General features: G+C 43.6%; 1 protein-coding gene and 2 long non-coding RNA genes across 4 annotated transcripts; 2 read left to right on the forward strand and 1 right to left on the reverse strand.

The window, feature by feature from the left end:
* Positions 1 to 4,007: 4,007 nt before the first annotated feature.
* PTH1R (parathyroid hormone 1 receptor) lies at positions 4,008 to 101,172 on the reverse strand. 2 transcript variants are annotated; one of them, XM_015852965.3, is made up of 13 exons: positions 100,926 to 101,172; positions 52,188 to 52,293; positions 37,925 to 38,035; positions 36,743 to 36,861; positions 27,517 to 27,611; positions 24,593 to 24,779; positions 22,072 to 22,225; positions 15,762 to 15,822; positions 13,826 to 13,892; positions 10,983 to 11,077; positions 8,927 to 9,068; positions 8,108 to 8,149; positions 4,008 to 7,381 (listed from the first exon to the last, which is right to left on the reverse strand). In XM_015852965.3, the coding sequence occupies exons 1-13, from the start codon at positions 100,998 to 101,000 to the stop codon at positions 7,019 to 7,021; spliced, it is 1,617 nt and encodes a 538-aa protein (XP_015708451.1). In that variant the 5' UTR covers positions 101,001 to 101,172; the 3' UTR covers positions 4,008 to 7,018. The 2 variants fall into 2 exon arrangements, with proteins under 2 accessions (XP_015708451.1, XP_085395236.1); XM_085539110.1 differs by lacking the exon at positions 27,517 to 27,611.
* Positions 100,918 to 101,371, forward strand: LOC107308817 (uncharacterized). Its single transcript, XR_001552932.2, has 2 exons — positions 100,918 to 101,057; positions 101,169 to 101,371. It is a non-coding gene; the product is annotated as an uncharacterized LOC107308817 (long non-coding RNA).
* Positions 101,372 to 101,881: 510 nt separating this feature from the next.
* Positions 101,882 to 105,284, forward strand: LOC107308816 (uncharacterized). Its single transcript, XR_001552931.2, has 4 exons — positions 101,882 to 102,022; positions 102,179 to 102,374; positions 102,689 to 102,918; positions 104,979 to 105,284. It is a non-coding gene; the product is annotated as an uncharacterized LOC107308816 (long non-coding RNA).
* Positions 105,285 to 144,179: the final 38,895 nt, after the last annotated feature.

Consider the following 144,179-nt stretch of genomic DNA (forward strand, 5'->3'; position numbering starts at 1 on the left):
TCCATGATAACCACCACAGCATTCAACAGAACATGATGAGATAAATACAGAATGACTTACTGTGACTTTTTTTCTGGTTTATAATCATTCTTAAATGTAAAGGAAGTTAGTCTAGTTCTCACCCTTGGTTCACTGGTCTTAAAAATGCACTACATTGTCAGACCAATGTTTCAGCTTTACCAGGGTGCCAATGCTCTGCACCCAATGTGATGGATACGATGTGATGAGGGTGCTGTGCAGCTCATCTGAGCAAATATATTCCCATCCTGATGTTTCAGATTGGTTTTGATTCTGAGAGTTGAAATTGGCTTCGAGCCATTAAAAAGCCTGAATCTTCATCCAGGAAAAATGGAAAACAGAAATGCTTAACTGAGTTCTTTAAATAAGTTTTAGGGGGTTCTTTTTCTAGGGCCAGGTTGGAAAGAAAGGAAAGTAAATGTAGAGAAGAACTCCAGCCAACCTGAATTTAGAATCACAGAATCATGGGATCAGTAAGGTTGGAAAAGACCTCTAAGATCGCCTAGTCCAACTGTGAGACCATCACTACCACGCCCAATAAACCATGCCCCTAAAATCTGAGGGTAGAATAGCAGAGGTGTCCACTCTCTTGATGTTCTACCTTTGGGCTTTTCTACCCACTAGGGAGAAAAAGTGTCAAAGATCCAAGAAAGGTACTGGTTCTATCTCCCTTGTTGCTCTGGATCAGTGGTACAGGTGAAGTGGGGGACTACTAGCACTGACAGAAGACCAAGTATCAGTCTGAGCTTCAACTGTTGGACTTTCAGTGGATCTCTGCTCTAAAATCTTCACAAGCACTGTACAAATCAAGGATTAGTCAGTGAAGATATTTACGAGCACTGAATAAAGAGTACTAGGATTTGGAGATCCTCCGCTTACTATCAGCCTTCATGTATAGACAGAAAATAAACTTGGGGTTAAACACTAAATGAAGTCCATTAACACTTCTGGTAAGACTTTCAGAGCAAGGTCATTAGTTTTCATTCAGTTAGTCCTGATGTCTCTGAGCTTTTACATGACCAGAAGCCGGACAGAGGTGGGTTCACAACTGTGAGTCCATGCACTACCATGCATCTTAAAGAGTACAAGGAAACACCAGGGAGACCAGATATCTGCCTCAGACTTTCCAGGCAATATGTCATTATTGGAAAAATCACCAGTATTTTAGTACCCTTTAGTTTATTGTGTGTCTTTGCAACAACCCACCTCTGCTTTCTTTTGCTCTTCCACCCTTAGATAAGACCTAAGCTTAAGTTTTGATTTTGTGAGAGGCCATAAAAATAGTTTGAGCTGAAAAGGGTAACCCCAATAACTTTTATACAAATGGAACTGCTGCCTCAAAACAATATATTCCTTTGGGCCAACAGTATTTGCTGCCCAATAGGCTCAATCTTTCTCCTCTGTAGGTAAAAATAGGAGAGCTGCCTTCCAATGGATATCCACAGAGATGGACATCCCCTTTATTTTACTCACACCATTTATATGAAACACGATGTTTTGAAGGCAAATTTAGACAGCCCTTGGCTGATCATGATGGAAATTTATTTATAGGGTCTTTTGCAAACTCATTTCCTTTACAGTTTTATATATATATATATATACATATATATATACATATACTTCTCATTTCAATGCACCCTAGAGGAATGGGATGTAAAATCTACTCTGTCTGGAGAGTCACACTGGATGCCTGAACACCTCTGTAGCTCGCCAGGAATATCATACATGTCCATATATTTATGCTGCAGAATGTGGCAACCCGTCAGCAATAGAAGTAAAAATAATAAGAAGAAAAACATCAAACAGAAAACCTGTTCCATTATATTAAAAATAAATAAATACATCAATTTCCCTAGACTTGCCTGAGAACGCAACACGATTTCTCCCCCAGCAGGTGCTCTTAGTGGGAAAGTGTTATGGTGAAGACCTTCCTTAATCTGCCAATGGCCTTAAAATAAATCTTCCTCACATGCTGAACAATTTACAACTTGCAGCCACCACAGCAATGCCCATTTGTGTCACAGGCTACATGGCTGAGGAGGCACACACCAAAGGCTGGAGAATGCTTTCCCAGATCCTTTTTCTTCCTTCCTCTTACAGCCAAAATGTCACAAAATTCAGATAAAGCCAGAAAGAGAGTATGTGAACCATGATACTGCTGTATAACTTTCTGTGAGTAGGCACAGATGGGCTTTGGCAAACTCATGGGCAACAATAGGCAGAAAAATGCACAGTCGTATAAGAAGAAACATTGCATATGAAAGGACTTCACAGGTTCATGCAACCTCTCCCTTGAAGGTCAACTCTTAAAGTGCTTTCTCTTATTTCATGCAGTCCTATCTCAAGTGAAAGAAACTCCGAAGAGAGTGGGAGATACAGATGAGTTGAGGACATCCTTGTTATCAGTAATCCTACTTGAAGCTTTCGATGAATTATAGGTGGAAGTTATGTAGAAGAATCAGCCACTGGAAAAAAAAGCAACCAAGAAAACAAAACCCACTGAGGTGCCTTAACTTTTTGAAAGACTAGACTGAGAATTCTAAAACCTTTTAAGACAGTCATTGAATCCATCCAAACAATAGAAAGAATAAAAACCGGAATCTTCATGCTTAGTCTATTTTCAGTCCTTAAAAATCAGAAAATTCTTACCAGCTCTGTGGATGTTCTGCAGCTTTCAGCCAATTGCCCATAAACAAATAAAGGAAGCCAGCCCCTGGCTGAGCAGCTCGATTTTTGGGAGAGCTTTGTCAACTGATTTGGCTCTAATATGTATCAGACAAGATGCAGCAGAGTTGAGGAATGGTGAGGAAGGGGACAAGACATGATCTCATCTGAATGAAGACAAAGCAGTTTATAGAAGGTGTAAAAACAATTGTCTGCACAAATGCAGGCGAAGCAAAAATGATGATGAACTGCCAAAAGTCATGAGTCCAAGAAACGTTAACATTTCTATGTCTATTCAGTAAAGAGGTAGATCAAGTGGAATGGACTCAGGATTATTAGTAGACTGAGTTGCTATGGCTGGGACAGATGAGGTGCAGGGCTGGGTATCATAAGATGAACCTGCTAGAGAGGGAGATTCCCTGCCCAAGCCCAGCATCTCAGTGGCAACCAGTCCTGCATATTGCCAGCTGGTTTACAGGAAAGGAAGAAAAAAGCTGACACCATGGAGGAAGAAAAGCAATCAGGTTCATCAAGCCACACCTTTGCCTTTAGAAGTGATCTTGAGGACATCTCTCTGTCCATGTGTAAATCAGACAGGATGGGAACTGTCACCCTGTAGAGGATCAGACCTTTGCATGGGGGGTAAATTGACATGGAACAATAGAATCAGTTGAGTTGGAAGGAACCCTTACTGGCCATCTAAGTCCAACTTCCCTGTAAAGAAGAGGGAGAGCTCTGATTCATCCTTATTAAGTGCCTGCATCTCCTGGTGAAGGAGAAAAGTGAAGGTGACCGTATTCCATATCTAAACCTTTTGGCTCTCTGCCCTTCCAGGACAATAGAAAACTGTAAATTGTGGTTTCTTCTCTGTTTCAAGGCCTATACGCTCAGCCAACAGTGCAGTCTGCAGTCAGCACAGGAAGGGCAGGAACAGACTTTGGCAAACATACATTCTACCATATCTTTAAAGGTAGAAGTATTCCCCTGTCATGGTATAGACATTTTCCCTGTATTTTTCATGAACATGAACACCAAGGAAAAAAGAATCTATTGTGTACAACTGGTATTTGAAAGAATCAAGCAAAGATTTCTTCCCATGCACGTTCCTCGTGCATGTAACCTTTATCTACATTTAACATCAGTTTTTAAGCATTTATTCTCAACAATCTAGTGATGGATGCATTTCTGTTTATGAGGGGTGCTGAATTTGATTATAACTACTTTTATGGGTTTTGCTAATTTCTTGAACTTTGCTAAGCAATTGACAAACATGTTATTAATCTTGAGTTCTCTGTAAGAAACACAAATAAACGGTGAGTCATTACTGGGTTTTGTGTTTTGTTGGTGGCTTTTATTTTGTATGCCTTTTTGTTTTGTCCCACCAGTGAAATGATAGCAAGTAATTCCTCTGAGTGAGAAAATAAGGAAGGTCGTTGCATCTACTTGGCACGATTTAAACACAACGTACTTCTGGAAGGGCAGAAAACCAGAGCCAGCACAGTCAATGTGTTTCTTTCTCACTGGCAGCTCAACCACACGGGATGCTGAATAACAGCTGTACACACTCTGGTAAGAACTTCTGCCCCTTTGATTCCTTCCTGAGGCTGTGCCAATGTCTGCGAGGAAAAGGCGAGCAGAGAGCAGAGCGGGGCTGACCCAGATTTCTGCAGAGCTCTCCATGCCAAACTTTCACTAGAGCTGACTTCTCTTTGCAAGATTACTTAACCTCTCTGTAATACTACTGGTATTATTACTCATAATAGCAACAAGAACAATAAAAAAGCATGAAGAAGGAAAAAGATCATGCTTTGCAAACCTGATGCTGTGATAGCTGCCGGTTGGTGGCAAATGGTTATGAGGAGTTTTGAGTTATCCTAATGATACAAAATGAGGAAAAAAAACCAAACAAACATCACAAATAAATACTGGCTTTTAAAGACTGGCTCATGTAGGTCTGCAGCTGTTTGAGAGGTGCTTCAGTGCCTTGCAGAGGGCTGCTTCTTAGCCATCATGCTCCCTACCAAGTCCAAATCTAAAACCCAGAGATGCCAAGGGGAGGAGGTTTGTTACTACACTGGGCTTCAAACTGAGAGATAGCCTAAAAAATGTGGGACACAGAAGACAGCGTCAACATCTTTAGGCTCATCCTGACCTCCTTCAGAATTTTGGGGAATTTAGCCCTTAATACGTACTCAGTGCTTGCAGTGTGAAGTGAATGGATGCATCTCAGGAGCACTGGTTGGTACGTCACAGCAGACATACCTAAAGGATCAGGACAGATGGTAAGACATCCCATAGGCCCCACCTGCATCCCAAAGGACTTCTGCAAACTGCCCCAATGACTGATCTCTGCTCCATTTCAGTATCAGCCAGGTGGTGTAAAAATACTTCAGCTTCCAGAAACTTGCCCAGAAGAAATAAGACAACCATGAGACTCTCAGACTGCAGCAAAGGAATAGTGACATTACGATGGGCTGAAGAGAGGATCCAGGCCAGCTCAGAGTCTTTTCTTTGAGGAACTGACAAGTTTGGTCACTTGTTCCTAATTTCTCATTACTGTGAAATTCTGAATCATGCTTCAGAACTGGAAGAGACCTTTTTCTAGGTGCTCAGCTGGTTGAAGTGTGAAGGACAAAACACTGTTGACAACAATGGCGGTGTCTCTTTGCCATTGCTGAATACGTGAGTTGTGTCAGAAAACAACCTTCTGTCTCTCCTTGCAAAAACCACCAGCAAGTGACAAAATATTCTGCTCTCCTTCTCCTGTAGGAATCAGGCATTTCATAGAATCATAGAATGATTGGCTGGAAAGAGACCTTAAAGCCAATCCAATTCCAATCATGGTCTGGTTGCTTCTCACCAACTCAGGCTGCCCAGGGCCCCATCCAGCCTAGCATTGAGCACCTTCAGGGCATGGGGCATCCACAGCTTCCCTGGGCAGCCTGTGCCAGTTCCTCTCCAGTCTTTGATTAAAGATTTTCTTCTGAACATCTAACCTAAATTTTCTTGTGCTCTTCCCTTCTCAGACAACCCCAATCGTATTTCTTCTTCTAAGCATCCCTAGTCAAACTCAGTGACTTTGGCTGAAATTATACGTAATCACACCAGCTAAGATGCTGGCCAGATGTCTGTATGTGTGTGTGTGACTCATTTGAATGTCCCAACAGCTAAGAATGGGAAAGAAAGAAGATGCTCAGAAGGTGACTGTCCATGAGCCATCTCTGCGCTTACATCCAGCAGATTTTGCCCTTGAACCTCATAAAGGCAAGTTTGCCTGGCTGTATCCAGCATCTTGTGTTTCTCCTCATGAATGTTTGGATTAGTGAGAAACAAGTAATTTGGAGGGGGAGGATGAGCAGAAATTTGTAACTTTATAGGAACGTGACTCATGTCTGTTTCCATGAGCTTCCACGAAGAGGGAGGCTGAGATAGTGACCTTCTGAGCTGGTCTTAGCTACACACACACAGGCACATAAGCTGGAGATCTGCAAACACCCTTCCCTATCTCAAACTTCCTGGGAGCAGGCAGAGTGGGCCCATCTCCACTGCTGTATCTGGAAGACTGAAAATGTCACACATTGTGATAACCACATTTCCCATCTTAAAATTGCACTGTTTTCTGGCTTGCTATGATACTCAGGTCAAGGAAAGAAGAATGCAGCTTTTTGCCTTTATCTAATGACCATGAGCTGTTAATCCTGCCCATCCCAGAGAAGCTTTTTGCCAAGGAATGAGTATACCCAAGGGAAGAACATGTCCCAAGTTGTACCAAGCTGTCCATGTTAAGAACCAGGTTGCAAGAACGGGCAGCTATGGTACCTGAGGGTCCCTGGTCATTCTCATGTGTGTTACCAGACAGATTCAAAAAGGAAAGGGCAAACCAAATCAAAGACACTGATGCCCAGTGTGGCTTGTACCCTTGCAAGAAGATGGCAATGTACACTCCCCGCAAGACTCTTGCTTTACTGGGTGAGATTCCCATCCTCCTTGGCTGCCCAAGCCTCCAAGAAGTAAAAGGACCACGTGCTGCTGTGCAACCCTCCCTGCAAACTCTCAGCATCTCTGTTGTTCAGCAGGTGGCAAGGCCCGTGGACAGCCCTGCCTCCATTAACACTGGGGAGACTTAGATCACTGGGTATATGTGTGTGATCAACTGCTGGCCACATTGATGGCTCACTTTTTCTTTTTTTTTTTTCTCATATAACTTAACCTCTCGTTCCACAGAACAGAGAAAAGGTATGGAAACCCTTGGCATCCATTGTGTGGCCTGATATTCTTGCCCACTAAATGCTCTCCAGGAACCTTTTTCACCCTTTTGCTGCTTCTCTTCTTCTCTTTACATCACTGTCTCTCTTTCTTCTTCAACAAGTACTGTGGGTCTGTCTCCATCATAAAGCCCAGAGCCATTCAGGTACTCCTCATCCTTGTTGTACTGCTCTGGTCCAGAAGAAGGCATAGAGTTTTCAGATATAGAGCCATTTTTTACATAACCTGGTAAATTCCGGTGTCCATTGAGGGTCCCTGGTATAAGTCTTGTATTGAGATGAAGGGCAAGTGCCCCTCTCGTGGCTACATTTGTGATGCTGGTGTGGGAAACCATTGGTCCATAACTGTAGGTTGTGCTCCCACTTCGTGCTTTCCTTTTAAAATCAAGTGCTAGTGTCCACCTGCTCCATGACTTCTTTATTTCTGCTTGGACCTGAGAGACGAGGGGGAAAAAAAACATGAGTAGAAGGAGAAGGGGAGAGAGAATCATCAGGAGGAGCTAATATCTGCATGGATGGGAATTCTATGGAGGATGAAATTGGAACAGACATCTTGGGTTCATGCTGCAGGACATAAGGAACTTATCTGTAGTTGCATTTCACCTTTAAATCCATAAACTCTGCCCATAGCAGCTTCATGTTTGTTCAAGAACATAATTCAGTGTGCATTCACTGATCAGCTAAGTTTTTACTGTGCAGCTACAGAAGGGATTAAAAGAAGCAAAGGCAGCTCAAAAACAATCTGAAAATAAAAGCACATCACTTGAAACAGAATAAAAAGATCAACAAAGCTCGGCCTAACAAAAGAGCTCGATGATTAGACAGCTATTCTATCAATCCGCTTTTACTCCTGACACAGCTTTGATATTAAGTGCCACTAAACAGCACTTGTGCTGGGAAAAGGAAAAAAAAAAACACTTTTTTTCTCCCATTAGCTACTTCCAGTAGTTCATCAATTGATGCAGATTGATCTGTATTTCTTTTAAGACCAAAATGAATGTATGAACTTTCTGTGTAGATGGACAGATCTTTCACTGAGTGCAGACTAGGGCTGCTTCTCTAGAAAAAGAGGGATACACTGACGTGCATCCACTTTACCACCCGCCATTGCAACTAGCTTAACACAGGTAGGAGATAATTAAGAAGCTTATGACTCTTACCTCTCCATTGCAAAAACAGTATATGATGGCAACAAAAAATCCCTAGAATGAAGAAGAAACAGCACATTAATGTTAATTGAAAGAACTGAGATGTGAGAAAACCATCTACATTTTTCTGTTGGCCAATAGTTTACCTAGATCTTGATGGGGTCAGTGACTATTTTATCCCACCCTCACCCAGCAGGATTTGTGGAAGTGCACAGATGCAAGCTTTGTCCCCATCTTCTTTACAGTTTATCTAAACTTTCTTCTGCCCAGACCCACTGTTCACCTTTCATTATTCACACCAGTTGACTGTGATTATAGGTAGTAGAACATAAACCAAATGTTAATCACTCAGGGAAGGCATACAGTGACCATGCAACACAACTCTGCTTGCAGAGAGTTGCATATTCCTGCTGTTGCACCTTATATAGGGACAGTCCTGTAAATGAAACTGTATATTGCTCAAACCTAGAACTGAGGAATGAATTCACAGGACTGAAAGACAGCTTGAGAGAAGTAAATCTGAATAAATTTGAAACAACATGTCTCTGGATCTCTACCAGCTTATGTCTGGTCTGCAGCTACATGGATATTGTGGGGCAAGATATCTTTCAACAGCAGCACACTAACCCTTTTTACGCTCTGTTTTGCAAATATAAAACATACCCGCTGCTAAAATATTGTCAAATGATCTTGTGAATGAAATTTGGCATACTGTAAACACAACACTGTTTCCAAAGAGAACATTCTGCACTCTCGTTTCCCTCTTCTCTGTGTTGAATATCTCATGGTCTATGTCCATGGTTTAACAGCTACAACACAGTTAACAGTTACCTGGAAAGAGTTGAACAGCATTTCATAGTGCATTTGAACTTGCCAAAGAATCCCTGACACATCTGTGTATGGCATAGCCATGAAAACAATATAGTGAACGCCAAACAGAGGCATAAGGACGAGGGTAGATTTCAGCAGCTTCCTGTAGCAACAAGGAAAGAGAAAGACAAAGTCAGATGGAATGAAACTCCCAGCCATGCCAGTCCATCCTATACCTTGGGTGTCTGTCATGCATAATATCATTCTGTCTAAACATGCACCCTTAGCTAGTCCTGTATATCTTACATTTACAAAAGCACTGTGTCCGTCTGCAGTTTCAAGCTATTTCTTCCCTTATGACTTGTGACACAACCCCATCCATCCTTCAGCACATCTCCCTCTCTACATGTCTCTGTGTGATGCCAATGTAGGTACTGGAGATGAAAGCACCAAGACTTCTTTGTCTCAGACTATTCACTATTTTGGGACAGAAACATGGAAAGAAGGTGGAGAGGTGACATGGACCTAGACCACTGACTCCAGCTGGACCTGTTTGGTCAGGATTGGACCAGATGATCTCCAGGGAGCCTCAGTCTTTCTGTAATGCTGCAATTTTATCTATCATCTGCTCATTGAAGCAAGACATAAAGGCCCACTCTGGGTCAGTGCCTTCTGTGAAATGGTAGGGTAGGGAGGGAAGTGCACCTAGGAGCAGAATCATGCTAGATACCAAGAGGATGGTGCAGTATGGGGTAAGGAGCAGATCATCACATCAGGCATTTCAGACTGCAGCATCGCAGAGAGGTGGTGGATGCCCTAATTCTGGGGACATTCAAGGTCAGGCTGGATGGGGCTCTGAGCACCTGACTGATCTGTGGGTGTCCCTGTTCATTGCAGGGGAGTTGGACCACATGGTCTTTAAGGTTCTCTTCCAACTCAGTGATTCTATGAGTCCATGATCCCCTGGAAGGCTCCCGTTTGAAGGAGTAGTTCCATCTCAGCTCAAGACTTATAGGAGGGGATAGAAGTGAGCTACAATGAAGCCCTGAGTACTTGGCTGAGTTTGCTCCTGAGGGAATCAGCCTTGCCTGGAAGTGATGCTAATTGAAGGATTAAGCCTGCTGCCAAGAGTTACAGCAAGTCACCGAGTGCAGGCAACTATTGAGGGGGGCAGACATTGCTACCAGAAAGCCCTGGTACCATCTCTGTCCAGCAACTGGAAACCACTGAGGGAATGTAAAACATTAAGGAGCAGGCCTCATCCAAACCATAATTAATAGCAAGCTTCAGCCAGGGATAAATAAATAAATAGATAAATCAGAGCTGTGACAGGGCGGCAAAGGAAAATGGAGAGATATTTTCCAGCCAAATCTCATTCCTGCTTCAAATGAAACATCTTGTGTTTGGAGAGTGAGATGGTAGCAATGAGCTCATGGTTTGCAGTCCAAATTAATCTGTTCTTTCCCCTCGGTGTGCATCCTGACTATGTGTCAGCTCAAGAGATGATGAGAAGCCTTGGGAGCTCTCAAGCAGCTGAGGTGGCTCAGCAATCTGCTTTTTCTATCCCATTTTGACTATGCTACAAATACCCTAAATTATCAAGAGAATAGAGCTGGCAAGGCAAAAGAAAACAAAACAAATGAGGAAATGCCAGATTTCCAGCAAAGTTTCAGGAAGCACCCAGTGAAGGGCAGGTTTAACAAACAGACCATGTTTTACAAAGCACAGGAGGGAAATAAGCAAAAATAAATAAAACAGTACAAGCTTTAGGGGCATCAACAGCATAAACAATGCTTTTATTTTTGCACTCTTGGTTCCAGGCCAGTACAGTCACTTCCAAACTATCTGGAGGAACTGAACTCCTCTATATACTACAAGGCAGGTCTCATGGGTTGGACTGGAGAAGTTTAGGAGAGATTTAAATGGCTGCTGATCATTCTGCATTACACAGAAGATGACATTCCCCTTGCCTTGTTTTGGGTGTCTACAGTGTCTACAGACAAACCAACCACCCTGGGTTCCCTCTGTAGTTAAGCGGGGACTTTGACCCAAAACATGAGGAGGGTTTATGACTCACCTGTACTGTTGTCGTGAGTCACACCTCCCTGCATTTGTTTCCCGTAGCTTGGTTGCTAGGACTCTGATAATATTGATAAAAAGAATAAAATTTACCTGGAAGAGGAAGAAAAAGAAACAAAAACAAGATATAAAAAAGATTCAGTCAGTGCTCATGTTGGCCATTCAGTGTCTCCCCAAGATGAGTCAAAAGGCTGGGGCATACAATGACCTTGTGATTGTGCCATGTATGAGCTGGAAGATCTTCTATGCAAGAGATGACCTCCATAGGAAAAACCCTGTCTTCACATGAAGGTGGCTTACAACTCTGTATGGGACATTTTTATGGCCTTATACTCTTCTCAGTCTGAGTTTGGTGTCCAGGGAGCAAAGTGAAATTTGGTTCTATTTGTCCCTTACAGTCAACCCAAGATGAAGGTTGTCTTGGGCTGAAAGGAGCATTAGAATGTTGTTTTTCCATGTTTCCATTGAGGAAACTGCATCATGTAGAAGACATAGAGTAGGCATATCTAGATATGACAGATCAAGAACACAGAAGGGTAATATAACTCTCTGGAGGAGTGTTTAGTGTGGACCAGATAAGGACAGTAGGGACAGCAAAAACAGCAGAAAAAATATGTTTCCTAGTACATCTCTGCTCAGATGCTGAACCAGAGCATGAACCCAGTCCATGCTCACAGTGATCAATGCCGCAAAAGGTAACATCTCTCAGTTACACTGACACTTATGAGAGGTGAGAAACAAGGAGATTTTGGAGGGATTCCTGGCTTTTTGTCTGTCCTTGGGGTTTGGTTTCACTGGGGCCAGGATTATGCCTGCTGTTACCCCACACACATTTGCTCTTGGTGATGTGGTCAGGCCATGTGCAGATCCATTGTGTAAGCACCTATATGGCAGCATATTGCTGGGCTAATGTAGATGCCTATGGGATTCTCTGGAGGTTCACAGTGATCGCTTGACTTCTCAGATAACAGTACAGCAGCATTTCAAGGAAACAAATTACCATACCACACACAGGCTCATAGGGATTATTGTGGACCTCTAGTTTGATCTCCTGCAAAATACAGCCCATAAGACCTCCTTGTATTCATTTTGGTTTGAGCTACAGCAGATCTGGGCTTCAGTGTTTCCATGACGGAGATCCTACCACAACCATGGGAAGTAGTTCCAATGGTTAATTATCCTCGCTGTTAAAACAAGTAGTTCCCTGAACAGCTGAATGAACACAGCCTGGTTTGCTATGGCTTTGTCTTCTGTGGTTGGATTCTTTCTCCTTTAACGAGGTGCAAGTTCACTTCAAACAGCTCTCCTCTGTGTTAAAAAGGAGTAAGGTCACATTACGCCCTTTTCCTTGAAGGGGCATTAGTAGAATTTTTCTCCTGTATCTATTTGACTATTTTCACGAGGTCTGTGGGAATTTAACATCGATGCAACCCCATTTGGTTAGAATTTACGGACTGGCAGAAGGGTTCTGAGAGGGATGGACAAACCATAGGCAGCCTACAGATAAATCAGAGAACATGGCCTACAGGCATATATAATTAATTTTCATTGGAAACCAATGTTTAAAGAAAAAAAAAATTAAAAAAAAAGAAGCTTTGTTTCTTTTATGAGTTTTTTTCCAGTTTCAAACACGCAGCAGTGAGGTCTTGTTCAGCCTTTGTCCACTACATTGGGGATACTCAATCTTATCATAGTCAGAAGGAAAACTCCTGTGACTTTTCCTCAAACGTGTTCTAAGTTTTAAATTAAATACAGAAAAATTAATGGCATCAAAGGTAGAAACAGAGTGAAGGGTTTTCATACCCCTCAGCCTTTAATTCTCTGCAACTACATCCAGAAAATGCATAGCTTAGTCCAGTAACATATGACTAGCCAGTGTGGGAATTGAAAAAGCAGCCAAGTGAACAATATAAACCCACAGAAATTAAACAGAAACAACCCGCAGAATATTTTTACATGATAAATAGCTGCATTTGCATATAGCCAGGGTACAAGCACAGCAGAGCCTCATGGAGGAACGTTATTTTTACAAGGACGAGCCTCAATCGAGCTCTTTCTTCTCTTCTAATTGGGCTTTAAATTAAATGCAATGAGGTTGCTGGCATTCATCTAGTTGAACTATATGAACTTCTCCATCCTCCTGTTTCGTTTCCAATGACCACGATGTGGTCTTGGTGACTTGTTTCTTCCAAGGTGCAGAACTGATTGATAGAGCCGGGTTGGAGAATTTCTACCAAAAGGAAATTCTGAAGAAGAAAAAAAATCCCCCTCAAATCCAAAGCAGCTCAACTCATCACACATATGATCGCATTCTGAAACTGCCCTGCTGCTTATGTGCAGGAAGGCTGGCTTTCTTCTCACCCACCCTGATCATATCTCAAAGGACTCCTGCTTTGTGAGTCAGAGCAAAGTACACAGAGTTTGATGCAAAACCCACTGAAAACTATAGAGAGATTCTTAACGACTCTGTTCAGCTACTCATGGTTGTTTGTAATGGGAAGTTAGGGCACGTGAGTGTGGAAAAGCTCTTTTTCTTGCACTTACATAAATATTAGATAATAGAGTAATAGAAGACTATAGAGAATGACAGGGAGAAGAAAGAGGGTAGTGCCTGAAAACTGAAAGCAGGTTCTCAAGCTAGTTAGGACTCTACTAAAACACATCATGACCCACTAGCTTCCCCTCATTCAGCTTGTCACAGTGCTTCCCATTGCAGGTGCCTGGTAAGACTACATGAAGAGTGTAATTAGAGCAGGATAGCTTGGCCCACTCTTTGCACTGTGCAGGCATCATCCAAATACAGTCACTGCCTCCCAGTTGTTGTGATCAGCCAGTACTCACCACGATAGCTGCCAGGATGGGCACCTGAATAATCCATTTTAAATTGCCAGCACTCAAGTCCCAACACCTGAAAAGAAATTGACATCCCATCAGGATACCATTGGTTACAAAGACCAGCAGACTTGGTGTCTCCTTGGGCAGATCCTCCCTGGCAGGCTGGGGTTTCTCTAAAGTCTGTTGGTTTGTAAAGGCCTGGCTCTAACCCTTCTAACTAGCCCCTTTTCTGCTGTCATACCATTCAATACTGAAACCTCTGTTAAGTGCATTTAAAGCTGTACTCTCTAGATGATGGAACAGCCCTTTCTATTGTCATCAAGACTGATTGCCTTGGGACATGAACCCACCCTTTCCCACTTCTTCACCTTTTTAAGAGAAAAACATGCACTAAAAATAATTTTGGTTTTATGATAACAAGAGAGACTATGATGGGCTGTACACTGGTTTAAATGGCTTAATACCACCTCTTGGAATAAGCCTCCACAGATCCTGACAGATCCTCAGCGATATGTCCTGCCAAATACATGGTGGTACGGATAATTCTGTTTTTTTTTTTCACATTCAGATTCTGTGTGCCTCCTTCAACCTTGTTCTCATGGCGAGACCCATTCTGCACAAAAGCTTTTATCTTCTCTTCAACTCTAGCCCTTATCCAAGTGAAGACTGAAAGGGAACGCTGTTGGTAGCATGGACGTTCACCTATAGTCTTCCATCTGCTGACAAGGGGCTGGACACTATTTCCTCCCATGAGTTTCCAGCAGCCATGGAATAAGGTCACTTGGTGTTAATTACTCTGTTTGAATTCTCTCCAACCACAGAGAGAAGAGTGCCACAGGCCTTTCTTTATCTGAGCCAGACAGCACCCAGATGGCAGCTGCAGTTTTCATTTCATGGGCCAGACTCTTCCCAGGCAACTATTCAAGGAAAGTGAGAGACAGGGGCAGAGAAACCACCAGCACTGACTGAGAGGTTGTACGAGGACGAGACTGTGCCAGTGCAGATGTGTCATACTTCAGTAGCTGCGCTACCAAGTCTTTCCATGCTTACAGCTTAAGCTTTTACCCTTTGAAAAGCAGTTTCTTCCTAGGCAGAGCCATTTGAAAAGTTGTCTGCGGCCCCCTCAAATTTCAATAGCAAAATTTTGGGTGTAGATGAAACCTGTTGTGTGCTCGGCCCTGGGCTTTGTGGTACCAGGGACGCTATGGGTGCTTTCTTCAGCTTAATGGAAGAATATGGTGCCTTTGGGTGTTTGTGCAGGACATAAGAAGCGGTTGATTTGGAATCTGTTTTTCTGACAGTAGCCAGAAGTTAATATTTAAGGATAATTGGGCTAGAGGGCTATCATACTATTCCAGAATAATTCTTCCAGCAATCTGCAGTTCAGGATGACAGTACATTACTGAGTGTTTAATATGTCTGGAGGAATTTATCCTCCATGAGTTTTTATGAAGGCTTCTAAATCCTAGGTCCATGCTGGAATCCACCTTGCCTGCAGCAAAGAGTTGCAGCTTCACCTCCTCTGACTGTGCTGAACCTCCTACCTCCCAGCTTCGTGCCATGATTTCCAGTTTTCTACTGGAAGGAGAAGTGAATGACTCAACTCTACCGTGCTCTGCTGGTCATTCATTCATGATTCAAGCCATTCCTGTCTCTGCCTAGCTGTGAAAGAGTTTCCTTCAGCCCCATGGATAACAGCTGCAGGTGTTCACATTCATTCAATTCTGTAAAATTCTGAGAAGCCAGGAAATTTGCACCCATGTCAACTATATCAGTTTGCAAACTCACCTTAACAGTTTGCTAATGACATAGTGGGAATTGATTCTGGCTTTGCCTGGTTCTTTTTTTTTTCCTTTTGATTCACCCTCGAAGTCACCTATGCCAAAAACCCCACAAAGGCATCACATAGGAAAGGGAGAAAAGAAAATCCAAGCAGACTTACTCTGTGTCAGCTAGAGTGGCTCTCACGCTGGCCCACGCTGTAACAAATACAGCAGGGAGTCCTGTAAAGAAACACAGATCAGTGGGGTCAGTATGGAGCTGAGGTCTCCCTTAGCATAAGTTCAAGTAGAGAGGGATAGGACTTGTCAGGATGAATCACCAAGTTCTTGTGTCACGTTCTGGCTCTGCCTTTTAGAGACACAGGCTGTAGGACTTGAGCGTGTGTGACTGCTCTGGCCAACTGATTCAACTAAAAGCAGAAATGGGTTTCATACAATGCATTGTTCCAAATACATCTGCTCCTTTGCTCTGACTTCAAGGGAAGGTGGGTCTGGAATCAAGCTTGAAATGTATCACACATAAAATGGCCTTGTGTACACCGAAGTGTTGCACTGCATCCTGAATGCCTCAGTGGCAGCAATAAAACAAGGTTTGGCCATGCCTTTGGCATCTTCCCCTGTTCATACCTCCCAGCCATCCCAAAATACCCTCTGTAAGGCTCTATCCATCCCTTCTGGGGACGGAGAGCAGAGCTGAACAGGTGTGAGCTGCGTGGTACCACTTCCTCAAGGCTAAAAGACACATCTTGTCCCATTTGATTGAAAGGAATGGATGTGGCATTCAGAACAAACTCATCTATGAGCCTAAACTGAACCACACTTTTCAGTCATCACCAAGACAATACCTGACTGATACACTGACCAGAGCAGTAAGAGGTGGCTGTCAGCTGAAGGAGGAAATTTTGGAGGTGATTTGTTTTTATCTATTTTGTTTTGTATGAAATGTCAAGGCCCCTTTCATTGCTCCTGACTCTCTACAAATTTTCTTTGCTCCATTTTGATTTTTACTGGCCTGGATGGTTTAAAGGCTTTGCTAAGTATGAGAAACTTGCTGTATGAAGCAGGCAAATGCTGGAATTTGGAGTAATACTTGCAAAATACTCTAGCCTAAGGTTAACTCCCAAAGGAACCATCCTCATTTCAGCACAGTAACACTAGGCATCATCTTTTCCCTGCAAAAAGTAAAAGAATCACCAATATCCAAATGCAATCTTCTATTTATTTTTTTAGGGTCCAGTTCTGCTTTATTTGTACAACTGAGTCCCCTACTGGCTTCCCTTAAAAGGCAGGATCAAATCCACAGTAGCTTCCACAAATTCCAGAAGAATAACCCCTTTCAGGTGGGAAAAAAAAAATAAATATATATATATATTACAAAATAAATAAAGGCGACATTTATCACCGGTGACTGTAAATATGCTGTTCACAGTCTAAGCTCATTGGGGCTCGGCGTGCACAGGCACACGCTTAACTTTCAGCATGCACTTAAGTCTCATTAGAGTGCTTAAAGGCTTTCCTGACCACGGACGCTTTCCTGATCTGGGGTGTGGGGCAGGGACGCCTGTCTCATACACATGTGGACAACGGGGCTGTTATCTTGGTTGGAACCTTTAAATGCTGTGGTAATATAAGAAAGCATAAATAATTAAACACAGAGCCTCACTCAGGACCAGAGCAGCAGCACAGCCTACAAAGATACATTTATAAGGAATGTACCCTGCTTTACAATCCCTTGCGATGGAAAGAAAATACTTAACCTATTGCACTGGGAACCCATGAGCATGCTGAAGAATAGGGCTTGGGGGAGGTGATGATTTATTGTAACAAGCACCATCTATTTCCTCCTCAATGTTAAGGAACCATCTATGAAAAATACATGCATGCACCAAACTCCTGGCTACCAAAGGCTTGGATGTGTGTGACTTTGCTGATAGCATTAGTGATGTCCTCATTTCCATCAGCTGCCTGTGCTCAGAGGTTTGCTGCCCGCCTGTGAGACTGCAGTGTTCACCCGTTATGGTGATGCTCTAAATTTGAAAGATGGATTGTTTCAGAGATTGGACGCATTGGACACATACTTGTTCCTCCCTAGTCTGTCCTGTACTTCAGAAAGGACACTGTTCCCATTCTTACTAATCCTGTGTTGTGTTCCAGGTTCCTAGCAACAATAAAACATACAGGAGAGGTTAACTACATCTAAAAATCCCCTCATGTGTATTTATATTGTGGGCTGCCACCTCAGTCTGCTCAGGCGAGCTTAGGGAAAGGATCCTAGACATTTTCTGCAAGACACACAAATTGAACTCCTGGCACCAGTTTTATTGCTACGTTTACCTTTGTGCATCTAAAACACGATCCTTTATTGTGATCATAAATATTCTTACACTTACAGAAAGCAGAATGAGTCCTCTCTCTACCCTGTTCTTAGGTGGAGTTTTTAGTGATGGAGTCACCATCCCTGGACGGGTTCCCAACCATGGAGATGTGGCACCTGATGACATGGTCAGTGGGCATGGTGGGGTGGGTTGGGTTGCACCTGGTGATCTTAATAGTCTTTTCCAGCCTCAGTTATTCTATATTTCTGTGATTCTATATTCTTTCCACATCAACACAGCATGTAGATTTTGGACCATCAGATGATTTCTATAGTTCAACCACTTTTTCCCACTCTGGTAATCCAGTCCATAAGCTGGTAGAGTCAGAAGGCTCAGATTTCCCTCCAGCAACTCTCTGACTTTCAGAGATGGATCACTAACTCGTAGGTATCTCCATTAAGAGCAATACCCTGGGATGAACCATCCCTGCTGCTGAGCACTCATGACACCCACAGATAGGAGAACCGTTAACCAGAGCATCAGGACTGAGCACACCTCCAAGTCAGACATCTAAATGTACCCTCAAGCAGGCAAGTGCCCAGGAAGATACAGCTCCGCAAGGAAGAAAGCCATTTGTGATTAAATGCATCTGGCCAACTCTCCAAGGGAAGGACAGCATGTCTCCAAGAAGCCCATGATCTCCTTATTGGCTGTGTGTATTGTCAGATGCAGGAGCAGATGGCTGCATGTGTGTCCTCCCCATGCCTACAGAAACAGTGTGTGACTGGGCGGCGATGCTGTGAGTGACTTCTACAGAATCCACATTGTATGCGCTGTGCATTTCCAGTTAACACACACAGTGTGTACAATGCAGGTGCTATATAGTCAGGTATGGAACAGGCTGCCCAGGGAAGTGATGGAGTTGCCATCCCTGGAGATATTTAAGGGATGTGCGGATGTGGTGCTTAGGGGTATGGACTGGTAGTGTTGGATGGATGGTTGGTCTTGGGGTTCTTAAGGGTATTTTCCAACCTACATGATTCTGTGGCTCTATAATCTCCCACCAGACAGAAAAATTGCAAACCTCAAGCTAGACTAAACCTGGTGGCCACTCCTGCCACTTTTCTTGCATGCTCACCATGCATGTGTCTTCTGGCAAATAGATAAATGGTGCATGTATCAAAGGTGCAAGTAAGAGAGGTGGCTTGCTTTGGTGGGCACAAGTACTTTCAGGCAAGGATGATTTTTGCAGAGATAAACGTGTAGGGCTTCCCATCATGATTCATGTTGGATACTAGGAAACATTTCTTCTCAGAAATACACTGGCACAGGCTGCCCAGGAAGGTGGGTTGTCACTGTCCCTGGAGGTGTTCAAGGAATGTGGAGATGTGGCACTGTAGGACGTGGTCAGTGTGAATGGTGGAGATGGGTTGGACTTGGTGATCTTGATTAAGATTTCCAATCTTAATGATTCTGTGATTCACCAACCCATGGATCTGTTGGTCTTGCTCAGGTCTTCCTGCAATGCTCACTTACTTACACTGTAGCTGAAAGCCAGTGCAGTCCAGCCGGAGGAATTAACGTGGTGTGAAGGAAAAATGCCAGTGGAATCAGCTTGGGTTTTCTGGCTATTGGTCATGCTTCTTAGACTTCCTTCATAAAACAGCTGCATGGAACTTGCAGACTGCTGGGGAATTTATTGTTGCCCATAATACCATTATTTATTTATTTTTGTTGTGTGCTGGCAAGAAACACATTCCTTTCTGCCACCGGTGCCTCCTTTGCAACTGCACGAAGAGTGCTGCTGACTTCCGTGGAGCTGTGCTCCTTTGTGCCAGTGAGGACATAGACTGAAAAGACCCGACTGGAAACCTTTGGATCTGGCATCAAAGACCAAACTGTATGTTCTGGTTTCCTCTGTAGACTGGAAATAAGCTGTTGTAGGGCGATCCTTTCTTCCCTTCACCTTGGAAATTTCCAAGCGGGATAAAATCCTCCCTTGTTTATTGTTGTGCAAGCAAAATAAAATAAAATAAAAATCCAAGTTTTGGGGGGGAAATGTATTTTCTATACCCCCATGGAACCTCATAATTATTTATCACCAAATCCCTGTCCTTCACTGCTGTGGTATGGGCAGGATCCTGTGCCCGCTGCAGGGAACTGGAGTTTTTCCACTGACTCCAGTGGCTCTTGGATTGGTTTGTCCTTTTCAGTGCCCAAAAGCTATCAAAGCAATACGTCTGTGCGGGTGTGTGTGTGTACATTATCATGCTAATCAAAACAAAGCAAAAACAAATGCAACGGGAGGGATCCTATGTTCTCATTCCAGAGGAATTTAAATGAAGCAACCTCAAACTTTTGGAAGCACACAGATGATGGGTGTTGTGACAGGTGTGACTTCAGCTTTGTGGTCGCATTGATAAAATGATTATTCTCTGGCAGTGGTTGGAAGAATTAATGAGAGAAACCCATGGCTGTTAGACTGCTTTCCTTTGGCTGTGTTATGAGTGGCATCAAATAGGTTTTTTCTTGTTAAACGTATGGCATTATTTTCCAGCTGATTCCCCAGCATCCAGAATTTGCTCTGGGGAATTGCTTCTCCAAGTTTTCTCCATGCTGTGCAGTGACATTTTCTGAATAAGCAAATTTTATGTAGCTTGAATGTTTGGAAGAGAGTGTGGGGTTTTATTTGTTTTGTCTTAAAAAAGAATATTCTCTGTCTCCAAGAAGATAAGGTAAGAAATGCTCCATCCCCCTAATCTCTCTATTTATTTATGTCCACACAAACTTACAAATTGGATAGGACTCAGTTTTATCTGAGAGATGGATGCCCACTCTAGTCTGACATTGTGCCTCCCATCCTTATGAAGCAGCACTGGTTGCTCCTGGCCTATGAATACAAGATTAGCAAGGAGCTTTTGAAGAAGGAGAAAGGCTGGAGAGAGTCCTGCAGGCTAATGGTTCACTTGCATGTTCATAGAATTGTTTGAGTTGGAAAGGACCATTAAAGGTCATCTAGTTCAACTTACAAAGCAAAAAAGTGCCATTCTCTCTAACCTCAGATTTGCACCATAATCTGGTTTGCTTGGAGCTCTGCTGTTATATATGGTGCCAAAGCAAAACAGCAGCCTACCATTCATTTCCTGGAACCCTTTCAAATAGTTCTCCATGTTACACATCTACCATTCCTTCCTATGTTCGCAGACTGTGGATACCTATGCCCTGGTTTGCCCAGATTTTTAGGTATGCCATGGTTCATTCAGAACCCAAAATCCTGGGTTTTCTTCTGGAAGAAGTCGTGCCCTGGAATGGGGATGGTGTAGCACATACACTTCTCTTGTCCTTAAATGTAGTCAGGATGTGGTCAGGTGCATTTTGGAGCCTGGAGCTGGGAAGTGGCCCAGGACCATATAGTTTAGAGGTAACCATGGGTATCTCAGAGCTGTTTTTTCCTGCTGTAAGCTCCATTGTAGACTCACACCCCATCATTTGTAGCTGTGTCCTTCAGGATCATCTAATATATTTCCTGTTCTCCCTTCCAGTCTGCATGCTTCAGACAATGGTGGGCAGTGTTCTTATTGTCCTCACCGTACCCACACCTGGTAACTCCTTGCAAGCCAAAGCTTATGCCAGAAGTGAACAAAAAGCACATTATCATCTGAAAAGCTTGTGCCCCACAATGCCTTCCACTAATGAGCACCCCCTCTGCACCCACATCCCTTACTCCATGAAAAGATTGCTTGGGTTCAAAGGAGAAAGAAAAAAAAAAGGTTTCCCCACCAACTGCAGGCTTCCACTGGTGATCCAGCTTGTGCAAAAACTCAGAAGCTTTTTACAGCCACTGAGATCAGAGGTGGGAAACTGCAGCTGAGCTCTGATGTTGGGAGCAGATTCTCACAGCTTCATGCAACTTTCCAACCCTTCCAGCTCAATGCTGGTTTCTCAGCAAGAAGTATCTCAAAGCTGGAGATAACTTAGAGAGTGCACTAAAAGCAACTCACATGCATGTATTTACTGCCCTGGAAACATGGCAAGATGTCATGGAAGTAATCCTGGTGATCCTGGAAGTATCACTGTGTGAGTACCACAATTCAAAAGTGATAAAGGATTAATGACAAAGCTCATTGTCATTGCAAGAGCCACCCTATCTACTTACCCCAGCCAAATAACGTGAATCCCCAAAGATATTTCTTCTCTGAGAAAAAAGCCATGAAGATGAGGCTGTGGAGATAGAGCCCTTCCACCAGAATCCAGTAGTAATTGGTTGCCAGGAAGTAGAGGAAGAAGGTAACCGCTACTTTGCAACCCACCTGCAATGACCACAGAAAGAAGGGGTTAGAAACACAGTGTGAAATGCTTGTTCTACATAAATCCATATTTGCCAAGATGGGATGAGAAGAAAGGAGAAAGGAAGAAATACATCAGAACATTCTCTAGCAGAGGTTTTACAAGGAGGAGTATTAGTGTAGGAAGAGGTGAACAGCTTGACATCATGTCCTCGATATCAAGTCCTCAAGAACCATCTAGATGACATTCTCAGGTATATGGTCTGATTTTTGGGTCATACAATGTGGATCCAGAAGCTGGATTTGGTGATCCTCATGGGTCCCCTCCAACTTGGGATATTTGATGACTCTATGATTCTAGGTGAGCAAAGAGGTGTAGAAGGGCTGGGATACGTGGGTGCATAGTGAACTGATACTTTCCCCCAAACACAGAGATGAGAGGTTCACCCACTTCCTAGAGTTTCTGTGCTTTATTCTTTTCCTATTACTCATGGCCATGTTAACAAAAGATCTGTGGCCAAGTCATCTTGGGCTGGGTGACCTGGTGCAAGTCACCTCACCTGGGCCCACTGTCACCTGGAAGTGTGACTTCTTCCAAAGCCCATGGAGGGATTTCACCCCAAATCAAGGTATTTTCTGCACAGATCTGAAGTACTAGGTGGGAAACCTAGCAGGTCCCTGATTTTTGTTGGGAATATTAGCTGGCTTCTCACTTCACACTGAACTACAATATCATGCTTAAGAGAGAGGAAAACTGCAAAGTGAAGATACTGCATGTGGTTAATTGATACAAAGGGATACACAGTGCCTTCTTTTGCAAATGTGGGAAAATGTGAGATGGAATTGAATGAAGATCAATTAAAAATAATAATACTTAATCCCATCCAGTCTTAACAATAACTTCTATATTCATTAAAAATCACCATTTATCCCCACACAGGGTGTGTCAGTAATTGCAAAGCTTCCACTTCTTTTGGAAACAAAATAAATATTGATTGTTGCTTTCATCACTTGTTTGCCTGTCAGTTCATCAGAATGGGAAATGCTATTTATTTTCTAATATCCCTAATAACTATTCCACCCAAGGAGAAACAGAGAACAATGCAGTGAAATATTCTGTGTTCTTCTCACAAGAATGCACTGAAGTGCACTGAGCACTCTGATCAGAGAGTCTCCGAATTAATGAAATGGATTTCTGAAGCAAGAAGAAAACATGCTGCAAATTTCCATTTCAGGGCTCTTAGGCACAAGCTAGAAAACATTTCAGGTGCTGATTTTGTAGTAAGTCATGATCTCTCTTATTGATAACCTGAAGCAATGTGGATGGACGCCCCAAATCAGAGCTACACAACTGGCTATGTGAGAGTCAAGGTCTCAGAAGCTTATCTCAGTTGGCTATTTCCAAAATGAGGTGTGCATCCTAACACAGAGGAGTCAACAGGCACGGCTCCCTGGAGGGGTCTGTGGCATGACAGCTGTCTTTGGGGAAGCACTTAGCGCTGTCTGCTGTTGGACAACTGCTGTGATTACTGCCACTGAACAAACACCAGACAATAGGGTTGTTTGTAGCCAGGTCCCTGGTAGCAGCATGGGCTGTGAAGCACACTTATGGAGCCAAATGAATACACAGGCACAAAGCTTGTGCTGTGAACGGCAATGTCCCATTGGTGGAGATGCTCTACTGGTGTGTTTGAGCTAGCTCTAATATCTTGTTAATTCTTTCTGTGCATTGAAGTTAACATTTGATCTTAATAAAAATCTCTGCTGTCTCTGTAGCATCCAGCAGTTTGTGGATAGCAAGGATCAGTCATGGGAGGTCTATGGTGAGACCAGAGATGAGAAGAATAGACAGCTTCAGCAAATGGCAACAACTTTGAAATCTGAGGATAGGCTTCAACCCACAACAACTACATGGACAATGCAGATGTCTCCATTTGAGCCATCTGTGCCATGAAGAGACACAAGTACTTCTGCAGTCAAGCTCACCTGACCTCACTTAAGTTTTTACTATGGGATGTGATGAATCATACTCTTTACTGTTTAATCTGATTTCCTTTGAACATAGAGTGAAATGGAGGTGACAAGAGTGAATGAAGATGTATCATTTGCAGAGCCTCATCCAGCCTAATCTTGAGTGTCTTCAGGGATGGGGCATCCACCAACTCTCAGAGCAACCTGTGCAATGCCCTGGGTGATAGTTTGATGGTACAGATGTCACAGTGCATTACAGCACAGCATTGCCTCTATGGCTCATACAGGGAGGAGATCCAAGTGGAAAATCAGCTGAATATCCACTGCAGTAAAAATGGGTAATGGTCCAATGCCTTGCTGAAAGGGATGAGGTGTTGGGCAGAAAGAACATAGGTATGAGGCTGCTCTGGTGATACTTACAAACTGTGACTTATCTGCTGGAGGTGCTTCAGTTATGGATTTCAGGTCTTCCTCAGAAATCCGCTCCATCTCCTCCAAAGCTGACCCAGAGTACAAGACCGCGTCCTTCACGAAGATGCTCACAGCTCTCAACATGAAGGAGACAAACAGGTGCATGTGGATGTAGTTTCTAGTGCAGTGCAAACGCCTAGAATGGAGGAAAGAGAAGAGTTGGAGTAGGTTAGCCTTGGACAGACTGGGGGTCACCTCTGCTTCTTGAGAGCTCCATTGGCTTTGCATAAGGACAACATGGTATCAATACTCATTTCATAGAATCATAGGAACAGAGAACCATAGAATGGTTGGGCTGGAAGGGATGTTAAAGCCTATCCAATTCCACATCCCTACTGTGGGCCAGTTGCCCCCCCACACTTGATCAGGCTGCCTGGGGCCCATCCAAACTGGCCATGAGAACCTCTAGGGATAGGGCAAAGCTCTTGTTTCTCACTAGGAACTTTTGGCAAGGAGCAAAAACACACTTTGCTTCTATTGGGCTCAGGTGGTGAGGATGCATGCATTGGGTTGTGTGCCGTGAGTCAACAGCTAGAGGATGCAGTGAGCCAACATCAGTTGTGCAGTGTACAAGGCATGAGCATGTTTATATGCAATACATGCACAGTGTTCAGTGCATGTGCCACAAGTGTGCATCAGACATGTAGTTGCTTTCCCAGATGTACAGGCATCAAGCAGGATACATGCACAGCTCTCACTGATACTAAAGCGTGTATCTCTGTCCCTCTCACAGGTGACTCCTCCAAGAACTCCAGTCCTCTAATAGAGTTAAGTCAGTGTTTAAAGACTTCACACTTATCTACCTGCATTTTTGTGCAGCAGAAATGGGTTGCAAATACTACAGAGCTTGTGGACCTGTAGAATAAACTGCTTATTTTTGTGCCCATACCAAATTCCATCCTGGGGTTATCATCTATGTTGTGCTGGGCTGTTTCCTCTGATTGCTGTTGTAGACACTACCCACTGATGGACATAATGAACAGTTTGGGGGCTCCACCTCAGCAATGGCTGCATTGCAGCTGCAGGTAAATGACCCCACAAATGCTGATTGTAAAGCGCTTTAAGATCCTTTGGGGGGAAAAGCTGGATGATAAGAAGTGAATTGGACGCAGACCCCTAAGGTGTTTTAGAAACAGTGATCTTGCCTCTGGGGAGAAGAGTGAGCACGAATCAGTGAATGGATTTATACCCCCTTAAATCCCCAGCTCTAACATCAGAAATACAGATATGATTGCACAAATAAAAGACATGTTCTTTCCTCTTTCGGGAGAGCTTGTCACAGAAATAACAGTTGCTTCCTGTACTATTATTGTTCAAATTAAGCTAAGTGGAATTGTTGAGGTATAAATGAAGATGAGCTCTGCTCTCTGCATTTGAAATGTAGTCAGTGAATCTCTGGATTATATGTTAACTGGAGCAAAGTCTGGCTTGGCCACTGCTGCTCCTTTGATCCTTGGGGTAAAGAATGTCTCCACCTGTCTAGTTTGGGCTAAGAGGTGACAAAGTGATGCCTCTTGAAGCAAGGAGCACTAATGCATATGTGGACATTAAATATTTTATTAGCCTTGCCAGTGTAGTGCAGAAAATGGGAAAAAGGGTTGAGAGGGCAGGAGGTTGGTGGCCTTTATGGGGTATGGTTGTGTTTTTGGATCATGACTCCAGAAGGGGTCTGCAGCCCACTCTACCTTGTGTGTTTCATAGGCTCAGGCATTGGGATGCTCTGCTGTCCAAGCAAACCCCCCAGCCTCCCTTTGCTCTCTACAGAGATGTCTGAGCACTTATAGAGCCAAAGGGCACACATTTTACACCAGCTGGTACATCTCTGGGGTTTAGCCTATGCTTTCATGGTGTTAGCTGCCAGGTTCATCTGCAGACACCAAATGGCTGTTCATTGCATGGAGCACTTCCCTTTGCAGCTGCTGTCTGGGTCCTGCTGTTTGCTACGAGATGTGACTGCCAGCAGTCAAAGGGAGGAAAATGTGGGGCTTGTGGCACTGGGCTGTGGGGGTCAGAGCCCTGCTCTACCTGCTTGCCATAAACGGATGCCCAAAGGATAAATTTTTGCTGTGAGCCATAGAATAACAGACTCATAGAACAGTTTGGATTGGAAGGAACCTCAAAGATTATCCAGTTCCAAGCCCCTGCTGTAGGCAGGGTTGCCAACCACTAAATCAGGTACCAGATCAGGTTGCCCAGGGCCCCATCCAGCCTGGTCTTGAGTACCACCAGGGATGGGTGGTTACTCTCCATTACTGAGACTATTCATTCCACCTATGGTCATGACGGTAACAAAAAACATGCAAAATCCAGCTTAATGGGCTGGATGGTGCAGGTTCAAACCAATATTTAGGGACCTAGATCCCTTGGAAAGTGGAGAGGGCAGGAAGAAGAGCAAGTGGTCATTTCTAGCTCCCCAGGTGCTGGAGCAGAATGGAGAGAATGATTTATTCTGTCCAAGACTTTTATATGGCCAACTAGTCCCTCCTTCAATAAAGTTTGGGTTTAGAGTGGCATTTCCCTTATGAAACCTTAACCACCTAAAAATTACCCACCTAACTCTAAGGACAATTAGGAACAGAAAACTCTACATGGTATTCCAAATGAGACAAGTCTCTTCCTGGAGGTGCTTCATTTCCCATTGGTTATAAATCTGGTCTAGAAAACTCCATTGCAGACAATGGGAAGAAGTTCAAACATCCCTCCCCTCATCCCCCAGAAGTTTGACCTAAGTGGGACTAACACAGCCCAAAGCACAGATGTAACCCTTATGGCTTGTTGAAGAAGCACATGCCATCCCAATTTTATCCTTTAGGAAAGCCCAAGGCTTTTCTAGTCCAGCGATAACTCTCTTAGGTAAAAACAGAGCCGCCTACCTGAAGTATCCCAGGATAAGGACAGCAACTGTGAGGGATCCCAGAGAGATGGAGTATCCAACAGTATAAATCAAATAGAGGCGATCAAAGACCTCCTGCAGTACAAATGATGGAAAAAATAGCGTCACATTAGAACGCGTCCTCCTGCATCGTAACACATCCACTGTAGCAGTACAGAGATTCAGGCTGTTGTACCTGGTGGGGTGTAGATCTTTGGGCTTGGGAAACCTTGGGCAATCACACCTGATGTCATCTTTTGGACATTAGAGCAGCCTGGAAAGTGGAATTTCTCTTTCCTAATAGCTGGGGGGAGCTGTGATTTTTGCAATGGAATAGTGATGAAGATGGGAGTTTTGCAGCATTTTCATTCCAAAGGAACCCAAAGCGCCTTACAAACTCTCAGCCAAATCCAGAGATCACTTGGCAATTTTTGCTCAAATAGAATGCCCACTGACCTGGGATTTTTGCTGGAAGAGCAAAATTTAGCTGTAGGGCTGTGCCATACTATTGCTGATTGACTGATGGCCAGGCTGGTGGAATGCCAGCTTACCATGGAAAACATGGGGAGGGCATATTTTGGCTCAGGGTTGTGAGAAGAAATCAATTCCATTTGTGCTTTTTGTTGTTTTTGATCTAAAGCACCCTATAACTATGCTTAACCAATGCAGACACAACTTTAGCTGGCCAAAATCCCATTGGAAATGGTCCTGTTCACAGGAGAACTCATAGCCATTAATCCTGCAATGTTAGCTGCCTTGTCCCTCTATGTTTTAGAGCTGGGCCCAGAAACCTTCAGCTTTCCAGTAGATTTTGAGATGTTTTCCTTTATTCTGTAGCTGGGGCACATGTCTTAAGCCACATGTGAGGCTTACCGAACGTATCTGCCTGAAAAGGGTTAAAATGCTTGCCCCATCCTGGCTCATACTGCCTTTCATAATCTGAAATCAGAAATAAACTCAGAAGAAACCAACTAATTCAGCATCTTTCTCCTCGCTCCCTCCTCCTCCACCCCCCTCTTTTCCCTCACCCCACCCGCTGGGCTGCAATAATATTCGTAACACGGGGTTCTGAATGACAGCTCTGATTTTGATTTGAGGCTAGCAATGCTGTCCTGGAATGCAAAACCTCAGCCCTATTACATCAGAATCCCAAGATATGTGAATGTTTCTTTGCGGTTTTCATTGGTAGAGTGGTGTGCTTGCCAATATTAATCTAGTGCGGATTTGTGTGCATGTATATATGTATATGTGGGGACAGTAGACACTAAAAAGTGAATATGAAGAAGCTGGAGAGTTTTAGGGGAAAAAAAAGTGTTATAATAACTTATTCCCTGTAAGGCCTGGTGCACTTTTCCAGCTGCCAAACTGGGGTCTTCTTTGAACTGGAAAACATTTGCCTCCATGGCGAAAGTTTAAAAAAAAAAACAAACCACCTAACTCCAAGTTTTGGATTCTTGGTCATTTGGCAGTTCTGAGGTGTTACTATGCCCAGCTGAACAAAAGCATCCCTGAGCCCCATTCAGAAATTCAACCGGAAAGATCCATGTTCATATCAGACAACGAGACCATTGTAGCAGCAATGGCCTTGGGAAGGGCCTGCTGATTGGCTGGCAGAACACTTTCAGAGGCTGTGGTTAATTCCTCTGATTAACCACAGGGCCTCTTTTTGAAAGGATGTCGAGTCAGAACTGCCAAGACATACACATGCGTGCATTCATGCACGCTACTCTGCCTGCTTGCAGACGTAGGTGCCGCATGTCTCAGCCAGCATCACAACAGGGATCCTCCAGGGAAGGCTAATTTTTGGATGGGGTGTTTAGGTCCTTGAGGAAAGCCTTGGAAGATTTACCAAAATGCTGAGATTGACCTTTGAAAGGGCAGCTCCTTACTAGTTTCCAAGATTACTTTCCTTGGGAATATGGAGACCTGGATTCACCCAGGGGATAAAAAAAAAAGGGCAGTTCCAGGACTCACTCATCTCCTAGCTCAAGGGAGGTCCCAGCTGTGGAAACCAAAATGCTGAATCAGGAAAGGTCCTCCAGGTAACAAAACACTGAGTCATCTGCCAGCTGAAACAACCACCTCCATGGTCTGAGAAACCTCTTTTTCAAGCTAATGGACAATCAAATAATTCACAGAAGACCACAAAAGTCATGCATAGCCGAGCCAAGGACATTGCTTCTATAGGCTCCAGACAGTGTGCTCCCCAACAGACCATCCTGCTACAGGAGTTCCACATGGTGTCTCTGGTAAACCTGCCCTGAACGCACACTGACTGCCACTGGTCCTCTACCAACCTGTTGGAAATGGCAACCCAGTCTTCATAAGCGTGGCCTTGCCACTCCATGATATGCTGTTTTAAATGGTGCGGCACTTTAACTGATGCCATTTAATTCAATTCTTGCTGTAATTCTTCACTGTTTCAACTGTTGATGCATGCACATTGAAAAAGGAGAAGCTGAAAAGAAACTGAAGGAAACAGAAGGACACAAAACCCCCTTCAAGATCTATGATGCTGGTGGCATGGATTATTAATAAGATGTTGTAAAATTCACAATATAATAGCAAAATTAGGGAACATCAGTCTCACAACTGGTGTCCTTGAATGTTGCTGCCTGCCTACTCCAGCTCATACCCTGCTGGGATGAGATAGTGTTGAGGAAGGTGTTGGATGGATCTAATCTTCATCCTTTCTTCTTCCCAGATGAATACTTTGAAGGCATGCTCATTGCTGAGCCACTCACACTTGCTCCTGGAATGATTTGGACAGGATAAGGTGCTCTGCTGTAGTTGAGTTGCCTTTGGAGTTAGGGAAATGGCTTCCCATCAAATCAAGCACCATAGTTCCTCTCTAGGTCATGGTCTGTGGTTCTCTCGGGCACCAGAACACCCTATGGGCCCTTCCTTTCTCCCATGCTCTCTCCATGCATTACAAAACTCCACCAGACCACAGCCATCTGTCTTGTATCTCCAGGTGAACTGATCTCTCTGGAGTGAACCAGCCCACCTGCTCCTTCCCTTCCCACCTCACTCCAGCTGAAACTCAGAGACCGATGAACCACAAAAGGTGTAAGTACTATTTCAGATGTATTGAGTGCTAAACCTGTAACAAGATCTTCCTTTCTCACTCCCTGTTGGTACGGTGGGAGACTTCCTCTCTGCTCCCTTTTGCATCTCAGCTTTCCACCAACCTGACCTCAGGGTAGGAACTTTTCTACAGTGTAATGACTTTGGGAGAACAGGAAAGAAAACAGAAGGAGGTGGCTTCTATGTGAACTCTGAAAGTGCATGGAAAAAAAAAAGAAAGAAAAACAACAAAAACCAACAACTAAACAAAATAAATTAAACCAAGCCACCACTGGCATCCATAGGCTGCATATGCCCCCTCCCAAAAGGTCTCTGCATTCCCCTCTCCCTGTGGTTTGGATATCTTCCAGGTGTGTGACCCTCAGAGCAGTTGGCTGTTAGATTTTCTTACAGTGCTCAGGGCTTGACCTGACTCCTAATTTGTCTGCTTCCACCAATGGAGAGGTAATTTGCATTGATCTGAATCTAGAGGAAATCTCTTTTCCTCCACAGAGCTCGGAACTACATCAGAGAACCAGACATGGGGCTTCAGGGCCCCATCCAGTGCAAAACCATGGCTGTGCTTTCGCACACAACCTCTTTGGACAACCTGTTCCAGTGCTCTGTCACCCTTACTGTAAATAAGTTCTTCCATGTGTTTTTATGGGATACAAAGGGACTACATCTGACCAGTGTGGCCTTAGGTGCATTCTCATGTGAAGTACACTTGTATGCTGCAGTTATAAACCACCAGATGCCCTCAGCAGTCTCTAGGTGTGAAATATTTTCAGCAGCACCACATTAAAAAGTGCTTTAGCATTTGCAGGAATCCACCAGGCATACTTTATACGCATGAAATAAGGACTGCACATCAAGGTTATATGCAAGAGTGAAGAACAGGCTTGGATAATACGTTTTTATTCCTACTCATCTATCTATCTTTTGTGATGTGAATGCACAACACTTTTCAATGGTGCTTCATCTCTGTAATTCAGTACACAACATACAAATGCGTTTTATGCCATCAGTTTGAGGGTACATGAAGTTATTGGTTTCTAAAGGGACTCCAGAGAGCTCTAAGAGCAAAGGTCAAGCACAGAAGAACTTTGGGTTTGAATAATGGAGTTCAGATAAAGCAGCTGTGGGCCACGCTGTGCCTTTCCTATTATGTTTGGTATGAGATGGATTCCTGAGACCTCACTGATTTCTCTGGGAGCAGTAAAACCACCATAATATAAACAAGCAGTAGCAGATGAAGATGGGATTGGTGGGCTGAGGTTAGATCTTAGGATCGTCCATTTTGCTGGGTTGGTGGTTTCCAAGCTTAGTTAACCTCCCAGACTGCTGGCACATTTCTCTTCCTTACTATTTCAGTAGATGTCACATTTACCCTTAAGCTCATCCTTGAAAACAGGATGAGTCTGTCTGATTTCTTCTTTTAAAAGGATGTGTTTGGTGTTAGTGTTATTTTTGGAGACATGGAAATGAATGGAATTTCTGCTTACTGAGCAAAATATGTCATTACATCTGATAATGTCTTAAAGGGTGAACATAAAAATGGCCACAGGTGACCCATGGCCATTGGCTGGCTGCGTGAATGGGAAGGGGTCTATGGTCAAAGTATTACTGTGCTTTTCAGAGAGGTATTGCCTCAAAAACTGCATGTTAGTGCCAGAACCCATCAGATCTTCCCAACTGTGCCACTTTTGATCCAAAGACTGGCTTCAAGAAGAAAAGGCCATTCTGAATTAGATTCTTAGAGGAATCTAAGAAAGCTCCAAGAAGAACGAACAGTTTGGGCCAAAGGTCCTTTTAGCTTTAATCTCTGTCTCCTGAGGACAAACAAAACAGAAGAGATTACAGAATCATGGGATCACAGAATAGCAGGGATTGGAATGGACCTCTAGAGATCACTGAGCACAACCCCCTTGCAAAAGCAGGTTACCTACAGTAGGTTGTACAGGTAGGCATCCGGATGGGCTTTGATAGAGATAAACTTACCCACACATAACATATATATGTACAATTATTCTCCAGGAACCAATATCCAGGGAAAAGTCTCAGAACAAAACAAATATGTCTTTATAATTACATATATATACGTGTGTGTGTGTGTGTGTGTGCGTCTGTGTTTATATATAGTACCCAATGATCCAACGAGTGACTGGTAGTAGTGAATACCCTCTCCTGATGTTCAGCAGTCTGTGGCTCAGTGACATGAAACACAGCAGGCAGACAAACAGATGGTGTTTAACCACACCGCCTTCCTCAAAGGGTGAACACTGACCAATCTGTCCCCCTTCCTTCCCTTGTATTCCTGTCTCTTTCTAAACACTGTAAAGAAAATAAACGGCTCAGAGATGCCCTGTCAGGGTGCTGGGCTTTGGAGATACAGCTCTCAGCTTGTCTCTTCAGAGACAAGGAGGCTTTCTGAAGAGCCACTGTGCAACTGGGATGGAGGATATCCATGCACAGCTCTTAGGAAGAGAGTTCTTTCCTGGGAAATAACAAAATGTCTCATGGTCTCTGCTGCGCCAGTGAAGGGTTATCTTAAAAGAAGAAAAAGGAAGTTTGGAAAACAGCCCAAAGAAAACCATCTTATCTTCCCATGGCATGTTACTAAGACAGTTTCCCATGGAACTCCTTTCTACGCCCCACAAAGATTTGCCTTCTACAGACTGTGTCTGTGAGATGGTTCTTCATGGCAAGATGTATGCTACCTGCAAGGTATTTGGGGAAATATACTCCAAGAGTGAGCTGCAGCCTACCTGCTGCCCTGGCTGATGAGTGGAAATCAATCTTCTGGGCTGTCCCCCCAGCATCCTTCAGCGGTGCTAATTTTCCCTTAGAAAACAGCCTGAGAGCAATTGCTCACTGGGCAGTTATGAGCTGTTAATTCTCCCAGGTCTGATGGCTTCAGCATAATTTGCTAATTTCAGAAAGTGGTTTCCTTGCTGCCCTGTGTGAAATAATCCATTACATGATTCAGGAAAAAGGAGCACAAGACACAAACCTTCTTAGGGGCTGTCTGTATGCTACTTCGGTCAATATTGTAATTGTCCCAGAGTAGTTAAAATGAAGAAGCTACACACCTAAACAAACATGCGTGGGCATATATATGTGTACATGAACATGGGCATTTATTTAGGTGTGTGTATCTGTGTACACGGCTATCTATAGGTATGGGCCTATTTCTGGAGATAGCCATGCATACATATATATATATATAGATAGATAGATAGATAGATTGTCCCAGACAGGCATTTCTTTCCTAATGCTTTTTGATGCACAGCTTCTTAACATTTTCTCCGGTGACATCTGCTCAGATGCTGTCCTGCTCTGAGCAGCCCATGATCCCCTTTTGGAACACTGGTTAAATGCAGCTGTTAGTGGTGACACAAAGATGCCATGCCCCAGGGGGGGAAATAATAATAGCAAACAATCTCTCTCTGAAGATGATGAGTCTATCTTGCCAAATCCCCCGATTCTCACATCTCTTGGCATATTTACTCCAAGCAACAACCAAAGGAAGGTTTATTAACACCAGTGTTTTGGAATCATGATTAGGTGCAAAGACAACAGCTTTCTTTGCTTCTGATAGTCACCATAAGACAAGGGAAAAAAAAAGGTTATTCCTTTATTTCTTTTATTTCCACCATGCTTTTTGTACTGGGAAGTCCAATAGACACACTTGTCACTAAGGCGCAGCTATCTCTGGGATAAAACTTGACAACTACATGGCAGCATGGAGCATTATGAAAATGCAAATACAAGGATAATAATAATAATGATGATGAATAAAATATGTTTGTTGAAAAGCATGTGGTAATCAAGATGCAATTCCAAAGCTAGGGGAAACCTCATTTATTTCTAGTGTTCTTTGGCCTGGACAGGCATTGCTTAGGCAATACCAAATTATCCATTTAATCTGAACAATAAAGATGGAGTAATTTGTCTCACCATTAAAAACCATTAAAGTCAATTCTGTGTATCTAGAACAGAAAAATAATGGAAAAAGATGACTGAGACTTGTGTACAGAATAATGAGGATAATAAGCTCCTCGGGAGGGTTTAATTAAAACAGCTCATAAGAATAGAGGTAATGAGGAGCAGTGATTTTCCAAGCAGGGGCAAAGCAAAGAACACAAATGCAGTCTTCTGCACCTTGTCACCTCATCTAATGTCTGTTAGGACACACTGCGCCAATGTCCAATTTGTGAAATGACCAGCTCTGCACTGAGGGGGACACTAGGACACATACAAGAAACCCCAATAGACACAAGGGCAACAGACTTTGCTTTCAGCATTTTCTTCTGCCAGCCTGGAAGTGGGAGACCTCTGCTTCTTCCTTGTGATGATAACAAATGTACAACTCTCCCTTCTCTGTTCCTCTCCCCTACCAATTAACTAAGGCCAAGTCCTAGCCTCCAATATGGGAGATTAAAAACAAGGGGAAATATAAGAGGCTTGCTCAGATGGAGGTGCCTGCAGCAGATGATTCTCACCACAGGAAGTGACTGAGACAGGTGGGAAAGGGGAGATGAAAGGTTAAGAAGCTGAAACAACTTATCAAAGCTCTCAGTGTGGGTGAGATGCTCAGTGACTCCATCACCTACTCCAGAAACCACGCAAAGACCTCTGGGGCTAAAATAGCTATTTTTACCATATAGAGAAGATATGTTCTCAGCACCGAGACACCATGCAGTAGTAGAACAGTACTTGGTGTACACTAAGATGCCTGCAGCTTTACTACATGACTGAACATGTGCAGACACAAAAACAATGCCTTTCATAACTAAATAACTTTATTCTCTATCCTTGGGGATATCCAAAGGCTGTCTGGACATGGTCTGGGTCAACCACCTCTGTCTGAGCAGGACGCTTGGACCAGGTGACCTCCAGAATTCCCTTCCAACCTCAACCATTCTGTGACTCAAACATTATTTCACCACTGGAGAAGCAATACAAAAACCTATCTGTGGTCGGATTTAAAATTAAGAATATTCTCCCAAAGGGACTGTGTGTCATATTCTAGACAGCTCTTCACTGGAAGTTTGATATTTGTCTCCAGCTGTCTGACAATAACCCTTGCTGCAGATGATCAGTTCCTACTACCATATCCCATATCCAAGGAGAATATCTTCTAAACACCATTGAGAAACAACAGATTTCTGCTAAACATTTTGCAAGTAGAAGAAATAAGGGATCAACCACATGAAGGTGCAAATGTCTCTTCCTGAAAACGAAGGTCACGCCCTCTCTGGTGGCCCCATTGACAGCAAAAGGAAAAAAAAGAAAAGAAAAAAGAAAAGCTTCTGTGATGCACTTGGAGAAGTCCAGAAGCCTTGAAGAAGCACTACCTAAATAGGACAGACCCAGCAAGAGATAAAAGACATTTCTGCCTCACTGTAGCCAGCTTCTGCTTTGCCGGATGTCTAAATGCAAGGTAAGTCGAAGTAACACAAATAGATCTGATATGCACAAATATTCATCTAGGAGCATATAAGCCTTATCTATGTGCATAGAATCTCTTTTCTGACCTCTGGACTCTCCTTCAGAATTGTGACTAAACCAGAACTAGTTAAAGATCTGCTCTTACATGTTAATTTGCTTTAGCAACAGTCTTTTTCCCTACCCGTCTCCAATAAACAGACCACATAGACCAGATTCTGTAGCTTATGCTTTTTAACAAAGAGGTCCCATGTTAAACAGCTACAGAAACAGGGTCACCAATGATTTAACACAGGTTTTGCTCTCTGCGTGCGCATCCCCAGCATAGACAAGCAAAAATGCAAAGGAATAATTAATAATAATCTGGTAAAAAATAATTATTGTTTGGATGGGGAAGAGGGAGTCTCAGTGGTATAAGACACGACTTCCAGTCCCTTCTTAGTGCCTGTGAACCTGTTGCATGTTTCCCCACAATCTCTTAGCAAAGGGAGTCATGTCAACTGAGTGAACCCTTCCTGGCTCCGAGAACAATTTCCAATTCAAATACTTCCTATCCAAACAAACATGCACCTTTGGCAAGCTTGGGTGTGGTTTCCAACAGGAGACAGTAAGCTAAAGCTCTTCAAGGGTTTTAAATGAGACAGCACTCTTCAGGCTAGCCCTGGATGAAGCCAACACTTCAAGCCCCATTTACAAATGTAATTGCCTACCCTCTCCCTTGTCTCGTTGGTGAGGAACTTGGCACATTCACTGTAGTTTGCCCAGGTGCGGTTGTTGCCTGGAACCAGCTCCCAGCTTCCATTCAGGTCACACCGGCGATAAGCATGGCCTGTAGGAGAGAAACAAGAGGTGGTGTAAATGGAGCTAGATCTGGTAGAACAGGAGAAAACAACATCTGTGACAGCTCACAGATGAAAACCTTCTCATTCAGATGTTGGTACGGGGATAAAATTGCTTGGGTTGTGTGCCAAAATTCTCATTATAGTTAATGAGGATGAGACCAGTCAAGAGATCTGTCTGCCCGGTGACTACAGAGGGAGACTCTGTAGATACATCTATGATGCTCGCTGCCCTAGGCGGCTTGACCGTTGTATATCTAAGAGGTGGGGAATCCATGCTCTGTTGGTTTATGCAAGAAAAAGGGACAGGTCACTTGTTCCTACTGGACCCTAACCTGAAATGTATGTCTTTGGAAAAGCTCATCTCTCAAGAGTTTGGCTGGCTTGGCTCATGGTTTCTTATAGAAAAGGCAGGACATACTACATGCAATCAGAGTGCATCCCAGGTCTCTGCTGGGAGTTTATCTTAATTCTCTAAGTTTGCAGGCTTTGGGTGCAGAGTCTTGCCTGAGAAAAAGAGAATGCAGTCACTTTGGAAATACACTGAGGGGTGAGTGTGCTTCAGTTGCTTCTAAAAACATGCACAGACTTTGCGGCACCAGAAGTGAGCCAAGAAATGCGGTGCCCGAGGGAAAGTGTGATAGGGAGGAATTCACATGTTCTGGTTACCAGCACTGTTCTCAGATAGCCACCGTAGGGGTCTGGGCAGAGAGTAGGGGTTAGAAAGAACAAACTTGTGAAGAATATAAATCAGGAGGATATCTTGTAGATTTCTATCACTACCTGAAATCTTGTTTCAGCAAACAGATGTGGGTTTGTAACGCTGCAAGACTACCTAGTTGAAGTTATAACCCATTGTGCAGGTGGGAAATTTATGTTAAAACTGAGATTTTTCTCTCAACATATGTATATATTTCTTTACTTCTCTTTCCTCGGCTTTACCCTTGCTTGTGTAAGAGTCACCGTGTAAGAAATTCTAAAGGGAATTTCTAATTCCATGACCCCCAGGTCTCTCATTGCTGTGGTTTTGCTGACTGTGAGGACAGCACCTACCTTTGTGGTTGAAGTCATAGATGTACTCAGGACATGGCATTGCCACCACTTTGCCAGGCACACCTTCTGGCCAGCAGACAATACCATCCCACTCAGGAAGACAGAAGCCATCTGTGGAAGAGACACAAGCATGAACAGCAGTCACCATTTTGATAGGATTGCCCATGAAACAGTCAGCAACACCATTGTCCAGGACTGATCTTGGGCATCACTGCTGTTTTCCTTTTAGCATTTAGCTCCAGAAGGTTTTGGTTTGGAAGATGTGTTCAGCAATGGGACAACAGGGAGGCAGAGTCATGGAATGGCTTGTGTTGGAAGGGACCACAAAGATCATCCAGTTCCAGCCTCCCTCCTGCAGGCAGGGATGCCACCCACTAAATCAGGCACCAGCTCAGGCTGCCCAATGCCCCATCCAACCCAGCCTCGAAAACCTTGAGGGATGGGTCACCCACAACTTCTCTAGAAAATCCTGTACTAAGGAGTTAGGTTCTGCTGTAGCTACATCACTTTGAGGCTCATAACAATCAGTTCAGGCCTCCCTGAAAGGCACTTACACCCAGATTAGATTGTGATTTCATGCCTAGACACCATCAAGCCAAATTCAGCTATTATTTTTACTCATTATTTACATCAGCCAATGCTACAGTACACCACAATGCTTTGCTGCTTTCTGAGATGTGCTCACTTACCTAATTCTGAGTGCATTTTTAAGTAACCCTAAGTCCAGCAACGATCTATAGGGAGGTCCAGTGGTAATATTTTTAAGAGCAGATACAGAATATTTTATTTTGTTGTTACATAAGAAGTGAAGTGATGGAATCTCTGTTTCCTCTCTGATCTGGCACTTTTTGTCTATAACTTTGCTTGTTTGAGCTTCCCTCTCCCCCTCCTTCCCAGTGTTGTCGTCATGGGGAAAGATGCAGGCCATGCACTGATTGATTTGGAGCCCTGCCCATGCTAATTGCCTGGCAGTGCACACACGCTGATTGACCAGCTGCTGCCTGCAGCCAAGCACAGCTTACAATGATTGAGTTTCCCCAGCTTTTCTCCTTGCTTACTCACTATTTTGGATTTCTGCATTTTGCTCAGTCACCAGTTTTCTCTAATTGAGCAGGGAGTGCGCAGGAGAAGAATACTGTGGGAGTTGTTTGTCTGTCTGTTCTACAACCTCCCAAGTTTTTTGGAATGGAATGGCGGGATGGTTCTTGATGGATTTTTCTTTAAATCATTCTTGTTCCTCCCTTTTGTATGCTGAAGAAAGCTAAAATACCCCCGACAGAGAAACCCTGCCTCCTCCTGGGAAGGTCACCTCTGCACAGGACTATCTCTTCCCTGTGTGTGGTTTGCTTGCAGAAATCTATGATCAGTGCTTAGTGCAAGGAAAAGGAGACAAAAATCAAGAAAAATGTTCCCCTTGTCCTATCACGATGGGCTCTGGCACAGGCTACCCAGGGAGGTGGTGGAGTCGCTATTCCTGGAGGTGGTCAAGAAACGTTTAGATGTTGTACTGAGGGATGTGGTTTAGCAGGGAGATATTGGTGATAGGTGGATGTCTGGATGATCTTAGAGGTCTTTTCCAACCTTGATGATTCTATGATAATGCAACCAAATCCAACCTAGTGCTTGCATACCCCTTTGCATTGGGCTGCATTAACTGTACCCATTGATTAAGATCCAGCTACAGCAGCACATTTGAGATGGAAAGCTGACAGTGGTGAATCTGACCCATCTCCACTTTCAGAGCAGTCCCTGGACTCCATGCTAATAACAGCCCTCAACAAAAGGAGCTTATCAGCAGCATACAAAGTGTCTGACAGAGAGAAATTACATGAAAATCAAAATAAAATAGAAGAGCCTGCTCTTATCTGCAAAAGAGCTCCAATAGCAAAGAAACGATAAGCACAGCCAAGATCTCAGCATGTTTCTTCAATATCAAAGCCAATGCCTTTGCAATCTTTCAGCCCAACTGTAATTTATCCTTTATGATGCATGTGCTTTCACAAGATTAAATAAGAATCCAGGATTGCTTTAAAAACCTTTGGCTGGTGCGATGCCCTCCAGGGTCGGAGCTGACAGTGATCAATTCAGTTTGCTGGTATTTTGGGACATGAAAAACAACAGAAAAGCTCATCATTTAACAGCCTGATTCCTCATCTTTAATTTAGTGTTGATGAAAAGGAACAGCCTAATCACTGCCTACCATCTGAAGCATTAACTGAGAGTGGGGGCAGAACAGCTGACATTCCTTGGCACTAGTGTGATGAAAATGAGGAAGAAGTTCAGTGCATGTTCTCTCTTCTGAGGATGTTCTTTGCACTGGAGGAGGAACAGTACGAGGTTTTCCTACCCATGAAAGCTATGTAAGCCCTGTCATTTGGCTAATTATCTTGCAGGATGGCTTATACCATGAAAAAGTTTGTTTATTTTTTTCGGTTCTGTATAAACATCAAAAGAAAAAGAAGGGGAAAAAAAGCACCACAAAATTTGGATTAGGACAAAGGTTATTTCTTCTGAGTTCTTACTGCAGAGAAGAAAATAAATAAGGATTTCATTTAGCCCTCAAAGTGCTGTTACCTAAAATAAAATAAATTCTTTTTTACAAAATAAACTTGGGTCAGCTTAAAAATGAAAACTATGGATAAACAATATTGAGGAGAGAAAAAGAATTATCTGAATGCCATGCTCTGAAATACTGAAAGGCCCTCCACTTCCCTAACATGTTCAGAATGACTTGCGAAGTTCAGCCTTCATTTGTAAGTAGAGTAATTAAAAATTGCGCTGCAAGATTTTGCTCAGAAAGAATTCATCTGGAGAAGCAATTTTATGGTAAGAGTAGTCAGGCACTGGCAGAGGTTGCCCAGAGATGGTGGACGCCCTGTTCATGGAGATACCCAGGGTCAGGTGGGATGGGGCTGTGGTTGTCCCTATTCATTGCAGGGCGGTTGGACCAGATTTGTAGAGACCACCTGTGCATCAATTCCTTCTTCCATTGCCCTGCTGTCTCTACTCTGGTCTGCACAGCTACGCGGCACCTTTACCATTAACATGATGGGATGATGGTTGGACTGGATGATCTCAGTGGTCTTTTCCAACCTTAATGATTTTATGATTCTGTGATTCTAATTTCACCATCATCTCGAGGCCACTGGTGTGATAACTGGGACCGACTGGACCAACGTCTACGTCATCTCTCTCCAACTTTCTTCTGCTTTGTTCAGTCTGGAGATCATTTAGGAGTGGAGTAGATGATGGGGAGGAAAGATTCCACACTGGCATTGTGCTGGAATCCAGACGAGACTTGTTGTTTTTCTGTTTTCTCAAATATTTCCTCAAAATATTTTCTCTTAGTTTATAAAAATATTAACACTGCTAAGAACTAAGCTTCTTCCTGCTGTTTTCCAGGTCATTTCTCAAAACAGATCCACAATGAATTACAGGAAGAAATCTGAAAAATGCCCAGGAGTTTCAGGAAAACAGTGTAAAAATCCACAAGCTGACAATTTTTTCTCCATGGTCATACTTTAGAAAAATCAATTTTACAACTTCTTCATTTAAGCTGCCTTAAAAAATAATAAAAAAATATCCAACACCTGCAAGCAATGGCAATGTGCTTTTGGCATGATGCAAATGAGTCTCTCCTGAGACAATATTGTTTAGAAGGATGGATAATCAGAAGGGATCCTGTTCTTTGTTGTTGATTGAGAAGCTCTTGACAGGGGCAGGTTTGGGACAGGAGGTCGCATGTTCCAAATAAACTGGGAATATTAATCATTTATTTCCTTGGAAGAAATGGTAGAATTCACTGAAGATGTAAGCCAAAAGGAATGCATAAATTTGAAGAAAACAAGCAAGTCTAGTACATATCCCACATCTGAAGTGTGTTGGACACATATCAGTCACTTGGGCAGAGCTGAATGGAGGATACGGCTTGTGTCTCGGGCATGTACATCAATGGGAGGAGCTCCTCTGCATCCAGAGTTGTAGCTGTAACACTTCTGGATGGAGGTAGGGAAGGTGGGAATGGCACTGCCTCTGTCATCTCTGGCAAAACTGGGCTGGGACTTGTGTTTGAAGAGAGTTTGTGGGCTCTCCTTCAGCCAAGATACTTAAACTCTTAAAATGGGTTCAGCAAAACCATTTGGCTAAAGAGCTTGCTGGATCCAACAGGAAGGTACTGTCTACAGTTGTTTCAGAAAGAAGACATGCTCATGTGGCAAGCTGCTTCAGTTAGTAGTCCTGGGTTCCTTATTGCTGCCTGTCCCCAGAACCAGGCATAACTCAACTGAGGCCTCATTCTTTCAAATCCCTCTTAACTTGGGTTCTTCCTGGAAAATCTCTCATCTATACCAACACTGAGCATCTCACTTGTGTTGCCAAGACTTCTCGTCATATTATTCACAGTAGGCTCTTTTCTGAGTAGTAAAAGTGAGACCTAATAACACATGCTTTTTAAGTGTATGTATACATTTATTCATTTCAAATGATGAGATTTCAGAATCATGCAGATGAGATTATTTCCCCAAGCATTCTCAGACTTGTTGCCAGCAGGTTGAAGGAGGTGATCCTGCCCCTCTGTTTGACCATGGCGAGATCTCACCTGGAGTATTGCATCTAGATGTTGAGTCCTTAGTATAGAAGGTAGTGAAGCATTGGCACAGGTTGTCCAGAGAGCTGAGGGATGCCTGATCCCTGGAGACACTAAGTCAGGCTGGACCAAACTCTGGCCATCTGATGGAGCTGGAGGTATCTGTTCATTGCAGGGGAGTTGGACAGGCTGGCCTTAAAAGATCCCTTCCAACTCAAGTGATTCTATGATAAAATCTTATTTCTCCCCCCAGCCAAACCCATGGAGTCCGTGGCCTAGAACATCAGTCCTTGGTGCCCTGAAAGCAAATGATCCAAATCTTAAGTATGAGGCTGCGAGACTGAAGTCTCAGTTGAAGTCAACCCCAAGGGCTCAGGGAGCAAAATACCCACTGAAATACTGAGGGATGTGTGTTGGGAGAGATGATGCTGAACACAACTTTCATAGTCTTGTAGAATACCATGAGTTGGAAGGAACCTGCATGGATTGATGAGCCCAACTCCTTTCACTCAGTGCTTTCCCAGGGGGAAGGACTCAGGTCACAGCTCTGCAGAGGCCATACCAGCACCACAAAATATTCATTTTGGCAAGTCAAAGCATTTAGAAACCCATCAGCTCACTTTCTAGAAGCTACCAGCATCTTAGTGAAAGGCACACTGTCAGTTGCAATACACTGAGCAGATATAAGTCAAAAATCCAATTTATTTCTCTGCATCTTCATGCCATTTTATCACAGTTCATCTTTGCTCATCTTCTAAGGCTGCACTGTAAAATCCTCCGGGCAGGCCATATGTTTAGTTCCTGGAGGTTACTATTAAAGTACCCATTCATCTTGGACTGTCATGAATACTCTCTTACAGTAGCACCGTACTACAGAGTAGTTATAGTTGCATAGATTACCATAGTTTTGGAACAGATGTACCTTACAGCTCTCCTTAGTCCTCGAGGGCTGAAATCTTGTTGCACAGAAATTGTCTTCATTATTGCAAGCCAATAAAGTATTCAGGGTGGCACATATAAATGTTCTTTGATGTCACTGCCGTGGGACTTGTGTTCCCTCTGTGCTGCCCACTGATCAAGCAGAGGAAAGAAGGGGGAAGAGGAATTTTGGGACCATGCTTTCTCACTGCTCATCCCCTAGAGTGCAGTGGGGGCTATACTCTTATTCACTCCTGCCTGATATGTTTCCCTTTCTTCCCCTCTCTGTTCTTTCCCCCTGAGTCTCAATTCTGATTTCTATGCGAATGGTACAAGCATGTAGAGAACACATTAAAACCATCTGTGAAGCTGCTTGGCAGCTGGGTAAATGCAAACATGGTCTTGAGGTGTTTATCTAGGGGTATGGAATATAAATCAGCCCAACTTATTCTGGCATCATGCAAGGCCTCAGGGAGACCACATTTGGAATACGGTGTGCAATTGTGGTCGCTCTATTACGGGAAGGACATTTGGTGGATTGGAAAAAGGCAGGGAGGAGCAACCAAAAAAATGACCTAGGATTTTAGGACAGGAGAGAAAGGGAGGGCTGGATGGCCAGTGTCTCTGTGTGGGGGTGTTTGGTGCTGCAGGTTTATTTCGTGGCTGGCTGTCACAGCATGTGTGTATCATATAGAACTGTAGGTGGGCATGGGGTGTTTGGTTGCATTCTCTGCAGCACAACACAGCAGGAGCATATATCTGTTTTGATGGAAGGATGCTCTGCATGCCTCCAAGCATTTCATGTGCTATCTGTCCCCTCACAACCCAAGATGAATGAAGGTGATAGATGAACTATCACCTTCAACATCCCATGTGGTTAACACCCAACATGACACTACTGGCTGGGCTCATCCAAAGCATCCTTCTGTCCTCATTCTGTGGAATACAGCTCTTCCAAAACCCTCCTAATCTCCCTCCAGGAGCTGATAGCACTGATTAGAAATCATTAAATAGAAATGTAGAAATAGATGTGGCAACAAGTATTTCAGTGCAGCTGTATGTACTGCCATTCACCCTTACTCCATATACACATGAACTATTTACACCTATTGTTACCTCTAAGACCTGTTCTTTCTTTGCACTGAAAGACCTGTAACTGCCTAGAACACATTTCTCAGTAGGTCTGGAAATCTTTAGCCCATAAACCCTTGTAGGTTTTGCACAAACAGGGCGAGGCTAGAAGGAGTAGGAAAAGATAATGATGTTTATAGGGACCTGGGGCATGCAGGGAACTGAACACATTTGTGTCCTTTTACTTCAAGGCCACCTGAGGATATTCCCTACCTCTGAGGACAGCCTGGCAGGATGGATGACCAAAGGATGATGGTGTTGGGCCTCTGGAAAGAAAACCTGGAGCAGAAACTGCTTCTAAAGCCCAGAGATTGCCTAGGATTGGGTACAGGTCCTTTAGGGACAATGGAGCAATAAACACAGGTGGGCAACCCACATAGCTTGGGTAAAAACACATGGTTACTCAACTAAAAATAACCCCTCTCCTTAGCAAATAGGTTTGTTATTAAAAATAATAATAATAATAATACAAGGAAAAAAACACAACCATTTTGAGGCAAGCTGCAACACACCTAAGACTCTGAGAAAAGACTGCCGATGGCCTTCACTAATAACAGGTTTGTGTAAGAATCTCTCCTCCCCCACAAAATGTCCCATCTCCTTTTCCAAACCAGGCAAAGACAGGCTTTTAATTCACGGGTGAAAAAAAAAAAAGTCAGGTCTGATGGCTTACGGCTGGGAATTTCACTTCATCCCCTTCCAGGTTTAACTTTGGGGTGGCATCAGGCTGCCCACCATGGCTGAAATCTAATATTTATGTACGTAGATGAGAAATTTTAGGGTTTCCTGTTCTTTCTGCAAGTCTTTCATCTAGAGACTATATTTAAAGGGGAGGAAAAAAAAGAGAAGAAATGAGAGAAAAGAAGAAAAGAAGCCAAATGCTTGTGGGGACAGAAGTTTTTTCCTTTTTTTGTGTATGTGTTTTTGTTGTTTGGGTATTTTTGTTGTTTTTTTTATTTAAATTTATTTAAATTTTTGAGCATCTTTCCCTCAGTACATGAGCTAAAAGCGGCAGATGAGGAACATATCCTGAAAGAGAGATGTGAGAAAGCACCACATGGGGCTGTACCCACGTTAACCCCACTTCATGTGGGTTAGAGCCCATGGTAAGTCCTGGGGCTCAGAGATGTGGTGGTTAACCTGGAGAAAATGGCACTGTCTATGAGGTCTGTGCCAGGAGGACACAGGGGTCTCAATCCTCTCCTAGCTCCTCATAATAAGACTTGTGAAGCCCCTACCACTGTCAAAATGGGATTTAGGCATGTGCCTTGTTACACTGCATCCAGCTTATTTCAACTGAGCAAGACATTGCTGAGCCATGGCAGTAGATAATATATTTGAATACTCCACTTGGAAGCTATTTGCCTGGTCAGTTTATTAGGGCGTGAGTCAAGGAACAGAGAAGAGTTAAAATTAAGACAGATTTTGGAAGTCTCCTTTCAATAAAGATCTCCTTCCCATGTTTGTAAGAAAGTGAACACCACTACCTTCCATTCTCCTGTCATTCTCTTCCTTTTTTTCCCCCTCCCGCAATGAGTTGTTCAACTTTTAAGCACACTAGCCAGGTTTTACAGACTTTTTCAGTAGCTGCAGCTACATGGAATCAGCCGTGACACAAAGATTGGCCAGATCTGTAAATGTAGGCTGACAGGGACAACAACTTCAATATGAACCTGGAAACTGCTGCTATTTGGCACTGCAGCACAAGGCACAGGCACCTGCTAACTACCTTGCTAACTACCTGCTTCCAGAAGATAACACAGCTTGATTTGAGATCCTTATCTCTCCTGGGCTTGCTGCTTACCAAAGAAGAGCTAATGAAATCTGTGAACAGGCAGGATCACATTTTCCAGTCAAAGAGCCTGTGCTGGTGTATATCTCCAGCCCAAATTCAAGCCCAGATTGGAAGAGTGCTGCACAGAAACCCACTCCTCAGTCTCGTCCAGTAATGCTGGACTCATAGATCCCTCCTGCAAATGGTCTTCACTCACACTGAAGTGTGAAGAAGACATTTCTAACCTCTGATTAACAGGCAAACGTTAAGAGTGCAAAGCTGCAAGGAGAAAAAAGGGACTAGCAAATATCAGCATGAGAGTTTGATTTTGGGCTGATCTGGACTATCCTCTCACCTCTTCAGACCCACAGATCTCACTGTAATTCTGATATATCACATTATTCTGAACAAACATTAGCATGGGGGAAAAAAAAGTGCTGAACCATGGCAGAAAGCAATGGATCTGAGACAGATCAATGCCCTCACTGAACTGAGTGGGAATCTGCCAGTTCATACCAAGCAAAGAGCTGGCTTGAGAGATACACTCAGCAGTGTGATGGGGAAAAAAAAGGAGGAGAATCCAGGTACCCATGGAACAGCAGGAAATTTCAAATGTGTTTTCTTCATTTCAAAACAAAACCAAAGGCTTTAAAGTGACCGTGATGATGAGAGTTTTGAGTTTCAGTCAAGTGGGATATGTCCAAAGACTTTCATTACTTTCAGTCCACCTGGATTTGAATCCTTGGAGCCTCACCTTGAATTCCAGGACAAAAGGAAATGTGGTTTGTGGTTTGTGCCCTGGCTGAAGAGTAAGGAGATGAGAATCCAAACCTTGGCTCTGCCACAGACTCTCCTTTGAGTTCGGAGGTGAGGCGTTGAATATCCCTGTGCGTCAGCTCCCCAGAATGAGGACAGCAGCCCTACCAAGCTTTTATGCCAGTTTACGTGATATTTTGTTCTATCTAAAAATGTAGAAATTAAAAAAAATACATACATATATATATATATATATATATATATATAATCAAGGTGTCCCAGATTCACTCACTGCTTCCAAAAATACACACCGTTGCCTATTACAGAATGGAGCAAATGATGTCACTGTGCTGCCATTGCACCCAAGCAGAGGCAGAATTCAAGTAGCCATCTGCCAGGTGGTATCTGGCAAGGGATAGCCAAGCTTTTGAAGAGGGATAGCCAAGCATCCATGGAACAGAATGATAGCTCTCAGCGGATGCATACACCCCTGGATGGTCAATTGAGCTACGTAGATGGAATTAGAGGAGGCAACAAGGGATAAATCACCTTGGGTTTCCAAAATGTTTGATGTTTAGCAGGCAATGCTCAGTGCTTACCCCAATACCCTTCATTCCTTCTCCTCTCTCTATGATGATCTTCTTTTTTATGTGGCTGTATGAGGAAGCTGATTCAGCTGGAAAAACAAACTTCCTCCAGAAAGACTCTTTCTCAAGCTCACCATTTGCCCCATTTGGTCCTGCCCAAACTTGCATGCTAAGGAGAATCTAAAACAGCAAATTAAGCCTTGATTTCTGTGCTAAGAAAATTGGTCTCTGCACATGGGTGCTGTCGCCTTCATCCATTTCTGCTTGTTGGCTAAACTGCATGATCCAGGATATAGATGCATGTTGAACTCAATCCTTCTGTTAGGTACAGAGGTGCCCTGTGGGACCAGATAAGATGCAACCCACAGTCAGGAGTCCTTGGGACTCCATCTTCTCCTTGTCTGAGAGGTGAGATATTACTGCTACCTCTTGAAATCTCCCAGGTAAGGTCTTCTGGCTGCCTCTGAGCTGGCAGAAAAAAACAACACTCCGTTCAGTCTAGTTCAAACACAGGTATGCTTCTGAAGTGTTGACAAGATCAGATTTGTAGGAGGAAGCCCTCAAGGAGTGTCTTGGGGAAGCAGGGGCTGTCTGCAGAAGTGTGCATCCCATAGTTTAGAGGGCTGCAAGAGGGAGGCATCCCTGCATGAAGATGGCAATGGAAGCTTACTTATCTCAAGATCCTCTTCTGATGCTGTTCTGAAAGCTGTAACACTGGATGCAGAGGGGGTCAGACAGAACTCCACAGAGGAAATATGAGAGCCAGCCATCAGGCTGCACAGCAGACTTACTTGGCACAGAGCTTGAGTGAGTATCTAGTGCAAAGTAGCTCTAAAACAGCCATAGGGTCGAAGGCCTCATTTCCTGTAACCTTTGTGGTTAAGAGCTTCCCTGGAGAGATGGGACTCTCAAGTCCTGAACTGCTGCTCATTGACCTCGGCCAGGGGTTTTATGCTGGAACTCTCTCCTTTCCCAAACATCCTACACCACCAGGCTCTCTGCTGGGCTATCCCACAGCTGAACGCTGCTGCAGTGCTCCCAGAGTGATACTGGCTGTGCAAGAAGATTAGAGCTGGGCAGCTTAGACCTGGCTCTTGCTCTAGTGTTATTTTGATACTTTCAGATAGAGTGAAGTAGAACTAATGGAAGAGATTTCAGTTTCCTTTTTCACCCCTTACATACCAGGCAGTAATAAACAACTAAGTAAGAAAGACTGAAGAAGTCTTATCCTCTGACAACTGCGTGATGTGCTTTCCTTATGACAGTCAAAACAGATAAACTACCCACCATCTACTGTACTGGAATCATCAATCCTCAATACCTGAGTCCTGAAGGCTACATGGAGGATGTAATCTCTACAGGTGCCTCAATATCCCTATCTTGCAACTCTAGATCACCTCAGTTGAACTAATAGATATGCTTGTTGGAAAAGACTTCTTAACATCTCTTGTCCAGACTCCAGTCTTTTTAAGACTGAACCAACCCAAAGTTAGGTCAACCATGGCTTTGCCTATCCAACTTTTGAACGCCTCTACAGATAAGAGATTCCACCACCACCCAAGCAAACTATTTCTGTTCTGGGTACCCTCTCGGTGATCACACCGTCATCAGTAAGCACATAACAGTGTATCCTATATGTTAGGTGGTTCATCTAAATAGTAGTTGTGTGTTTAATCTGTGATCAGTTTCTGGAGACATTTGGAATGCAGATGTTATCAAAAGGTGCCCTCCTCCATCCACCAACTCTAGAAGGAGCTAGAAGGAGAAGGGTGTTCAAGCTCATCATCAATACTTCAACCACTTTGGCTCAAATTCATAATGTCCTCTGATGGAAACAGTTTTTGACCTACAGACGTAGAAATAGTGGCATATTGATGACATGGGCTGCTGTTATTATTAAAGTAGAGGACTACGTGGACATGAGCAGATCTCTCTGACTGAAGAATCATGCTTTATTTTCTGGAAAGGCCAGGTCTTTCTGAATCAAAATACCAACACATTTTGGGGGATAACTGTCCCACGTCACTACAAGTCCAGAGTCGTGACAGAAGGGGCCTGGTTGGGTGGTAACACAAGAATAATCCTCGTGCCACCCAAAGAGAAGCTCCTCAGGAACGCTTTGAGCAGTATCACAGGAGACTGCCTAAAGGCCTGGAGTGGTCACTCAGGATTTATAGTGCTCCAAGTCACAACCATTGTGCCCCAATGCATTCTGTATGTAGGGGGTTGGTGTATATTAATTCTGAGAATTGTGTTGCCCTTCCCAGATTTTTTTTCCATTTTCCATCTGTGGTGAGGGAAGAAGCAATGGGATTAAGTCCTCCATATGGCTGAGAAGAGCACAGCCTCATATGTCCCTGGGTGATTAGCACAAATAGAAACCAGACCCCAGTTTCCATATCAAAGGATGATGGGACTGGACCTAACCACTTTTCACATTGAGTTATGAAGCTTTTGTGCAAAGACTAAGCATATAAGCTTTAGTCAAGCAATGTGATTATGAAGATTACTCTCTTTTGTTCTATCACCCCTTAGCCCCCAAGTGGGTCTAAAACCACCCACCCCTTCATACTGATGGAGCATGTAGGAGTGGAGTTTGAGTTAGTCTGTTCACGAATACCTTACAATACTATTATTTTGTGTGTACAGGGCTGTCTGTAGCCTAAAGTATCTGGATAGCAGCCCTTCCACTGAGTGGTTAGCTCTATTCCAAATTGCATAACCCTCTATCTCTGACCATCGCAGAGATGTTGTGGCAACTCACTACCTCGTGGAGTGCAACTCTGAATTGCTGAGTGCTGAGGAGTCACACAGGTGCTGCCAATTGAGGGATTTTTCTCTAAACGGCATTTAACATCTCTTAGGAAAGGTCACAGAAGGATTAATTGTGCCTTTGGATTGGGGAATCCCTTGGAAATGAGCTTGATCCTATTATCTATTGCTGATGATTGCACTGAGTCTTTACAGCCTTGACTGTACTGCTGTAGTGTTTCAATCAAGATCATTATTCCTCCTTTTGACTATGCTATTTGGGATTGAGCAGAGATTTTCTACAGAAGATGAAGCAGCAGATAGATGAATTTATTACTTGGGCAGCTGCAGATACCCAAGGCCAGGAATCTGTATGGATCCATGGGATGTCTGAATAACACAGGATTAGATTCCTCTCTGCCACAACCAAAGGGAGAAAGAGCCTCACAGTTGGAGTCAGACCTTAAAACACAAGCGATCTCTATCGTTTCATTCCTTTGTTCTAACAGAGAGACTGTGGTGAAGAGCCTAATGTCTGCTTCTTGGTTAGACACCATCACTGCCTTCCCAGCCCTACTGACACTGCTGCTGCCAGTTAAGAGAGGTCAATGCAAAATATTGATTGTTTCATATGGAAGGGTTAGACAGTAAGGTGTGAGATCAAGACCAGCTGGTTGATAGCACCAGATTCCAAGGTAGGCAGGTGGTCTAAACTATAACAAAAGAAAATGCCTCTGCACATATGGTCTTTAATGAGGCATTAATTGGGCACTGGGTGAACAGGACAAAGAAGCACAGAGGATGTGGCTTGAGGTTTTGGCTGATATGAAGCTGGAGGTCTGGAATAAAATGAAAGCTGGGGCTTTTACAGCCCCTTCCTGTGATTTCCAACAGGCCAGGGACACTAGGCAGGCAGGCATATCTACTCCAAAGTCACAGCTGACAATGGGGATCTTTTCTTGACCTGGTGATGCAGTCTCCAAGTACTCCTGCCAGTAGGAAGAGTGATCTCTAAGATGCAAGGGTGAAGGTGAAAGGCAATCTAACTTGTCCCCTTTCTCACATACAGTAGCAGAAAGGACAAAATGCCCACCCAGAACTCACTGAGTGGGTGCAAGTTGCCTCAGTATATACAGCCCTGATGCCAATAATTAACACATGTGAGACTGATGAAAGAAGTCAATGATGGATGATTATTTTGCTGCCCACATGAGAGTTCCCTTCCTTCTCCCTCCGGTCCTACATCTGGTAGCAATTTCATAGCTCCTAATAGGAAGAAGTAGATGAGAGGGGCTTAGTCAAACTCAGGCCCATTTGAGGAGAGCAGAGACAGTATGCTAGAAGGAAACAGAAGGAATGTGGGACAACTGTTTTGCTTCCCATAACACTTCTGTCCTGCTGCAAAAGTTGATAAGGTGTACAGATGGTTTATGTGATCTCAGGGATATGATTTAGTGGAAGGTTTTTAGAGTTAGGGTATTAGTTAGGCTGTGGTTGGACTTGATGATCTTCAAGATCTTTTCCAACCTGGTTAATTCTATGATTCTATGATCTCCCATGTGTTCCTTGGGCTTTGGGTATGGCGATAAGGGCTGTATATCCATGAGTTTACAATACATCATGCTATATAATCGAACTGAAAAAACAATCTTCTGGGCTGCTTCACTCACATGCTCCAAGCTAAACACTGCAGGTTTGGGGGGAAAGGTTGGTATTGTCCCAGGTATGGTAAAGGTTGGTATTGGCTGTGGGAACACTCACCATGCACCTTGGGCACCTTGGCTTTCAGGTGTCGCTCGCACTTGGCCTTGGCTTTCAGCAGTAGGAAGATCTGCTCCTCTTTGGTGATGACATCATCAGCATCCACCTGCAACGATGGGAAGAAATGAGGTTAAACCTCAGCATGGAAGAGCAGCGGGATTCAAACTACTGAGATAACACAGGTGTGATCTGAATGCAAAATGTCCATTGCATAAGCAGTTTCCTCTACCAGCCTTGCTCTTTCCATCTCATTTCAGCAACTGGTGTCCCAAGTAACACCTTCTGCAAGATGCCACATGGAAACACCTGTGCATATGGCAGAGTAAGTATGCATTCAAACTGCTTATATCTAAAACATGTATGTACACAGGGAGAGATTTCCTGAGTGGCATACCTCAGCTTGGAGAGACGAGGCTACTACCTAAGGGGAAAAAACACAATATTGGCACAGCGTTTTTTAAACACTGGTCCTTTTGGGACCAGAATGAAAGATCCACATACAGTGCCCCTGAGTGGAAGCTGGTGGCTGAGATTTTGGACTGAAAGAAGAAAGCAATGTAGTAAGTTGGATAAAATCACTGCTTCCCTCACTGCCTCCATTTCCCTAATATTAGTCTATCTTGGTTAGACTATAAAAGCAATAGGAGCATCAGTTACATTTCTCTGGATTTACATAAAACTTAGCAGTCACTTGTAATAGTGTAATGTAATCAAGAAGGGACGCTGTACTGTGTTACAGAAATAAACAGTCTGTTTAGTTTTTTAAATACATAAACTTATATTGACTGCTGGTGAGACTGGCACCGCTGTACTCCTGTAATGCTAAAACTTATGGCAGCACTCCAGATCCAGATGGATTGAGCAGGTCTGAGCATCAATGCAAAGCACAAGCAGGCAAAGGAAAACACAAGAAAGAAGTGAATTGCCTATGGAGGTGACTGCTAGTCTCAGTCCCTCTGAAGCAGGGCAGACATGACATTTCATTGTATTACCCCCAAGATACCATCTTCAGAATTAAGGTGCCTTCACTTATTGTAATGTTGTTCTTTCTGGAAAGCAAGATAATCTGTTTTCAAGACTTATTACAAATAACGTATTAATGGTTTGTGAAGTCCAGCTTAGGTAAACGCAGATTCTAGTTCACATGTGTCTCTGTAGAGTGGAACAGTGGATGTTTGAGCAGCTGATGTAGTAATAGACAAGCAGATGGGTATCTAGATTTGATAATGGGATTCTGAGTAAAACAGAAGTAAGTTTTTCTTGTCCTTGGAAAAAAAAAAAAAAAAAAATCCACACTAAAATCCCTCTTCAAAACCACATTAATGTTAAGGCAAATGAAAGGCAACCCTTTCCAGATGTTTGGCCAGTCCACATTTAAGACAATATCCAGCATTTCAACTCTTTCATTGGAAACATAAAACCTCTGGTTTAAACCCTGCTATCATTTATAGCTGCACAAATCCTGAATGATTCCACCAAAGCCAATGGAGTTAGTCTGTATTTATAGTGGCTGAATGGAGCAGAGTACAACCTCAGGCATTTCAAATAATTCATCCCTTCTGTGCCTTCACCCTGAGACTCCTTCAGCCATGCTTTGTGAGGGGGCAGCTCCTGCCAGCAGGATGCATGGTCTCCAGGCCAGGCACAGAAAATGAATTTCATTTCCCAGAAGCAGAGCTGAAGCACTGAACACTGTGCCCAGGGAAGAGTAGAAAAGCTAGAACAGGGCTTGCAATGGAATCTGGGTTTTCAGTTTTCATGAGCCCTGGTTATCAGACTTATAATTCCAATACCTGATTCACTAGCTGAAAGACATTCTCCCCACTTACTTCCCAAACTGATGAGCACAGAGAAAAATGTTTAAGCCTTTGCTGTTCCTAGGTGTCCCTGCTTGAGCAGGGTGTTGGACCTCCAGAGATCCCTTCCAACCTCAACCCTTCTGTGATTCTCCTTGGCTGAGGAAGATGAATCATTCATGTAAACCTGTATATGAATACTTTCATTAAATCCTCTGGCTTTAAGGAGATGAGTGGTGGCATCACCATCCCTGGAGGTGCTCAAGAACCAAGCAGATGTGACACTGAGGGCTGTGGTCAGTGGGTACGGTAGGAATGAGTCAATGGTTGAACGTGGTGATTTTAGTGGTCTTTCCCAACCTTAACGATTCCATGATAATGCCCTCAATAATATTCTTTAGCTTTTGATTAGCCCCAAAAAGGTCAGGCAGTTGGACCAGATGGCCTTCAAATCCCTTGCAACTAAACTATACAACTTCAAAAAAAAATCTAAAATGCTGTTCTTTTGCTGCTGAATAACTCACATTAAACACCTACCAAGCAAAACTGGTCCAACTGTTGGATACGTTGGCTAAATGATGTCCCATGAACAGAAAAAATATACAGCCATGCTGTATATCTGTTACTATAATGGAATTTGGGAACAAGTTTTAAGACTGTAAAAATTATCTTTTTCCCCCCCAGTAGATCTGTGACTATTTTCAGTCAGCATATATACATGATGTGCTAGTTTTCAAATGGGATGTATAGGGTTGCTATCTGACATTCAACTCAGAAGTCTGATCAAGTCTCTCTACTGCACTTTCATAAGCCCTTTCTTAACAGAGAGGAACATCTCTCACTTCACAGTCATGCCTTATTCACACCATCTAATTGCAAAATAGATACACTCAAGAAATTAGACATATTTCGATCAAGCTTAGCAAAGCTTCCTCTTTGACAAACAATCTTGATATCTGATCCGAATGCACTGTGGAGAGGCCTTGCTGCCAGGCAGCAAAATAAGCAGCCCTACTTTCTGATGCAGGAAGGTTTTGAGTCACAGGCCACCAGGAACCAGAAGCTGATAGCTGTAAGAGCTGTTTCTAGCTCTGAAGATCTCAGGCTGGCAGCTCCTGGGGATGCTCTGCCAGAACAGGTCAACTCAGTAAGGCTATTTTTACATTCCTATAGATCCTATGGTACCTTTTCAAGGCAACAAAACATCATACCCTGCTGTGCATCTGAGAAAATACATGTACGTTTACGACATGCTCCAGCATGGTATGCTCAGCACAATCTATTATGTGCACCTACTCTTCAGGACTAAGGAAAAGTAGATTAAGGGAAGATACCAGAAGTGTTTCTTTTAAGCTGCAGCCCACATAGATTTATAAATTCTGCACTTCTATCATTTTCACTAAGAACCTCTACCACCTGCCCAGAGCTTACCTATTTACAGCTCAATACTTCTTAATCTCTAATTCACTGGACACACATTAGTCAGCAGAAAGGAATAATTATTATACCTCACAAAGATAATTAGTCAACAGAGGACATCTCGAACAGGATTTATCCATCTGAGTTGTGTGGGTGTTTGTTTACCCAGGGTTCCTTAATAGTCACTGGAAGTTCAACTACAGACATCAGCTGAGATTCGTGTCGAGCTACCAGCTAAACCAAGTCAGATCAGCTGTGCTTATTTTCAGTCACAAAGAGGAATGAAGAAAGAGGCCTTTCTTTTTTACAGCCTGAAGCAAAGACAGAATATCTTATCCTAGAGTTTTCTCAGATGGGTTGGTGGTTTCTTCTTCTTTCCTGGTGGACAAACATAAGTTCATAGGTTATGCTGTTGCCCTGTATTTAATCTATCTCTATATAATTCTCTTTGTACAAGGGTTCCTTAGTTTCCTTCTAAGGGCTGTGGTTGCAAAGATAACTTTTTGGGAGCTCTCAAAGTCTATATATTTATTTATTTTTAGTATGGGAGTTCAGATGATAAGAGTTAACCTTGGTTTTATTTCAGGGTGGAGCGTGTCTCTGTAATAGTAGAAAGAGAATACCTTAAAAACAAATGACCAGCAAAACAAAGGTTCTTGGTAGAACTTTATTTACAAGAAGCTTCTATGTGAGGTGAGTTTCCCAATTGCTTCTATTGTTATTGGCTTAATAACAAGTACGGATCCAGTTCAAGAGCTCCCAGCTCTTGAATGATGAGGCTTTGACAGCTCTGCACCCCTGCAATGTCAGATTTATCTTTGAGCTCCTGTTTTCAATTCAGGCCATGCAACACAAGCAGACACAAGAATTTTTATAAAATACCTGAAAATTTAAGGAGCTTGAGGGGAATTTTACCCATATTTCCAAAGAACAGAACTAAGATGGCGCCTCTTCAGGAAATTGGTCTTTGATCATCACTGTTGTGTAACAGTGAAACTGAAGCCATTAAAAGAGCCCAGATTGGGTCAATAGTTGGATCAGTGCTAAAGAGAAGCGTAGAAAGAAAGGCTCTTGTGTGCCTGTCTGACCCGTTCAGCTATGCCATCTCCTTCTTTCATGACAAGGTGCTCATCTCAGACACACCTCTTTTCTCTCATGGGCCATTACATCCTGCTCTCAAGCACTTTCCAAGCCTTAGTTCATCACAGAAAAGACTGATGATTGCCCTGAAGAGTGAGATCTGCACTAACAGATCACTTGGGCAGAGCTGACAAGATCTGCAAAAGGTAAGAGCTCAGTTTTCACTGGCCTGAGCTGTGAGGGCAAGAAAAGCATTTGAGGGTAATCACAGATACGTATATCTGTCTGTCTAGTAGGATGAGGTCAGCATGTCCCTGCAGACAGTAATCTCTGTAGAAGATCTGACAGCAAATCCTTTTCCATGAGCCCTTCCTAACATGCTTCAGAATGAATTCCTGCATTGAGCTTATTTGGCATCAAATTTATACAGGCTCAAAGGTATAACAGGTCTGGAAACACACAAATAGGTGTAGAGGGACAGCTTTGCCGTACTGTCCTGCTATTAATTAATGCATCTGAGGATGATGGGGTCTCCTCCCTGGACTCTCCAACTTTGCCAGGTCTCTCAGCATCCCAGCACTGTTATTTTTGCCAGGGGAAAAAAAAACTGTTTCCAATTGGGAAAAGATTGAGGAAAGTTTTCTCTTCCCTTTGTTCTGAGAATGCAGAAATGCAGAGCAGGAGACAGGTCAAGCTGGGAAAGGTGAAATGACAATGCTGTCCAGGGCCTGTTAAGAATCTTCTATTATTATTTATTATCATTGTTTTTTCCTCTCCCCCCTTGTCCCCAGAGGAGGCCATAGGGTAATTATGCTAATGTTTTCTTGTATTTCCATTTCATTGGCCGAACTCCCAGCCACTAAAGTAAACCCCAAATCTCAACAGGGAGGTCATATTCATCCTTGTTTATGGGACTCATTTTCAGAAATAACACTATCGTTTTTGTGAGACTTCCCTGGCAGCAGCTCAAAAAATAGCTAAAGGCAAACAGATTCCTTGGTCAGGGTTGAGAGAATCGCAGCTGCTGGACAGGCCCAGTGCAAGGGACTGCTGGTGATCACCACCTTGGAGGGCAGTAGGCCAAGTAATTGGCTGCATGGAGAAGGGAGAGGGGCATGAGAAAGAAGGGGTCTGTTGTGACAGGACAAGGGGAAATGGTTTCAAACTGAAAGAGGAGAGATTTAGATTGGATATAAGGAAGAACTTTCTTATGATATAAGGGTGGTGAGGCACTGCAACAGGTTGCCCAGAGAGATGCCCCACATCTGGGTGCACTCAAGGTCAGTCTGGATGGGGCTCTGAGCACCTGATGGAGTTGTAGGTGTCCCTCTTCACTGCAGGGGAGTTGGACCAGATGGCTTTTCAGGGTCCTTTCCAACTCAAACGATTCTATGGAAAGTTACATGTGAAAATGTAACACCCTCTCCTAAATTTTGCAAGAATCAAGATATCTGTTTGGATTAGGATGTTAATCCAACCTTGTCAAGCCTAGGACCAGATCAGTGGCTGCTACAGATGAGCATAACTCCACTGAGATGAGAGCACCAGGCTGGTGCTAGGAGTGCTGTGGCCAAGCAATGCAGACACATGGCAAATCTAAGCCATGTCCCATAGTAGCAACTCAGCTGCCTTTGGCAGCAGCTAATGAAGCTTTCTGCATAGACTGAGACAAATTGGAGCTTGTGGTAACACTGGATTGCTTAGAAGAAGGAAAACTTGGCAGCAAGTAGGTGATCAGGAGCACAAAATGTTGCACAGAATTGATCAGTAGTTGGGTAGTAATGTGGGTTGGGGGAATAATGGAAGTTCTGGCACCTGTTACCTTGTTTTTCTTTTTTCTTTCTTTTAATGAGTGAGTTTAAGTGAGAAGGGTGGGATTCTCTTTTATTTTGTCATTGTGTTTAGGTATGTTGTTTGTTTTCTCTTTTTATCCTATGTGTGCAGTATGTGTGCAAGCCTGCACCTCCTGACCACTGGGCTCTGCTGATTTACTGATGAACCCTGTCAAGTATAGAAGATCCAGGAATTTGTACACATTCTCTTGGACAAAATGTACTTTGTGCAGTCTCTGTTAGTGGATCTGCCAGTCCTACAGCAAAGTGGGATCTGCCAAGCTGCAATGAACTGGTGATTAACTTGGGCCCTGTATCTGAATGTGATTCATACAAGAAGAGAGGATCTGGTAATTCAAATTTCAGTGGCAGCTTACAGCATCTCCTTCATAGAGGGACAGAGTAAAGTAAATACAGATAAATGGTGCTTACTCTATTCCAGTTTGGGCAACACTGGACTTTTGTGTTTGTTTTTTCTTCCCATTGCACAGTCTAATTTCCTTTCCTCACTTACTGCTACCTCTCTTTATCTTCTCTGGCTGCCTGGGGTTATCATTACTCCGTATAAAAACTATGCAGGAACAACAACAAAAATGCATTGGGAGCAAGCTGTTGCAAACAGGTTCTGCCTTGGGGAAGATTGGGAAGCGGGACTTGTTCTGCCTTGAGGGACTTAGTTTACCTGAATACAAATTAATTCCATCTTCAAAAGAAAAATGTGGTTTGCAACTGATTTCCTGTCAGGTTAATGCTGGAAAGATTGAAAAATACATAAAGCTGGAGTGCCAGTTGGTCCAGACAGAGATGCACTAACAACAACAGTGGCAAAATCCATTGCCAGCTGTTAATGGCAGAAGCTGTGGGAATGGAGGCTGTGATTAGCTCAGGACACCAGGATGCTGAGGAAGATGGTGGGAAGAAGGTCAGTTCATAGCAGAAAGTCCTGTTCCTGGATATGGGAACTGATAGCCCAGAGATGTGATGGATGCCCCATCCCTGGAGACACTCAAGGTCAGGCTGGATGGGACTCTGAGCACCTGATGGAGCTGTGGGTGTCCCTGTTCACTGCAGAGGAGTTGGACCAGATGGTCTTTAAAGGTCCCTTCCAACTCATGTGATTCTATGACTCATGTTCAACAATAAAAAGAAGACCAGGTGGGTGTTGAGCTGAGCACTCTGCATGGTTATTTTGCCATGTACATATGTGTCCCTCACTCCATTCCACTTACAGAGCCAAAAAAACAATTGTAGTAGATGGCTTAGTGCTTTTAAAGGCTGAGATAATGAAGATTAGTCTGAGATAGTCAAATCAGTATGTCCTGAAGACAGAAGGGTGAAAGGGGGGGATACCCAAGAAGGGCTCCGCTAAGAAGGAGACTGGGGAGATGTAGTTGATGTGAGGGGGAAGAAGAGCTGATGCATTCTGCTGAAGTGGGATACTGCCCAGGGGAAGGTTAGCTCATGAGATGCTCTGCCTGTTATTCCCAGCCTCCCAGAGGGTAAATGAAGTCGGTGGTTTTGCCTTAATCCCTTGACCACATCACCCAAACCACTGCCTGCTCCAGAACAGCAGTAGGTCTCTGATCCTGCTAATTGAGCTTAGGGACCTTGTGATGCATCTAAGGAAAGCTGAATAGCCTCCTGCTGTGCTTAGAGACGTCTCAGCCCTTCCCAAGGCTGCCCTCACCAGGCCGTCTGCGATCTGCTCTTCATCCTACTCAGAGCCTGATCTTCCATGGTTAAGAGGTCCCCACAAACCACTGAGAACTTTACATTCCTATTTATCTATGTCTTGATACCCTGCCAGTAGAAGATCGTGCTCCTTCCCTCAATCATAAGTCCATCCTCTTTGATTTTGTATAGAACTGTAGAAGGGCTTAGGTCAGATGGGACCTTAAAGATCATCTAGTTCCAACCTCTTACATATTTTCTAATGCAGTCCAGGTTTCAGCATGGATTTCCCATGATCGCTATAATAAGAAAGATGGCAGTGAATGGGAAAGATGAAGAATGGGCATGGGAAGCTGTTGTACAGAAGTGGGAATGCCTCATCCTAAGAACGAATGGCGTTTAAAGATCTGCAGTGTCTAACATGGGCATGGCAAAGTGAATGCACAGCAAATTCTTGATTTTTCATCCAGGAAAGGATATTGATCATGTGAGAATCCATTGTCTGTGTCATACCATGTCCACATCACACATTACTAGCACTGATGAATGTGCTATGTGGATGCATACAATTTGTCATCACTAGGAGGGATGGAAAACACATCTGGTCCTGCAGCACATATGTCTGCTGTTCCTTGGAGAACAGTTCAGGCTAAGTTGGTCTCACTGATACTCTTCCTCACTTACTCTCACTTTACCTTGGGGAAGCTTCACCCTTCCAGCAGTACAGACAAGGAGAAGAAAATCTGCTTGGATAAAGCACGACTTGCAGACTCGTTATAACTCACGCTAAAGGGAATTAACTGATTTAAATGCAGATGGAACACAGATGTCTGCTGTATTTGACGATAATGGCAAAAGATTTTTGGAGGTAGAGGTGATACCATGACAGCAATAGAACAGATCTATCTCTCTCTCCCTATCTGTATCTCTCTCCCTAGCTGTCCTGTCATGTAAATGCCTGCCTTACTACAAGATCTCATGATTTGCAGACAGCACATGCAGCTCACCAAGGGGAACTGACATTTATGGTATGCTTCCAGGATGTGGAGTTTTAGTAGAACATCTCCCTCTGTGAAGTTATTGCTTTTCTGCTTTGCATCTCTAGAGCAAATGAGATGGAACCCAAGAGGCTGAGCTATTGAAAAGTTCCTTCCAAGCAAGGGCAAAGCTCATGACAACTGCTTAGCTGTGCTGCCAAGCAAAAGTGGTCTTCCTGGTAATTAGAAGATGGTGCTGGTGTAGAGAGGTCACCAGTGATCAGTACTGGTTTGAGTTATATTCTTGTGTCATATACAACACACATTACACTCCACACTTGTGAAACACAATTACTGTAGTCATAAATTACTAATCCCAACCTAAAGCTAACGTCTACCATATTTCTATTAATTATGCCCTAAGGCCATCAGGTCTTAACTCTGGCTATAGAGAATCCAAAGAATGTATCTGCTGGATGCCCAAGATTGAGAGCTCAACCCACCAACTGTCCTCTCAAAAAGGCAGGGACCATAAGGCTTAAACTCAACCTAGAAATGCTGGTGTATGCAATCCAATCTACCAGAAGGATGTGGGGGTGAACTTGGGAGGAGGATGCAAAAAGCTTTTCTTAGCTCTCCAAACTGCACAGAAACTGGATTACCTGCCTTTCACAGCTAAGGGCTGTTACTTGTCTGTAACCAGGTCAATATGTTAATAATGAGAATGAAAGACCCTCAGTAGAGCATCCAGTTGAAATCCATTTATAGGAGTGGTCTAGGAGTAAATGCGTGCTTTATTAAGAAGTAGTAACAGTAGGTATATTACTGTCACAGCAGGCTTTAATGGTAGTTGTTGATCAAAATTAGACAAAATGCAGCTTCATATATAAAGAAATTTTAAATATTTTATATGATGATTCAGCCACATGCACACAAATATTTTTGGTTTTCTTTCAAATCAAACCAAGCCCTGCTTTTCCTACACTGCTTGTGAAATAATAATGAAGAAGTCATCTCTAACACTGTTTAATATGAAAGGTTCCCTTTTTCAGCAGGGAAGGAGCAGCTGGAGATGCATTTCTTTTTGGTGGCATCACTTCTGGCACGTACAACCAGAGTCACCCTTGGACCATTGGGCGATATAAGACAGAGCAGAAGGCAAAAGAGGCAGAGTGAAGGGGAGAGCAATGCCAAGCTGTAAGATGAGTGCATCCTGCTTTGGGGTGCACTGGCTTCATAGGCTAGATCTCCATGCAGTGGGACTACACTGAAGACATCCCTACCGTATCATAACTCCTCCAATATCCCACCTCACTTTACAGTCATGACACATTCCTCATTTGTTAAGGAGAACAACAGCCTCAACATGGTGTTCAGCATCATCTGCCTGTACCAGTCTGGTGCTGAACTCAGAGCATGGTCAGGCACCTTTACATATATGGGGTATCTAAGTGCCTACATTCATCTCTATCACCTGAAGTAAATGCCTTTGAACAGTGAGCATGGGATTCTGCCCTTTTGCCTCAGTTTCTCTCAGGCACAGCAAACACCACCTTTCCTCATCTTATCTGTTATGCCCACCTCTTTGTGTTCATTGATGTCTCAATGGAAGAGGGAGAGGCAGATTTCAGAGCAGACCCCTGCAATGAGCAGCAGTAGGTTGGAGAAGCATCCAGCTTCCTTCTGTAGGTGTCTACTTGTGGTGCTTGATATCTATGTATGCATATTGCTGTTCTGTGCATTCACACTGGTAAATCATCAGCTTTTTTTCTTGAAGACTTGACTGAATTTCCAATACAGCTGTTCCACGTCACAGTGTGACTGATTTTTTTTCCCCTTCCTTCCTTTTCTTTCTTTTTATTTTACTTTTAATTTGACTTGTTCATTTATTTTTCTCTTTCAAAAGTTTCATTTCTTTTTTCATCTTTCAGCATGCTGCTGAACCCTGATAAATGATAAAGTGCAAGACCACACAATGGCGCTGTGCAGCCCATTAATTTTGTGAGGGAGGCAAAGACTTGGCACATCGCCTCTATGGCAGCTTGGAGATCTGGGACACCAAATCTCCCAGGTCAGGCCAACCTGCTCCTTTCCAGAACCCTGCATGTATTCAGCTCTCAGTGCCAGACATCCAGATGTATCCAGACTCTAATCCCAGCAATTTCCCAGCCAGATTTAGCAAAGACACAGCCTTGAGCCATAGTTCTGCCCTCTGCTCTTCTCTCCCATCTGGGGAAGAAATCACTGGAAGCTAAACTCATTCTTCCCATCCTTGATGTCAAATAAGAAGTTTGGTAGATGCTTCTGGGATGTTTTTGCTACAGATGGTCATCCTACATCCCTCAGCCTGCTGCCCCAGTGCTGGGCTTTGGGATTCACTCCTGACAGGTCACGTCCACTGGGGTGATGCTACCACTCATGGACTGCAGGGAAATGAATATTTGTGCCCTCTGCATGCTGTGCCAACGCTGTGGGCCAGGCAGGTATGGGCTGAATGCTGCCTCTTCCCCTCTGCACTGCATGTGCCAGCAGCCACAGCCGAAAGCAGAGAAACCTCAGCTTGCAGCACAGCAACAGTGTCTGTTTGCTCCGAGGTGCACCTCACATACCCCATTACGTGGGACATGCTGAGCAGCACGGCCAGTAGCTGAAGTCAGTTATGAGTATCAGATGCCAATGTACAGTTAGGGCATAGTAAAGATAGAAGCTAGCATGGCTTTAGGCAGGAAAGTAGTCCCTTGATGGGTGTAGCCATTGTGTGGGGGTCAGAGCACTGTGAAAATGCTGCATGTACAAATGCACCTCAGTGGGCTTCACATTATCTGAGTTTAGAGATTAGTGCAGAGAAATACGCACAGGAATCACCTCCTGAAGCAGACATCTCCCAAAGAAGGCCCGTTTGTCTGTGCTGGCTGTTGGCTGTTCAGCTCTGGGCATCTTTGTGACCACAGGAAGGATATTGGTTACAGACAGTGCCCAGGGTTGAAGGTGTTTTTCCAGCCAAGTGGTGGAGACTCAGTGCTTTGCAAAGGTGTTATGGGTGAATCATATCATCCTGCACTGTTCTCTGCTCACTGTTCACTCTGTTCTTAAGCTGTGATGCATGCAACGATGTACATTCATACCATTAAACTCCTGTACCCTCCAAAAGAAGGTGCCTGCATCCAAACTGTTGCTTGGAAGTGATCTCAGATGCATGATAACTCTGAGCTAGGGAGAAGGCTCTTTGGCCTGAGCAAAAAGCACATGAGGGACCACACAGTCCATTTAATGGTAGAGATAACCAAGAACCCAGAGCCAGGAACTTTTCTAGTTTATGTATAACTTTTACCAGTAGTCATAGAATTACTAAGGTTGGAAAAGACCACTAAGATCATCTTGTCCAACCAACCTATCCCTACCATATCCACTAAACTACGTCCCTCAGTGTTACATCCACCTTTTTCTTGAACATCCAGGGATGGTGACTCTGCCACTTTCCTGGAAATCATAGAATCATAGAACAGTTTGGGTTGGAAGGAATCTTTAAGATCATGCAGTTCCACCCTCCTGCTTTAAGCAGGGACACCTCCCACTAGACCAGGTTGCTCTGAGCCCCATCCAGACTGGCCTTGAACACCTCATAGAGTCAGAGAATCGCTGTTGTTGTAGGGCCGATATCAGAACTCATGGATCCAAAATCTGGAAGCTGTGAAACAAGCTGCACTAGGCTGCTTTGGTCTCTACTGAAAATATCTCTGTTGCATGCAGACCTGCTCCACTTCAAGTCCCTACACCAAGATGCATGCTCAGGGCAGCACCCAAATCTGAAGCTACTGATGTGAGACATGACAGAGAAATTAGTGTTGTAGATTCAAGTCCAGTAACTAAATGACTTTGGAGAGAGCAGCACAAGCTACATTCTCCAGGCAGGAAAAAGGGTATGTAAGTTACTATGACTTGCTTATGGCTTTTGGCATGTCCATCCTCCCAGACAGACTACACCCAGTCTTATTGCTTCAGAGCTACCAGGTTCCTACCTTGGTTGCACGTAGGCAAGTGCAAACAAACCTTTGGAGCAGGAAAGGGAGGTGGATAAAGGGGAGGTAGCAAGGCTTGGGGAGTCTCTGAATGACTTGCCCAGCCCCCAGACCAAAAACCAAAGTCCTGCCCTGGTCTGGTGGGCGTTGTGCAACAACATGGGCTGGTGGCATCTCCAATGTTGCTGCAGCACAGTGCACGTATTCTCTGCAGCTCTGTAGTGCGTGACACCACTAATAGCTCTGGAGGAGCTGACATGCCAGCATTCCTCAGCTGGTGCCAGGAAAGCCGGGCCGAGTACACAAGGAGTTGGCTCCCTTCTGCAATCACATTAAAGGTACTCTCAGGTCTTTCCACGTTTTGCTGCAGTGATGTATTATCTGTCTCATTGTTCACAGGAGGCTTTGAAGAGCTTGGGCCATGGGAGGAGGCTCTGCCAGGGTTACTTAGCAAGGCTGTGCTCTTGGGGGGGGGGTTGGTCAGCCACTGCACCATAGCAGAGCACCAGCCCCTTTCCCTTCCTCACTAGACTAATCCCATGATGGAATCATTAAGACTGGAAAAGACCTCTAAAATCCTCAAGTCCAACCCCCACCAACCCCCACCATGCCCACTGACTACACCCCTCAGTGCCCCATCTCCACAGTTCTGGAGCACCTTCAGGGATGGTGACCCCACCACCTTCCTGGGCAGCTGTGCCAATGCACCATCACTCTTTCAGAGAAGAAATGTTTCTCAGTATCCAACCTGGCCTTCCCTTGGTGCAAGTTAAGGCCATTATCTCTCATCCTATCAACTGATGCTCATCCCACATTAGACTGCCAGAAGTGCACTTTTTATTGCTTACAATGCTGGGTGAGCTTCCATTCTTTTTCCCATTTTCCCACAGCATGGATCGTACCACACATCTGATATTGCCTTCTCTTATGGCTTTCTGCAAATTATATAATTCTGTGCATTTCAAACACCTTATTTTAGCAACTCCTGGAGGCTTTATGGTAATTGTCATTTCTATATACCATTTTCTGCCTAAAATGGTCCACAAAGACCATCTGTTTTAATGGAAAGAGAGGCATCAGACTGCAATTACTACATTCACCAGAGTTTTACCCAGATGACTGACTACTTATCAAAATACATGTCAGTATCTCCTCTTAGCATCCTTGAGAGAAAGGTACTAAGGAAAAAAAGACACAACCAGCAAAAGAAATCTGCAAATCAATCTCAAAAAGCTCATTTGAGTTTGTTTATGCTAGTGTCAGGATAAGGGCTTTATACTAAAAGAGAGCAACCATAGGCTAGATGGAAGAAATCCTTGGTCCTCAACTGAGGCATTGCCATGCTCCCACGTCAAAACAATGAGATGGATGAATGAAGCAGAGGCCCTTGCAGCAGCTGAGATGATGCAGGCCTAGAGCCATCAGGCCTATTTTTATTGAACAACATCCTAAATCAGGGGTTAAGTAGTGCCTGGGCGTGTGCACCCTTCTTTATTGGACTAAAACTCAATGCTGTTTATTTGGCAGTAGCGATCTGTGACAGTCAGAGAGCTGTCTGGCTCACAGTCATTTGAGTCTTTCCTCTCCCTTTCCTAGGCCAAAAAAAAAAAAAAAAAAAAAAAAAAAGGCAAAGAAAGCTCTCTCTCTCTTCTTCTTCTTTATTTTTATTTTGGTTTAATTTAATTTAGTTTAGTTTGTCATATGCCTTACAGAAGTCTGCCCAGATGAGCTTGTCCAAAAGAGTAGGCTGGGTGTGATGAACCCTTTGCTAACTCAGGCACCACTACAACAAAGCCAAGAAGCACTGCCAAGAGTGCAGAAATCAGTCTACCTTCAATACTGATTTCCTTCCCTCTTTTCCAACTCCTTTTCTGTGCTTAATATCCCAGATATACCTGCAGTCCTTTCAAATGTCCAATCTCCTGGACCTGATGGCAGCTCTTGGTTTTCCTACTCCTCCACAACAGTGGATTCTTTAATCTGATAAATCTCTTCTCAGTGCATTTTTAAGACTCCCACTTGAATTTGATCAAGAATTCCCTTTGATCTTTTGCTATGAGACACAGTTGTCTCTGGGCATCTTTTCCTCATTGAAATGCTTTTTCTCAGCCCTAGCCACACATTGCATAATGCCTTTACTCCATGAGTCAGTGCTCAGTCGACCCATGTGTGACCCAAGTGGCTGATTTCAGGTGACAGGTTCATACTAAATGTAAACAGAGGGAAAACAGGGTTTAGAAGATTTCCATGAGAGGCACAAGAAATGGGACAAGGTAGATTATCAAAGGAAATAATACACCTTACTGCTTTATCCCCAGTGGGGTGATATCATTCACTAGATCTCCATTATTTGTAATGATACAGAAAGATTCCTGCCCTGTGGGTATCTACAGGAATCCCATGCTGAGTGTTTCTCATATTCTTTTCATCGTCCATCTTTTTCCTACACAGCAAAGTCAGTAACAATATTAGCATTGGCTCATTCTTTCACACTTAGCAGCAAGACTGAGCACTTGAAGGCAGTAACTTTAGAAATAGATTCCCAAGAGAAAACTCAACCCAAAGGATGCCAAATGGTGATGACATTCCTAGGAGCTGTAAGGCCAGAGAGTAGTGAACCACTGGTTTGGGTATAGGTAAAAGGTCTTTTAACAGACAGAACTTGTTGCAAAGGCTTCCGGGTCCTCTTTTCTCTTTTTGTATGAATATATAAGTGTATTGGACTAATGTGTTTGCACTGAATAGCTTGTATTTTTATCTGCACTCATCTTTTAACTCTGAGAAGTGGGAGGGAAAAGATTGTTTTTAAGCTTTTTTCAGAAAAAAAAAAATCTTTCTTTTCTATGAAAAAGTCATCTTGATGAACATTCTCATCTCAGTAAGAAGCTGTTTTCCATTGGGAATAAAAAGTGCTGAGGGGAACATTCTAATCTGCTGCTACAGCGCATCTTGCCATCTCAGCAGAGGGTCTGCAGTTGTAATTAGTGGTTAGGGCAGAAATGTGCTGCACAATGCTCTGATGTGAAATGCTCATAAATCATTATTCCAACCACCTGTTGGATCCCAGTTTCTTCTCTTAATTCTGTGTTGCACTGGGGCTTGGCAGTCTTGAGATGTACAGACCCTTTCTTCATTGGGACCAAAGATGGGCTTTTGATCAACAACACATCAGTGCTGAGTGGAAGAATAAATTAATTAATGAAGATGAAGATTGCTTTCCCCACTCCTTTTCCACCTGACAGATCTTCCAAAATGGAGAGAAAGTGGAGCTTCCATGGCACAATGTAAGGAAAAATGCTGGAGGAGGACCATCAGTGCTGTAACATCGCTGCTAGACTTGGCCATCCCCAAGCATCAAAGCCACTGGGACTGACAGTTGGCCAACTGGTCACATTTTGTAGCTCAGAGAAGAAAGGAGGCTGAAGTAAGTTTAGTAAGGTTCAATGCATGAATGTTTTAGATGGTGAAGGGCAAAAGGAGCTGAATCACAGAATCACTGAATCACTAGGATTGGAAAAGACCACCAAATCCAACCATTGACCCACCCCCACAGTGACCAGTGACCACATCCCTCAGTGCCACATCTCCGTGGCTCTGGAACACCTCCAGGGATGGTGACCCCATCACCTTCCTGGACAGCCTATGCCAATGCATGACTGCTCTTTTAAAGAAGAAATTTCTCCTAATATCCAACCTGAACAACACTGGAGGGAAAAAGCTGAATCATAAAGAAAGCAACATGAGAAGCATTGTGTAATCATCCCGGGATCATCTCAACCCTGTTCTCCACTATAGCCAGGCCCCCACTGCATATCTCTGAATACTTGAATGCTTGTTGAAACACAATAAAGAATTCCAGAATCCCTAGTGGCCTTAAAGAAAAGACTGGTAGATTTTTAACACAGTAATAGGTTGGTGGTCCAACAGCACAAGGTGATGGGTGGCTCAACCTGGCTCTTGAAGTTATGATTAAAGTTTAAATCCTGCACCATATGTCTAGGTGCGTACTAACGCTCAAACTGTCCTGCAAGCAGCACAGATAAGTATCTCAAGTGCTCCATCATTACAAGAGCTGTTTAAAAACATTTTGTACATGTCTTTCTGTGCTGGTGTTAAGCAGAAATGTGCACAGTAAAATCCTGGATTTCATCAGAAATCAGACAAGCAGGGCAGACAGAGTGTAGTTTCCAGCTCCAGTCAAAATAAAACATAGTGAGGAAAAAATCTCCACAAAAATTGAATAAATCTCTTCCAAAGAAGTCTAAAATGTTAATGGGAGGATATAATCTACTGAGCAGAGAATTACAGAAGTGCTTGAGCTTTAGCTCACTGTCAGTACAGCTCAGTTTCAGTTTAATTACTCTATGTGACTGGTAGCAATAATAATCATGGGGATCTGATGTACGCCTGGACCTCTAGATCTCCCCAAACCACCTCTTACCAAAATACACCATCCTGGATGTATGGCAGCTACTCCATCCCTTTGTTGGGTAAGTTCCAAAGCGAAGTATGGAGCCCCATGGCAGAGGGGATCTGTGTGTCTGCATGTGAGGAGACTGGAGGGAATCCCTTCTGGGTTCAATCTCTTCCAAGATCTCCCCAGTTCCTCTCTGAACTTGGAGCACTGTGATGTTTGCACATTCTACCCCACTGAAGCCTCTGCTCCCTGTGCAGTTGTGGTAAGAAAAAAGCCTATATCATCTTCTAGTGCACAAAGAAGGGAGAGTCTAATCCCCAAATCAGAGAAAACTGGGTACAGGAAAAACTTCAGGTTTGTCATAGAACCATAGAACCACCATGGATGAAAAACACCTGTAAGATCACCAAGTCCAGCTGTCAACCCACTCCTACCATGCCCAGTGACCACATCCCTCAGTGCCACATCTCCATGGCTCTGGAACACCTCCAGGGATGGTGACTGATGTGTTTAAACCCATTCACCCTTTTGCTATCACTGTCAGACCTCATGGAAAGTCACTCTCAGCCTACAAGGAGTCCTCCTCTCTCTAAATCTCCAGCATAAAGATATTTCTGCTCATTACACTTGTTTATTCTTGTATCAACATATAGTCAAAAAAATGTTCAGGTATTAATAACCCACATTTTTAGGGGCACTGTCTGCATCTCTTTTATTATTTTCCTCTGCTTGTTTTCACATCTGTCTTCATAACAGTTACTGTGCTTTTCTGGGAAAAAAATAATAAAAAAAATCAGACAAGAATAAATTTCCAGCAGTCTTTTAAAATGACATTTAGAAAAAGATTTGGCTGACTAAATGCAGATGTCTCTACTTCAGAACCAGGGGAGATGTGCCCAGAATAGCCACTCTGTGAGTGAATGCTTTCTGGGGAACACCTTGAGAAAGATCTACCCATCCCTTGGCTCAGCTGTGCCTCATGTCCTTCTCAGACCATTCCCTGGCATGGGTTGGTGGTAGGATAAGCAGTGTACCCAACAGGCTGTTGGAATGGGTGCCCCTATTCTGAAGATGAGAAGTGTTTAATACCAAGGAAACATCCCAGTTGGTGACAGAGCATTGGCAGCGTTTAGTTTCCCAGTGCCATCATTGCAATGTGTGGAGTACCAGGCATGATTTATCTCCTTCTGAAGTAGACACATAAACAGGGCACATGAATCATGCCTTAAAAGTGCCTGTTTTTTCCTCAGAGGCTGTAAAGGGAGCCTGGGGTATGAGCTCAGAGGGAGTGGTTCCCACCCTTGTCACCAAAGGAGAGGTGGCAAACTGCCCTCCTTCCCCTTGCACCTCCGCATCCTCTCTGTGGGTCTGTTTCAGAAGAGCTGTTTAAAACATTAATCCCTTCCTTCTTTTTTTTCTTTTTTTTTAAATTTTTATTAAGCACTTCTGTTGGAGTGTATAAACTCAACAGTCATGGCTTGCTCAGCGACAGATGTTCCAGATAAGCCATAGTCTCCTTAGCAAATATTTCAACAACATTTTCCTTCCAATTCTCTTTCTGCCAGAGCTCTGCAGCAGGGAATAGCAGATCACCTGGCTGGATCCTTGATTCCTTTCTGTTCCTGCTCAACCAGCACAAAATCCACTGTGCTAATCACCAGGTGATTGATGATCACCCTGCACCTGCCCTAGAAAAAATGACAGGCTGCTCTTCCCATTGCAGCCAAGACTCCATGCTGCAGTGTCATCTCCTTGTGATCTTTTCAGCACATACAAAGGCCTATTACCATTATTTAAGAGAAGAAAAATAAAACCCTATAAATATCTCACTGTATTACACCACACCAGTTCTCTACAACTGAGAGCTTTTCCAGAAGTTCACTTTGGATCCCGAAACAAATGAGCCATCAGTGTGTAACAACAAGTCTGTAAAACAGCTAATGAGTTTGTGTCCGTGTGAAAACAGATTCTTTGTGGGGTGAGGTTGGTGGAGTGATTACGACAAACAGCGCCTGCTGACATCCAGATTTGGAGGCTAAACTTGTGTGACAATGAGAAGAGTGGGGAAATAACATAGTTGGAATTGGGAGGATGTTGGAGAGCTGTGAGCAAGAGGCAGAGGTGAAAGCAGGACTCTGGGGCTGTGATTGCAGGCAACTGGAAAACAAAACCATGAAGGGAAAATCTGCAAGAAGGAAGGTTCAGTCTGCATTTGTACCCAGCAGCTGAACAGGCATTGCTGGTGATGAGGGAAGGAAAGGTTGGCGGTTGGAAGCAAAATAGGCAAGCTTTTCTGTCTCTATCTCTGCCATCAGAAAATACCCTTGACCATGATTAATAGACACCTCTTAAAAAATGCTGCCTCGAGCCTTGTGTTCAGAATTGCCCTGGAAAAGCCATTGCTCATTAATTTTTTTTTTTGAAACAGGATGCACGCAACTTGTCATCACCAGCCTAACAGCTTATTCTCTACAACCTTGGCTTTACTGCCTGAATGTCCTGCATTCAACTTTCAAAGCTTCCTTCCCAAGAAGTCACTAGGTGACCTACTCAGCCTCTGTCTGGAGATCTTTTTCTGTTAAGCACCCTACTCTGCAGGGGCTGCAAGAAATCTGCTGTGATTTCAGCCTTCACCTTCCTTCTGTATATTTTGGCAAACACTTTGGGCCTGCCCAGGATAGCACAGGCACTACACCTGTGGCTCCATGGTCCCGCTGATGGGTTGTGGTAGTTGCTCAGCTTAGGTTTATCACATCCATCTCTAGACATGCGTGGAACCAGGAGTTGGAATTGATGATCCTTACCAGCCCCTTCCAACTCAGGATATTCTATGATTCAGTGAGTGTACAGTCATGACAATCAGCTCATCACCCCAGTGTGATTTCAGCATCAGACAGAGTCCTTCTACTCAGCTCTCAGTCCACACAAGGAAGCTATAGAGGTGTCCCTCAATCCATTGGTCATACACAGGGCTCATGGCAAGCTGACCTTTAATTTAACCACCTTAGACACCTGAAATTGGACTGTCTGTAACACACTGGGGAATAGCTGATATTTATTTTCTGCATTTCCAAGGCAGACTGTGGAATTTCCCAAATCCCAGCAAGTCCTGGACTCAAGTAAAAGTACAACACCAACCATAAACACATTCTCTTTGTTGCTTATCATGCTAAAGGGTGCTGCATTTCTTTGAGTCCTTCACGCAATTTTTGCAATGCTGACTGCACCGTAGCACTCGAATTCTCCCATGGTCAGCAGCCCCAGTGAATAAACCAAGAGGCAGAAAATGGCCCCAGAATTGAAGCTGGTGTAAATCGAGCTACCCTGCTGACGTCAGCTGGGATAGGATCTCTTTCTGAAAGACTCGTTCAAAATACCAGTGCTCTTGCTGTCACAATACATGATTTGTCTCCACTAATATCTAGACAGTTATGGCTATTAGCACGTGCAAGTATCAAGTTATTCTTTCCCCTCTTAGAAATACTCGAAGGAGCTCTGGGCATTTCGGTGCACACCCAGACCTGTGACTTTCTGCTGATGTACATAAATGTGTTTGTGCCATAAATTCAGCAAAAGATTCAGATGATCCTCCATCTGAAAATGCAGATCGGATGCCTCTTGAAATACAGACATCTCAGCTCAGCTGTGGGAAATGAGCTCTGTGATGGAATGGTGGAGTGAAATCCTGTCTCATGTTCTACAGAAAAACCTTCTGGCTTTTATATCATACTAACAGATCATTAATAAATAGTGGACGTAATGAATGCTGGTTTTCAGCAGCCTGGCTTCTCGGAGACTCAAGGTACTCTGCTGGCCAATAGGATTGAATGAAGAGGAGAATATATGCAGGCACATGTACATATTGATGCATTGTCAAATCTTATTTCTTTGGAGGAATAAATTTAAAAAGCTTTTTTTTTTTTTCTTTTTTGACAACTGAGAATGTTTAGGCCTCTGTTTAGGAATCAGTAAATAGAAAATAAACCTGGGTGGGGAACAAGTAGGGAGCATGATGATCTTTGAGATTCCTTCCATCCCAAACCATTCTGATGAGTCCCCATGAGCAGGTAACAAGAAGGGAAACAGGTCTCAGAAGGAGAGAAGGGAAAATGTGACCTGTGCTGTCTGGAAAGCTGGTGACTCGAAAACAAAGACAAGCAATGGGAAACCTATCAACATACTTGACAGCCTTAGACAGAAGCCAAATGTCTTCTGTCATAAACCAGGACAAGCTTAGTAAAGCAGATGGTGGAGGAATGAAACCAAAACAGAAGGGCTTTCCCTCCTCATGCATGAGAGGATGCATTTCAGGTTTCCAGAGAAACAGGAGGCAGCTGGTGAGTGTTTGCCCAGGATCTCATTGTATTTGAACAGTACCTGAGTGGTGAGCATTCCACTTTATCACCAGAAGAAGGTTATGGCCATGAGATCATTGCTTCCAATAGACTCAGCATACCTGACTGGCATGCACCATGCTAACAAGCAGGTCTGTGTGTGGAGAGCATTGCTTTCAGGAGAGGCATTTTGTAAGGCTTTCTGAACAACCTGAAATAGCAGAAGGCTGGTGTTAAATGGATTTGGGGGGGAGTGGGGTGAAATCTAGGACCATGCTGTGCACTGGATAATACAGGAGGGGAGGAATGATGATCCAGAGCCTTAGAGAACCAGGGAAAGATTTGCTTGTGACGACACAGTTCTCAGCCTTTGGGTACATTTGGCTTGCATGTGACTCTAATGACAAGCCTTCAAGATGCAGGGTTTGTTTAATGCTAAAAATACCACAATTGCCACGATTCAGACTCCTCTCATCTAACTTTACCTACCACAGCACCCAAATAAGGAACAGCACTCTGTGGCAGCCTCATCTACCAACAGCAGCAAGGAATGGGTTCTGGAGGATAACTCAGCCCATCCAAAGCATGCATCCTGCAGGATGAGCCTGCATTGACTGCTGGGAAAGTCTCAGATGACTGGATTTGGACTTAGGCCTCTTGGAATCCCATCCACGTTGTGAGGGAGAATGTCCTTATATTCAGAAATAGCCTTCAGGCTGTTGGCTCAGATGGAAAAGTGTTTCTTTGCAAAGCACCACTGGCATTCTTTGTTATATCTCAGTGCCTTCTAGTTAAGAGGTTGGTCAGCTGGAGGACAAACCAAATGAGGATGTAATTATGCAGTTTCTTGTCAGAAAAGACAGCAATTTAGTGGCCAAAAGTAACATCTGGTCATAAACAGCCCTCAACAAAAGGCACTTGTGAGCATGTCTCCCACTAATGGATGTCTTTGCTAACCACCAACTTGCTCAGCCCTTTTGCAGTGAAGAAAGTGATCTGAGGACTGAAATGACTGTGTGTGGGTCTATATATATATGTGATAATATATGCTGGCAGAACCCAGAACCCATGCAATTTTCATTGCTGAAAATTAACTGATGATCTCTTGCTCTTATCCACCTTCCTCACTCCAGAATAGAGAGCAGTTACCTACAGATCATTACTAGTCCCTGACTAGTGTGGTGACAAAATGTCCCCAACTATTCCAAGCAATGGGGTAAATGAAATAGCACTATTCATATCATTGAATCATAGAGTCATGGAATGGCTTGTGTTGGAAGGGGCTTCAAAGATCATCTAGTTCCAACCCTCCTGCTGTGGACAGGGTTGCCTACCACTAGATCAGGCACCATATCAAGTTGCTCGGGGTCATATCCAGCCTGGTCTTAAATACCTTCAAGCCAGGTTGGAAAATCCCAATATTGAGGATTTTCTCTCCAAGGGTTTGTATGAACTTTCCTCCTCCTTTTTCAGCAGTTTACATTAGAAATGCAGACATAGGCACTCCCAGCCAGACCTTCTGAGATGCAGCACAAACCATCACTACTGGAGTGAAGGGAACCAACATGGAGATTGTGAGCTCATATATGGCCTGGATTAGGGACGAATACTCAAAGAGGCACCAAGTGGCATCCACCTATTTTGTCTTTTGCTCTTCCTCTGATAGAAATAACACGAAGCAACTGCACAGTCTCTTCTGGGCCCCAGACAGACTTGTCTGATCGCTGCACACTGATGTGCCAGGCCAAGATGCACACTGCATTTCCACATCATTTTCCAGTGGCGTCTAAAAGAGAGGATGGCAAGTGCCATAGCTACAAGCTATTGAAATAGATGCTACCCATTTCCTACCCTCCCACACGTTATCTCCTGGTGAGCACAAAAGGTTAGGGAACTTGGCACAGGTTTAAGCAGACCTGGCTGGAGTTTAGAGTTTGTAACAAAACCTGAAGATGAGCAAGCTGCCTGGGTGGGATTTTGTTCCAAAAGACTGCGTATGGATCCCTGGTGCCAGGACAGGACAGCAAGTGTCTTGCCTGATTCTGGGAAGATATCCTGCTGAGCTGGAGGCATTTCAGAGCAAAGCAGATTCCTCTGCTTTAAAGGACAAACATTTTAGTTGAGCAGTGCAGCTTTGGAGCCTCCCTTGCCTTTGGCATCTTTGAGTCTTAGCAGAGGGGTATGAAGTCTACCAGCACCCAGAGAACCAGAAGCCAAAATCAAGGCTAAGATAATCCTAATTTTCAGACTCAGGATTTTAAGCACAGACAGACTGTGGTCACAGGGACAGCCATTCTCACCGCATTACAGGGCAGGAATGGGGATAGTACCTGCAGGCAATGTGAGAAACTAGTCAGCCCCAATGAAGCTGGGGATAGGAAAAGGGTGACAAGGAAAAGTTCAGCAGGAAAGGAGAGGGGAGGATAAATGATAAGGAGCACTGGAGGAAAGCCATAAAGCTGTGGGAGAAAGGAAATAAAAGAAGGAAAATCAAGGGATAAACTGTGTAGTTCTGCAGCTCAGGAGAACAGCTGGAAACCAGCATCTCTGACACAGACCCACGGATGGTGTGACCATGGGCCTCTTCTACTCCCCGGGGTCTGCTTTCCCACCCTTTAGTCTCCATTAGCTGTTCAGTCTGCAAACTGCCTGCAATAAAAAGAGCTCGACTTCCTTTGGAAACACAAATCCAGAGGAGATGCAGGGCAGGGAAATAAGTAAATAAGCAGAGAGAGCATCCAAATAAAAAAGGGGTGCGGCAGAGAAAGTTTTGACTTAGGTTTTTGACACTGTGCCCTGAATACTCAGTATATCTCAGCATCCTGAGAGGGAAATGTGTTTGTCACAGCTGCATGAGAGCTGCTCCCTTCTGGTTTCATTTAGCCATGTGGGAGCACACACGCGTGTGCGAGAGGTGGAGCTGCGGACCAACCTTAACCCTGCACTTTTCTCAATTAGAAACAAATGGAAGCTCTCTGTTTTCCATTCACTGGTTTTATAACAGTTTGAAATTAGACTGATTGGGTGTTTCCTTGCCAGCTCTGTCTATCTTGGGCTAATTACATAGGCGATGCTAATTGCATCAGCCAACCTATAGAACCACAGCATTCCTCTTCTGTATTTTAAGGGGGAAATGTATGGGGGAACTCACACTATTGGTCACTCATCTCTGACTTCTACTTTCTGTCTCTCCCTCCCTGACTGATTGTGCTCTTGAAATGATAATGAATGGATTGCAAAGAAAAAAGGACCTGGCAGGGTAAAACACTGTTCCAGGCTCTGGAGAAGAGCCATAGGTCTGGAGCTTGGCTAACAATATGCAGAACAAAAAGTTGGAGAGAGAAAGAAACCTGAAATGCAGTTCACCAGAGGGAAAGTGAGAATCCAGAGCTGGTGACTCCACCACCTCCCTGGGCAGCCTATGCCAGTGTGTTACCATACTTCTTGAGAAGAAATGTTTCCTAATATCTGGCCTGAACCTCCCTTGGCACAACATCACCCCTCATCCTATCACCATTAACTGGCAGCAGAGGCAAACCCCTACCTTGCTACCACCTGCTTTCAGGGACTTGTAGAGAGTGGCTAGTTCTCTCCTAAGCCTCCTCTTCTCCAGACTAAACGCCAGCTCACTCAGCAACTCCCCATAAGGTAAGGCAGGATTATGAGCCCTTGTTTTCCATTGAAGGAATTAAGGTGTGGAGGGAGGCTGAGTGACACCACTAGGGCTATCCAGCAAGCCTGGTCAAGGCACTTTGTTAGGACACTCAGGCTGCTTTCCCCAGCAAATCCAGAACCTACATGGGATGCAGTGTGATGGATAGACAGAGTTCAGCTCTATCCTTAATCTTACCCTTGAGAATGCAGGGGGAAATAGGGGTCTTCACTGGGCTAGCATGTGTGGGGCTCTGTGGAAATGAATGACTTGACTGAGAACAAGCTCCTAATACAGGAATAGAGGATGGGAAACACTGTAAGCCTTCCTGCACTAACCAGGGCTGAGGACCTTACAGTGGCACATACAGACTGACAGGTGGGGCAGAGGGGGAAAGGAGCATTCCCAGCAACTCTGCTTTGTATTCCTTTTCCTGTGCACCTGACCTATACATATAAAATAGCATGAGGCTGGATAGACTCTTTCTTATCCGTTCTGACCTTTAAAAATTCCTGCATTGCAGCTAGAAAATAGAGAGCTATGGATAGAAAGCCTTCAGAAATGTCTTTTTCTATATCTAGGCTTGATGGCTGCATTTGCATTGGCAAAATAAACCAAACCAGGGTCCTTTCTCTGCACCCATCCATCCTGCCCTGCTGCAGGATCTTCCCTATCCCAGAGCTGTGATTGATTGTCCACACTGTCATATAATGGGGAGTCTTCTCAGCTAACTCGCTGCAACTAGTTGCAAACAAGGCTCATCTCTGGGTCATTCATGCTGAGTAATATGGAGGGGCTCACCAGGTCTTCCTTGGTTCATGGTCCCCTAGATCACCCTAACAGCTGCATGTGGGCCTGGAGGAGAATCAAGGGCTTTCTTGCTAGTCACTAAACAAGTTCTGGGTTATTTCTGAACGGGATCCATTTGAAGACTCTGTACTGCTCTTCTTCTCTCCCTTTGGAAAAGGGACCATGCCCTTAACACAAAGGGATGGAGGAATTTCTCTGCCTTGCTCTGGCAGCTTCCCGATGCAGACAACCAGCACAGTAGGATGCTTTGAGACGTTTGCTGCCATCTATGGTCAATAATAAATAATGCAAAAGCAGGTAGCGAGCTGGGCTCTGACCTCAATCTGAGCTTTCCTCTGTGCTGTGTCTCTGCGGGTAGACCTCTCCCATGGGGACCAAAGGAATAGGACCACAGGGGCCACAGGAATAGCTACAGGATTCATGGGAGACCAAAGTCATTTGACTCAGGGTCCACCACTAGCAGCTAAATGCAGAGATGAGAGAGAGAGGAACTCTCTGTGACAGTCTGGAAGCTGGGAATGATGCTGCACAGCTGCCCCACTGCCAGAGGAGCAACACATGGACACATCCACACAAGCACACAGACAAATCTACACACATCTGTCCCAGTGCAGAAGGCCTTTGGCTGATGTTTCTGGAGCCATTTCTCTATGTCTTTCCCTTTCCACCTGGGTGCCTCCAAGGCAGATACCTGGAGAAGAGCCAGTTCTGATTTTCAGACTCCCTTTGCCTCAGCATCCTCAAAACCTCAGTGAGCTATTTCTGATTGCTGGAGTTTGAGACACTGTGAGGCTGTGCCCTTTCACTGCTGCAAAAAAGTGGAGAAACATTAATCCACTCCACCTAACACAAAACTCAGAGAGGGGCAAAGTCTGGGATGTATTACCAAGCTAATACAAAGGGCCTTTTGGAGAGCGTGCACCATGCAGGGAGCCCTTTGCCCTCCAGGCTGGTGTAGGGGAGCCCAAGGGTGACACATGGCATCAGCACAGGAGTGTCACTCACCAGATGGAGGTCTCCACCAGACACTTTTACAATGGATTTCCTTTGATCTACTTTGCACATTTCCTTTGTGCTGAAACTGGATCAAACATCTGCATTGATAAGGGGAACCACATACCAACCAAACAACACAGCAGTGATTCTCCAGACTACCAACACAGAGGTAGCCACCATCTCCCAAGTCTCTTTTCACGGTGACCTTCTCCTTCTGCTTTGATTGCTGCTGTTATCACACAGTACAGGTACTTCACAATACGCTCAGGGGTGATTTCCCATGGTTGTGCCCTGTGCAGTTATCACTCTTCATGGTTCATGTGTCTGTGTATCTGTATGTGGGTGTGAGCAGTGTGTATGAGAGCATGATGCTGGTTTATTTGTAGGGTTGCCAGAAATGCGCCTGAGCTGATCTAGCAGCAAATATACAGGGTGTGCAGCATAAGTGGAATCACTGTGGGCTTTCTAGCTTCTTCTTGAGTTAATTTCACAGTGCACACCGGGGCTCAGCAGAGGTTCTGCTTTTGCAGTGGCTGACAATCACAGAATGGCCTGGGATGAAAAGGCCCACAGTGCTCATCCAGTTTCAACCCCCCTGATACGTGTAGGGTCACCAAACACCAGCCCAGGCTGCCCAGAGCCACATTCAGCCTGGCCTTGAATGCCTGCAGGGATGGGGCATCCACAGCCTCCTTGGGCAACCTGTTCCAGTGCGTCACACCCCTCTGTGTGGAAAACTTCCTCCTAATATCTAATTAAACCTCCCCTGTCTCAGCTGAAAACCATTCCCCCTTATCCTATCTCTGTGCAAGCAGCACATTTCCCTGTCTTCTGCCCCCATTCAGTCCATCAGAGTCCAGACAATGTGTCTGATTTTCCAAGGGCACAGTTTTCTCACTCTTAGCATCTCTAACAGCGCTGTACAATTGCCACTATCATTCAGCATATCATGTTAAGAGAAGGAGAAGTTTCTTCTCAGAAAGAGTGATAATGCACTGCCAAAGGCTGCCCAGGAAAGTCTCCGGAGGTGTTCAAGAGCCCTGGAGATGTGACACTGAGGGACATGGTCAGTGGGTAGGGTTGGCCTTGATGATCTTAGATGTCTTCTCCAACTTTAATGCCTCTATCTGTGCCTGAGTGTCTGAACATTAGTTTGTTTGCCTGTATCAATATATCTCACAGGGTGTTTGCATCCCTCCATGCCTGACCTGAGCTCCTTGGTGCAAGTGCCACTGCACACACAGCCGGCTGCGAGCATCTGGGAGCTGCACACTGAGTGCACGGTGCCTCCCTCCCTCTCTTTCTGCACGGCAGCAGAAAGCATTCCCAGTGTGGATGGCCACTGCTAATGGCCCAGGAATCCTCAATGCAGCTGTTTGTTCTGGCACTGGAGCAGCGAGGTCCTGAAGTCAGTTGAACCGCATCGACTTCCCTGCCAGGGTCAGATTTCAGAGGTATGCGACTGGGGATGCCCCCACTGAATATTTCCAGCACCTGGCCTCCGCCCCCTTCCCTGAGCTTGCCATCACTGAGAGAAACCCAAGCCTTTTCAACACTGGAGGGAAAGCGTGGCCGCCAGACAAGTGATTTACAGCCCTGCAAAATCCCATTGCCCAGCCAGCCCACGAGGCAACAGTATTGCTATTGTGACAGCCACTTTGGTGATAGCAGAGGACCCCTGGACCAGCCCCTCTTCCTCCTTTCCCTTTCCTTTTCTTCCTTCCCTTCCCCTCCCCATGCTCAGATCCCATTGCCCTGTGACCCTCTGATATCTGGGGACTCATGCAGCAAAGCATGCAAATGAACTGCATGGTCCAGGCAGCAGCTCTGGCTGTTGATCTTGGAGCCAAGTCCAAAGTGCTATTTCAGCCCCCAGATCAGAAAAGCTGACACCAGAATGTGATGGAAGTATCACCAAGACCTCCACAGCCCTGAGGACATATCCATTCAGCCCATCCCATGGGCAAGTCTGCATGCAGAACGTAGCTGGTGGGAAGAGAAGGGCACTGAGCCCTCATCAAAGAATGCCAATGGAAAGGAGTCCTACCCATTAACTACCTGCTGTGCCTACCACATTAACTCTGTGGGGCAGGAGTGGTGTCTGCTCACTTCTCAGTCCTCAGAAGGATGGAGAGCTGTCTTGGTGTTGCCCTACTCTCTGCTCTGTGTTCTAAGGCATCCATGTGTGCCCAGACTGCTGACTCAGATCAATCACACTTATAGAATCACTAAGGTTCAATATCATCAAGTCCAGCCCCAACTCATCCCCATCATCCTCACCGACCCATGTCCCTTAGTGCCACATCTCCACAGTTCTTGAACACCACTAGGGATGGTGGCAGACAAGAACATGGATGTGTTACCTGCACCTGGGTATGATTTTGAACACAGATGCCCTGTCTGCTTAGGGAAAACCTGCATGGGTCTGTGACAGAGATAGGTATAGAAATGAACTTTCTCCATCTTAAGCCATTTGAGGATCAGCATGTATGAGTTTGGGTGAAACTGGAGAAGTTGTTGCTGTAAAATGTGAGTGTGGGAGCTTTTCTGTTTTACAATAGACCATGGAGGATTTGTAGATATATTTCAGCCAGAAACTGCAGCAGACTCTGCAGCTATAGCACTCCCTCTGCTTTCTTCTCTTCCTCTGTCCTCCTTGCCCTCTGAGGGCCCATAGTGCAGATCAATCTGGCTTCATAAATATTTTACGAACTACTTACATAAGTACTGCAGAGACTTTTATTCAAGACCAGAATCCTGTCACCAGGCAATGATGTGCCATCAGAGCCATAAAGACAAAGCTCCTGGGACAACACCAGGAGAGCAAGAGATGGCCTCCCTGTGGTGATGACTCCATGTCTACTTGTTATGGCATGGATAGAAGTGAAATGGAGTGGAGAAGTAAGGCTGCTGTCAAGGGGGCCAGGACGTCCCCTCCTAATTTGGTTCCTTGATCTTTGAGGTCTTATTACTCCTCTCATGAGACTTATTTCATGGAAAGGTGTGAAGAGCCCACCTGGTGGGAGGCCGTCAGTCCACTTGATGCTATGTTTTGCACCACTCATCACTGTAGAGTATCTCTCCATCCTATCTCCAGCAGAGTCCATTCTCCCAATAGCATTCACCTCTGAAGAGGTGAATGATGTCCTAGATATGCCCTGTCCTGCCTGTTTCATGTCTCTTCATGCCTGAGAGGTAGAGAACTTGAATGGGCTGCACCTCCCAGCTTGGATTTCCATCACTGCTGGCTGAATCTCCTCTTCTAACTCCAGCCCACTAGAGTGGGCCCACTGATCTCCCACTAAGAACTCCTGTTTGTTTTCCATCAGCTCACAACCATAAATGAAGAAGAGTGCAGCATGGAAATACCATTATTGCAAGAACAACCTGATGACTTTTACAAGAAAATGATACGCTCTTTCCCTGGAAGTCAGGCAGAGATACATGGTATCAGGGCTCCCTTTTGTTTCCCTTCCTTATGGGCATTAGCTAACAAATCTGTCTCTTTCCAGTCTTCTGCCTCTTAGCTACTTTACACTATTAGATAAACCCATGGTAGAAGGAAAGGAAATTGAATTAAATATTGATCTGCTCTACCTCTGGGGAGCTCTATGAAAGGCAACGTTGCCAACGCTTCCTGGGTAGAGCAAGAGGAAGGAGAAATAATAACTCACATAGAAGGAGGAAGAGAGGAGTAGCAGCACTAATTAGACCCAAAAATACACAGGTTGCAATGCTTGTTGTACTTCTTTGTTATCTAAGGAGACAGATGGTGCAAATCAGGTCTAGATTCAGAGGATACAGGTTTCCACACAGAACACCCATCCTTGGTGCAAGTGCAGGCTGACCCTAGTCCTTGCCATGCTCCTGCACCTGGCTCTGCAGTGACTTTATATGCCTACCAGAAAGTCATGCCATGGACTATGTATAAACACTCAGTAAAACGCTACCAACAGAGTAAGCACAATGAAGACTGCAGAGAGCAATGTGGCTGGCCTGCATTCACTGTTTTGGAGGGCTGTAGTGATGCAAAGCAGCTGTCAACGCGGTCATTGCCATGAACAGCCTTCTCGTGTTAGCCAAGCCATGCACTTGGTCTGGGCATACTTAGGAGTTTGCAGCTCTGATTGCACCTTCAACGCACATGTATACGCTCAGGGCACTGAAAGATGTCTTCAAGATACGAGCACGCCGTGCATGTGCCTGGCAGCTATGAGCTGTGAATAAGAAACCCACTGAACCGAAGCCAAGTGTGGAGAATGTAATTACACAGTTAAACTCCGAGGCCACTGACAGTTACATAACAAAGGCCTCGCTGGAGGCAAATCGCTTTTGTTCTGCTCGAGAAAGGAAGGTTTTGTTGACAGCTCAGATACGGAACACTTGATAGAGTCACCAGGGTAAATAACAACAGCTTACTACTCCATTAGATAGCTCGTCCCAGGATGAAAGGCTTCCCTGTCCTAGAGGAAGGCTATACTGATTGAGCCATCAAAACTGCAAGTCAGCTCGTCTAATCCTCAATTAACCACCATCATCACGATATAAAAACAAACAAACAAACAAAACCCACCACAACACCGAACAAAACAAACAAACAAACAAGCATAAAAACACCCTTCCAGGAGCATATAAAAAATGCAGCGATTAGTTTAGGACATGTTGTTTGCTTCCTCCTTTCCAATTGCATAGAGAAGGCGTTGTCTCAAGGTTTCCGAATATCCCAATCAAGATTTACTCAATCTATCCACAGCTGGGATGTATATATATATATTCTTATAGAGAATGCAGATAGTTCTTGGGTATGGAGGAGAAGGTGGAGGTGGAGGGCTAAGTGATCTCTGGGAAAATCACATCACTTCCAATGTGTTAGAAAGAGAGATCTGAAGGACCGTATTCTTGATCTAACTGTGTCCATATTCTTAATCTAACACAGGACAAGCCCTTTTGTCATTGCTTTGGCAAAGTGCTTGAGTTGTTTGAGAAACTCGGTGACAGACCTCTCCTTTTACAGGGTAGTCTGCTCCCCTGCCCTACAATCCTGTTAGAACTCTTCTCCTGACATTTAGTGTGATTTCCTTTGCTCTAATCTAAGGTCACTACCTCCTATCCCTGAGGGACATGAGGAGCTTTTTCTTCCCTTCCTCTGTGAAGAAGTCTTTTATGTGTTGGAAAGCTGTAATCATGTGTCCCCTTGATCTTCTCTAGACCAGACGTCTCCTCAGTCTCACGGATCATGAGTTCTCGGTCGCTTGAAGGCCACCTCAGGACAGAGCTGAGTGTCTGCATGGGTGAACTCTGCACTTGTTATGAGTTTTATGGCAACCAAAGAATGCTGTCATTATTGTCTGCAGCCGAAGTTAAAGATTTCTCCCATAACCTGGGCAGAGGACATGGGAGTCTCCAGGGATCAAGGTCTCAATCCCACTTCTGAGTGGGCAGCACAAGAAATGGAGGACACATGACTTTCTAGTCTTTGATGTCAAAGACTTGCCTTACCATGTTCCGACTGAGACTGTGGGGTCTCTTTTCGGGTACTGGAAAGATTAGACCAGGATATAGATATGTTATATCTAAGCTGGAAAATGCAGACTGTGAGCAAGAAAACCCCCGACCCCAGGGCTGCTTTGGTAATTTTATGGCAGTTCATGGAAACGCAGCCAAGAGGCGGCAATGAGCCATTACCCAATGCTGGAGAAAACACTTTTTTCTGGGCCCTGTTATCTTGGATAAGGACAAGATTGCTCAGAAACAATGAAATAAAAGGGTGCATATGGCAGATGCATAAACAGTGAGTCACAAATCTTCAAAACCCAAACAAAGCACATCCTCATGGTCTGAGAAGGCCTCTGAAGATTGCTGCGTTTTCCAGGGAGGGAGAAGGATGGGTTTTAACAGCACTTAGCAATGCTTGGCTGCAAACATTGCTGTGACACTGTGGGACATCAGACATTAGGTGGTAGTAGATCCGGGACTCCTCTCATGCGATATGTATTAATTAATGGGATCTATTGATGAGGGATGCGGTGACCTGAAAGGCTGAAGTTGTGACTGAATTAGGGTTTGTCATGGAGGAGTAATCCAAAGAAGGTTACTCAAAGCAGAGACCCCAGTGTGTAATCACGAGTTTAATATAGCAGTGAAGTAGATTCGTCTTTGACTCTTTCTCCAGTGGGCAAAGCATTTTCGTTCTTTAAAGACTCCTGGAATTTGCTGGAGTCTTTGGATGCTCATAACTACAACACATCAAACTTTGTGCTTTGTAGTCTGGGAGGAAGAGGCAGGTCTCTGGCCTCTGCTTGAAGGAACTGCAAAATCATGTTTGTTTTGATGCCCTTGATCCACCCTTGTGATACTCAAACAAACAAACAACTGTATTTGATTCTGGCCAAAGCCCGTTGCTTTACATAAAGTGAGAAGAAATGTTGTGATACACAACTATTAAATAGACTTCCTTTGGAAGAAACTTCTCCTTGACCTTTATTTTGGCTAACACTTTGCCCAGAGGAGATAGACTGCCTTATGTCTTCAAACTTCACGGCATCTTTCATCTCCCAAAGAAGTTATCAATATTACATGTTAATCCATTTATATACCCCAAAAGGAATCCTTTTCCATCTCCGGTCGTAATGCTGTCTTACAGCAGTGAGTTCCACAGATGAAATGTGTTTTGGCATGGGAAAAAACATCACCTTGAGGGAGAGATATTTTACCCAAACACTACTGCAGGCTACACCTAAAAGTTCACAGTTTTCATAGTCTTTTTCAGACAAAATGAGAAGAGATGAGATAGTTTGGGAGAATAGTGTTAAAACCTCCCTGATAAGTTTCCATTGTTGTGATCTCTCAAACCCATTAACAGTGATTGTTTTCACCCATCCTGTTGTCGATTTGTAGCAGAGACAATAAGAAAGCAGAAAGCTTCTCTGGCCGGAGTCCAGTGTGGGTGAACAGACACTGGGGAACAACCTATCTTCGACCCACTGCTACACCATTGAACAGGAGCTGGTATAATCACCGAGTATGTAAGCTATAATCTTTGTACACATCCTCCCTGTCACCCTAGAGAGAGTCTTTGTGTTTGAAAATAAAGCCCTCTCTGAACTGACACAATAGATTCTGGAGGGGGAGGACGGAAAGATGTTATCTTTGGCTGTTTGCCCACAGCAAAATCAGCCACCCCTTTGAAGCCAATGGATCTGTATTAGTGACTCCTGTGGGAGATACAAGCTAGATATTTACATCAGAATTTGTAGTAGGAACACATTCTGAGCTACAGATAATAGGCTGTTACTGTTATGCTTGTCTTTCTGCAGGCAAAACACATCTCTTCTCTGAGGAACTTATGGACAAAGCCCAGAAATTCAGGTGTAAAGTTGTTTTGTTGACAACTACCTTAGACTCCAGTGAATACATATATATTTTTATAGACAAGCTCAAAGGAGCAAATCAAAGGACAGAAGAACTGGAAAAGAAAGGATCTTCTCAAAGTTGCCCAAGGATGTCTGAAAAAGATGGAAACAGCACTCAGGTGGTGCAGAGCTGTCTCCATCCTCAACCAAAGTTAACCTAGTGTGTTGGTGAAGGCTCTCCCTATAGACCACCAAGAGGAGCAGGAACAAACAATGGGTGTTACAAACCACTTTGCATGCAGGACAAGATATTTTTAATGCTGCTTGTAGGCTCTCTCCACCAACTATAGAAGAATAAACAACTTTGCAGAAGTCAGATAAAATGAAATTAATCCTATCTGCTAGTCCATGGTTCAGGAGAGGCCAGCAACTCTACACCTGAAGAGGTGGGAACCCATAGTGTAACTGTACCAGCCATGAAAGTGCAATGAAATGGAAGAGAAAGGGACTTGCCATGATTTCCTCAGAAGTCCTTGCTCAAGTGTTTTCCTTATGATCTTTGGATGAATACTTGTTTTCTTGCTTTTCTATTATCCCCAACAAAAAACACTCTTCCATTTTCATTTACTTATTTTCATTTATTTCTATTTTCTATTTTCATCTATTTAAAAGACACCATTTGATTCAGAGCTTTACATTCCAGACAGAAAGGAAAGACCTCAACCTTACTGCTGTCTTGGTGGGTTTTTATTAGTGACAAATAATTGCACTTCTATAGCAGCTTCAGATTTTGACTTGGAATGGGAACTGTCCAAAACCACTGCATTCACCTGAACTATTCCAGGGCAAGTCCCTCCAGCTTAACAAACATAGAAAAACATCTTTGCTTGTGAGAAGTTATGTACCATTTCCAGGTGTCTGCCTTGTTTCCAAGGCTCCAGGGAGGAAAATCCCAGATTTTACCTTGCCAGAGGCCATTTAGTAGCATGCACTGGGGTATCATATTCAACTTGATGCCCTACAGTATCTCTCTTGGCTTTCAGCTTCTGCTCTATTGCTTCTTGTTGGCCCTGTGCCGCATCTGCCTTCCCTTGTCAGATATTTCAGACACCTTTGAGGTCTCTATACATCTATAAGTAGATTAATCCTTCATTGTCTATAGAGATTGAGCTCCCCAGGGTCAACACTGTGTTGGATAGAGCTCTATTTGCTGTGTCCAGGGAGACACCTTGACATCTCAGAGTAGGCAAGAGGATTCTCCTGCTCAGAATGCCTAAGGAAGGGGGGATGAACCTGTACCAGACTGCAAGGCAGTCTCTGTTCCTACCCTTCAAGAACACTGGGTAGGCAGCCAAGCAAGAGGACAGCGAGTTCTCACCGCTTTATCTCATAAAATCTGGTTTTCTTTGAGCCTGAGCTACTGGAGTCATGTGTTGGGTGACACTCAGCTTGCATTTAAAACAAAAGCAAGCATTTACTCTGCATAGTAGCAGAGAGAAGCTGGAGATGATTATCTCCAGAGTGTCAGAATTAAAGGAAGAAAAAAGAAAGTGAAATACAGATCTTCCCTTTTCTGAAAATCTCATGATATTTCAGGCAGCTGCCATGACTGGGGGAATATATTAGTTCACATGGGTTCCTAAGGAAGGGTCTCTCTTCATAATAGCACTGGGTGTCACCTGAAATCCTCTCTAGTTCATTGTACTGCAGAGTCTGAAGGGCATTTTTCTACATAGTAGAAGGGCAAAAAAATATATACAAGGCCAGTTGTTGGCATCAACTGGAACCATAAACTGAGATCATGCAGAGCTCCTGGAAACCAGGAAGCTTTTGAGAACATCCTGCTGATATCTCTAACCACGATTCCACAAACACAATAATATTATTGTCTCAGAAAAAAAAAAAAAGGAGGATGGCTTAAAGACCACCATGGTTAAACGATACAACAGTAAAGCTTTGAAAACAGAAAAAGGTAATAAAGAGGGAAAAAAAGAGGAGAAAGATGCACTGCTGAGCCAACAGGCCTGGACTTTGCCCTGGTAAGGCAACCTGCCCTCAAGTTTGGACATGGCTGATGGCTGCCTGGACCACAGGCAGAAGGAGAGAGTGTCAGTCTACCCAGAAGTTAACTGGCAAAAGAATGAGGATTCTCTTGTTCTATCTCTACCCAATGCAGGGATTCAGCTTGCCTCACTGCAGATGTCCACTGTGTCATGAGCTCACTGTCCCAAGAGAAGGACAAAAATCAGCCATGCAGTGGTGTGACTTTGCTCCTCTTTAGATATGTGCTGAAGCATCTCTATTCTTGCTGAATCTTTGCCTCCTATGGAGGGAATCTGGACTGTCTCCCTTGGAGATGGAGGGGCTGCACTTAGTCTCATGCCCCTGTCATTGCTTGACTTCCATAGAAGATCCCCAGATCCACGGATGCCCTTACCCTTGGGGTATTCAAGGTAGGTTGGATGGGACTCTGATCAACCTGATGTGGTACCTGATGTAGTGGTTTGCAACCCTGCTGGTAGCAAGGGTTTGGAACTAGATGACCTTCAAGGTCTCTTCCAATCCTAGCCATTTTAGAATTCTGTGATATCCCATCCTGTGAACCCAACTATTGTGTCTTACCACACATGATGAGAAACCAGCATGGAGAACTGCAGACTGGTGGACCCAAACCTTAACTCCTGATAGCTCTCTTAAGACCTGAAATCTTAAATACCTGAAACCCAGAAGCAACAGGGTGCTTATTTCCCTGGAGGGCAGAGCAGCTTCAATCACAGGGACAATGAAAGAGCCTTGTCTCCTCCACTCCCACCTTCCAAGGAACAGGAATCTCATTGATTTCTCTCCTACATTCCTCTCTCAGCCAAAGGGTTCTGCATTCTCTTCCTCTTCTGCCACCTCACTTTTCTATTTTTTTTTTTCCTTTTCCTTTCACCTTCACCCTCCCACCCCTATCAGCCCTTGTCCATCACCGTTCCCTCTCAGCACCATTCCTCCCAGGAACATCGCAGCACTGCTCTTTCATGAGCAGTGTGTGGTATTATGACTTTGGCAACGCTGAGCCCTGCCAGCACGCCTCAAACCACAGGTATCTGACCCTGTCCCAATCCCCGTAATACTGATTAATGTCCCGATTCACCTCCCGATAGGGCCAGAACCGTCTGTGGCCAAGGCAGGTCAACACCCCACTCCCTGTGCTCTCCCCTCCTCCCTCCAGGCTCCTCTCCCTTTGCTTGGGGGGGATCTGTTCCAAAAAATCCCACAGGCAGGGAGTGCAGGAGCTGCCAGAGGCACTGGGAGCCTGGGTGCAGTTACAACAAGGCCAGCTCTGTGATTATGGCACATTAAGCCCTCAGTGCTGTGCAGGCTGCTCTGAGGCATGACGTCCTCACTCCAGCCGGTCAGCTCCAGCATCCCTCCCCCTCTCTCCTTCTGCTGTCCCTTCTGGGCTGGAACAGGGAAGGGGCTTGAATATGGGATGCTGACATGGTGATCACCTGGAGGTGAGGGCAGAGATGGTGTAGGAGATGTAAGGGGAAGCTTGGAGGGGAGTAAAGCTTTGGTGGGAGTTGAAACAGATTGGAGTGGGTGTTCAGAAGAAGTCCCATTGCAGGTGGCCCTGGAGCCAAATCAACCCTGGAGCACATTGCAGGGCTTCTCACAGGGATAAAAGAATCTTCATGCTTCAGGAGCACTAGGTGGTTGCTGCTGTTTGAAGTAGCAACAGAGCCCTGTTTCAGGATTGTTAACACTTCAGATGCAGCTGCAATAGAGATTGAGCTGAGCATCCATGGAGTGGGATCTGCTGCAGTCTGTTATCCCTGCCCATAGGGCCACACTAGTCTTGGGGGAGGAAATAAATCAGCTGTATCTCATTCTCTGTCCCCATTAACTGTGCCCACATCCATATGGCTGTCTTTAACCCAAATCAGTGTGGTCTCATCCGAAGCTTCCAGATAGGAATGGGTGATTTGTAGATATGGGATCTGTTCCAGTGACTACCAGCCTTTCATCAGTGTATTCCCTGACCCTGCAGTACGTAGGCTGGCTGAGGGTGCACATGCTGAGGCTTTGATGGAACAAACATCCTTCTCTTCCCAACTCCTTCTGTCTTGCATTGCCCTTGGAAACTTGGTCTTCTTGACCTCATGCCTTCGGAGGCACACAAACCACATATCTTTGCCTAGTTTTCTCTCTACAATGTGTTAACTCTGAATCCTAAGGAGGTATACCTCAATGAAGTGTTCTCTTTCATTTTATCTTACATGTCCATTTTGGCAGCTGGGTCCAGCAATAGAGCATGGGAAAACAGTGTTACCAAAAGGCAAAAGGGAAGGCAGTGAACAAGAAAATCCAGAAGAGAAGCAAAGACAACTGTCACAGCAGTGAGACAACATATAATTGTTTCTCTTGGGGAGTTACTAGTGGTGTCAGTGACTAAGGCCGGTACTCTTATCAGGGTATATGGGATCTAGGAATGAGGTTGAGAAACAAGGTGGGTATCCAGGTTAGCTAGGGCTCCACCCAGCTCTGTTCATGGATGGCAGTCTGTTGACCCTTTGGCTCGGCCATCATTATGCTTATCTGGGTAACTTAAAGACCTTATCACTCCATGGAGCACTGAGTCAGCTCAGCTGAGCAAATACCCGTATCGACCCCTATGGAGATCCTCTTAGTGTGCAGACTTGTTGGTACAGAACCAGGGCTGGATCTTTACCAGTGTGAAAAACAGGGGTTGATGTTGTTCCTTTTTCACCAGCTGAAGCACTCTCCCTTCCCCCTGCTCCTGCAGAAACCTGAGTCATCTTTTGCTGATGACAGAGTAAATTAGGAATACACATTGGCTGTGACTTTGAACAGCCTAATTTCCCATTTACAATCCTACAAAATATGTGCAAAAGGCATCTTAAGCTCAATTTGTTGATCAAACTGATGCTGTCCGTGACACCAAAGAATGCCAGGACAAAATCAGCATTAGGAGTGAGTTAGGAGAGAAGAAAAAACAACCGTCTATTGCTCAGTCTACTTGAAACACTGATGATTAATTTGCTCGAATGTCCTACATTCAAATGTTATGATTTGACTGCCTTTAAGAGTGGACCCAAATCAACTGCTGAATTCAGACCCATCCTGTGGTTTGAGTTAAATCCAGCCTACCAGCATGCTTATCATACTTCCCACTACCACCATAGCCAGAAACAAGAGTGACACTCCCCCCCTCCAAGATCCCCCCCAAATTGCTCATCTTTAAATGCTTTCAAGAAGGCATTCATTGCACAAGGCAGCCAGCCACAAAAGAAGCTACTGAAGCATGGCTGAACATGGTTTGGAGAAGCATGTGGAATCTGGGGGCTTGTCATCCGACCCAGATCTCTCAGCTTTCAGAATCCTGTCCCTTCCCATCCAGAGGCAACCCAGGGCCAGGAGGCCAGTACCAGAATGTGCTAGCTGGGCTACATCAAATCACCCCCTGGCTCTCTTATTTCCCTGCAGTGATGCTGATTGACATCAGATGAGACTCTTGGTCCTTTCGCACTCCACAGGAACACCAGTGATTTATGCCAGCAGAACGCTCTGGCCCCTTGAGCTTTGTGGTTTCTGTGATGAGGTTAAGGCAAATCAGAGAGAAAATCTGATCCCAGGAATGAGGCAAAAAACAGCAAACACACTTCATTGTGGTGGTGAAAGGCTGACAGAGAAACACCAGTTGTGGTGAGAAATGAAATGGAGATGAAGACGGTGCTCTGCCGTGGGGTTATATGCTGGGATGCTCTGAGACTATTTAACAATGCTACAGCATGAGTCAGAGTCATAGAGTTTTGCCCGCACGCCTACTTGTATGGACATGCATACATAATAGTTTTGCACTGAACCTCATGCCTTCACCAGCTGAGGAAATGAGACCTCCAAGCCCACCCAGTATCTTTCGGGTACAACTACAGATGACCTGAGGGGGGATGCTCTGTGGCTGAGTGGATCCCTTGAGGACACCATGAAGCTTTGAGATGCATGAATACATATTGCTGATATCTATAGCCAGGCATGGGAAATCAACTCTGTCCTGCTTTGTCCCCATCCAGTGGCTGGCCTGGGGAAACACTTTTGGGACATGGCAGTCCCAGTAACTCAGCTCAAGTGAAAACAAGTCATATCTGCATTGGATACAGTGCATCTGACCACCTCTGACCACTCACAGGCACATGTTTTAGTGAGCATGGTTATTTAGAATGGGAACACTTTTTCACCTCTGCGCTTATAGAGTCATATCTCTCTCTTTTATTCTTGGGAAGAACATATTATTGTTGGGAAGAATAATAAAAATAAACCATCTTTCCAAGTGCATCTTCTCTCACAGAATCATAGAACTATTAAGGTTGGAAAAGATCACTAAGATCATCCAGTCCAACTGTCAACCCATCCCCACCATGATCACAAAGCTGTGTCCCTACAGGTCCCCTGTGCCTTTACTGCATATACAGAGAAAGAAATGCCTGAAAGCATGCAGAAATTCAGTAGGAGAGCTAAATCTCAGTTCCTGATCTCATCTTCGTACTGAAGAGGTCATTTCTGAACAAACCATTCATTGAGAATAATAACCTCAAGAGCACTGGAAGAAAACACAGGCTTGAAGAAAACCCCGATGCCAATTGTGAAAGGTGAAAAGGTCTGATAAACAGATGGCTCTTGGTAAGCCCACAGCGCAAGGTTTCAAAGCTGTATGCATTGGGCATCTCTTAGCACTTCAGCTTATCAGCTCTCTCTCATTTTTATTTTAAAAAGAAATTTCCTGTATTTTCACTGAGCTGAATGAAACTGCTAACCATGAAATAGATATGCTGCATTATGTTGCTTTATTGATCATACTCTTTGAGTGCAGCAAGGGGAAACGGGTCATTTCCTTGCAACCACTCGCCATGGCCATATTCTCAAATCTATTTTAACTCCAACTGCTCAGCATCTGAAAGGAAAAATGGTCTGGAGTCGAAATGGCAAAAAAGAAAACCAAGGTAACATTGAGGTGAGGCAGGAGTTCAGGCAATAAAAGTTGGATAGATGGAAATAGCTTGCAAAATTCATGGAAATCAGACCAATGCTTTGATTGAGTTTGGTTTGTAGCGCTGCAAAACAGTAGGAGCTGCTGGTAATTCCCTCCTGGAGGAGATTAGGAATTTCCTAACATGCTTGAATCCATAGGGTCAGCAGTTAAATGAGTTACTAGTGGTCCTAAACAGTGTTGGAGTCCCTCAAGACTGCACTGAGTCTCAGTTAAACGATCACTTGTTCTCTGCTGCATGCCCAAGACATGGTAACTCCCTACCTTCCTCTTCAGAGCACCTTGTCCCTTAACCCCTGGCAAAAATAAGCTAAGTTTTGCATAATGCTGACTTTTCTGTTAAAACACACAAAAATGAAGAAAAAGAAATTAAGTCCCGAGACAAAGTTCAGTAGAGGGAAGAGAAGGTTCTCTAAGGACGCACAGTGATTTTCAAATCTGCCTTTACAGATGCAATTGTGACTGATTCTTGCTCTCAGTGTGACAAGACCAAGCACATAGATACACAGAAATGCTTGGAGAGAGAAGGAGACAGACATAAAGATAACATCGAGGAACCCTGATTAACAGTGGGGCAGCCATGTGAGAAGTGAGATAAACAGCCTGCCTTGGGTGCTGAGACAGCAACTGCTATCTCCAGTGCTTGCCCCATACACCAGTCCGTGGGGTTTCTTTTCCAAGAGGCCAGGTCTGCCCTGGCTGAACCTTTTATCTGAAAGACGGTGGATATTTGAGGTTTTTACAGTGAAATACATGAAGACTCCTAATGCCTTTGGACTTTGAAGGCTCACTTGTTCTATATTTTGGTAGGGTCAGAGAGGTGGGCTAGGACTGCATGGTTGTGTTGCCCCCAGGCCAATTCTGAGACTCGGGAGTCCTTTTTTTGCTGCTAAATTAAAGGGCTGGGTCTTGTCTTCTGGTCTTGAAGCCAAGCAAGATGGCACATCTCATGCCTACAACCCCAAACTCATTTTTCCCTAAAAGGAGAATGAGATCACATCCATTCCCCCGTGCTATCCTGAACCACCACTTGGGAACATTGCCTTGAGGACTGATCATCTGCTCAGGTGAAAACCCCGACAAGAATGGTGCTCATGGTTAAATAGTCTGGCTGGGGGAGGTGGGGTTCAGAGGTAGAGTGAAGCCTATGCTCCTCGCACCTCAATGTGTGTGTATTTACTGCCAAGAGCAGAAGGTACAGCAGACCTCACAGCAGGCTTGGGATGGGGTGTGGTTCTGTCAATAGAAGAACTAGGGGGATTTATGCTGGGTCATAATGATTTTATGTGTCTTGTCAGGGTGGAGCTGCTCATATCGCTGGCTCCTCTTCTTGTGCAGCCCGATGCCTTCCTCCTGTATCACAGGAGCCCATCCAAACCTTTGATATGCAAACATCTTTCACTGACCCAGCAACAAACCTTCTGCATTTATTTCCAATCCTGAGTTATTTTCATGCCAGCTCAGGGAGCTCAGTCATCTCATGGATGAAAAGGTGGTAGAGTTGTGTGTAAGTGGGACTACTCCTTCCTGAGCTGTTTCATTGGGTTTATTTTCATGTGTCACACCATCAGGCCAACACCTTCCTGCTGTCTGTACCCTGAGGTCCCTCCAATGTCCTCTGAAATACAGGGCTGCCCCAACAGGAGGGAAGGAGAAGATAAATGGCTTTCTCCCCTTGACATCCCTCCTACCCAGCTACAATGCTTGAAATATTTATCTCTCACCCAGGGATAGCACAATCCCTGCACCTCTGAAATGTTTCAAGCCAGGAAAGCTGGAGGAGTGAGAGGGAAAAGAGGCAGTGAAGTCCACTTTCTGCATTGCTGGCTAAAGGGAAAAATGTGTGGGCAGAAAGACAGGACAGACTCGCAGAGGATTGCAACAACGAAAGCATCGCCTGAGTGCTCTCAGGGAGATTTGTTAACAGGAGGATCAAAGTACAGCCTGATAAGAGGGTGTCATCCATCCAGAATTTTCCATTCTTGGAAATCAGGTTTCTGGAAGTCAAACCAAGCTGGGCCTCCACAGGGAAGGGAGACTCCCAAAGCTTAGAGCCCCGCTGATTAGTAATAAGGGTCAGCCTGGCCTCATTGGAAACAACAGGTTAAAATCAAGCCAAGTGTAGCAAGCATGAGTTCGAATGTTTGTTCCCATGACAAATGCAAGCTCAGGATCAGACCCAGACAGGAATTCTGCTGGTTGCATTTCAGCTCCAAGCGTCACTTATTAATGGAACCATCCTGCAAAACGTGCAGCACAAAGATCATCCTTGTTACAGCAGTTTTTGTAGGGTCAGCTGAAGTTTAGGCTGAGAGATCCACATGAGTATTATAGCATCCATGCAGATGCAGAGGGAGAGAGCAAATTCTCAGTGCCAGGGCAAAGTGTCTGTTCTTTAACACTGGTTGAACCTGTTGAGGTCTTCACTTTGGTCAACAGCAAGGGGACTGAGAGAATCAGGGCCCAAAAGTCCAATGAGCCCAGTGGGATTGAACAGCAAGGCATGTAAATATGCACTGAACATCATCACCATCTCACTGTAGTGTGGGGTGAGGACGGAGCTACTTGGCAGTGATGAGGACCTAAGGACAACTTCCCAGGCAGGGTTTGGGTCAGAGGCAGTAAAACTCCTGAGAAACCAAGGGAAGATGAGTGTATATCTGTGCTCTAAATATCTGACATAACTTACAGAATCATAGAATCATTTTAGTTGGAAGTGGCCTTTAGAAGCCATCTGGTCCAAGTCCCCTGCGATGAACAGAGACACCCACAGCTCCATCAGGTGCTCAGAATCCCATCCAGCCTGAACTTGGGTGTCTGCAGGGATGGAGCATCTACCGCCTCTCTGGTCAGCTCTTCCAGTGCTTCACTATCCTTGTTGTAAAAAATGATCACCTCCTTTCTTACAGCCCCTTTAGATACTGAAAGGTCACCCACGGGACTCCTCAGAGCCTCCTCTTCTCCAGGAAAAGAATGGATGTCAAGTCAATGGATGCAAAGATGTGAGACGACTCATGCTGTCAGGGCAGTGATCTCAGCATCATTTTACATGTGGACATGGGAGCACAGGGGCTGCTCAGCAGTGTGGTGACGGGGACAACAGCTGTCCCTGCTTGAGCTGTCTGAACTGGGTTACCCCTGGCTGGGACTGCAGACACACTGCCCTCCCAAGGATAACCCCACTGATCCCAAAGCAATGCTTAGGAGCTATTTCTAGGAGGTTAGAAACCAAACAACAACTGCCTGGACCTAAAAGGCGCACCTCAGGTTTCTTTTCCTCCAGCCTTGACCCTCTGTGCACATATTTGCCCCACTGCATTCCCTATTCCTTTTGCACCAAACCCAGCCTGCTCAGGTTGGATTTGCCACTGAGCACTTTAGGCTTCTGAAGGGTGAAATCACAGCCTGTGTATTACCCTGACGCAGAGCCCTGTTTGCTTTATATTTTGCGGTTGGGTATTTTATAGTCCAGGGATATCTGCTAATCCCAAAGTACAATAACAAAAACCATATCTTTCATAAATACACAGGGCAGGGATGGGCACGCTCCCAAGCTCGTGTGGAGAAAAAGAACATTTCAGACATTGTTTCCTTGTACTTGGAGTCTGTCTTTATTTAATGAACTCAGACAGTAGTCGAGATTTGCAGGATCTCTATGTAGGATTATTTGATGATTATTCTTTTTACTACTCGCCCCATTTTCAGGGACAATATATACTGTCCCCAGCTATGAATGGCTCAACCAAAAATCCTTCACTTTTCCAAATCCCTTAAGAGATGGTTCTGATCAGAGGGATGGACAAGGAGTGAAGCAAAAAGCAAAGTATCGATCAACACCTCCTTAATCCAATGACTTTGCTGCAGAGATTTGGGATCTCTGCAACTCGGTGCTCCTCCAAGGAGAAGGAGGGCTTTTCTTATTCCTACCAGACCTCCCCACTGGAGAGTAATATCAGCACTGGTGTAGACACTCCTTTGGGCTGAGACCCTCCTGAACCACAGAATCAGGAAGGCTGGAAAAGACTTCTAAGATCATTCAGTCCAACTGTCTCGATCATCACCTGGACAAGCTTGTTCCCATTTTGGGTCATTCCCATGAGAAAAGGGCTCCCAATCCCTTATTGACACCCCCTGAATTTTCAGGGGAGCACTCCAACATCTCTGCAAAGCCCAACTTCAGCAGTGCCCAAGCAGAGAGGCCAGAGCTGGGGAACTATCAGGCAGGGCTGGAGCCCATTCTGCTGGTCAATCATAGACTCCAGTGGAGCAGCACCTCCTGAGAGTCACTGGGGCATGGCAGAAAGGCAACACTTGGTGCCTTTTTTCCACCCATTTCACACCACACCTGCACCCACTTTTTCCAACCATGCAGAACTCTGCACTTGGCTCTGGCTGTTACCCATTTCCCAAAGCTGAGTTATTCCAATACAAATCCCATGGCAGCATCTGAGCAAGGCATGGCTTTATTATATGTATATATTTAAATTATTCTGCAGAATATCTCTGATAGAGATCACCAGGATCAAGCTGAGGATGTAACTGAGTAAGAACTGAACAGCTCAGCAGAGCAAACCATGGGGGTATCAGCTGGAGGAGGGACATCGGGAGGTTTTCCTGCAAGCAGTTCTGGCAGTGCTTTCCTGATAAAAACAGTGCCCACATCTGCTCCTCTCGTGCCGGTGTTTGACCCACTTTTAAAGCTCCTTTTGCACACATCATCTTTTCAAGCCCGCATCTGCAGCATTGTCTGACTCAGGCTGGTCTCACCAAGTAGAAAAATAGACCCAAACATCACCCTTCCTCTTGTCAGTCTGGAGTGCAAAGCTCTCAGTCAATAAACTGATTTCTGCCACCGCTTAAGCAGGTGTTAATTAGGAATATTCTTGGGGAAAGTTGGAGAGAAGGGCTTCTCCAGCAGGGGGTTCTGGAGGAGAGCAGAGCATTACCCACTCCTTTTTTCAATGGGACACGCTCCCATTGCACTTTCAAGAGTGCCTGAATTCCCCCATGCTTCGATTTAATGTGGGGACACATGCAGCACCAGCGCAGACCATTAAAAACCATCATTCCCCATCCCTACTCTAGTTCTGTTGTCACTTTTTTTGTTGCCACTTTTGCCTACTGATCAAAGAAACAGTGGAAATGACAGCTTCAGATTTAGGAGGCATTGGTGCTCTGGGCTTCACCAGCTCTGGGATGCAAAGGATTGAGCAGAGAAGAGCCCAACAACCACAGCTCTCCAAATTCATGTCCTCCATCTCTACAACCTCCAACCTCATGTCCTCCAGTCCCACAACCTCCAAACTCACATCCTCCAGCCCCAGACAGACAAATCGTACCCTGAAGTTCTGAGAGCTCACTGCTTCATTCCATGGGAATCCTCCTGACCCTTTGCTGGAGGACTGGGTAGCACGCTTAGTCCAGTCCAAAGCTATCGGGGAGTCTATCTCTAAATTAAGTCCTTGCATCCCTATCATTCTGCAGCTACCCTCAGTGTTTTTATTCCCCAGGTTAACTCTGCAGCTCCTGAATTTTCAGAGTGACTTTTCAAACCTTTGGGTAAGCTGTCATTGTCGGGTTTGAAAATCAATGTCTGAAATATTCATTTCAGCCTGGGCCTTATTACACTGAATGGGGCTTCTGGTGGAGCAATTCCTGATGTATTTCCATGGCATGGAGATCCTCATCTGAAAGGGTCTGTTCTGATGGGGCTATGACAAATAAAACACCTATAGGAGATACCGGACACTGAGATGTGCCTCACTGGCTGCTTCCTTGTGTCTTCTGGTGGTACTGGGATGTACTGGGACAGGGACTAAAGAGGGACTGGGAATGGATGTGAGCTGTCAGTGCTTGCGTATCTATTCTGGATACTGAAGTTTGCTCAGCTCCAATGGAGCCGTTTCAAGAACATTGGCCCTAATGGGAGTTTTGATGCTGACTCCAGCAGCATTACAGATGTATATGGGGACAGCAAGTGTTATAAGACCCACGGAGCCTATCCTGACACAGGTGCAGAGTCACCGTGGTGATGGAGATGCTAACCCAACCCAAGAACATGGGAGAAACCTCGGATCTCACTAAAACCTCACCGAAGCGACATGTTCTGCCCCTCAGCATCCCTCAGCTTTCTTTGGCCTTTGAGTTGTGATTAGTTAGATCAAGACTAGCATGGATTGTGACAGAGACTGTTTTCCAAGGAACTGTCTATTGTCATATATTGATGTTTCCATCCAGCACGATGCTGGAAATGCAGAAATACCTCCCCACCTACCCTGCATGAGGTCCTAGCAAACACAGAAGAATGTGACAGCCCATTGGAGAGGACCTGAACAGAACCAGCACTGGGGTCAGCCCCTTTCCAAACACACCTCAGTTGGACTAGATGATCTGGGAGGTCGTGTCCATCCTTAATAATTCTATGATTCAATGATCTCCATCCTCTTTGGAGAGCAGACACCGTGTTAAGTGGTGTCTGGTGGTCAAGTGCTGGCTGTGCCACTTCCTACACCAAGTACTCACCAAGAAGCAGCAGAAGCGATGGTGATGCCACCCATCACTGCTCCATCAGGGATGGAGAAAGCAAGCAAAGCACGTGTCAAAGCAGCACACCCAGCAATGAATTAACACCTGGTGGTTGATTTCTGCGTGACTTCATTTCTGTGGCAGGACTTTGGTGACAGAGTGTCTGTGGATCTCAATCCATTGCCCATCACCACCATCAAGGCAGCCTGGGCAGCCTTTAGCCCCTTTTTTTGTCACCTCTGTGAAGGTTTTCTCCCTTGGTGCGTGCAGAAGCAGGTGAAAATAGTGCCAGGGAGCAAAGGGTTAATACTACTTTCACGCTCCTGAGTGTAAACTGTCTGCAGTCCCCACGCTCTCCAAAATCAATCTCAGAGAGCAAGGCAGTGTTTTGCTGAGATTAAGCAGATCTGCAAATTAGGAAGATTAAATGGAAACGTAATGAAATGAAAGTTAAATGTCCCTTTTTTTGAGAGAGAGAGAGAGGAAGGAAGGGAAAAAAAAAAAAAAAAAGGAAAAATCGCCCTTTCCTGGGAGGTGTCTTTTGAGTGATCCCCCAAAACGCCTTTCCCGGAGCAGCTCCCTGTCAAACTACACGCGCTCCCGTCCGGAGGGACTGAAAAGTGATTCAAACTCTCCGGGAAGCACAGACATTTTTAATTTCATCTGGTACAGCAGTTCGGAGGAGCAGCGAGATCAGCCACCGGGGCTGCAAAGGCAGCTCTCTGCCTCCTCAAATGCCCCGAAAGCGGAGAGGTTTTACTCATCATGGTAACAGCCGAGAAAAGAAGGATCGGGTCCACTCACCAGTGCGTAGACCGAGCTCAGCACGGAGCAGCAGAGGATCAAACCCAGGCTGTGATAAACCAGATATGATCCCATATCCAAGGGGCTCCTTCCAGCATCCACGCTCGCTCGGGGAAGTTGGAGGACGGAGAGGTCTTCCAGCGCTCCTCTTGCAGATGATTTCTCCTTCTCCTTCCCTCCCTCCAACCCCCCCACCCCCCTCACTCTCCAGAACCGGTGTTTGTTTGTTTGTTTGTTTTTTAGCCAGAAAGGCACATGACGAGAAAACCCGGTCCTTTGCTTCGCTTTCTCATGGCTGAAGATGCGGGCAGCTCCCGAAAGGCAGCGGAGGAGCCCATGTGAAGAAGCGGAGCGACTTCGGCTTCGCTCAGCTCCTCAACCCCCGGTGCTGGTTGTTTTCCGCGTGCATCTGTCTCAGAGCAGAAAAATCACATCCATATGTCAAAGCCGCGCTCTTCTGTTTCCTTTTTATGAGGCAGTGGGAAGTTCAAATAATTTCTTTGTCAAACGCAAACACACAGAAAGAGGCAGAGAGAGAGGGAGGGAGGGAGGGAGAAAGGCGAGAGAGGGGTGGAAGGGGTGGGAGATCGGAGAGGGTGGGGGAGGCTTTAAACCACGGCTTTATTTTTAGATCCAGTAATTTTATCTTTTGGGTTTCGGAGGGGTTTGGAAAGAGAAAGAGAGAGAGAGAAAAAAAAGCCTTTTTTCTTCTTCTTTTTCTTCACTTTCGGCACACGAACCGCTCTCAGAGCAGAAAGTTACCGGGGGGAGGGGGGGGGAATAGCGAAAACTTGGCAATATTTTCCCTCTTCAATTACCTTTTCGCAAACAGCGGTGCTCTGGGGGGAGTTGTTTTTTTCTTACTTATTATTACTCTTTTTTTTTGCTGCTATATCGCCGCTCGTTTCGCTTCCACAATAGGTTTATTCTCCAGCCCTCCGGGTCGCACGCAGAGTATTTCAGTTACAAACCGGGATTCTTTCGCTCCTCTCTCCCCTCTCTGCCTCAGAGGATCTGCAGTTTCAAAAAGCCGATTGAGTACGGCGTGAAAGCGCGAGGCTGACGAACCCCCCGCCTCCTACCGCCGCTCTCTTTAGGTACTTCATTTTAGAATATACTTTTCTTTTTCTTTCTCTCGGCATAAAAAGAGAAAAAAAAGATTTTCCCTCCTCGAGATGCTCTGAAATCTTTTTCAATACGTCTCTGTATCTTTACTGTTTCTATTTTTTCCCGGTTTCTCACTCTCATGGGAGCGCACACCTCCTTCCGTGCCCCGCAAGGAAGAGCCCTATTGGAGCCCCCAGCGCATCGCATCCCCGCTTTCCCCCCCCCCATCCATCATGTCCCCCAGCACCTCGCACACCCCGTGGATGTCATCAGCATCGCAGTTTCAAGGCTGGGGATGGTACTCCCAGCTTAGCCGGGCTCTTTCATTCATAAAATTGCAAGGTAAATACCTACATATATATATATGCACATATATATATATAATAAAAAACCACTATAGTCCCCCCACCCCCTACCCCCAAAGCCATGTCGCTGGGGGTGAAGCTCCGGCACCCATCCCCTGATCGGGTTTATCTTCGGCGTGGGAGGAGAAGCGAGGAGGAGACAGGGATGCACCAGGCGGGACACAGAGCTGCGCTGAGGGTTGACTCACTGGGGGGGAAACTTCGGACATCAACTCCTGCGCTTCGCTTCGCTTTTCCTTTTAACTTTTTTTTTTTTTTTCCCCTTCTTTCTTCCCGGATTTTGTGATTTAGGAGCTCAATAAGAAGAGAAAAAGCCAAAAAGAAAAAGAAAATCCGAAAAAAAAACCCCAAACAAACCCCAAACCAAAACCGAACAGACCTCCCTATACCCCACCGGAGGGCAGACGGTACAAAACAACGGAGCTGTGCGCATTTCTCTTTTATTTCGTGTAGCGAAGAGAGAGAAAAAAAAAGTAGAGAGAAAGAGGAAAAAAGCCAACACAAAAAAGCCTCTACAGTCGGTTTGTTGCTTTTCTTTTTTCTTTTTTTTTTTTTTTTTTTTTTTTTTTTCACGGCCCCATGGCTGTGAATAGGTGCCTTCAGCTAATTTTATGAAAAGGGGCTCTTTCCAAGGCTAAGGTAGAGTAGGGCTTCCTGTAAGAGAGAGAGAGAGAGAGGGAGGGAGGGGGGAAAAAGTGCTGCTCTTGATGCAATCTTTTCCTCCTCCTCCTTCTCCTCCTTCTTCTCCTCCTCCTTCTCCTCCTTGCCAGCCCTCTGCCTCTCCCAGGCAGACCGATCTCTGCACCGCGGGGGGAGAGGGGTAGGTATAAAAGCCCCCATCTTAGTCACCCCTCCCAGCCTCCTCACCCCCCCTCACCCCCCTCCCCGGCTTGGGCCTCATTGGTCGGCCGTATTCAGCCTTTGACGGGCTGCGAGACACGGGGTCATCCCTCAGCCCTTCCCACCGCACCGCATCGCATCCCACCCCCTCACCCCCCCCCCACCCCCCCCGTCTCACCCCCTGCTCTCCGGTTGGGCAATGAGTGCTGAAGGGGGCACCCAAGCGAAGGGTTGAGATGAGGATGTAAAAGCGATAAAGCCAATCTCATCCCCACCCCAAACACACACACCCCACCCCAACACCATCAGTCTGCCCCCACTGCCCCTCATCCACGCTGTTCCCAAATTTATGTCCCACATAGGGATTAAAAATATATTTCTTGGGGGAGGGGAGGCTCAAAAAAGGAGGTTCCTGAGATGGGAATCCTGGGGAAGGTATTTCCACCTCTGCTGCTTTATTTCATTTCGTTTCATTTTGGGGGGGAGGTGTTGGCTCACTTCTCTCCAATCTGCTCAACCAAAGGGGTGGGACAGCTTCCATCCCTGGGGGGAGCAGGGCATCGGTGTGTGTTTAAGTATGGGGCAAGCTGAGCAAATATGTACCTGGGGCTCTATGGTCTCTCTGAGAAGAAATGCAGAGAGTAAAAAAAAGCCCTGATGTAAAGTTTCATGGGCCCCATCACATCTCTTTTGCTGCTTTTTAATTTACTAGTATTTTTTGGGTGGGAAAGAGGGAAGAAGGAAGAGAACACCTCATATATCGCATTGCCCCCTACCTCCTGCCTTTACCGGGATGTGATATAGATGAAGTAGGATCTGATATGGTTTAGGAGACATCCAGACTTTGGTCACCTCTACCCAGTCCCTTGTGTGCTGGGACTGGGCCAGAGATGCCTTTATGCTGGTAATTTCTCCATCCAGTCACTTAATGATTAAAGGCAGATACTGCTGAAGCTGCACAAGAAGGAAACTCTTCCCTCCCTCCAGCCCCAGCTCAAAGTTGGCCCAGTAGAGCCTGACTCTTATGGTCAAGAAGACTATGATGGATGGTATTCTGGATCCCTGTTATCTACAAAATAAACCCAACACCGCAGGTTTCCCTAAATCCAATTGAGGTAGTCTGCGACTGCTTCGTTGCTCCTTTCTGGGAGGACAGCAGTTGCAAGGACTGCAGGTCTTTGGAGTCATGAGCATCAAATGCACTGAGACCAGTTCTAAAGAGGAGTTTCCTCAAGCAGAGGATGTAACCCAGCTCCCATGGCAGTCAGTGCAATTCACCCCACCGTGCCCACTGCCCATGGTTCTGGAACACCTCCAGGGATGGTGAGCCCACCAACTCCCTGGGCAGCCTGTGCTGCTGCATCACCACCCTCTCACTCTTTTTGAGAAGAAATTCTGATTTATGCGAGACCAAACAAGAAACAGCTGAGTTTGCTCATTTTTGGGGGCGGTGTCCCAGGAAAATCCTTTTATTATCTCTATTAGTCCCCAGACATTGTGTATCCTCTCAGCCAAGGTTACAAGGCAAGTCTTCCCCTCTCTGCAGACCTTTGGGAGAGAGATGAGCAATTCTGCATGTCCAGATGCCTGCTGTTGTTTGGGATGATGCATGTGAGCGTGTGCGGTCTCTTCCCACTGGAGGGCACAGGACTCCATTCTCCAGCAGATCTGTTCCAGGCATTTCTTTATGTCAAGGCAAAGGTAATTCGGACATCTAAGTTTTGTTTTGTTTTTCTTTCAGATTGTATCCACGAATATGTGTATAATGAACCCAGAAGGAATGCAGCACTAAAAGAAGCCTTTGTAATGTTGCTATTTTAAGGAGACCCTTGGGTATGGCACGTGTTGAACTGAGTTTCTCCAACATCTTACAACAAACCAAAATGTTTAGATCCTCCTACTGATGTAAAACAGCATTAAAAAAAAAGAAAAAATACATAATCAGTCTAAACTGGCTAAGAATTTGACCAGGAATTATTGCTCTTGTGAATTGGCTCTGTATTGTAGCTAACTTTTACATGGCCTAATAATAAACATCTCCTCCTCCCATCTGGGTGAATGTTTCCCTTCTTCTGGAGATGAGGTCCCAGCCTGGATAAAACACCTCTTGTCCTTTCTCTCCTGGGTCACTCAGGTTCAGTGAAACATCACGACTTACATCAGTCAAAGCCTTTGATCAGGGAGGGAAAAGTCTGACATGGATGGGGTTGGCAAAAATCCCTCATTGTGCAAGAAGCCAGTCCAATAACAGAGTGTCACCAAGGGTGAAACAGCCTTTTCTGCTCTGTTTTCCCTTGGTTATTGCTGGCATTTTGTTTGCGAAGTCAAGGCCAATATATACAAGAAGCAGCTTTGGACACCTTGGGCTTTTGCATTTAGCCATCATGAATTTCTGGCCATTTTTGTTGTATGTGTTGTAAAGAGTGGAGTTTTGCTGTCAACATTCTATTTTTACATGGTCAGAGAGGAGAAGCAGTAGAACTGAGGTCTAATTGATGCTGTTTGCACAAAGCTGAAGCCATAACTCTTGGCTGAAGATGACTGTGGAAGAGGTGTGAGATGGCTTCTTTGTTGGCTCTTTAAGAAAACATGTGCTCTGGGTCTTGTGGACAAAACCCAGGTTGAAAAATTCTCTCATTGCCAAATGAGAAGACAGATGAAAAGCCCAGAGAAGCTGTGGATGCTCCATCTCTGGAGGTGCTCAAGGCCAGGTTGGACGGGGCCCTGGGTTGCCTGATCTAGAAGGTGGTAATCCTGCCCATGACCCAGCATTGGGACTGGATGAACTTTGAGGATGTTTCCAGCCTGAGCCATTCTATGAGTTTCTCCATCCAGCACTCAAGGAACAGGGCTGCTGTGGAAATGAATGTCAGAATAAGGAAAATACACTTTTTGTACTCACACACTGAACAACCAATGAATGCTCAAGAAGAATCATAGAATCACAAGGTTGGAAAGGACCTACAAGATCATCTAGTCCAACTGACCTCCCATTACCGTAGTCGCAACAAACCACTAAACCATATCTTGCAGCTAAAGGCTCAAGTCTTTAAGTACACAGAAATGCTTGTGATATGTGGTCATTGATGGGCTGTACACCTCTTCTAATGCCCTGCAGTATGGTTTACATGGTGACTCAGTAACTGGGATGAAGACATCATGTTGAGGTTGGGTGCCCTATATGAGAAGATGCAGAAAATGTGTGAGAAAGGGGATAACAGACCTGAAAATGGTTTGGGAGAAGAGAGAGATGAGGTATGTGAAGTTGAGGTCTTGGGTTAAGGCAGAAAAAGGAGGACTGGAGGTGACAGATGAACCCAAAGGCATTTTGCATCTTAAACAGGCCACATGGGCTAGCAAAGTCACCAGCAGAACACTGTTGTCAGTGGCTTCATACAGTGACCTTTAGCTGAAACAAAGCTGTACAAAAGGAGCTCAGGGCATGCAAGTAGGTGAAGGATAATCCTGACCAGCAATAGGCTTGGCATCCATTTGGTTGTGTTTTCCTGCAGACAAGGTGGGGCAGACAGATTCTACAGAGCAACATGTGCTCTTGCCTTATCCCATCTCTGTTGTTCTCCTTCCTGTAGGCCAATGCTTTGGATCCAGATAGACACAAGTGGAATGGAGATCAGAGTCCTGGTCTTTTCCCTGCAGAGCAGGGTGCCAGTTCTGGTTTATTCTCTATTTTTCTCTTCCTAGTGAGGGTCTTTTGTTATTTATCAGCTCCTTCTTTCAAAACAGCAACCTGAGTGATTTCACATCACTTATCACATGTGGTTACTCTGTCCATGGCACTCCACAGCTTAGCTGTTTCAGTGATCTCTGCACAGCATGGAGCAACAGCACTCCTGACCTAAAAGAGAAGCGAGTGTCTCAAACCTCCTTACTTTTCTCCATATGCACAAGACCTTTTTTTGCCCTTAAAAAGACCCAGACCCCTCTCCCCATGCCTGCCAGTTGCATGGCAGACTGGATGTCCCTGGCAGCACACCTGGGCTTGAATTGATTTTTCTTCTTTTTTGTATGTGTGTTGTCATCCAATGCAATGCCAGAACCAAGGGCAGACTCCAGCTGGGAGGTGAGCAAGGAAAACCCCTCCAAAACAGCTAGGAGCTGAAATGATTTGGCAAGCTTTGCAGGAGAAAACTGCCAGCAGGGAAAGAAGAAGTGGGAGCATTACTCTGACAGAAGACGCTCTGATTAGCAGATTATCACTTAAGTGATGTTGATCCCAGCCACGCTGCCTTGCAAATGAGCCCTTTCACAGCTGCCAGCTGCTCCACGGAGTCGCAAATGTAAATGAGTGGGCCAGATCCTCTGCTGGCATCCATCGAGGCAGCTTTGATGGACCGTCCTGGATCTACAACAGCTGGAGGAGTCTGGCTGTAGTAGGAGCCTGACTTGCTATGCAGATTTCTTTGAGAGCCTGTGGGAAAGGGGATGAAGCTGGTTGTACTGTAGGATAGGGCAGCATCAACTGCACAGCTGGAGGGACCCTTGAGACTTTGATTTTTGCTGCTAGACAAAGCCTTCTTTGTAAGTAATAAGTGGTTCTATCTTTTATTTTCATGATTTTTTTATTTTCCATTTCAATTACCACCACTAATTAATTAATTGCCCTGTTTATTTATTCATTTTCATTTACTTTCTATTCTGGAGATCAGACTGGAGCAATCAGCCCCCACATGACTCCAGGCAGGGTGCAAAGCAGGATGTCAGAAGCTGGAGCCTCCTTATCAATAGCCTTAAGAGATCCTTGATGAGTCAGATAGTGGAAAAATGAAGTAATTTGTTATGTTTTTTTCTTTAATAATATTTAATTATTTATTTAGCAGTTGCTGAGCTTGTAACCTGCTCCTTGATACCGTAAGCCAGTGTATAGCATCTTGCTCTCATGAAGTTTTATTTATCTCCATCCAGCTTCTTCAGCTGAGTGTGTGGGAAGTATGTGAGGGACTCTCATGAACAGCCTCGTGTTCTCTGAGCTGTGCTTTCCCGTGGGGGTGAGCTTTCTCTAAAGGGCACAGTCCATTTCAACTCCAATAAGTCTTCAGAAGTGATGGCCTGAAACCTGCAGAGCTGGTGGTGGGATGGGAACAAGCTCTTAATAAAGACACTGGGAACACAAGACTGAAATTTTTGGGACAGGTGAAGTGCAAACAAAAAGAGGTGTTCTTTTCATGATGGTTGTTCCATAAGTAATGCCTCTTATTTTTTTATGTTGACCTACAATGTCAGAGGTGGATGTTAGTAGTATGGCAGTAGAAGTTGAACCTTCCCACTAACACCCCATTACATTTTGTTGCTGTGTGACAGACAGCAGTAGAGGGGTACTGACAAAATGACATCTGACATAAAAGTGCATATGAAGCAAAAGTGTGTCATTAAATTCCCCCATGCTGAAAAAATAGCACTCATTGACATTCACTGATGCTTGCTGAATGTTTATAGAGACCAAACAGTGTGTGTGAACACAGTGAGGCACTGATGACAGAAATGTGAAAGACAAGCCACATTCTAGACATCCATGCAGATCATACAAGGTGGCACGTAGTCTCTTGTTCATTGCTGACAAAAATTCATAGATAATGGTAGTGGCTAAGTTGAAGAAGAGCGTTTTGTAGCTGAGAATTTGCCTATCAAATACTTTTATTTTGCTCTTTGTATCTGTAGTAATTTCCATGGAAATAAATGGCAGGCATTACTTTTGGGGCCATCCACAAATATAGAGAAGGTGATTTTCTATTCTTACAGTAGGCATACTTGACCTCTGTCCAAGTCCATCCAATCTGACAGGCTGGTCTTTGGAGAATGGTAACCAAGAATAAGTTCCATGTCCCAGATGTCACCTATTCATTTGTACCAGCAGATCATGGGCCGGGCCCAGCCTGGGTATGTGTGACACCTCTCTGGCTGCTCAGATGGAAAATCAGGACTTGGAGAGTGAGGATAGCATGGTGTTATGGAAGGCATGGCTGCAAGAGCGTTCTTTCTCCATCTCCGTTTGTTTCTAAAAAACCAGACTGATTCTGGCTCCTGCCAACTCAGGATATTCTATGATTCTGTGAAGAGATTTAGCAGCAAATCAGCCATATGAAACAATATATTCTCAGACAATCAAGCCTCCAAATTAAGATGGGAATCCTCGTTGTGGAGGAGATGCTTTATTTTCCTACTGTAGAAGGAATGCTCAATGCTATAGTGACAAGGAGCAATTCTTCAGCCTTAGACAGCATAAGGAAGCAACATAAAGAGACTCCACAGCTCTTGGGACACCTGAGATTAGTGTCCATGCTTTGAGGAAGCAGAGAAAAGTGTGAGATTTCCTGCCTAAAAAAGCAGGAGTTGATGTTTGCCTCTTGTTTTTCATAGAATCATGGAGTCATTCAGGTTGGAAGAGACCCCTAAGAACATCACATCCAGCCCCAACCCACCCCCACAGTGCCCACTGACAATGTCCCTCAGTGCCACATTCTACTCCTCTTGAACACCTCCAAGGACAGTGACCCCAGCACCTCCCTGACAACCCATGCCACTGCATCACCACACTGTCTAGGAAGAAATTGTTCCTCATATCCAACTTGATTTGGGCCAAAGTTGCCCCTTCTAAGTTTTATATGGAGCAGGTTATAATTTTCTCTTTTTCAAAACTCAAACTTTCTTATTATAATCAATCAATCAATCAATCAATCATTCTTGAGAGGGTTATTTACTGAACTGAGGTGCTCAGAAAATTGATGTGTGCTCAAAGGAGATCTGCTGAATGGGGACACTTCACAGCCTGGGAACTGCACCCTATGATATCTTATTTATCAATTAGTAGCCAAGGAAGATGCCAAGAGGTGGAGGAGCCATGTTATGCAGGAATCCTATTTTTTCAGGTTTCCACACTCTGCACGATCTGATCCAGCACGAGCTGGAAACTACCCATCAGAGTTTGAGACACAAGTAGAGAAATGGTTAACCTTATATTCTCCCATTGTCTGCTATTAAGAAAAAGTTGTGATGGATAAAAAACTTACTGGCCTCCTTTAGCCCAAAGAAATAAAGCTGTTACAAAATCACTGCAGGATCATTAATACTTTAATTAAAAAAAAAACCCAATTTCTTTTGTCTGGCTTTGTGCAAGTGCACACATCTGTCATCTGGGTGCAAATTTCCGAAAGAGAAACTGCATTCTCCTTTCTGGTCTCTTCAGAACTACAAGTGGTTTGGAGAGCATCTGCTCTTTGGACAGCTTTCTGTGTTGTTTCTTTTTGCTAATGAGCAAGCAATATATTTTATTTCCCTTTTGTGCCTTCTAGTTGTTCCTATCCTTTCAAGCCGGGGGGTAGTAAAAGTAAGTCAAGTTCTTCTAAGTAGCAAACAAAGCTTCCTAGCACCTCCTATCCCCATCCACGCTAGCAAATTATTTCATTACATCTGTAACTTTTCCATTTATGCCTGAGGAGTTCTTCTGACAGCATTCATGACTTCGCTAAGCAAGAGAACCGAGCAGAGGTCTGGTTAGTGTCTCATGCACAAAAGATGGGCAAATCACATTGCAACAGTAGGCAAAGGATGTATGGGCTTTCCAGCCATCTGCATTATTATGTCAAGCTTCTGAGTCAATGCCCATGAGAGTTAGATGCCCTGTAAAACCTGAGTGGAAATACTTGTATGCGTGTCTGTGCGTGTGCTCTTCCTGCATTCTGAAACCTCTTAAGATCCTAAAATGAATCACATTTCTTGGCAAATATCAAGGCATATACCCTGTTCCCTGGAGCAAGTGACAGTCTAGAGTGGACTATGTGTTCAAGCTGATTTCTTTCTTTTTTTTAATACAAGGATTTGAATGTAGATGCCTTAATTGGCTGCGTCAGGAGCTCAGGTCACTGATTCCAAACAAAATATCCTCATTATCCAGCAGCACTTTTTCCAAATCGATACACTGACACTAATTTCTTCCATTTAATCATAGAACCAGAACCTTTGCAATTGGAAGGGACTCTTAAAGGCAATCTGGTCCAACCCCTCTGCAATGAACAGGGACAGCCACAGCTCCATCAGGTGCTCAGAGCCCTGTCCAGTCTGACCTTGACTGTTTGCAAGCATCCACCACTTCTCTGAGCAACTCCTCCAGTGCTTCACTAACCTTGTTGTAAAAAGGCTTTTTCCATCTAGTCTAAATCTCCCCTCTTTTGTTTGAAACCATTATTTCCCCTTGTCCTATCTCAACATACTGTCTGTCCCCTTGTTTCTTATATCTCATTGTAGATACTGGAAAGCCACTCTGAGCTCTCCCTGGAGCATTCTCTTCCCCAGGCTGAACAGCCCTGGAGTGAGTTCTTTCAGCCTGTCCTTTGAGTAGAGTTGTTCCATCCCTTGGATCATTTTTTTGTGGCCCCTCTCTGGACATGTTCCATCTGGTCCATGTCCCTCCTGCACTGAGGATTCCACATTTGGATACAGTTCTCCAGGTGAAGTCTATAGGGCAGAGCAGAGGGGCAGATCCCCTCTCTCACCCTTCTGGCTGCGTTGCTTTGGATGCAGCGCAGTATAGAGTTGGCTTTATGGGCTGGGAGGGCATACAGCTGCCTCATGTCCAGCTGCCACCTACCATTTAGAAAAGATAATATTGCTTTTAATGAAGTCACTTCAAAGATTTTCTCATAAGTGTTCTTAAAAAAATCCAGTATTGTGCCTGTAATAGTTCCATCAGCCTTAAAGGATCCAACTACCAGTGGATATAAGCTATCCGTTAGACAATTAATTATCAGTTAGGAAAGTAAGATTTAATAGGGAGCTGCTGGAGTCGCTATCCCTGGCAGTGTTCAAGACGCATCTGGATGAGGAGCTATGAGATCTGGTTTAGTGGCTTGTGGTAGCAATAGTAATGAGAAGACAGTTGGACTAGATGATCTTGAAGGTTCTTTCCAACCTTGTGATTCTATGGTTCTATGATTGAGGTCCCTTTTCTATCTACTTCTACTCAATTCAGTGATACATCAGGGATGCTGGAGCACAGGCAGGGAACCTTATCTGGGGCCAATCATACAGACTGACTTGTTCCCTTGAGTGCCAGATTAGATCTTACAGTGGCATTTAATTAAAAAGGATTCAGTTCAACTGAAGGATCAGGAGAAATTTCCATAGCTGTCTCATCCTGTCTCCATGGGATTTTTCACTTCATTGACTTCTTTCTTATTTTGTTTCTTTACAGCAGTGGGGAAATAATCTTTTTATTCCTCATCCAAGAACTTGACCAAGTCATTAAGTTTCCCAGCTTTGCTTCACTGAAGTGAGAGCTACTCAGTATACTTAGTTTTCTTCAGCACCTCTGTGGTGTCAGGGTGTCCTGCAGATGACATTCTACTGTGTTTATAAGGATCTATGGAAGAAGCTCCAGCCACAGGCTGATCCACTCCCAAAAATATAGTTTACAGAATCCCAGATGGGGCCTGATCTGGATGTAGTGATCTAAGCAGTGAAATATCATTTGCTTTCACTTTCAGGATGTAATTAACTCGTTTATCAGAGAAGGTGGAAGAGCTGAAGTAGAAACTGAAACAAGCTGCAGGTGTCAAGAAGCCAAGAAGCTAAATCTTATCTCCTAATAAATGGAAAGGAATCAATGTTCATTAATTCCAGAGCAGCTAAGGAAAGAACAATCTGTGTGCCTTGCTCTGCCAGAAGCCACGAGACAAATGGAGCCCCTGGCCATCTGGGTCAATAGAGAGACAAATGGTTTTGTAGAAGCATGGTAAATGTGGGAGCTGGCCCCAATAGATTTGTGCAGTTGCAGTTTAAGTTCTGCTTTCTATGACCTCTAAATCAAATGTTGTCTCTCCTTGTCTAGAACAGGCCTTGCTGTTTTCTTTTCCTAAATGACAGCCATGCACAATAGGAGTGGGATTTACTATCCCATTTTTATCCTATTATTTCCTGTTTTGTGGGATGCTTTGTGTTATACAGCAAATCCATGTGGAGCTGGAAGACTGGAAACTGGGTTTCCAAAGGGGACTCCTGCCATTCTGGAGAGGATCTCAGGCAGACCCTTCGAAGTACTGCAATGGTAGTGATCTTGTATTCAAATGGAATCCTTCTGGTCCCCCAGTGAGATGGCAGGTGTTTGTAGCAGAAGGGTCTACATGGTCAGAGCTAGGGAAGAAGTCAGTACTGTGTCCCATTATTATAAGCACGAAGTCACAGAAAAAAAACTGTATCGTATTGGCAGCCCACTCTTATTGTCTGAGCTCAGGCCATTTGGGGCAACAAAGAAAGAAAAATAAAAAATGATACGCATCATTGGAAAAGAACTGCCAAAGCACTGGGTCCACAGGGATCATGGCAGAAAGAGACACCCAAAGCAACATCTTCCATGAGGTGTTAGCTTGATTCAATGGGTAACGTTAAATGAAAGGGGATGCATTTCATCAGTCTCGTATTGATGTCAATCACATGTGTTGAGATGAAATGTCGACCTTACTAAACTGAAATGGTTCCCTTCAGGAACGTTTAAGTATTTTGACTTTGTTCCAGTCTGAGAGGAAAACAAATGTCAAAATATCAGTCTCCTTGTGCAAGAGCAATGCCATTGCCCCATGTGCTGTGCAGTTGCATTTGTTCCTCTGTTCATTGCATCTAATGCTTTTTTTTTCATTGGAAAGCTTTAAATGGAGATGTTTGGAATTGGTTCTGAAGACCTAAACAAGGCCGAGCATACTTCTATGAGCTTTCTCCTTTTTCTTTCCTTGTTTTCCAAGTGATGTGATAAATTGAATCATGTATAGATTCCACATGCACGTGCCCAGACTTTACTTGCAAATGAGCACACATTTGTATGCAGTCATGCACGTGCAGTGTCAAGAAGGCAGTGAAGGCAAACAGAACAGTTTATGCCAAATAGTGGCAGTAGAGAAAAGGGAATGGAATTCTAGTGACAAAATGCCAGAAATGTGGGGAGAAAATATCTAAAAAGAGAAAAGGGAGAATTGATTACTGTTTGCCTCACTCCCAGAGAAAAGCAAATCTTTACCTGAGAGGTAGGAGGCTTTCTGGAGTACAGTAAATAATATAATAGTTGTCCAACATAATAGCAAAATTAATCTTCTGAATTTCGACCTGAACTAAAGATACATTTCTACTGTATCTCAGATGCTTATCTTTGGGTGAGGTTGAAAGGCAGTGCTGTCTTCTTAAACTAACGTCTCTAGAAGGAGTATAGAGGATCACTTTAAAGTAGAGAACTTAATTTCAGATGGCTAAAGTTAGGTGAAATTGATCTCGTTTTTCTGTCCATCCTCTGATGCTGGTCAGGCTCCAGTTGATGACATTCTATACTCATTACCTCCAAGAGAGTTTCTAGTGAGCTAATAAAGGAAGGAATTCATGATTTTGGAAAAGGATAAACATCAAGATCTCTGTTCTCAACAAATAGCCTTGAAAAAACAACAGTGGGTGATATGCTACATAGACAGAGATCTTGAAATAGAAAGTTGGTTCAACATTTCTGTGAGATGTCAGCAATTTTTGACTGAGCTTTGCCTGGAGATATTCAACTAGTTGGAACTAATCCATTTCCAGAAGAGGTGAATCAGTGTCTAGCAATTCACTAAGCCAGTTGCCCGAGTGCTTGCTGCTAAAAATCTGTGCTGGTTGCTAAAAATCTGCATTTCATTGCCTTCCTGAGGGTAGAGTCCACTGCATGCACAAGTGCATCCAAGGAGGCAGCCCCCAGCTCTCATTTGAACTAGTGGGGATGGGAACTGTGCATGTCAAGCAGAACATCTCAGGCCAGGCCATAAACCTTTGTGGATGTGAGATGAGTGGGTGAGGGGTGGGGAAGAAAAAGTGCTGTGTAAACTAGGGAACAGTTTTGTCATTGAGTATAAATTGGCCCTAAGTACTTTGCAGCTGCAATGAAAATTTGGTCTCTGCCCATCCATGGGGACTGGAAACGAGCCTTCAGGTATAATAGGGGCCGACACTTTGACAGTTACTTGAATATGGAGCAGCATACATTTCCTTACATGTTCTGTAACAACTTTTCCTGAAATATATGGGGCTGGATTAAATGGTCAATAAGCCTCTTTTGTATTGGCTTTGTTTATATTGAGACAGCAGAGATTTGCCTTCAACCTAGTGATTGAGTCTGGCAACAATTTAATCAGGTCTCTGCTTGTAGAATGGAATAATGCCCTTCTCTTCCTAGGACACAAAGGAAAGCCAAGAAATTAAGCTTCTTGTTTAGGATTTGAATGACATTAAAACACAAACCCGAGAAAATTCCTTTCTGTGAGAATTCCTGTAGCACTGTTACTGCAGGTGGGATTCAACTTCTATTTAAAGGCAGCTAAAATTAGAGATGAGATTCAGCCAGATGTTCAGCCATCCAAAAGTGAAGGTATAGGAATAAGTAGGAGTCAGACGCATTTGACTGCTGTGTGATAGTGGTCAATCACACCTTCACTTTCTCAAGACTCATCTAAGGAGGGTTTCTAGTCTTGGGGAATCTGAGTGGATTGCAGTTTCAGAATACCCAGTATGATGCTTCTCTGTAGCCCATCAGAAAGAAGCACCTGGGTGACTCATTACTGTAATACCAAGCACAATGGCAAAATTGACTAAGGCATGCATGCTATCCTCATAACGTGCTCTTCAAACAAATTCATCTCCTCCTGCTGCTGTGTGACTTTAGAAGAATCTCCGTGACTTCTAATTTTCCAGGGATTGACTACTTTATGACAAGGGCACTGAGCTGAATTCAGAAAATCATCTAGATTCATCACCAAATGTCATATTTAGATTGACTATTGGTTACCCAAAGTAGCTGTGCCCTCACAAAGAAATAGACACAGTTAAATTTAATCATTTAAAGACTGAAATCTGATGTAAACTAATTGTGTAGGTATTGTACCAGGGATTAGTTCATCATAGAGACCTACCCTAGCCTGCTCTCTGGAGAAGCTGATCTCTCATCACGGACTCTAGAGGGAGCCTGGATGACTGCTTTAGAGCAGATACACAATTTTAGATAGCTAAAATGAGGTGATACAAATCCTGGTAGGGCTATTTTCTACCCAACAATTCTTATTACATTTTTCTATCTATCTCAGCAAAATACAACATTCACTCTTGGAAGCTGTGTAGTTCCAGTTGTGTTTCACTTACACTCTGGTGAGAAGCTGCAAGGAAATTGCAAGTATCAGAGGTGAAACTCAAAGACAATGGGGACCTTTATAAACTGATGAACAATTCCTATGGCTGTTACTTTGCTGATGAATAGAAGAAATGATGAAAGCACTGGTAAATATTGGTGTTTTTCAGTACTAAGGGAAAATTCAAGAAAAATCTGTATCAATCATATTTAGATCTGCTCTTCCTCATCAGAATAATTAACTCTATTACAGTTATTTTACAGCAATACACTTATTTAACTGTATTACAGATCTGTTTGGACACTGTTTTTGTCTACTTGCTTGTCAGGAGTCTCAGACGTTGTCTCAGTAACTTTTGAACTTGTTGCTCAATTTTAAATAAACTTAACAGCTGGACAGAAGTTCTTTAAATACAAAATACTGCAGGTTTAGTGAAAATATTTTGCTGTGTGAAGAGGAAAAATTCCACAAAAGAACCATTTGCATGCAATATGCTGCAGGTTGAAATCCTCACTGAAGAAATAGTAAGGATGGAGCTGCAGGAGACAAAACTCTGTAAGCTTTGCTGCTTGTGGAACTGCTTTTCTTTTCTGTTGTCTTCTATTTAAAGAAGGAACTGTTTCTCTACCTTCTTCCCAAATTTAGATAAAATTCATTTATTCCGTGGGATGTGTAAGCAGTGGTCATGCAATTGCATTATGGTCTGATGAGTTTGGGAAGACAAAGCCTAATTTAGAACCATGATATAAAAAGAAAAGTAGAAAACCCCCAAAGTCCCAGACCTACGGTAAAATTTGCTTAAATGCATCTTTGGTATTTTTTTAGCGGTCACCTACTTTTGCAATGTTGATTTCAGCAACATAAGGTCACCCAGAGGGAAACTACGACTAAATATTATTGGACTCCTGAGAAAATCTAACTATAGGATTCCCTGAAAAGGAGATTGTTATGGGAGGGAAAAAAAACAAAACAACTAAACAATAGGAAGGCAAAAGAAAGGTGGAGAATGGGAAGAAAAATCTTACAAGTCTATATCAAAACAACAGCACCTCGCTGAGAACAATGTAGTGTCTGGGTTTTTTTCCTCAGTACTGAATTTAGGGTAAGATTTATGGCTCCTACTTCAACAGTTCAGTTTCTTAGCAAATGAGTCAGGCAAAAGAATGTCTTACTCACAGATGGTAGGCACTGTCATGGAGAAATTAAGTGACTTGATGGGGGTCAAAAAAACCAGATGCTTATAGACTTGGGAAGTGATCCCAAACCTCTTACATCCTTGCCTGATGATTTAAAATAAGGTTGTCAATGAATTTTAACTCTGTGAAAGTAGAGTGTGAAGTTTAAGCCAGTTATCTGGATGCTTTTTTTTTTTTTCACACATCTAAAAGCAAGCAGCTCCAGATGTTTTGTTTCACTTTGCTCAGTTGTCTGTCATTGGGTGGGTTTATCAAGCTTGGATTGATGCTTCTTTGGCTCCTGTTCGCAAATAAATATTCAAAAGATTTGAGCAGTATGCCACACGCAGAAAGGAAGCCATTTGTTTGACTTACAATGACTTCTTGCTACAGTACAATGTCTTTTTTTCATGTCATTTATTATATAAGGTCTGCTGAACAGCCAAATCGCTCCTCCAAGCACTGTGGTCAGCTGGTTGCAGCTGGATTATTAAGGCCTTAATAGACATCATCTCAGTTTACTTGAAGACTCTATATTATGCATACATACAATCATTCTGTTTGGAAAAGACCAATAAAATCAAGTCCAACCACCACATGACAAAGTCCAGGAATAAACTATACTCCTCCACATCTACACATCTCTTAAATACTTCCAGGGATGGTAACTTCACCACATGCCCAAGTAACCTGTCCACTCTTGTCAGTATTCTTTGAAGTCCATAACTTTACTATGTGTGGACCATCAGCCAGGGCCCATAGTTTTGCAGTCAGCTGTAGCTGCCACTGTTGCCAGAGGAAATGAACTCCAAACCCTTCTCTTCCACCTTATCAATCAAATTGCCGCATTCATGTAGGAGGAGAAAGCAGAGACCAGTTGTAGACACTAAATACCAAACAGACCTTTAAACATGATTTTCCTGTGAGGTTTGTTTTGTTCACTTAATGAAAATGTTGTTAGCAGAGATGTAGGAATGAACCCAGCAGAGGAGTCAGCATGTGACTTTATTGCAGCAACCCTTGTCCTTTTTCACCCCACTTCCATATCAACTGTATCTCCTGTGTAATGACAAGGGTTAATGATAACACTGCAGAGGTCAAACATTAGAAGGTGATAAAAAAAAAGGAACTGTTCTTCCATACACCTTGGTTCATTGAGTTCAAAGGCAAGAGAACACACAGATATGTATATCTTGGTTTGGATTACAACAAAGCTTCACCTGTGAGGCCACTGAAAATGTATAGGCTTGCACTACAAGTAAATTGTAATCTAGACTGAAGTCAACAATTCTTTAGGGAAATACATAAATCCTCCTGTCTTTGTGCTTAGGCCACCTTAGTAGGCAGCTAAAGGTTGGGACAGGATGGGACAGGACAGAATAAGATAGGGTAGGGTAGGGTAGGGTAGGGTAGGGTAGGGTAGGGTAGGGTAGGGTAGGGTAGGGTAGAGTATGGTAGGGTAGGGTAGCGTAGGGTAGGGTAGGATAGTTTAGCTGGAAGGATCTACAAGGTTCTTCAATTCCAACTACCATGTTAGTGTAGCATGTACGAAAACCATGACGATTTTCATCCTCTGTCATCCAGGGGAGCTGAGAGAACACACCTAAATGGTTACTACCATCAGTTGAATCAGTATGAAACTCAACTTATTAGTCTGTGGCAGCCTGGACCTTGCAATATCAGTTAGGTGGGTCATCAGATACCACAGGTCTTGTGTCTGAAGTTAAATGGCATGGCAGTGTTTAGTGGTATGACTCCTGCCTACGTTCACTGAGAATCATGTGAATCATTCCCACCACTCCTTTGCAAATTGCACAGCAAACCTACAGAATAATCAGCACACTGCCATGACTGATCTGCAAGGTTTCCTTAAGCCTGCTCTTTATTACTGGTGGGACTTCCTCAGCTCTTTGCTGTCATTTTTGTAATGTCTTGGCCTTGAGGCAAAGAACCATACCTTCAGGTTGCATTTTCAGGCAATGTAACAAGGAGTTTCTTGATTTGTATGATGAAGGACATGTTTCTGTCTGTTTGAAATGTTGTGACTGCTGCCTCGCCTGCCATAGCTGCAAAGCTGTTACAATATTATGACAAGCAGTTTTCAAATCCCAGAGCGCTTGTGAAATGCTGGAAAGTTTATGGCCCACAGCATCCTTTTCCCTGCTGAGCAGGATGGAAAAGAAAGAGAAGGATGGAAAATAAAGTTGCCTTATCAGAAATGAATGAATGGATGGTCTGTTATTAGCTTAGTGTCCCGAAGGCAAGAAGAAGTTAACAGCCAGCAAACTCCTACCATGAGTATGGTAATGGCTAATGCCCCAGGGATATTTTTTTCTCTTTAAGGAGAAAGTAATCATGCAGAACTGAAATACTTTCCTCCCTGCTTCTACTCTGCACAGACAAGAGTGAAAAAAAAACCACAAGGCTTCAGTGGAACTCAGTTTAAGGGGAATGGTGGAAATCTCTCTTTTAAAAAGCCTTTAAAAGTATGGCTCTTTTCTATTACTAATTTGCAAAGAGCTCTGATTTTGAGCACCTGAGCCCTGAGAATCATAGATGCATAGAATGGCCTTGGTTAAAAAGGCCCACAGTGCTCGTCCTGTTTTAAACCCCCCTACTATACACAGGGTTGCCAACCTCCAGACCAGGCTGTAATAGGATGAGAGACAGGATGAGAGGTAATGGAATCACATTGCAACAGGGAGGTCCAGGCTGGAGAGCTGAAACAATTTCTTATCAGAAAGACTGATGAGGCATTGGCACAGCTGCCCAGGGAGGTGGTGGGGTCACCATCCCTGGAGGTGTTCCAGAACCATTGGAGATGTGGCACTGAGGGATGTGCTTAGTGGGCATGGTGGTAGTAGGCAGATGGTTGGACCAGATGATCTTAGAGTTCTTTTCCAACCTTAATGATTCTGTGATATTATAATGTAAAACTTGAGAGAAACTGATCTCAGCCCCTTTGGCCTGAAGCGTAGAGGTCAATTGTTGGAACTGAACTGTGATCTGTTTGTTTCAATTAGCTGTTGCTTTGCTGCCAGATATGCCTTGCACAATGTCAAACACTCGGTGGGCTCATAAAGCATGCTCTCTGACCAACTATGACAATAAAATATCTTGGCATGTTTGGGACGGCTGTCTATCTATCGTGTTTTATCTTTTCATTTAGCATCCTTTCCCCTACTCTAACAAATCCCAAACCATCGAAACTGTTGTAACATAGCCCTGCTATTGTAAATCTACTCTAAAATGCATGCCAAAAAATTCAGAAAGTCAAAGAAAAAATGCTTATCTCATCAGCATCACAGAAAGGGGAACTTCCTCTGTCATGTTCACTGGTAAATAAAGTTCATCTGGAGAGCTTGAGTTATTTCATATGTAAAATACTCTTTGTTACACCAGTTGCACTATTTGTAGGCTGATTTTAAATATAAGTTGCAGAAGTAGACCATAAATAATAGACCATTTGCTCAGAGATATGATTTAGCAGGGGGTTGTTAAGAGTTAGGGTACAATAGTTAGGCTGCAGTTGGACTTGATGATCTTTGAGGTCTTTTCCAACCTGAGTAATACAATGATTCTATGATAAAGCAATGCTCACCTCAGAGGTACTTCCCACTTTTCTAGGAGCAGATTGGGTAAGAAAAAGGGCTCTGGTACACTTCGAGTGTGCTGGATATCTCTGATGAACTGCTCTCTTTTCACACATCCAAGCACTCTGTGAAGCCTGAGTTTATATACTCCATACAGACTCCATTAAGTGCCCTCCTGCTCACTCTGATGCTCTGTACTCTATGAGCACAGTTTTGTGAATGGCTGCCAAAAAGACAAGGATAATTCAGTTAATTTATTGTGATTATTGTTCAGTTCAGTGTTCTGACATCCTTGTCAAAATGCAAGCAGCTATTTCTAGTACAGTAACAGCAATTCTAGCACTGTCAAAATGACCTTTTCCTTTTCTTTTCCTAATTCCTATTAATAATGCAACAACTCTTATTATTGTGCACCAACCTCCTGCTATTTACCTCTTTCTCTGGTCTTATGTCTTGTGTTCATCCTTTCCATGTATCATTGCAGCAAATCATCATCATGCCAACATCTATACCTGAAGAGTGCAATATTTCCCCAAGCCATGGCTTGCTAAGGATTGCTTTATTTTCAGTTCAAGTTTACTGTTAATACCTTTCCCTTATTTGCTCCAAATATTCATAGAGTGATTCATTCATCTGTTCTTTCGTGTTTATGGAATATTTTCTTTTAGGCAAATGCCACACACACAAATCTAAGCAAACATTAAGTAAAAAAAAAAAACAAAACACCTTAATAATAAATGATTTACCAATACAAGCCCTGAACAACAGAGCTGGCAATGAGCAACCAGTAATTTTCCCACTGTGACTAGGATGAGATAGAACAAGTTAGAACATCTGAATGTAAAGCAAGCTGGAAGTGCAGCAGCACTGTCTTAAATAACGTTGCAACTACAAGGACAAAAACACATTAAAATCTTAAAAAAAAACAAGACAGAGCCTGAGAAATCCAGAGTAATGTGCTCCGTTGCTTTTGACTGCAGCTAAATGTTGCACATTTTGGAGATCTTATTCAAGAGGATTAATTTTCCTAAGAACAAAATTGAAAAGAGGCCCAATAGCAGAACCATCTGCATAACTGGAGCTGTTTGGAAATATTTCTTTGGCTTCAGTGAAGCTCTTCCTGCCAGCACAATCTGGCAGTCTGTGGAGGTTTTATCAACAGCTACCATATTAAAAAGATATTATTTTAGTCTGGTTCTGTTTTAATAGTCATAAATGTAAAATTGGAGTCAGTAAATTGATCACAGTGTATGCAAGCTGCAGAATAATATCTCAAAAGCGACACCAGATGCAAAGCTTATGCAGCTACTGAATTGAGATGACAGGGATCTGCTGAGTCAGCAGAGTTGTGTCAGGCTCATGCATATGAGGTGTCAAACTACATCTACTTTCCCATTGCTTTTAGTGGGAGATAAATATGCTCAGTGCTCCTGCAGAATGATTCTATGATTGTAAGAGGGAGAAAGGGATCCCCTGCAGATCCTGGGCTCATTTGAAACAGCAATGAAATACAAGCTTTCACTGAAATGCAGTTAGATCTCTTGAGCTTTGGGTCTCTTGCCATAAATTGCTCAGCAAAATGAAAAAAATAGATGGCTCATCATAAGATTGGACTTAAGAAACTGATCATAGAATCATTAAGGCTGGAAAAGACCTCTAAGATCACCAAGTCCAACCCCAGGCCACCCCACTATGCCCTCTAACCACGTCCCTTGATGCCACATCTCTGTGGTGCTGGAATACCTCCAGGGATGGTGACGGCACCACCTTCCTGGGCATCTGTTCCAATGCATCACCGCTCTTTCTGAAGAGACATTTCTCCTAATATCCAATTTAATATTTAAAGGCAAGTGAATAGAGCCCTGTAACATAACTCCTTTCGGTTTTCTGTTCAGAATTTTGAGCAAAGCCAGATCTTTCAGTCACGCTGACTCTGTGGTCATTGCTGTTTTTTTCTTTCTCCTTTGTCCATATTTCCTTGAACAGCAAAACCAAGAACTGAATATGACAACTCAGCTTGGGTGTGAGCTGTTTTCCCCAGCCCAGAACAGTGTTGTCTTGTGTACCAGAAGAGAGGTATTATGAACTTTACATAGGTTGAAGCTAGAGATGAAGCCATGTAGGTTTTCTTTATGAGATGGTGGAATTGGCACTGTACTCATGGTTCTGTACACCTCTTGGAAGGAACACAAGAAACTTGTACTCTAGCCTAAGTCACTGAGTATGTTAAAATTTCTTGAATACCTGTCTGCTGCAGTAATAAGTCTTATATACATCATGAAATATTGGTTTTGCCTTACATAGCTTGCTGCCAGTGGGAAGAAAAAAGTATTCCTGCCTTTTTGTAGCAGCCAAGCTGTTACAGGAACAAGGAACGTGAATGGAACCAAAATGAGGTAATGTCACTTCTAATGAACCTGTGGTCGACGTTGCAACACAAGGCATTTCAAAAAGGGAAAACAGGAAAGTCTTGATCCTTAGCTGAAGATTTCTGCAGTACGAGCAACAAGGCAAGGTAGCTGTTCACATCTGAAAAGACTGGGAAACAAAGGCTAAATATGGAATTAGTAGATACTGTAATTAGAGCAGCTGAAAACTGCTTAGAATTCACTTCCAGTCACTGTCATGACTAGATCAGATGCTAACTTCTAGCTTGCTCAAAGCAAGGGAAGTACAATAAATGCCATGTTTACCCACAAAGAACAAAGAAATAAGGTGCCTCTCATGGCAAAGTCAGGCCTAGAAAAGCACTGCCATGTCCAGGCACCTTAACAAAGGACATGACATATTTGTTGGCACAGTGTGTTGTTTTTTTTCCCAGATAAACTGCATTTCAGGTCTCTTTCGCAGCTAAAGTTTAACTATCCTTGCAGCAAAGCAGCTTTTCAAGCAATCTTGTTGGAAGGGATCGGGGGTGGGGGAAAGTAGTTTAAAAATTAATAGAGGTACTTTTTTCTTAATTGAACTATAAATGCTATTTTAATGGGTATTTTGTTATGTGAAAATATAGTCAGGAATTTACGTAGCAGACTGAGAACCTTCCACAGTGTCCCAAACTTTTCAGTCCTCAGAATAAGTATGAAATATAGCTCATATTTCCTGTGGGTAGTGGTTTCATAATGCACAAAACTACCGCCAGTTTATTGCCCTTCCTTCAATTTCTCAATACTCTGGATGACTTTTTAAATGTATTAGTAAGAAGAGAATCTTTCAAGCAAAACATTCCCAGTAGTAAGTTTGCCACTTGGCTCTGTTATTTCAACAAGACTCTTTCCCTTTACATGTGCTGGTGTTGGGTTTTTTTGCTGTTGCTGTGTCTTTTTGGTATTGTTTTTGTTCTTTCTTTTCTTGTATCTTCATAGAGTAGACAACTAACATAGATCAGATAAACTACATCTAGAGGAGCTGTTTTCCCACCACTGACAATAAAGAAGGCAATAAGCCTTGAATATGGTGCACGAACCTGGAGCTGAAAGCCATTGTTTGAAGTATCAGGTATATGTAGTATACAGCTGCACCAGAGTCCAGGTAGATCAGGCAGATCGAAGACAGGGACACAAAATGATTCAGAGGCATAACAGAGATCTGCATCTCTCTCAGTTGTCAGCCAAATTCTTTTTAGACCCTGTTTTAGATGTGGGAAGTTATTAATTGGTCGCGTTGAGACTCAGTACCACCTAGACTGGAACAATCCTGCTCCAGTCACCCAAAATAGCCTTCTGATTTGCAACCTATGTTTATGCTGGGTCAATCTTTAACCTCTCTTTGTGTGCCAGTAATGACTTTCAGCATAAATGAATAACTCCTTTCTTGGTAGGAGTTCTCTCAGGTATCTGTATTTCCACTCAACATTCACTTTGCTGGGCTAGGCATGATATGTTAGCACACTCCTGTTTTGTTCTTGTGTCCTTGTTTCCTGTGCACTCTGTTTGCATATTATTTTGCTCTAGAGTGACTACTCAGCTGTTTGACTGGGTCACCATACCTTCAGGTTCAAACCATGCCCCTTGGTATGGAAACAACAGGGCATTCATTTGGACTCACCCAAAGATAATAAATTCATAGCTTTAATCACCTCTAAGCAAAACAAGCACCCCTGCCCCTGGTCATCCCAGGAGCTTTTCCATGCAGCTATTTATGTATCTGTTCATCCTTCCTCATCATGGGTGGGTAGGGCTGGGAAAATAACATAGGGCAGGAGGTTCATAGGTAGGACTTGTCCTAGTTGCTCACTCTGATCTAGCCACAGAAACTTTCCTAAAAGTCAGTGCAGGGAGAAGGTGTTTCTAGAGGGGTTATTTTTACAATAGAAAAGCCAACAAAGAGAGCTTTCTTTCTTCAGTGATGGTATGGGGTGCTTACAAAGGACCACCTGAGTCGACATGTGGGATTCACTTCACCCAGCTACAGACATCTAGAATGTTACTCCTTCATCTGTGTTAATGACTGAAACTCATTTATAGTTTATAGGGAGAAATAGGAATTTGGAGAACTATGAGTCTAGGAATCTATAGGAATTTGATCTATCTTACATGTATGTAATGTGTCCTTGTGATGCCAATTTCTATCCATGGTCTATGAGAGGCTAGGCTGGGTGCAGCTTCGGGCAACCTGGTCTAGTGCAAGATGTCCCTGCCATGGGGCTGGCACTAGATGTCTTTATGGTCCCTTCAATCCAAACCATCTTATGATTCTACAAAAGGTATGTGAATAGTGATTAGCCCAAGTGTGGGTATTAGTATAAATTAGATACCTACATTTACTCAGAAAAATCATATAGAAAATTTCATCAAAAGCAAGGAAAATAGCTGCAAATGAAGGACAGAAAACATTAAATTGCTCTGTCACACTGCCAATTTTCTTGCAGTAACAATGGCATTCCTTTCCCTTATGTTATTGGAGCAGCTCTGCAGAACATCTCCCACTCTGGTTTCCCTGGGCTGTGCTCCACTAACCAATCCTGACACAGCCCTGCTACATCAAACTTGTGAAAATGTGGCTCATAAACAATCAAATTGCTCATACCAAAGGTTGTGAGGTTCCCACTTCCCCATATTTGTATGCATCTTGGTGATTTGGAGGAATCCCATTGAAAAATCAAGGCACTACTGTGAATGATCATGCCAATTACTCTGCACACATCACCAAGAGATCAGTTTGCCTTAGTATCAGTATGATTTCTGTCATAATGAAAGAAGGGTAAATAGGCATCTTCAGTAGGAGATTAACTCAGTTTGTCTTGAATAACTCCCTTAAGACCAGACAAATTTCCTTACAGACTTTTGAACTTAAGAAAGATGAATCTTTCTTTAATCATTTAATCCAAATGTAACTTTTAGGCTCCCCTAATGGAAAAGGGAGATAGGGAAATCTGAAAAGAGATTAATGATATTTTAAGAGTGGGAGTTAAGGCACGTGGGATAACACTAATGAAATGCATGGTTTCTTTTTGCACTGTTTAGAAAGAGACCAGTTAACAAGGCAGGGGAGCCTTTAAATATTTATATGGCAAAGACTGGATGGAAGGATTTCTTAGGTGTATCAATTCTACTCCTTTCATCCTTTTCCTGTTCCTGGATTTGCATATTGAAGCAAAGGCTAAATTCAGACTGCCTGCCTTAAGAGCCATTTTTCTTCTATGTCCTTAAGTATGACTCAGTCCAATACGTGGAGAGACTTTATCCAGTACCTTAATACCTACATTTGGACCCTAATTCATAGGATCAGTCATAGAAACATACAATGATAGAATGGTGTGGGTGGCATCAACTTAAAATTTGCCTCATTAACTTCATAGAAAATGTACTACTTGGTGGTCTGTAAGTGCTCTGATTGCTTCCAACTCTCTTAATCTTTGCTGCCTTTGATTACAACCAGATTGACTATCTGAAAAAACTGAGATACTTTCTAGCTCTTAGCATCTATTAAAACTATTAACTACTATGTAAAATATCCCAGGACCCTGAAAGCAACTGCAACATCATGACACTGGTCCTGTAGGTAGGCTGTCTCCCCCCAGTTAGGATAGATTGCCTGTATGCATACATACAAAGGTATTTTGGGAACAGTTCTTAGCTCATACCATCCTCCTAGTCATGCATAGGCTGGTCACTGTTTCTAAAAGGCAGTTTGGGAGCAGAGACTCCATGCTAAAGGAATAACAGAGCTTAAGAATACTCAGAATACTCACACAGAGCACTACAGCCAGTTGGCCTTTGTGCATGGTACGTGCACATTCAACTCACTGCCACAGACAGAGCCAGCGAGTACAGAGCTCTGCTGGGTGCTTCATCTCCACCCAGAGGCTGTTTACTGGTGGCATCTGGGCTTCTGTGGTTCCTGGAAAAAATGATTAGCCGTATTCTTCCTTTGTGTGAGGCAGTGCCTTCTGATGGTTCCTGCTGAGGTGCTCAGAGAGAAGCCATTGTCTAAAATAGAAATAAAAATGGTGGCAAGGTGCCCTTTCATACAAGGGAAAGAAAGCACAACTTTGGCTTACTAGTGAATCCCACCCTGGTTTCAGCCGTGACTGACAGCTGAAGCAGGCATGGCTTGCCATCTGAAATGGCTACTATCTGAGCTGTAAACTGCGGGCCAGCTCACAGAGCTGAAATAAAAACGAGTGATGGGATGGAGCAGCAAGCCAGACTGCTGGTGCTGCACATGCAGCGACTGCTTCCCACAGTCAGGGCTGTTTTCCATTTGCTAACTAAAGCTATCCTGTTTAGACAACACTGACCTTCAGGCTGCAAACAGCTGGTGGCTTTGTGGTTTCCAGGAGGGAACAGCTTGGGAGGCCATGTCTTTTTAGGCTTACTATTAAAGTCATGAAGGAAAAGAGCTGCTGGAGGCAGGGAGATAGTTTTAGGATGCAGTCTTGTGATGCAAAGTTGTGCATTTTGTTGAATCAAAATATTATCCCAATTTCTCTTTACTTATTAACCAAGTACCATCACTTATTTCCCTCAGATCTTCACCCCTGATGCTATGCAGTGAGGTGGACCAAAGTAGCTGGTTAGTTTTCAGAGTAACTTCCCAGTATGGCTCACTGCATTGCCAGACAGATGGCACAAAGTGGGAGAGCAGGCCACTCTTTTTGACAGCAGTGTGCACTTCAATGTGAGACTGTAACATTGGAATAATGGAAATGAATGGCTTTTTGCTTACAAAAATAGAAGATTCCAAGGACCAGGGGCCAAGGTGTAAGATCTCAGTAGGAGTGGTTTGAAGAGAGGAAGCAAAATGCATCCAGTAGGCTTGGAGTGGACAGACCTCCCCAGAAAACACGGGAAGACAGTTGGCAGTAGTTCAGATGTGTAACTGAATGGCAGAGTGCTATGGAAATCAGATTCAGAAATGGGATAAAAAGGGAATAGAGAAGTTTATGGAGCATAAGTGGAAATCCAGTGGCTTAGAAAAATCCCAAACTACTGACTTTCCCAAACTGGTAGGATGCGTCCATGAGAAACACAGCTCTAGCCTTGCCATGCTTCTTCTGTGCTTACTTCACTGTCTGCTGTCAGAGAATGGATACTGAACTCAGTCACTTGCCTTAACTGGATTTTCTTCACTTCATTGTGCAGACCTGTGACATACAGAGTAACAAGCATTGATTTGTCTTTGCACTGAATATCATCAGGAAAAGAGAATGTAGTAGAAGCTCATTGAGTTTCCTTCCTTTCTGGGCACAGAATGATTTAAAAATAAGGTGCTACTGTGATGGGTTAAACTCCATTTAAAGTTAACTTGAGGTCAAACTGTATCTTTCAATCTGAAATTGTAAACATATCTAGCTTCAACCAAGAGACTTGTTTTTGCATTCATACTTGCTTCCTGTGGGTAGTAGGAACAAAGGTTATGAGAGTGGCAGAATAAGAAGTCAACATACATTTGTTCTTGTTTGGTCTCCTAATGGGTTCAAAAACAGGAAGATATATTGGCCCTGTGGGTATACCAACTCACTGATTCTCAGTAAGTTTGGTAGAAAAAATCCCCATATCATTGTGCCTTTAGCTGTGGTCCAAAGAGATTACCTTACCAAACTTTGTTGAGGTCTGTATGCCCATCTCATCCAGCAGAAGAATTCTACTTAAACGAACCATTTGCCTGATTTCACATCTTTGCCTCAACTGCTCCATCATCATCAGACTTCTGCATGAATCTTTTTACTGGATCAATTCTTCTTAGGTTGCTACCCCAAAGAGTGAAGACAGACGTGAACTATTCTCTGGATGTTCCAAACTGCCATTTCAGTCTGATGCAGACTGCAGTAAGCATGGGTGCAACACCACAGAAATCACTTAAATGTTAAGTACTGAAGTCTATCTTCCGTACAGGCATTTACCTCCAGTTGCTCCATAGCTTAAGCAGTAAGACGGCTAGTCTGCAGGTTCAGAGAGATCTCTTCCTTGTCATCCTGAACTCCTTTGGATGCTCTTCTTTACGTGATGTCAGGAGAAGAAAGAATGCAGACGGTGTTTTATCTTTGTGTGGTTATAATTGGAGAGTGTTATATAAGGTGAGGCCATGAAGAATAGTGACTTTTGAAAACATCCCGTTGTTGGTAATGCTCACAGTTCATATCAATAGAACCATAGAACATCCCAGGCTGGGAGGAACCCATATGTATCACGGAGTCCAACTCCTAATGCTCAGCATATACCTAGAACAAACATTGCAACTGTTAGAAAGAGAACAGTAGTAGTAAGTTACTCAGATTTTAAGCATCAGACTTAAATCCATGGCAGACATGAAGAAAACACAATTCCAGATGGAGCTATAGTGTGTCTGAAGAAAATACATGGGAGAAGGTTTCCCATCACAGAGAAATAGTATAGGGAAAACCATCTCATTTTAAGGGTTAAGAACTGGAAGTTCTTCACTGCTTTGACAGAGAATCAGGTAAATGTCTATGTAAATTCTCAGCTGGGGAAGGACTTCTAGGAAACCTGGTTGCATAGCCTTGCTATACAGTACAAATAGCACAAAACACCACCTGTGCTATGTTAGAGCACCATCAAATATCTTTTTTCCCAGGAAAAAATGTGTTCTGGAAACTAATTTCAACCCCATCCTATTTTAGTGACTCCTCTTTCTCTACATCCTTTCAGTCCTGCAAAGTTGTACTTGAAGAGCTGGCCAAAGGAGGAGATGCATTCACTCAACCAGTGTATCACAGCAGAGTGGTTTGCCTCTCAGTGTTATTGTTAATTGCAGTAGAAGTGCTGCACTGACTGCCATCTGCAACTGGTGCAATTAACTACCAACTAACAGCCTTCTGTGAGGTTTTTGCATGTTTGGTGTGCAATATCCATGCAAGCGTGCTTTCTAGATTTTGTTAATCCAGAATCACACCTGGGTCACTCCAGTGACACTGATGCTGTCTCCATCAGTTAATGTAAAGATAGAATGGGTACGAATCCTTTAGTTATAAGTATGCTTTTTCTGGCAAGCCTTGCCTTTTTCAGACAACACATTCTTGATTTTGATTGCTGCAGCCCTTCTTTATCTGGATTCTCTTTCATAAAATCACAGCCCATAAAGATCACCAAGTCCAACCAGCAGCCCATCCATATCATTCCCACTAACCATGCCCCTCATTGGCACATCTACCCTTTTCTTGAAAACCTCTGGAGAGCACTTTGTAGTCTTTTGGTCTTAGCAAGAAATATCTGTGCTTTTTTCTACACTCATCTGTTCCTCATCTGATGTGCAAATGCGTTGTGATTGAAAATCACTCTCATTTCTGCTATGATCTTTATTTTCAGATAGCACATCTGCATAAGTGAAATATGATTTGTGCTCCATTCCTGCTGCCTGCTGTGCAGAAAGAAAAGGAACTATTGGCTACCAAACCGAAGTGCTTTCTTAAAGAGAAAAGAATGCAATGGAAGTACAGCTGCTTTGTTGAATATAACTGGTCTGGGGGAAAATAAAGGGAGAAAAAAAATTACTCATTGTTAATGGATGAAGAAGAGAAGGATGGTTCCTCATCCTTGGTGTGAAAATGGTTTCTTGTGAAGTCAGTCCCTGTGGAGTGGGATTCATCATAGCTGTCTTTAGCTGCATAGAAGTAAGGCATGCATTCACAGTTAGCTGTCCAACCTCCCAGAAGAGACTGCCAGCTCCTTTTATCTTCCTGAGTCCCTCCTCTATTTTCCTGCTTTTGCCATTTGCCTATGTGAAATCACATCTTTTCAGATATCTAATGAACTCACAGAGCCAACATACATTTTTCACCTGCTTTTCTTCCTCTGAGTCAGTTTTACTCATTATTCTCAGGCTGGACACAAGAAACCTTTCAGAAGTACTAGGGGTTTAAATAATGGATTGAGACACTTCCAATTTCCTATAGGGAATGTTATCAGGCTGTGAGCACCGATCCCTCAGGAACTACCAAATTCTTGTTATGTAAATGAAATGTTTTTGCTAGGTAATGTATTCCAGAATAACCAGCCTATATCACATTCCACAAAGTGATTAAAAGAAACTCTAGTGATGTTTTCGCTTTCATTAAGGACTACACGGAGCAGCTGATGCTTTTAATCCGTTTAGTTTCTATTTTGTCCTATAGACAGGCCATCAGTTCTTTGTTTGTGTATCTGGCTATTTGCAACGGGATGTGGTTACCCACACATGGGTGTCTTGTTTCCCAAGCTCATATGATAAAGGTATATCTATATTATCAAGGTACACGAGAAATGTACAGAGGGCTGGCAGATGTAAACTACAGACAATCTGTACTAAAGTCACCAAATAATGGGAGAAGCTGAGAGCTAGGCTGAATTCAATTGACCCTGATAACTATCTGTAGGCATAGGGAAACCAGCCCTGTGTTTACCAAGGGAAGAAATGCACACTTATGAGACAATGAGCTACACGCTCTAGTCTGTCTTTCAGAATTTGTATATATCCCCAAACATTTTTCTTGTCTTCATATGGGATAGAGTTGTCTCCTGATTAGGAGGTGCTCAACAGCTAGTTTTGGTCACTGTGTTTCTCCTCTCTTCAAATTTCTTTCATCATGTTGGTTTAGTTTGCTTTGGGAAAATTGCAGAGCAATTTATCCAAAACCCACGAAAGTCAGCAGGAGTCTCTGGGCAAGCTTTGATGAGGTTTGGATTAATCAAGTGAGATATAATGATAGACTGGCAGATACAGCTTTGGCATCAGTCCTTTCAGTTGACGTGACTGGCTGACTTTTGCTGTAATATATGTCTGCTGTTTCTTCTAAATATTATTACTTAACTATTCAGAATTGAATAAACAGATCTTAGAGGGGAAAGAGGGACAACAAACCATTTATCACTCTTTACTTTGAGCAGTCATTTGCATTACATTGTCACCTGGTGGTTTTGTTGTGTCACATGCTGCACAAACGTGGGCTCAGGAAAAACTGATAATTTACTGAACAGTGTGTGGAATCACTCTTAGTACCCTGCTGGGGACTTAAAAACACAGAGGGATTGAGCCATTATTCTTCAAGTAGATGGTACTTTAAGTCTTTGAATCAAGGGTTTAATGAAAATCCGGGGATCAAAACAATCAGCACAAGAATCTGAGCTTCCCCTTCTCCAAATCAGACTTTCTGGGATATTGTTGACTCAACTGAACCAGACCTTTCTGGATACTTCTTGACATACAAAGGCTGTGTACTTTTTGAGTAGCATCTTCTATTCTCTCCTAGGACAAGCAAACAGCATGGAGTCAGTAGTGAATAATCAATCATTTGAACACAGTTAAACATCCTGCCCATGACATTGAAGTGTCACGATTTCATGTTTGTTAGTTCCCTGGCACTTTTACTAAGGGTGTCATGGCAGCAGCTGATGATATGTTTGCAAGCAGAGTCAGCCAATATCCCCCAGACTGGCTTTGTGTCCAAAACACTGACTTTGTTCCATCCTTCCCCTGAAGCTGCCATTCTAGCTCTGACGGTCTGCGGGCCAAAGGAGAAACTGTCTGGGCTGAAGGAAGACAAAGCAGGTGCTGAAGTGGATCTGGACTGGCTTCACAAAGGCACTTCAGTACAGATTTAGGGTTCCTACTTGTTACAAGGGAATGCCTTAATATTTCTGTTTATCTTTGTATCTCAACTATTGTGGCTTTCAAATGATAAACCCATAGAAATTCTAAGAGGATGCTGTTAGATCCAAAGTGTTTGTCAGTTCTTTGTGCAACAGAGAACAACACTGGCACTAAAAGCTGACAGTCTGTATCCTAGCCTTTATACTTGTGTGAAATCCATACAACAATAGCAGCTTCTTGACATTGATGATTGTGCAAGCTAATTTAAAAAAGACTGACAATGGGAAGCACTGCTTTCTTGTCTTCATTCCCAGCGCAAAGCTGTTTCACACTACATATTCTTTACTGATGGTCTTGAGTTTATCTGATTTACTTAGCATCAGATAGAATAAGAATACACAGTATCTGTGGCTCTAAGGTAGAACTACAGACTTTTGCTATTAATAAATGTTGACCACTGTATTTCCATTGACTAAGATCAGGTGTATATGTCACTCTATGGTGGATGGCCTCAATGAAAATAGACTTTTATGTAACGTGAAACTTCTTAAGGGTTGTAAAACCTCCATGTGGAACTGCTATAGTACATATGAGAGAGCTTTATGTCTTTTCAGAGCATCTGCTGGATGATAGGTGAAATATCCTGAGGCACCTCCAGTATCAAAAGAAACCTCAGACTAAACAACCACATCAGTCAATGGAACTGGGACGATCTTGTCTTATGCTTCTAAAGCAAATACATAAATCAAAATCTTGATTGACTTTACTCAAAGTTTATTGTAAGTGAGCTCCAAGAGGTGAGATATCAATTCTGATTGCATGCCTACAACAAGGTGGAACAAATCTTCCGTTTCCTCCTGGAAGGACCACAGAGCTCTTGACTTTCACAGTGTAATTGCTATAATAATCATGATAATCAAATAGGCCCTTCCACAGCAGTTATAACTGAACTGCAGTGGTAACTGAGTTTACCAGTTCTTGGGCATGTCATGAGGCCAAAATATAAAGGAGCATTGTCACTGTCAGAAGATATTTGCTTTCCTTGCCCTGTCCTTTTACAAGGAGTAACAATGTCAGAGTTCCTTTCTAGCAAGATGAATGGCTTCAAAGGGTTCCCAGTAGAAAAGCACAGCCTTTGTATGGGGCTGCTGCTTATTTTAGTGGGAGGTCTGAAAGAAATATCATTCCTTCATCTTTGTCTGCCAAGTGTGGATAATTGTCATAGCCTGAAGATTTCAGATAAGGCTATCTTTGGCATTTCTCATCCAGTCAACAAACCTACAGCTATTTTACAGTTTCCCTCTGCTGTAGCCTTAGTTTGCACTCTCACAGAAGCAGAAAGAGTTTTTCTAGAGCATTCATAGGTACAACTATCCTCCATGCACAATATTCCCTTGGTAGAGGAAGAATGCTCCTAGTACATAAAAGTATGTAAAAGTTATCTAACCAGCCACCAGTACACTGGGACAGGCCCATTCACTGAGTCCAGCATGGTTTGTTCTGGGCATCTCAAGACTTATGAACTTCTGCTAAAACTTTAGAAGGAAGCAAAAGATGGGATGTTGTCCCAGAATTCTTATTATCCCAGTTGGCATGAAATCTATTCCCTTCCAACCCAAGCCATTCTACTATTCTATAGTTCTCTGATTTTATGATTCTCTTCATGACATTTGGAAAGTACTAAAGCAACGGGAGCTCCTGTGGCAGGACACAAGTTAGAAGCCAAAGTTTGTCCTCCAAAATTGGTTCTATAAAAAAGGCTTCTATGAGATTTCTGCTCTTTTGGAAACATTCAATTTGGCATCCAAGCATTGAAAGCAATGTTTAAAAGAGGTGAGCATTTTGCCATACATTGTTTTGTGAGGCGATATGTTTCTAACTGCTATCTTTAGGTTCTTACTGTCATAAAGGGAAAAGAGACTAAGGCTAAGGAACAAAAGATCCAGTATGTGTTTTTATTTTAGTCTACACATGTGCATTGTCTGAACTAGCAACATGTTTCAACCTTTTTCATCAAAATCTTTAAGGGTAGTTTAAGGCAAGCACGAAAACCTCAACAACCACAAAACAAAACAACAACACAGTCTTGTTTTCTCCTTTCATCCAGTTTCCTCCCCTCCAGCCACATTAAGAGTCCAAACTGATTTATCGCGTCACTGATTTCATAGTACAAGATAAGATGTTTTCACGTATCTATCATCTGAAAAATAGCCTCCACCCTCTGGGGTGGGACCTGACAGTACAGCCTCTGATGTGGTGAGGATAATAGGGAAAAGTGAGGTAAGAACTTGAGATATTGTCATGGATGAGAACAGAATTCCTGCTCTAAATCAAATCCATGCACACTCTTCAACCTCATACTACATTTGTTCAATGTTCAGGTCAGGGTTTTTTTTATGGTAAGCCCAAACGGATGAGGATCTGGTCACAAACAACTTTTCCCACTTTTTCTAACTGTAGCTGCTTCTGTTTTCACAGTTGAGATCCCAAAATGTCCAAGAGCCCTGATTTCCTGGCTTTCCATGTTGCATTTCTTCAATGAGTCTCCGCCAGAAAGTGCCCTTCTACAACTACATATTTCCTTGTACCTGAGTATGACCAGTTTATTAGGGTATCATTAAATATACACACAAAAGTTGCCTATGAGACTGTTGGGTCATGGAAAATTGGGCAGAATGCTGAATGCACCGTGTTTGAGCCCCGCTCTAGTAAGCTAATAAAATCTTAAATGGGGAAAGTGACTGGGGATCTATTACTGCCTTTTGCAGTAATAACACTTGAGAAATCAAATAAAACTGCTGGGTAATGAGTTCAGAAAAAGCCAAAGAAGACCATTTTTCATGCGAAGCACAGCTAAGCTATGCATCTTCTTGCTGAAGGCAGTGTGGATGCTAAAAATATTAAAGGATTCAAGAACCAGTCAAATACAGGAAAGGTAAAAATCACGCAGGGCAATTAAATATGAAGACATCACATCCAGAATAGGAAACTCCTGAGCTTCAGCCTTTCATCATGTGCTCATCTTTTATTTTCTATGGTTTCCAGTAGCATTTGTCTGTGGTTGCTGCTAGGGATATAAAATTATGACTTTTCAGTTCATGAATTTCAGGCTGACCTACTTTACATGGCTTTACAAGAAACATCTAAATAAGGTTTTTGTATTTGATGGTCTACAGATGATTGCATATGGTGAGAGAATATTTATCACTTTCATGCCTCTTCAAGTTGGCACCAGTTTTAAAACTGGAGATGTACTCAAATAAGCATATTTTTTATTACTTTTCTTTGCCACATTGATGCTAGTGGCCTATCAGTATCTAAAGAAGAGCTGCAAGAAAGAAGGGGACAGACTCTTCAGAAGGGTCTGTTGTGATAATACAAGAGAAAACGTTTTGAGGCTTAAAGAGGGTAAATTTCGGTTGGATATAAAGAAAAAGTCTTCTTCAGTGAGGGTGGTGAGGCTCTGGAGCAGGTTGCCCAAAGATGTGGATGCTGCATCCCTGGAGACTTTCAAGGATAGCCTGGATTAGGCCCTGGGCAACCTGACCTAGCTGCAGATGTCCTGTTCATTGCAGGGGAGTTGGATTAGATGGCATTTAGAGGTCACTTCCAACTCTAAAGATTCTATAAGTCTATGATTCTATGTCTCTCTTTGAACATGTGCTTGCCTTTTTATGGAGTAAAATGGAATCTTCTAGAAAGAAGTTCATCTGATGCAGACATCTAGAAGGGGATCCAGTTACTGATGCATCAGAATCTCCTGCTATCTGAGATCTCTCTGGGATCTAACGTATCTATTCTGGGTTGGCAGACTGAAGACTGAATCTGAGGAGACTCTTGGTTGGGTGAAGAATTCTCTGCAAGGACTATTCTAGACGCAGAGTATTTGTAGCTATCTACAGTGCCAAAGGCTGGAGTTAAGTGAGAAGAAACCTGCCTGGTCTATCTTAGGTTTGAGGCTTATGCAGTACCATTGACTCCTGCCTGACATGATTGCATCCTATTTAATTTTTTTTTTTTTTAATTTGTATTTTTTATTTTATTTTGTGCGTCATCTGCAGTTCCTTTGGGTAAAATATGGCTTCATTTGGATGTTTTTCATTGTTGTTGTTGTTGTTTGTTTTTCAGGTATATTTTTTCTTCTGACAGACATTCAGACTTTAAGTCAAACTAGATATTGACTATGAAGTGACAATGGCTGAAATCAGATACTGCAAGACTGGTCCAAGTGGCTGATCACACTGACTCGTATATTTTTCCTTGTATTTGCCATTGTCACTAGCAGAGAATGGCATTCAAATAGGGGGATTCTTGTGAAGATGGAGAGGGCAAGAAGAACAGCTGCAGATGAGGGAGGGATGTCAGGGAAGCAGATGCTCTCATCCTCAGAAATAATTTCCCACTTCAAATATAGCAGTGCTAATACCAAAGCTTGATGGGATGCAGAAGTGCTTTGCCTTTCTTCCTCACCTTTACACCTCTGTTCATCACTTTCTCCCCAGTTTCTGTCTCCCAGATCCTTAAGAGTAATGAAGATCTGTTATAGAAGGGAGGAGAGGGTTCTGGGTGGTATTAATAAAAACCTTGTTGTCTTGAGGGCTTCTTTTAAGAAAGGTAAAATCAACAGACTTTGTGCCTTTGTTCCAATTAAGAAAGGGAATGCGAAGAGGCAACTGAGCTAGTTGATTTTTTATTCAGGGGTTTTCTAAGGAATGTTGTCTGTAGATATTTCAAGATATTTGCAGGGGAAAAAAAAAAAACCAACAAAAAAAACCACTGGAAAACGGTTTTGAGAATGAGGAGGAGTTTTGGACTCCTTTATAGAAAATGCTCCCAAATTAATTCCACTAAAAGTACTTGTTTTCAAGATTAGTCTTGATTTTTCTGTCTGACTCAACAGTGCTGGCCAGGTTTTGCTAAGAGATGCTCCCAGAGGATGCTGAACTTTAGTAGCAGCTGAAAGATCTATCACAACAGCAAAGCAGGGATTTGAAAAATATTGATTCAGACTATTCTGGGTGTAAATCAGCAGAACCTTTCAGAAGTGATATCTGTTCAGCTGATATCTATCAGCATGATCTGTCTGAGGTCAGCAGTGGTAAACTGATTTAGTTCAGTTGAAAATCTAGCCCAAGGTATGGTTTAAGGGTTATAGGAAACAAAGACAGCTTTAAGGTTACAGAGCTGGTGAAACCCAGGGGCCTAAAGAAAAAGGAGAAAAAAGGCATCAAACAGTCTAAGAATTTTTGGCAAATTTTCTGGGAAAAATTATATGGACCATCTCTCTTTTTGATGTAAGAAAGGATCAAGTTCATGGAGCTTGGACACACTACAAATACTTTGCTTTGCAATGCGGCTGGGTCCAGAGCTGCTAAGTCTTGGCCCAGTGATGAACTCTGGAGACCTCCTCTGAATGTACCTCTCTGAAAATTGGTAAGTCTGCTGTCTACTTTTTGTGTAGAAGAATTTGGCTTTTTTTCAGAAAATGAAACAGCTAAAAGTGCCTACATTTTGATTAATGGCTTTGAAGAATAGGAGTTTCAAAACAGAACATAATGCAAGCTGTACCAGGGGAAAATCTCTCCCATTCTTCTTAGCTACTCAAAAGTTGAGTAAGGCCCATCCCTTCTTAAAAAAGGTCCTCAAAGAACTATTTACATTTTCCTTCTCTCTTAAAAATCGTCTGAATACTTAAGTATCCAAAAATCTTTCAAGATCCATCTGATTTATTATTTAGTCTATGCTAGGATCATTTCCAATCAAACTATTAGGATCAGGAAGGCCATAATATTTGACACACATTCCAAATCTGAAGCAGGTTGTTAATGCATGCACTCTTGCTTATACACTGGGATCATTTTCCATTTCATTTGTGGTCTTGCAAGAGTTAACAGTGTCTTCATTGCTACTAATGTCTCATCTCCTATTCAGTACACTAATTTTGCAGGTAGAAATTTTGTTCTCAGACGTGAATTTATCTGAAGTATTCCAAAAGAGAGCCAAAATGTCTGGCAGAGGTCACCTTGTCTGATCTCAGTTTTACCTCTTCCACACTGCACGGCGTGAACCTTGCCTAATGGAAGAGGCCCTTCCAGCTGGATAATTCCAGTGTCTGTTGAAGGAACAATTCCTCACATCTGCCTTTTCTAGCCTGACATATCACTAACTGCCAATTCAAATTGATATGATTTGGAATAGCATCTTCTTATGGTGCTATCATAAAACAAAGAAACTCACAATTGTCGGCATTCAAGTTAATTCATGAGTTGTGATGAGATGCAGTGTAAACTTGTGTCTTCACTTGTGCCACATCTTGTGGCACCTCTGGAACTCTGATTTCTGATTCTTTCCTACTTCTACTACAGAAAATCTTTACACGTCCAACAAAGTTTGTCGGACATAATAGATGTTCCTGTTGTTTCGCATCTTAGCCTTAGTGAAGCAGTGACAGATCCTCCCTCCTTCCTTCCTTCCTACCTTCCTTCCTGCTTTCCTTCCTGCCTTCCCTCCTTCTTTCCTTTCCTTTTTCAAGACAAGAACTGGTGATTGTATCTATGTTGTTGCTTCATTCTGCTCTTGCCATTTTCAGTGCATCAAAGCCATCAAATGTCTCTTCTAGACTCCACCTTTTTGTAATGGGAATATTTCAAAAAACATCCATCATACAGTAGCATTCTATAGTATGTTGGGAAATTCTCTATTCTCAAAAGAAAACATCCACAAATTCACCCTCAATAGCATCAATCTTTTTCTGTTCTAAAAATCACCCTTTGTGATGGGATCAAGAACTTAACAGATTATTAGCAAATGCTATTTCCCAAGTGCTGCTCTTCAATTTATAACTGACATAAGAATTAACCTTATGCAATCCTCTTGCAGCTTTTAACTCAGCACTGAAAAACAACAGATTTTATCCACTGAGCTTCAATTGCATGTGGCCTTTGTTTTCTTCGAACAGTAGCATCACTGTTTCTGGCACCTTTGTATCTCTGGTCTGTCTGGTCAACTTAAAAGCCCCATCTATTTCCATTTTGCTGAAGAGCCTTACATTATGTTTACTGAGTTTTTCATCGCTCCATTCTTCCTTGGATCACATTTTACTTCTGCCACTTTGCAGTTCAGTAATCACGTAGAGCCAAGGAAGCTGAATGCACTCTGGTACTTTCATTGCCAGAGTTTTGAGAGAAAATAAGGACTTTGGTATAACAGAACAGGATAGCTGGTTCCAACTGACTCATACTAAACTGAGGTAAGGACTGCACCACACACAGATGATCTAAAATTAATGACCATGAGAATCTCCAACAAATCAGTCATGTAATTTCCACTGTCAGATCCTGGGACTTCAAAACATTGGCCCAAGAACGTAGTAATGGTTCAGGCTCACTGCAAATCACTTATAAGTTTAGAATTCAAACAGAGAAGCTCTCCCCTACCAGTGAATCCTCTCAGAATACTTTCTGATTATGCAGACACAGGCACAAGTAGTGTTGAGCTTTCAGACCAAAGATTGCAGTCACAGCACTGATGTAGAGAGCTCTTGGTCCACAAGTCTCATCACAGCAGCACTAAAAAGCCCTGTCCTGGTTGTGCATATTGGCACAGGTTAGACTTTCTCAACTCACCCAGTGGGGGACTGGGTTTCCCTTTCCTCTATCCCAGTGCTACCTCACCCAAAATTTTCTGACATCTTGCTATGGACATGTCACATCTGGTGAATGCTGTTGGTGGTGTAGCTGAAAACTCTTGTATGTTCCTTGAATCCTTCTAGCCAGGTGAAAACTCCAATCCAGACCAAATCTATACGATGTGAAATGTAACCTGGAATCATGGGCATTTCTTTGTTTCTCTGGTGTCTCCTTGATCCTACTGGAATGGAAGAGCACGAAACGGGATGAAAGAGACTCTGAAACTTGGGAGGGTTCACCCCTGCTGTGCAGGGATGTTTTCTCTGTTGTTTTTCAGAGTGTTTTCTGTTGTTTTGCAGGAATTCAGCAAGCACCAGTACAACCTCCACACCCACCCATGCAGAGATAAGATCCGTATTCTCCATTCAAAGAAGGCTTTGAAATAACATCATCAGTCTCTCAAGTTCCCTGCCCTTCTGTTGCTTAATTTCTCTCTAACAGAAGTAAGATCAGGGCTCTGTAATTTGTCCAGAAATCTGCCTTCAGGTTTCTATCTACACTATTTTAATGGATTGCTGAGTTTTTGATTTATTATCCCAAATGTCTGGCCAGTATAAATGTTTCCTTTCCTCAAAGCCAGCAAAGATTTGTAATATGCCTACAAATAATACTCCAATCTGACCACATCAGTAAGATGGCAGTAAATTACACAGAGACACATATAATCCACTCATTGGTGTATGTTGTTGTGTATAATTCTATGTTACTCATATAACTCATAAAGTAGCTTTTATCTGAGCCTGAAAGTGGTCAAGTCATTGAAGTACTTCATTTCTTTTTAATGATCAATGTCAATCCTTTTCATCCCTTCAAACATATCTCCAACTGATGCATCAGAGGTGTTGTGTCATTCAACAGCTAAAAAAAAAAGCTATCAGGAACATGAAATCTCATTCTGGAGACAGCATATTCAACACTTCCAAAAGGTTATCTCAACTTTAGTGCTCAGCTCTGCATCTGGCTCATATCCTGAGAACTACTTATATGGAAAAGTTTACAGGAATCTTTTGCTCCTTAGTGGCTCTTTAATGTTTTATGCAGGAGCTGAACTTCTTATAGAGTGTTAAGCATGCAACACAGAAATCCAGTTAAACTTATTTTGGGAAGAAGGTGGTGATACCTGTCAGTGCTTTTAATGACCTTTTTTTCAAGGCTGAATTAACAGTTAGTAGATGATGGCAATTCACTGAGACCAAATTAGTTAATCTTAGATGTCTTCAAATCCTGGATCTTGACATTTGTTTGTCACTTTATCCCTTCCTTTATCTTTGCTTCCATTTTATCATAAAGTCATAGAATCAGGTCCAGAGAAGGGAAACGAGGCTCGTGAAGGGCTTGGAGAATCAGCACTACGAGGAGAGGCTAAGGAAGCTGGGGCTGTTTAGTATAGGGAAAAGGAGGCTGAGGGGAGACCTTATTGCCTTCTTCCAGTATCTGAAAGGTTCTTACAGTGAGAGTGGGGCAGGTCTCTTCTCACTAGTGACAACTGACGGGACGAGGGGAAATGGCCTCAAGTTGCGCCACGGCAAGTTTAGGTTGGATATTAGGAAGAACTTCTTTACAGAAAGAGTAGTTAGGTACTGGAATAGGCTCCCCAGGGAGGTGGTTGAATCGCCATCCCTGGTTGTGTTTAAGAACCGTTTGGATGTGGTGCTCAGGGATATGATTTAGCAGAGGGTTCTTAGAGTTAGGGTACTGGTTAGGCTGCGGTTGGACTTGATCTTCAAGGTCTTTTCCAACCTGGGTAATTCTATGATTCTATGATTCTATAGTATGATCTTTACTGGCTCTGAAACTATTCACAACAAATGAAATAGGTGAGGATTAAATAACGAAGAGTGGAAAACAAGCAACTCTCCACTTCATCAAGTCTTGGCTAACGCAGGTAGAACAATGTGTGAGCAAGGGTGTGATCAGTTATTGGTGTGACACTTAAAAGCATCTTTTCAATGAGCCAGTCTTGAAAGGTGAGATCCTCTGTAGAACAGCACCCAGTGTGAACGTGTCTGGGGAACTGTGTGTATGATCAGCATATGAGACCACATCGAAGGGGGATTTCGTGTCTTTGCAAGGTCAGAATAAAGATGCAAGGGAGGCTAGATTACTAGCTGTGGTGAAAACCAACTGTGCAATGCCATTATCTTTGTCTACTCCACAACTTTAGGCACTGGCTCCAACAGGTCAAAGCAGAGCTGGACACATATGGTCATGGAGTGAAAGAGAAACTGTGATGCTGCCTTGTAAGTACAAAATGTTCTGGATGATCTACAGAAGTAACAAGAGTGGATAAGGTTCAGAGTTTCACATTGGATGTGTGACATGATTCATGACATTTGTTTGTTCATGTGCATATGAACTCCATAGAGTAATTTAAGGTGGGATCCACCAGCTAAATCCTACGGGGAATGGGGTTCCACCCAAGTCCTTGTTAGTGTTTTAGGGTTGTCCCTGAGGCATTGCTATTTCTTGGCCAGGAGAAGCTCCTTCTCCACATCTGGTCCATTGGCCTAGGACTTGTACGTGCCCTTTCAGGAGCTTCTTTTGCTTTTGGCTGTGCTGAAGATCAAACTCACAAAGTATTTCCTAGGGGAAGCTTCTGCTTTCAGTGCCCAGGCCTCCATCATTCCTTTGGTTCCAACTGGTGACAAAGGTAAATGACTCATGGAGTTGACAGTTCTTTATAGGAAACAGATTTTCTTCAAGGAGAGATGACTCAGAGTATCTGCCTCAATATTGAACAATGGGGCCAGTCACTCAGCAGAACCTCACAAAGCAAACAGTACTGAAACTAGAACTGAGTGTCCTGCCCCACGTTGGCAGAAACATTCCAGTGGTAGCTGTACTAGAGCTGAAGGAAAAATTACCAGGATCCAGATTTTAAGAGGGTAAATTAAATATCCATATTGCGTATTGGTATGGTCTGGAGCAAGAGGGAGCAAGAGGCAAAGTGCTATAACTTTCTGTAGATTGGCGGGGCTGGAACTGTTGATTTTCTGTCCATATTACCAGAGTCCTGTTATTTGTTGTAAAAACAAATAGAACCCTGACTGCTTTAGTGACCTCTATGTATTATTAGTCATATTTTGTAGACTCAGACATCTATTCTGCTCCTGTTGTTGAATGGGTCTCATGCTGAGACTTGTCTTGTTGAATGGGCTCCTCATGCAGATCCTATTATACTGAAGAGCCTATTTGTGCTCTATAGAGGCAGATTGCATCAAGGTCTTGCAGTCTCTTCTTTTGTACTCTGATACCAGCCTTGCATGAAAATTTGCCCAGGGAAGTGCTGGAGTCACTGTTCCTGGAGTTGTTCAAGA

The sequence above is a fragment of the Coturnix japonica genome, chromosome 2 (genome assembly GCF_054131305.1).
Source record: "Coturnix japonica strain WE chromosome 2, WE-NBRP24, whole genome shotgun sequence".
NCBI classification, from domain to species: domain Eukaryota; kingdom Metazoa; phylum Chordata; class Aves; order Galliformes; family Phasianidae; genus Coturnix; species Coturnix japonica.

Coding starts and splice junctions, on each gene's coding strand:
- PTH1R (XM_015852965.3), bottom strand. CDS start 101,000: ATGGGATCATATCTGGTTTATCACAGCCTGGGTTTGATCCTCTGCTGC. Junction 52,294..100,925: donor TGAGCTCGGTCTACGCACTG/GTGAGTGGACCC, acceptor CCATCGTTGCAG/GTGGATGCTGATGATGTCAT. Junction 13,893..15,761: donor GCCACTCTAGCTGACACAGA/GTAAGTCTGCTT, acceptor ATTTCTTTTCAG/GTGTTGGGACTTGAGTGCTG.